The sequence below is a fragment of the Python bivittatus genome, unplaced genomic scaffold (genome assembly GCF_059951505.1).
Source record: "Python bivittatus isolate LINGU-HERP-01145 unplaced genomic scaffold, Pbiv_v1 ctg000020_np1212, whole genome shotgun sequence".
Lineage (NCBI taxonomy): Eukaryota > Metazoa > Chordata > Lepidosauria > Squamata > Pythonidae > Python > Python bivittatus.
Genome location: NW_028277030.1, coordinates 52,885,793 through 53,029,971, shown reverse-complemented (window position 1 = coordinate 53,029,971; position 144,179 = coordinate 52,885,793). Strand labels below are relative to the sequence as shown.

Genomic DNA, 144,179 nt, shown 5'->3' with positions numbered 1-144,179 from the left:
TATATTGGGATATGTTTTATACAGGGCTGGAATAATCAGGGCTTTCATCTGTTTGGCTAATGTATCATGTCAATTGGCCATCCCCTTTCCATTATACAGATACTTTAGAAGTACTACTTTTAGCAGTAGATCAATAAATTTTTATATGCAGAGACGTTTGGAACAGCTTATTCTTTAAGCTATGGAAAGATTCTTAACATTAAATGGCAGCTTATGGTATGCTCTACTATAAATGGGTACTTCTGTTACCTTTTAGAAAAATCAAAGAGATTGGTTATAATAGTTAACCAAATTGTTACTTTGCTTACTACTATTCACTACTAATTGATCACATTGATCCAAAGCAGCCTTGATGATAAAGAAACATTGACATCATGAGCAGAAAAGCAAATTTCACATTTGAATTTCTATATATATTCTTGTACAGAAAGCATTTTTCTAATATATTATCCATTCCTGAAATACATGATATCTCCTCAGACTTTAAACAGCTGTGTAGACCTAAAAGGACAATGTTGACTTGAAAATAAGTCCCACTGCAGTGTGTCTCACTCCAAGGTAAGTGTGCCAAATGGTGCAGTTCTCTAGATAGACAACACTTCTGGCTTTTTTGGAGGATCTATCATAGCTGTGTTGCTCACACATCTGGATTTATGTCTAATGCAAATATGCTAATTGAGAAAAATCAGCTTTTGTTTTTTAATAGCTTGGAAATGAGGGAATCTTTGCTCCAATTAACATGTCAAAATCAGAAGAGCCAAGGCAAAAGTTCCAAATTTCTCACAATACCTCATAATCTGTTTCCTCTGCTGCTTCTAGTCTTTTCACTCTAGTTCTTCCCATTTTGTTGCTTTTGGAATGGCCAAATATCAAGAATCTAAGAACTGTGTGTCAGGAAAACTTTTAATAGGGAAGGAAAATTAATCATGCATAATGTTTACATTTTAGATCATTTCAGCTTACACTAAATCACCACTGGCTCTTTTAATATACTGTTGTTTTTGAACAGTGCCTTTTAATTTATATAGATTTCTATATCCTCCTACACTTGAAAATCCTTCACTTCAGCTGGCAATCGGCCTCTTCATACCTGTGTCCATATACTCTTCTACAAAGTTTACATCCATGGTTAAAGAAACATGTATAGGAATTGGTTTCAGAAGGCAACAGTACTTTAAAATGTATCTCAAATGATTTATTAAAACATTCTAGATAAAAGCTTATTATTTTGTTCCTCCTTTTAAAATATATATTTTTGCTTAAACTTGGAAATGAAGAGGGCAGGGTGCTGAAGTAGGTAAGATATATTTTTTAAAATATATATATTTGTAGTTATTTAAACAGATTTGTCAAACTGTCACATTTGATATAAAAATCTGTTGCTAAAAGGAGTTTCACTGGAAATTCATGAGAGATGTTTTATACTCTTTGAGGGGATTTCTTATTTTATGGAAGCTTTTATGTTTGTATACTGAATAATAGAGTAGTTTTCCCCCTCTCCCTTTTCTTCCCTTCTGTGTGGTATTTTTATAAGATTGTTTTTTAATGAGCTTTATATAAGTTGCTGTCTGTTTAGTTCTCTTTCTCTCATGCCATTATGCAACATTATCCTTGTAAACAAATGTATTCATTTATTTTTGCCATATAAAAACAAAGCTCCACATTGTATAGTGGTTGCAGATGAAAAAGTGATGACTTCCTTAACTCTATTTCTTTCTAGAGTTATTATTAGCCATTAATGAATTGTTTCCTTTCTTAAAAACAGACCTCAGATGTATAATTTTAAAGTTAAACTTGACCTTGACCTTATATGTAATCTATATATATTTTTCCATGGAAATAATTGAAGCAAACAATTATTATGAAGACAAACTGTTTTTCTGTAGCAGTTCATAGGGAAATGGCTATTATAACTAGCTATGTCTATTCTTGGAACTATCAATTAAAAATGTTTGGTGTATTGGTTGAAAAATCAGAAGCACCATTTTAAAGTCTTTTCATATGAAAACGAATGTTCAGACTTGAGGGTTTTTTGTAGACCTTCAAAAATAGCAATGAAAAGCTTCAGAAAAGATCATGTTATGTCAAGTGGGTGGAAGAAATGATAGAGAATGTGAGCGCATAGAAAATTTCTGATAAAGGCAGCAAGATATTTAGAGAACAATGACTCATTCCAGTTTTCATTTTTAATGTGAATTTCTGTGCAAATAATTATGAAATGTCTTGTTTACACTAGGCTGACAATGTGGAGTTGTCCAGGTTGTTCAGTTGGGCACTTTGTGTAAAAGAGGGGCATGCAACTTTTTTCTTGATTGAGGGCCCTATGTGGTCTTTGAGTGATACGGTATTCAAGCAGAGGCTGCATTCCAAGAAGCGGTGGGAGAAGCCACAACAAAAATCAAATTTGACACCATTTGTATTTAAGTTTAATTAAAATTAATTATAATTAATCTAATTATTCTCCTGTCCTTATTTAATCCTTTTCACCTCTCATTACAATTACAGATTGGTAACAATATCTGGAGATCTTGGGATAATTTCAGATCCTTTAAACACATATGAACATACAAAATTGCTTTATACCAGGCCAGATCATTTGTCAGCCTAGTTTAGTATTTGCTATTCAGTAACTAGGCAGTGGGTCTTCAGCAGTTCACATCTAACCTTTCTTGGTATCAATTTTAAATGAAAATGCTGGAGATTAAACCAGCAACCAATTGTTTCAGAGTACATAAATTACCACCTTTTCGGAGTATAGAGCAGCCCTTTTGAAACAACAGTCTGGAAGAAATAATTTAGAAATGAGGATAACAATAATGACACATTATCCCAGCAGCGTCATATATCTGAATAGGTTCCATAAAAGGGAGTTAGACATAGTGAGAATGTATGTCCCATCCACTAGGAGAAAGCTGTTTTTTCTTCAACATTATTTAATAAGTTACATCCAAGACACTGTTGTAGAGCCAAATTGTTTACCCAAAGAAGATTGTTTCACCTAAAAAATATGTTATTTATAGTTAAGAAAATAAAAATGATTAGCAATGAACAATATACATGCCAAAGCTTTTATACAATGTGATTTATTTTTCACACAATACATTGACCTTTATGACTCACTCAGCTTTCCATTTATGTGAAAAATTATTTTCCAGAATATCCCAAAAGATGAGAAATATTCAGTAATAAAATGTAGCTTGTCTTACAAGTTAGGAAAAAGTTGAACTGCTACAATCTAAATCCACAAAATGCAATTCATGTGTAGAAACTCAAAAATCTTAAAAAGTTTTAATACTGTAATATAGTAGAAAATACCAATACCAATTGAAGGGAGAGATTCAGGACCATTCCATGTCCCATGCTAAAGATCAACTCCACTGACTTATTTCTGAACTCTTTCTACTGCAGTTGGTCATTTTAAGAAGTTCTGCCTTAAGCTGAGATATACCCAAGTTGGCTTGTTTTCTGTTCCTTACCAATTTTTTCTTTTGAGTGATATGTTTCTAAGCCTATGGACAAAGGCTGTCCTGTTCTAATTGATCTTATGGGATTTTTTTTTTTAATTTAGGAGATGTGCTTTGAATGAATAATTATCTGATAACATGAGCTACTTTATGATGATTAAACCATACTGTGTCCATCCTATTTCTATACTTAAGGCACCATTTCTGTGATGGAATGGAATTATGAAGGGTTCCTTGGGCTAGGCCTGACATCAATCTTCCCAGACTGAAACCTCATCTCCCAAAGTCAGCCAGCCACAACAGTGTGAATTCCTCAGGGAGGTGCCAGTCTCATCCTCTTGTTCCTCCCATGCTCTTCTGGAGGGCTAAGAAAATGTTTATCTCTCTGAGCCTGGCCTTCATAATTCCATTCCATCACAATTTCCCACTTTCTAAACACAAGTGTGTATCCTGTTTTCACAAACAAGTTTCTATTAGAGTTGTGATAGGTTCATGCCAAGCAAGGAGGATTGAATGAGAATATTTTTTTAATGAAAGCCTTATTAAAGAAATTGTGTTGTCAATCAATATTTTATATTGTTGAAAGTGGGATCTATGCCTGCCAGTTTTGAAAAAGCGCATGATCTATCCTGTACTAAAATGGTCACCTAGAGGATGCCATACATGTGAAACTCATTCAGCAAGATCATGCTGCCTTGGTACAGTTGATCTGGAATCCAGTAAATCCCTTTGTTGTAAGTAGGCAGGCTATGCCTTGGCATTCTCTTAATGCCGGATGTGTTCCATTATGGTTCTGACAAATGTCTATTCTTGTTCAACCTGGGATCTTCCAGATAATGTTGAACTGCAAGTTCATTATACATCTTAATACATTAGCAGGCTGGGGATCAGAGGAGTTCATCAACATCTGGACAGTCATATACTGCTATTTCTAAACACTTTTTAAAATTATCTTCTTAACTTAAATGAATTATTTCATATTTCTTTCATATGAGTTGGGAATACCTCATCATGCATGGAAAGCATTATAATAATTTTATTTGTAAAGAGGATCTAAAGATGTCTTGTTGGTATTGCTCCTGGAAGGTTGATTCTGTGCTGATCCTAATAAGCATTCTCAGAGGAATTCATTATTTTGAAACACATTCCTAATATGACATGTTTTGTGCATTTGAAATTCACACTAATTTCCACAAAGGCCTCCATTGCTAAGCAACAGATCTGTTATCTCTGGAGGGCAAAAGCTATAGTACCTATATCATAATTAAAGCTAAAGGAAATATATTATCCCTTTCCAAAGCAGTTAAATCATGCTAGAATGTGCTCTGCTTTAAATTTAGCAGTTAACAATTTTTTGTAACAATTTTTTCTCTATGGCAAGTAGAACTGCAAAGAGCAGAAGTGATTATACAATTTGAAAATAAAGCTTGCTTATAAATCTGCCATTGGACAATTTCTGTGAAGTTGTGCAACGGGTGAATATATTTTAACTCTTCGATTGGAAAGGCCAGCAACAAATCATGGGAAATAATGTAACATATTCTCTGACTGAAGTGGGAAAAGATCTCAGAGCAAAAAGAGATGTAGGTCTGTGTGATACTACATGAAAGGCAGTGAGATAAAGCAGAAATGATGGTTATATGAAAGAATGTGGCGGAAAACTCAAAAAACAACAACTGGAAAGGATCCAACAATTTTTTTTCTTATAACTAAAGCTAGCAGATTACAGTGAGTCACTGGTCTCTTGCAACCAGATAAGCCAAGATCAAGAGTCCCAAAGTTACATAGCTCTTATATAAAACATTGATCAAAAACAGTTCAAGGATGCACACATTCTATAGAGATCTCAAATATATAGGATACAGGAAAGAACTGCTTTATAATTGATAAAGATGCACGATAACAAGAAGGCAGGAATGGGTATCATTTAAAGTGTGAAAACATTGGCTGCAGTAACATTATTTGAAATGCAACATCAATATATCAAACACTTTGATATATGATAGCTGCCAAGACTCTAATTGTTACCTAACAAGCTGACCCTGTACTTAACTGAGGAAGGAATAGAAATAAGGAGGCAATCAGTACAGATCCTTGAATCTGCTGCATTTCTCCAAAGACATACATTCTATAGGTATTTGGAGTCCTTGGCAGTACACTGGCACAAATATATAAATAATCCTACAATTATTTCATTATTATTTCATCTGCCTGTCCCACTAGATCTAGCAGAGTGGATATGTTACAGGTTCCATTATCTCGGGAGCTATGTTTGGGAGACCCTAGGAGGTGGGCTTTCTGTACTGTGGAACCCACATTGTGGAACCTTCTCCCCAGAGATGAGATCGGCCTCATCACTCCTGAATCTTCAAAGGTCCCTCAAGACCTGGTTATGTCAGCAGGCCTGGGGACCCCAGGGGACAGGTGAGCTAGTGAGATGGCTCTATTATTAACGTCCCTTTGCTTATTATTTTCCTTTTCTGTTTTGGTCCTGTTTTTATAGCTTTTAATGTTTTTAATAATTACTAATATAATGGCTTTATGTAATGATTGTTTATATATTTATTGTTTTATTGGATTGTTGTACACCACCCAGAGTCACTTTTTGTGAGATGGGCGGCCATATAAATTTGATTAATAAATAAAATAAAAATTAATAGAAAAATTAAAGAATATGTGGCACATTGGTTACATTTTATTTATTTGTTTATTTATTTATTTATTTATTTATTCATTCATTCATTCATTCATTCATTCAATTTATATAACCGCCCATCTCGAACCAGTGACTTATAAAGTTAACTACTAGAAGTATAACTAATGTTTTCTTTTTCATTCTTATTCCATCCCTCCATATTTTCCTCTGTTTATATTTGTCCCCTAAAACTCAAACTCATATGGAGAAAGAGCTTGATAGTGCCAGGAGAGTCTTCTCCTTTATCTTTACTACAAGTACAGACTAGCCATGAAGAGCAGGGGAGACTAACCTTGACACAGGATGAGCCACAAGTAAAACGTACATAAGGATCAAAAGTGTTAATGTGGGAATAAAGATTAAAAAAAATAACCTTTTTCAGTAGCAGATATCATCAAGAAAGATCGGGTAAAAATGACCGAACCCAACTCAGAAAATCACCAATGTCTGCGTCTTTATAAAATGGATGCAAGAGGATGAAAAATATTTTGTTGGTGAAAAATATCAGCATCAGTTTCCACTCTGCTATACTCATACTCGGCAGGTGGAGTTAACCAATTTGCAAACACCACCCTGGGAAGCAAGAAGGTAATCTGAGGCCAGGCGAATATTGAGGCTAGTGTGACCAATGCCTTCAGCATCATGGGTAGCATGAGGATAGCGTCACAGATGCAGAAAGTGTCTCTCTAATTCTGCTGGTACATTTGCAATAGTATTTTCCAAGGAAATAACTTGTATAAAGGAATTGTATTCCACTAAGGATTTGCTCCATGTTTAAAGTAGTGTTTAAAAGAGGCACTGATGTCATAACATATAGAAATATCAGGAAAAACATAACAAGAGCAACTGCCACACATTTTCCAGGCAGTATTTTAGAGGCCTCCTTATCACACATCCAATAATGCCTTGCTGTGGTCAGATAGGCATCAAACAATTGGAGATACACACCCTTATTATCAGGAGTGATAATTTCAGCAGTGCAGTCTGATTTAGTCCACAATTCTCAGTCCAAAATATATCCTGTAGTGTTTGAATAAGCCACAGCCAGTACAAGTTGACTGATTAGGGTGTATTTGTGCTGTCTTCAGGTGAAGGGAAGGGAAGAATTAGTACCAATTATCACGATCTCAGTATAAAATATTGATATGATACCCATAAAGGAGATGGTTTTTGCAGTTGCAAAAATTTCACTGAGGAAAGGCTTTTGAAATTATGTTTGCACCCTAGGATCTTTACACACGGGAGAGGAAATTAACAGTGTTGGCTTCCTAATAAAGAACCAACTGCATGTCACCATGAAGCCAAAATCCTGAGAAATGTGGTTTTGTTTAATGCAGAGATGGCGGGGCAGTCTGAGAGTTACTCAATGCAGAGGGAAGGCAAATTTGTTTTGGTTTAATATGCAGTATAGAACAGAAATTGATTTGGGGAGGCTCTAAATGAAGCAGCAGTTGCAGTCAATACACTAGGTTGGTCTGAATGGCTGATCGAATAGGAACAGATCCAACAACTAGACTGATTACTTGCAAATGAAGATACATTCAGCAAAGTCAACCGTAAGTTAGGGTTCCCCAACATTCCAGAACCCCCCATAGTATGGGTGATAGGATCCATGGTAACAGATAAGCAGCCTTAGACAATGCTGTCATTCTCTCTGCACATTGATTAGTCCAACCTCATGGCAGTTGGTCTTTTTTAAATTGATGGTTCGGGCTACATGGTCACTCCTCCCTTTTCTAGCAACAGCAGCTGAGGCACAGCAGCAGTGCCCACATCTCATAGAAGCATCTTCTTTAAGTGTGACTAGTATCACACCACCTCCCCTGAGACAGTCCTTGACATTTAGCTGAAGTGGGAGTTGTCAATAATACTTGATAAGGGCCCTTTCACCTGGGACTAAGTGAGTTCTTTCTCAGGTATACTTTAACTGTAACCACTCTCTGTTTTCAATTTTAGGATATTGTTCCCCAGGAATCAATGCAAGAATGCACAGCAGTTGGTTCTGTGCTTATTACAGAAACTAATGCATCCAACTAGCCCTTGAGAGCCACATCTTCCAAACAAGAGTTGATATGAGACTGAAACCCCATTGGGTTCACTGATATGAAACCCCACTGGGGGGTAGGGTTGCATCAAGCAGCCTCTGAGAACTTCAAGGAGCATCTAGACCCAAAGATCTGGTAGGCGAGTTTCAAATTCTCATAATATGCATCGGGCCATGGGCTATGAAAAACCTGAGTTACTTTACCCAAATTATTTTTAAGGTCCTCATTAAGTCATTCAATGAGACCTGATGATTGAAAGTTAGTAGCACACTGGGCCTTCAGATTAATATTCAAGGCCTTAACAAGGGCATCTCTAGCAGTGAGATAGTTTCAAAGTTCCAGTTTCATTATTAGTAAGGCAGAGGACACATGTAGAAATCACACCTAAAATCACTGCTGAGAACTGATGAACAACTCAAAATTTTATAAGCTGATGCCACATAGCAGCTTTCTTAGGGCAACTCATAGAATGTGTAGCACAAGCAAGAGCAGACAAAATAGCTTTGGGGCCGCTGATCTCTGGTACTTTCCACAGTGCGTGGGCCTCAAGCTTGCACTTTTATTTGTCCAAAGTGCCTTTTCTTCAGTGGGTGCTTCTGATGGCAAAATATGCCTTGTAAATAGAAAAGAGCAGACAGAAAACCCTCTAGAGAAACCTCAGGAGCCACGCAGACCATGGGCTTTGTAGCAAAATCTGCTAAACCATTTCCTAGAAGTGAAGAATACCTTAGTAACAGCTACAACACAGGAGAGTATCCAACAAAGCAAGTACAAGAGAGGTATGCTTTTTTAAGGAACCAGGAAGAGTTGAAAATTCCTATTCCTCCCAAATAAGTGTATAATCCTATACAACCCCAGATGCATATCTAGAATCAGTATAGATATTGACAGTTTGTCCTGAAGCATACTGGTAAGCTACAGCAAACATAATTTCTTGGAAAGAATAAAAGACAAACCTGAAGAAGCAGCAAATCTGAAAGCAGTTCATAAGGATACAAAATGTTAATTGTTTATGTTTATAACTTTGCTTTACAAAGGAAAATTCAAGAGCAAATCCAAGAAAAAAATTACAAAAATGCATTTTCTAAAAATATCTAAAATCAAACAGTACATGTAAATTTATTTTTAAAAGACAATTCAATTTCCATATTTTTCACATGAATGTGGAAGACTGTGCATTAAGTGGTACCATTTGTACGGTAAAAGTTAAATGACCAAAATAAGGGACAAAAGTGACAAAAATCTAAAGGGCAGCTTTCTAAAATAAAGGACTATCCTTTATAATAAAGGAATTATGATCACCGTATGGTAAGCACAAAGAAGAACACACATTTCAGCACTTCATGTGGAAATGCCAAGCAGAAATTTGCCAGTTTCCAGAGCTGCAAATGAAGAGGTAAGAGCATAGACAGCTGCACATTTTCCTTCAGGCATAATGAAGGCAAAACCATCGATGCACAGATCTAAGTCCAGTGAGGGCCTGAGCAATAGACAGATGAAGGAAAGGAAGGATAATATCAACAAGTGATTTTTTAAAATGTGATTTTTATATAGGATCAATAGATTACTATGAAGGATAGGTAATGCTAAAGCAAAATTATCCAATTGCAAATGAGATAGATTGTGAAATACCTTTTAGATTTGTAACTTGCTTTTCCAGTCGATTACTAAACCAGACCTGCAATATAAATATATGACTATATAGAAATAAGCTTAAAAATAAAAGTAGGGTAAAGATAATGTAGCAGCCAAAATAAAAATTGAGCTATTTTAAAAGCTTAGGACCATAAGATGTCTTCCTCAGTGCTGGGAAGAATCCATATGTGGCTTCAGGCGAGCATTTCTAAGAGCCATTCAGAGTTGAGAAGGAATGTACACTACTGAAGAAAGTCTTCTCCCTAGTAATCAACTCTAATTACAAATGATGGGGAACTTAGGTAAGTATTTCCACAGCCAGCCTTAAATTATAGGTAGTAGTTTTCAAAAAAATAAAAATAAAACAATGTTGGCACATTCTTGGAATTTTGACCATTTTGCACAAATCTTTCCAAAGGGCATCAAAAGAGAATGATGGTGAAGCTAAATTCTTCTGTTGAGTCATAACATTAATAAAACTATACCACTACCACTGCTCATAAAGGTAATCTTATGTATTGTTAGTAGTCATCATGCTCTTAATTGCTTGATCAATTTTTCATTTAAAGCAGTTGTCGAAACCCTAAACTTTAGGCTTTATTATTCCAGAAACTTCTATAAAAGTAAACAGAAGAGCCTTTTCACTTGCAGACTACGTATTGGCCTTTAATTTTACTACATTCAGAAAAAAATAATTCCCCAGGATTTTTACTCTTAGCGATTCCATTTTCATTTGCTTGTACTGACTCCAATAACAAAGGGAAATAGCACTATATTTATGGATTAATGTAACTATCACACCACACACACGCATACACGTGTGTGTGTTTTCCCTGATTTTTGAGAAACATGATTTGAGAGAGTTATTGTATTATATTCCTTCCAATTTTTAGGATATATGCCATATCCCTTCCCCAAATAATTGTTAAAATTCTCAACAGGGAATGGTTTGGTGGTGTGATATGGGATGAGTTTGAGCTGGTGATTACTGAAGAACTGGACAGGGCTGTCTGTGCTGTCAGGTAGGTGACCCACAGATGGGTCCATGCTGTGATGTTGGCCTCTTTTGACAGAGGGGGTAGTGCCTCCTGCCTTGAAAGAGGTGGTGGTCTCAAGAGACCATTTTTGGACCCAATGGCTTTCAATAAATATTGACCAGTCCCCAGCCTTCCCTTTTGGGGGAAATTTGTTGAGAAGGTAGTCAGTTTGCAGCTGATGAGAACCCTGGAGGAAACGGATTATCTAGACCTGTTCCCATTTGGTTTCAGGCCAGGATTGAGTACTGAGACAGCTTTGGTCATGCTTGTAATGACCTGTAGTGGAGCCAGGATGAAGGTAATGCATCCATCCTTGTGTTCCTTGATCTTTCAGCAGGCCTTTTTGTGCATAAAATGCCTTAAAATGGTTTTCCCATTTACTCCCCACCCACACATTGAAATCAGCAGAAACTATTACATAAGTAGAAGGATAGATGTAAGATTGCTTAGGTAAACTTTTTTGGCCATAAGCTCTTGATTTAGGACCTATTTCGCTGATGTGGGATGTAAACACTGACCAATAATAATAAGGCAACGCAGATATTTTATAATGCTCCACTGGGCCTAGCTATGTACTTTTAGAATGTAGCTTGGTTGAGATTTATAAACTCAGACTCCCATACATTAAGTCCCATCTTGCTCCAGGGACTAGTGCTAGAGAAAGGGAATTTTATCCACTTGGAAACAAACTGTCAGTTGAAATAAACATTTATCAAACTTAGTGACATTATTTATAAAGAAAGAATCTTGGACTTGGCATTCCATCCTGTGACATTCCATAAAAGGACTGTCAGGGTTTTGGAAGTATTCAGTAATCACTCAGTGAAAAGCACTGGCAGAGGCAGGACCTCCTGAGTACCAGTAATGTGAGATGATGCATATTCTTTATAATTAAGGTTAACTTTTGGAAAAGTAGCCATGGTTTGAATGTTTAGATAGACAGTTCTGGGAGGAGCATAGGATCCATAGCTGATCTTCTCTCTGCAAATCCTTGCTGGATGATGGTGAATGTTCTCCTATGTTAGGTTGGTCTCTGGCATCTTCATCTGGCCCCAAAGCTAATTTGTTGATGTTTGCTGGAGTGCGGGAGAGACTGCTAAGAAGTAAAGTATAGATGTTAGAAGTGTTCCTTGATCTAATAAAGGTGAGAAATTAGCCTTTTTCACAAGATCTGTATGTGTTGAAACCATTACAGGTAGCTGTTATGGTGTTTTGTCAAGTGACTGGCTGGAAGAAATCAGATTAGTCCTTAAGAACCCTTCATTGGTGATCTGCATACCTGGGCTTCTCATAGAGATGACAGTTTGTCTCTCAAATTTATTATAACAGTCTTGATCAGTAGATAAAACCAGATCAATTAATGGTTTAGCTGTTATGTGTGTTGCTATTAACACTTCTCTCAAATTCATCTAATCTCTTTATAATGTCCACTTGCTCTAAATCTGGCAAGTCACCAGAAGAGTCTATTAGCCTCTCTTCGGGGCACTCATCATTAATCTCTTTTACAGTAGGTAATGCAGCAGATTTCCTTCTTAAGAGTGTTGTTGGTAAAAAGTCCTTGGAATTATCTGAGCTCATATTGTTGCACTTGGACTTTCAGGTGACAGTGCTCTCTTGACCAGATTGTTCTAAAAGTGGACTTATTTTCTCTGAGCCAAACATACATATGGCGTTAGAAATATCGAGAAGTTACTCAAGAAAGGCTTCATTTTAAATTACATGTTGAAGACTATAAATTGCTTAAATGTTATTAATATTTGCTTGTAATTTCCTCTGGGTGGTAGCCATTCAACTTTCAATGAGTCTACCAAGTACTTTTCACAATGGAGTAACTGAGTCAAGCACAGTATTACTGCCTTTTTATCAATCTGTTTTATAAACGGAAGTTGTAACATGATCTGATTAATTTGCAAATGGTAATTGCTGTTGACTCTTCTCTCCCTTTTTCCTGCTTGCCAGTTAAGCTCTCTGAGAGAGCCAGTTTGGTGTAGTGGTTAAAGCACCAGGCTAGACACTGGGAGATTGTGAGTACTAGACCTGCCTAAGGCACGAGGCCAGCTGGGGAACCATGGATGGTAAACCACTTCCAAAAATCTTGCCAAGAAAACAGCAGGGACTTGTCCAGGCAGTCACCAGGAGTCACAAACTGACTTGAAGGCACACACACACAAAAAGTTAAGCTCTCCACAAACAGCCTTTTCTCTCTAGCTGAGTTTGGGAGTGAAATCAACCTTCTCTTCTCTGTGTGCTGCCTGTAGAGTGCATTGAGCAACTTTAGGTGAAGAGGCATCTTCCTTTGCAATTTCTGCAGTTTTGTTTCATTGACTTCCAGTGTATTTTACCAAAGACTCTTTTAGAGAGTCTACTTTGTGCTTGATTGTAGTCAGCAACCACAAAATTGAAATCACTGTTTGTGCTGCCGGCAAGCATTGCCGAGTTATAAAGTCAGTTGCATTCTCCCTTTTTAGGTATCTATCAACCTCATCCTGCACAAGCAATGCAGCTGCTGAACAAACAGCAACAACCTGGGAGTAGGGGGCATTGATGTAGCTTGATTCCCCCTCAGGGGAGAAGAAAGTTCTATGAGTTCTTGGATTTCACTCTCTGCTAGTAAATCCTACTCCAGAGAATCGTTTCCATCTGAGGAATAAAGGGGCCTTGAATTAATTACATGAGTTGGCTGCTTGCTCATTATATATCTGTCTAATTTCAGCTGTTTCAAAGGCTTAGGTATGGTCTGAGACCCAAAGTATGCATGCTGACTCTTCTTCCTGTTTTCCATCTTCCCATCCAGTCCAATCCAACTGGTTAACTGAAGTCTTATTCAAGTAGCTAGAAACCTTACTACCTTTACTTAAAACAAAAGTTCCTTAACTACAGGCTAAAATAAGGTAAGATAAACTGATAAAATCACGTAAAACTAAATAAAAGTTTATGAAAGATATGAAATACCAAGGAGCTTGCTAGCAAGCTGTGACCCTGTCAGCTGCTCCTCCAAGCAACAGTAGGGGAATTAGGTATGTCAGTAAGGATTGGGAGGGTTACCAAGACAGGGTGATCTTGCAGATGCACCTCTGCTTCATATATAACTAGGTTCTGTAAGTCACACATGACTGTTACCTGATTTCTGCCCAAAGGTGGCCCACCCCAGACAACTTACATGGCGTAAGCTACCTATATATATTTATTTAAAGCAAAGCATAGTGGAATGTTTGCAGTAATAGCTCTTTAACGCCTACAAAACAGGTTATCACGAAAAGCAAATGCTTGCTCAATGAGAGTTGCCGGGTCCAACATGAGCTACTTTTCATCCACTGAAAATCCATAAGAGGGAGGTAGGCAAATGCTACATTTGGGAGCAAGTAGGAAGCAGATCCCCAAAGGGTTCATGGCCTGTTCATTAATAGTCACACTGGCAGCCATAGTGGCAGGGCTGCTAGACATCTGCAGGTGTGATGGAATGGAATGAGAGGAGTCAGGGACAAAAGCATCTCCTCAGCCCCCAGTGTGAGCATGGGAAAGCGAAGAAGACGAGACTGGCACCACCCTAAGGAATTCATAGTGTTTAGTTGCTGGCTTGGGGAGTTTAGAGTCAGTCTGGTGAGATTGATGTCAGGTTAAGCCCAAGATACTCCACGAGACAGTTCTGGAACAGCTCAGTTACTTTATTAGCTCGCACCTGCTAGACAGAATCTCACCAGACTGACTCTAAACTCCCCAAGCCAGCAACTAAACACTATGAATTCCTTAGGGTGGTGCTAGTCTCGTCTTCTTCGCTTTCCCATGCTCACGCTGGGGGCTGAGGAGATGCTTTGGTCCTTGACTCCTCTCATTCCATTCCATTACAGCAGGGCAGCTAATCCATTGTCAGCATTCTGAGGTAGACCAGACAGGAAGCATGGCCAGATGAGCTAATTCCACTTTATTGTAAGGTTACATTATCAGAATCTTGCAAGTCTGAAAGTATATTTCTCCCCCTGTCCCATTTACAGCCCAAGGAACTAGGGAAGGTCTCCTCTGAGCCACTTGCCCCACCCACATTCCTACTGCAGGCTAAGTTGCCTTTTATCTGACCATTCCCTTGTCTATGTCTCTTCGCCCTGTCTCCCAAGACCATTCCCACATGCCATTACATCCATCCTCATACAACAGACATTACAAGAGAGCCATATGTACCTCCTCAAATGTGAAAGCAATTCAGTTGTGGAGAGAGAGGAACCCTGCCCTAGGGCATATTGCTATACTATTTCCCTTTCCTGTCATCTTGCTCTAGACTGAGAAGGAATGTTGAGTTTACCATGATGTTTCAGAAAAAGCAAACACAAGGCAAAATGTTGTTACAGGATAGATTCACATAATGCATTAAGCCATAAACCATGGCTTATAAGCGTCAGTGACTGGGTGCACACAACTGCAGTGCTAAAGCCAGATAAATCACACATGATGGCTTATAGAATAGTATATACTAGGTCCAGAATATTGCCTACAATATGGTAACATGGATAATAGTTCTCTCTTTGATCTTTCTGATGTATGAACTATTCACCAACTAACAATCTGCCAATATTGACTAAGGAGTATAGTTATGAGTTTAATCTAGAGATAACAAAGCAGCAAAAGGTAGATCCAAATGTAATATTCAATCAGCATCACTGTCAGTTTCACATTCCAGATTATGACCAATCATGTTTTTTTCCTGTTGGAGTCAGCAAATCAGTCATGCAGAGACTTGTTCCCACAATCTGTTGGCTGCATGAATGAACCTTCTGCAATCAGCCATTGTGCATAAGGGAACTAAATATAGCCCATGCTGCAGAACACCGTGCACCTGAAATACTTTAAAATCAGCTATTTGTACCTAGTGCTGGGCTAAAGAAGGTGGAACACTGCTAACAAATTTCAGTGAAAGATTATTTATATCCAACTGATTCCAATGGAGACAGGAAAGATGAATGTCTGGGTGACCTTTAGTCACTATAACAGACCATAATCAAAACTGGCACTAACTGAAATTCTTATCAGGCAAACTCCTCTGAGATGAGAATGCAACAACCTGATTAGTCTGAGATCACAAATCAAAATAAAAGTCTGCTGATGTGGACACCATAAGGACTTTGAAGGAATCTTTCTCTGTTGCCTTCCCTGGTGTTTTGTGCATTGCTTATACAACAGTGATCTGTACAGGAGAGTTGTTAGAAGAAAACCTCTTCTCTGACAACATCACAAAAGTCCCCATTTAAAGTATGCAAAAGAAAACCTTGATAAGCCTGTAATGTTTTGGAACAAAGTGCTTTGAACTGATGAAACAAGAATTCAGCTACAGCCACAAGAGATACATTTGGAGAAAGAGGAGTGAAGCATGTAGAGAAAAGAACACCTTGTCAGTCATTAACTGTGGCAATAGCATTGTTATGTTTTGCAGTTGGGTTGTGGCAGGAAAGATTATGCAGGTGGAAGGATGGATTCAGGTAAACATCAACATATTCTAGAAGCTTATGTACACAGTCACTGAGGAAATTGAAGCTGAAAAGTTGTTGGATATTTCAGCAAAATCCACCATATGCCTTGAAGTTAATCATGAAGTACTCACAGGAAAGAAAGATAAAGGTTCTGGAATGGTCTCCATAATTCCTAGACTTTTTATTGAAAATCTAAGGGAACATCTCATGCAAATAGACTTACTAATAGAGAGCACTAAAAGAGATATCTGTGGATGTATTGATGCCCTGAGTGTTACATTTTTTTTTAAATTTAAGTCATATGCTATTCATATAAATCATTGGTTCTCAACGGGGGCGGTACCGCCCCCCAGGGGGCAGTGGGAGGATGCTGAGGGGCAGTGAACTTGTTTTGGGCGGTAGGGGGGTGGTGGGCATGTTTTGGGTGGTAGAGGGGCGATGAGCATGTTTTGGCATTCAAACTTAATTTTAAAACTCCCCAAAAAATTTATTAAATCGATTATCCGGTTTACACCATTTGTACCAGCAATAAAACGAACTTACGCGACGGCTGCCCTCACGCACTTCTAAGAATGGTGAGACGAATTTGTATTCTAGGTAGGCTGACCTTGAAGAACTCGACACTATGATTCTTCTCCGATCCCAATCAGCACAGCGCATGCGTCAGCTGTTTTCCCACGCGATTAATCGCAGGGCGTGCATCAGCTGTCTTCCCGTGCGATTCCCACACAAATTTGGTGTGTAAGTCTACTGAAAAAAATTACTTAAAATTTTTGCCTTTTATAATTCAATAACTCCCCCCCCCATACCCTAAATTACAGGATTTTCACAAAGGGTGGCGTTGAAAAATTTTCAGCTCCTTAGGGGGGCGGCAGCTTCAAAAAGGTTGAGAATCACTGATATAAATCTATATCTTTGATATATACCAGATGATATATGCCAGCTGATAGTCTAGCGTTCCATGTAGACAAACCTAGGATATGGACACCTATCAAATATGCACAGAATCAGTGTCAATCGCATAAAACAGCAGAACGTTAATTTTGTTAAACTATGAAATTATCTATACATAATTGTGTACTGCATTTCTCTTCAGTGCAAAACAAGATAATGTGTGAAAAATCCTGCTCAGGATTTTTCCTGAAATCCCTTTCCATTATTCAAATATCTACAGTTAAGACAAGGATTCTTAACATAAAAAAGATATTCCTCGTGAGGAAGAGCAACTAAGCATTCTGTTTTTTAGGACTCCTTTCTAGGAATATGTCTGGTTTAAACCTATATAAATTAACCTTCACTTTTAGAACTGTCTCTTTTCCTCTCTGTTTTCATTACCTGTGAGGTTTCTGTTTGAGAAAACTGATGTGGGAAGATGAAGCTTGATTGTATGTAGGTGGAATACATACTTTGAAGATCTGCATCAATTAGACTCTGAGCCTTTCTGAGGGAAAGGTTCTATGCATATGAATATTTATCACAAGCTGGTGCTTATTACCATCTCATGTGGAATCCAGGCTTCCATGAGGGGAGAAGGACAATTTGAAGAGATCATGGTTTTGGGCATTCGATAATTGGATAAGCAGAGTGAAAAACAATTCATGTTATAATGGGGGGAGATTTGTTCAAGTTTCTCTAGCATTTCTCCAAATTCATCTGGAGGAACTTGATTTGCAACTGCTAATATGCCATTGAAGAAGGCAAGTTAAACACACACACACACACACACATTCAGTTACATTTAGCAATTTACAGAATGATCTATATTGTATAGCATCTTTGATGTACTTATATAAAACATTTTGGGGATGATTAATTCATTTGTATGATATTTTCTATTTGCATTTTTTAGGTCTGGCTACTTATTTTTCTATATATTCTCAACCATTGTTTTATAACAATAATTTTCCTGACTTAGTGTTGATCTACTAAAGGATGTTTCATGCAGAAATTAAGGAAAGGGCAAGATGCTTCTGTTTGTTTCTGTTCCCCTGTATTGCTTTAGATTCTGTCCCTCACTTAAAATATGCAATCGTTTTATAGGTTTTCATGCCTATACACATATTTCTATTATATACACACTGTGAAATTTGGTAATATATTGAGAAAAGTGTATAATTTCTGATATAAATTCATCACCAGAAACAAAGTTAGCAAATTTGTTAGTGGACTTTCACTGTAGGTTTCAAATATTCAGATTTGTAAAGATGAAATTCACCCTATCAGTAAATTAGGACAACTGCCTTTCCCAGAGAACAGGCTGCATCAAAAGGATGGCTAACTTGAGGGCAAGGAATGAATATGCCATTCTGTGTGGGCCTCCAATGCAAATAGATTTGTCACTCTGCCAACCCAATGTGGTTGCTAATACAGACAAGGTAATTATTTCTTTAATTACATTTAAAAATCCATTTAATTATAAACCTGCTGAAGCATGATTTCCATTTAGGAAATCCAATAACTGTTTAATCAATCCATATTTCAGTATTCTTAGTCTTTTCCTAATTGCCATCAAATCCCACCTCTGGCTACCACTGCATATGGACTAGGTTTTACATATAAAACATAAATCCAAAGGTAGCCATCTCACCTGCATGCAAAATTTGAAAATAAATTACATAACAGAATATCAGAAAGCATGGGAGTGTTAAAGACTGTAATAAGGCCTATTCAAAATAATTCTAAAAAAATCCTTCTCTTCAAATTAGGTAACTCAAGTTCAAGTTGAATTTAACTCAATGGATCTTTATTATGGTCAAAGAACAGAATACATACAAATAAAGCTATCCACAAAACATAATATCTAACAATGAATAACTCCTCAATAGGCAATATTTGTTGGTTACTTTAGTCCAGTACTTCTTAAACTGTTTGACCCAAAGACTCCTTTTCCTGATCTTGAATAATGTCATTAACCCCACCAAAAACGGCAACAACAACAGCAACCCAACAACCCCAGATTCTGTTGTTTTATACAAGCATCTTGGCAGAGGCAGTCCCAGACTGGATCCTCAACTCACAAACAAGCAATTACAAATTGTTCCATTACCCCCAGGAGATGCCCAAATTACACCCTTGGGGGTAATTACCCCCAGTTAAGAACCATTGCCTTACTCCATGCCTTTAAGAAATACTGTGCTGCAATAAATTCATGTTGTTAGATTACAGAATTTTGCAACTGAATAAATCACTCTTGAGTTTGTGTCAGACAACAAATAAGAGCTGTAATACTTATCCAAACAGCCTGTCCTTCTGTAAGTAATAGCAGTCATCACCGTGTATAAAGCTTTCAATTTTTGGTATAAAGCTTATGTCTTAAGATAATATATTTGATTGATTCCACCTCTTCAAATTCATGTATATTTTTATATCTGCCCTTGAAGTCTGCTGATGTGAGAGTGTCAAAGTGGACTCTTAAAAATGTCAATCGAAATCTTGGATACATAAATTAATTTAGACAGTCTGCAGGACTGTCAAGTAACTTTGATTTGCTCTTATAGAATGCAATAGCCTTATCGTTTCATGCTGAAACTCTGTCTGTGATGCTCTGGTTAATCACCTCTTTGGCTTTATCTAGGCCAGAGTGAAGTAGGGACCTCACTGTCCACTATTTAAATCTATAATTATTTCTTATTATTAAAGCAGTCCCATTGGAATAATGTTGATCCTGAACCAGATGAAAATAATTACTTGCCAGTCTTTGGCTCCATGCTAGAAAGGCCAGCCTCCAGTCTCAGTGCTGTATAAGGAATACATCTAGATGCTTTAATGTGACACCTTAAAAAAAAAAAGAATAGTACATTTTCATAGACAGAAAACCTGGAGGTAAGACATAGTTGTGTAGTTGTGCTACTGACCTACCAACAAATCGCCTGACCAGGCAGGGATTTCAGTGGAATTTTGGAACTGTTGTGAAGCCCTTTTGAGCTAAGGAAGAGGCATAGTTTATCTGAGTGGTTTTCCTCAAGGAGGAATGAAAAAAGCTCCCTCAGGTTGGGTAAGTCCTGTTCCAGTATAATATAAGGTAGCTTGGAATTCATCCTTACCCTGAGAGATAATGCCGCCCCCACCAACAACCAGTGGTCTTATGGATAAAGGAAAATGTCCACAACTGGATATTTGTCTTTAACAGTTCTGGAAGGAAGTAATCATTGTCAAGGGCCTTGGCTTTGTTTTAACTGGTCTACTAGCTGTTTAACCTCCTTAATCAGTATTTGGGGGCAGCTTTGAAGCTGATCTACTAGCAGATCTACAAGGGAGATAATGGATACAGGATTCACTATATGTGAGGAAGAGAGGAGAGAAGCTGAGGTTGCTTTCTGTGCTTGGGAAAAGGAGCTGCAGCCAGGTAGAAATGCTTCCCACCCCCACTTCTCCGAAGCTAGGCCCAGCTCATCCCTTTCCGCAAAGGGCCATGAAAGTTTACAGCCTCAGAAGCATGAGAGGAGGTGGGTTCATTTCCTTCCACACAAACACATAGTTTGCTGAGAGAAACGGCATAGACTCATGTCTATGTGTCGGCATGTGTGGGTATGTAGGCAATAAGGAGAAGACAGCAAGCAGACAAGGAAGCAGGAAGCGATGTCTGGGCAATTGCAACCATTATAGGCAAGCTGCCAGGACCACATGCTATGGTGAGCAGCACATCTTGATGTGATTCCTGTCTGGAGCTTGGCTTGACAGCTCAACTGGAGTGCTCAACAGCGGCACTGCTTAAGAGCAGAGCATGTTGCTTCACAGCAATCAAACAAGGAGCAACCATGCTGAGACAGCACCTAATCCCAATGAATGCCAGAACATTTGGAGGGAAGCAAAAGCTGTATGCCACTTTACAAACGTCAAGACTTTTACTTGTGGTAAGGACTGAGCATCAAAGACCTATTTATATGGCTACATCAACTTGTAAAGCCTTAGAGGGTGGAGGTAACTCAGGGCAACAGCCTATTGTTGGGGAAGACGTGTGCTAAAGTAAAGCATTGTGTACAGTTATCTTCTATGCTGTGGGGTTTCCAGTCCTTGGAAAACAAACAACCGTCACACTATATAAGGCTTGAAAATATGGCTCCCAATGCTATTACTGGGATATAGGAGGTCAACTGAGACAACCTAGTAGCTAGGCAATTCTTCATTTTTATGGACTCAGACAGTGGTTGCTTGATATGAAGTCCTATGCAAAGTAACTTGGAGATAACCTATCTTGGATGTAAGCATAGAGCTGAATAATAATTATCCCAAGAGCTGTTCTGCATTTCTAGAACCTATTTTCCTTCAAGATTATCTCTGCAATTGTGAGAGTTTTAAGTGAGTTACTTTCATTTTTTGGTGTATAAAAAGAAAGCAGGTTTCATATTCAGTTCATCATCATCAATGTAGCAGAGAAATTGAGAAGTGATCCTCTACCATGCCTTTCAAAGAACAAAATAGCTAGGTTCTCCATGGTGATATAGGCTCCTATAGATTTAAAAAATGCCAGGGATATAGATTCTGTAACTAGACCTCTATATACTGTAATTCACATGGAATGAAGATCCTGGTTTAGCAGTTGTTGAAGTTTATGGTGAACTTTGAAGACACCTACCCATACCACCATACAAGTACTATTGCAACTAACAACTTACAACTGGTGGATTGGATCTCATACTTTCCAATCATCTATTTTTTCAGTTTGAAAGCTACATGTTTAACTTTGACTGTAGTAGAAAATTAGTGTAGCTTGCCTTTGGCTACAAGAAATAATTAGTGTACCAACCATGGGATGAATAAAATGTATTTTTATGGTAACCTGCATTCTTATTTAGTTAACAACTTAATCACTACAAAAATAATATTTTATAAGCTAATTCCAACATGTTAAGGGTTGACTATTCTGATGTCCAGCAACAAACAGAAAAGTAGTTGTATATCCTATTGTCTGATGTGTTTCTTACTTCCAAGAAATTTTAAGGTTGTACTGGTGTGGAACAGTTGTACCAGTGAAACAATTGTACTGAGGTGGAGTATGTCATGTTTGTTTAATATCCATGCAACTGTAATGGTCTGTGAGAAAGACCTTGTAAATAGCTCATTGGGTCATGTTTCCTGTCTGGTCTACCTCGGAGGGCTGATATCAATCTTGCAAGTTTGAAAGTACAAATCTCCTGCTGTCTCCTTTACAGCTTTAGAAGTTAGGGAGGGTCCCTTCTGAGCCTCTTTCTCCACCCATTATGTAGCTGGGGGCTATGCCTTCTCTTATCTGATAGTTCCCTAGGCAGTATTTCTTCGTCCCATTTCTCAAGGTCTTCTCACATACCATTACAGCAACTAAACAAAAGCAGTTTGCCAGCCTGACATAAAACATCTGAACAGGTTACTATCAACCACTCATGTCTGATTTTAGGAATGTAAAGCTATACAGGCTCTTTTTGAACCTGAAAAGTGCATTTCTTTATGCAGGTTGTGTTAATAATTTTAAACTTTTTTAAAGGACTCAGTTCTACCAGCCTGATGCCAGACAGCCATTTTGATGCAAGGAACCTGTACTGGTTGCTTAGCAACACTCAGACATGCTCATCAACTTACAAGTAGTTGGTAAGCTTGTGCTGAGAAAATAATCTGTGTTTTTCCTGGTATTCCCCATCCTATTAAATCCCAAACTAGAAAAGTGAAATTGATAAAACAGCATGCTAGAATGACATTATTAGGGACTTGACTGTATTAAAAGTATCTGACTACCTGCTTCAAGGCATCTGTGTGCAAATTCAGTGTCTTTGTATTGTTTATGTATGTAATGAGCTAACCAGAAGAAACAAAATTTTGCCAAGAGCAATTAAATCTATCTAGAAAGAAAGATTGGATAACTGTATAGACAGGAAAATTTACAGCAGATGGCATATTTAAATATTTTAATTTCTGATTTCCTGTTTCATGCTAAACATTTTAAATTGTAAAGCAATATGTGTGTGCATCTGCATGTGTGGCAAGTTCATGGAAAATAAATATAAATATGTCTATGTGTGAGTGTGTGTGTCTTAGTCAAAATGATACAAATGTTGCAATCCTGCTGTTAAAATGGGCAGCAAAAGTGTGGTTGTGCCTGTGAGGAAAGACTTCTTTCTAGCAAGGAGGTTATGATATGTATATTTGCAAAAGGAGAAATAAATCCCTACACTGTGATCCTTTCATAATAAGAAAATCAAGAACCCTCTCAAAGGCAGACAGTTAAATTCAGTACAATCCTTTTCTAAGTCTGATGCCTGGTTTTCTTTTTAAATATATCAGCCAAAGGTCCAAGTTGCCATATGATCTAATCTTGGTTCAAGACATATCAAGAGAGTGCTCTTTTTGGAAATGTGGTGTCAGATACCCAGCAATTCTCCCATGCACCCATCTCCATTTGTCAAGCCCTGCTGATTCCCAAGCTATCTGTACGGCCCTTTTTAGGGTCTCACTTCCAATGTTACTGTGCAATTTCTCCTCCTGAAGACTTTGGAGCAGTGATGAACCACTGGATACATGGTATTTCTAGTGGTACAGAAAGATCTCTGCTGACCAGGAATGGTTGAAAAAGTAGTCTGCCTAGCACAGACACAGCACAGGCTATTCAAGAATGAAACGAGAAGGTCAAGATGTTCTGTAGAAAATCCCGCACACTCTATTGTTCATGTGTCCAAACTGGCAGAAATTATCCAGCAGACCAAAAAACCCTCATCCCACGTTACGTCTTATGAATTATTCAGTTGCCTACACAGAAAAACTGAGGTATTAATGACTAGAAGCATTTTTCATCTCAGAACAAGCAAAATGGCTTTAAGTATACAGTATTTAATCCTCGGGGGGAGACTGCATCTTGTGTTTTTTGCTGCTTGCATTTACTTGTAGACTATTGCTTTTCTTCAAAGATTTATTTGGTCCTGTCCTGTGACAGATACAAAACCTACAATACCTGTATCATATACTTCGCTTCTATAAGCATGAAATCGAAAGAGAAGGAAATGTCTTCCATCCTTATTTCCATCCTAAATTCACCCTCATTTACAATCCAAAGGTATCATGTTAGTGCAAAATGATTCCATGCTGCTAGGAGACCTGAATCAGAGAGCTAAAACATCCTTTTCATGCTGCATAATTGATGGAATCAGAGATAGTGGATTATTTTTAGGAACATGTATTCCAACATCTCACCTGCTATTGAAAAAAAAAATCTAAATTATTTTTTTTTTAAAAATTATCTGCCCCTAACCCTACCCAAAATAATTGACTTCCATTTTCAACCGCTCTCGTAATCACTAACTTTTTACACATGCCTTTTATTTCTTCTCTCCAGAAGGTTTTCTTATGTAATCAGGGTATACTATTGTTTTCCCATTTTCCTACCACTTCTGTCATTCACTTTTGGTTGAAACAGGTAGGAACCCTCCCATTTAGAAACACTAGTGATTATTTGTACTAGTTATGGCAAGATTATTTCTTTGATGATGAAAGCACAGAACTATAGAGAGCCACAGAGATTACCTTGGAGAAACTATGCAGAGACAGTTTCAACAAGAGGAACACAAATGTACTTTAAGCCCAGGAAACAAAGAAAACTTTAGAAAGACACTCAGATTGGCTGCATCCAAACTCCCAGGCATATAAGAGGGAGGGAAAGAAAAATGTAGTCAGGTGTGAGAGGTTCTTTTGGTGAGATGGTATAGACCAGCACCATACAGACTGGATTTCTCCTGTGTTTCCAGGGAGGCTTTTATTACAAAATAATTAGCAAACTGACTTATTAGTAAGCTTATGCTATATATACTGTAGATCTGATATCAGATCGTAGTATAGATATCTCTACTAACATCTATGTCTCTATCTTATTCCCATTCCATCTATAACAATCTGTTGCTTGAGCTTGAACCAGAGTCTTTAGCCACCTGCAAGTTGACTTCTGTTGCTGTCAGCTGCTGTCCAAATCAGCAGCTGAAGCTCTGGCTTGGCAGCTTCTCAGTCTGTGCTCTGGGAGAAAGGAAAGATGCTTTCCCAGCTGCTGGCTGGCCGCAGCTCATCACTGCTGGAGTGGTGAAAGGGCTGGGCTCTACTTCTCCTCTCAGCTTCTCTGCTGCTGGCTTGGTGAAGTCCAAGCTTGCTCCTCCTTTACCCACAGTTCCCTGTTGAGCTGACGGCTGCTCCACTCCCTCAGCTGTAAATGTTTCCTTTTGCTTCTCCCACATGACACAAACCTTCCAAATGCACCTACACACTCCATACCCACGCCCTGATGCTCTTGGCATTTTACTTGTATAGTTGAGACCCCCGGTATGGCACAATGTCCTTCAGGTTGCCTTAAAGCCCCAGGGAGAAAAGAAAGGGAAAGAAATGCTCGTGCTGGCCACTGCCAGGCTTTCCTTCCTCATCAGTCTTTCAAGATTTGGTTACCATAGTATATCACAATAAAATGTAATTGCAAACAAATTTGTGGTTTTCTGATCTGGCCTAGCTCAAAGGGCTGACAAAAACCTGATGAAAGAATATCTGGCATCATTATGAACAATTTCAGGAACAGAAGCAATACCAACTTTAAGGTATTACCTTCCCCCTTCCCCCATCTTTTTATTCATTTTTGTGTTGCTTTATCTTAGTATTGTTTATGCTGAATGATGTAAAGAAAAGCAAGTTACTACTTTAGAAAGATCAAGGAGATGAATTTATTTGAAAGGTTCTATCTATGGTAAGGGGGGTGGCAGAGAGAGAGAGAGAGAGAGAGATTTCTTAGTTTCTGTGGTTGGAGATTTCCTAATGCTTTCTTAATTATTATTTTTATTAAACATTTTAGAAAAAAGAAAAACAATATCAGAAAAGAAATAATTAAAAAAAAATCACAAAATAAATAAAAAAAAGATTTACAGGTTTCATAAAATTGAGTACAGATATTCAAAGTAACATTAATTTAGTCCTATGTATTAAAAATCGTGTTATTTTAAAACTATAGTTCACTGTTAAATCCAGTTAATTGAGTATCAGTTACCATAATCAGCACAATACAAATAATAAATCAAAATCTATCCTGATTTCTTTTTTATAATATTTTATAATTATTAATTGTTTTTAATTAACTAATTATGATTTTTATTTTTATTAAAATACAAAGATAAAAAACTAATACAAACTAAGAAAAATACTAAAAAGAAAAAATAAAAAGTGCAGAGAGAAAAAAAGGGAAGGAAGGAAAATATATATATAGAAAAAAGGTATATAAAGAAATGACTTTCCCCTTCAACAAGACAAGTACAAACAATTTCAGTAACTTATCACCCAAAATCTCTTCAACCCCTATCTTGCTTTTCTCTATTAGCAAATAATAAAGCCTCATCATTCAATCCTAATCAACAAAAGTCCATTATTACCAGAAATAACAATATGTATATTTTAATTTTAAGCAAATAAACTGATTTCATATTCCTTTACTTTACACAGTAATTGTTAGGCCCAGCCCAAGAACAAAAGGGAAACAGTCCAACCAAGTTTGGTTCCTTTATTGCTTACACCATATAGACAGAATCTTGCCAGACTAAATCTGTATTACTCTGACCTAGTGGCTATACCCTAGGAGATTCTAGGGAGTGGCTATCCTAAATCACTTCCTCTTCCCATGCTCCTGCTCTGGACTGTGCTGTCTCTTGTCTTGCCCCCTTCCTGGAATGTACTCCCTCCTTCCTGAGAAACTGCTGCTTCATTGCATTCCATCACATCACCTCCTCCTTCGTAGATACATTCCATCACATCAACTTATCATTTTTTCTAAAAATACAACAAAAATCTCTTCTTCCCATATCTTATCTCATATCTATAAACACATTTTTAAAGCCTCATCATTCAAACTTAATCAAGAAAAATTCCATTAAAAGCTACGAGAAACACTAATGTATTAAAAATCTTGCTCTTTAATCCCTTCAAATAATGTCCCAAAAATGTCCTACAATTTCTTATCATTTTCCCTTTGTCTCCTCTCAGAAACTCCTTTGCAAGTTTAATACTTTCCTTCAATTTTAACACCATAGCTTATCACTGTCTCTAAAAATACAACAAAAAAATATTTTTCCCATATCTTATCTATAGAGAATTCTTTAAAGCCCTGACATTCTATCCTGGTCAAGAAAAACCTAACTACTAAGAAAAAATAATAAGATATATTTTAACCTTGAATAAATAAGCCAACTTTATAATCCTTATTTTTTTGCTTTCAAAAATCTTGATTTTTATTCCTTTTAAGTAGTGTCCCAAAAGTTGGTTTCATTTCATTCTCTCTTTATCTTTTCTCAGGAACTCCTTCATAAGTATAACACATCTCTTTTGTAAGTCCAAGATAAGAAAGTTGTCGAAGTCACTCTTCTGAGTTGAAATCCACACATCCAAGTCACTCTTCTGATTTATTATTTGTGTGTCCCTTTTAGCTATTAAAACATCAATCAGTTTCATTTTTAAGTCCTGAATAGCATCTTTGTCAATATCATTCTTGTATCTGGTCATTTTTAAATCCATATCTAAAACAGACTGATTCTCAGTTCTCAGTTGTTTTTCTTCTATCTCCTCTTTAAAACCAATTTTTATAGTATCAGACAATCTTAAGAGAAAGTTCTGAGTATATTGTTGCCAAATATCCTTGAATTCTTCCAGAGTTAAAATACTTTTCTCCATTCTGTATTAGTGGGTCTTCTCCTTTAATTATAATCTTTAGTTCTTTCTGGTTGCCTCTAGTAACCAGCCTTCAAGTCTCCTCTTATCATGTTTTTCTCTAATCGACAACATTCCCAATGGAAAATGTTCTTATACTTAGATCCAAAATCTTCATATATATTTTAATAGGATTTTAAACAAACCATAGGAAGGATCCTTATAATTAGTTTCCAAGTCTTATTTCCAGTCAGTCTGGCCCCTTAGTCCACTTACAACTTTCCAAAATCAACGTTCTAATCACCCTTTTGCTGCTTATTTCCAAATACATTTTTTTCTTTAAGTTCTTAAACTTACATGAAACTTACTGAGGATTTTCACTGAGGATTGAAGGAGAATCACCCAGTGCAATGAACTTGTCCTTCTGAAGGTTCTTAATATCCAAAAAGCAATTTAGAATCCATTTCCAGAAGTGATTAAGAGAGGAAGTGGGCGAACCCAGTGTCCCTTGGAAGGCTCCAAACCATGGCATGACAAAGCTGACACTTCTGGCTCCCAGAGCTCTAAAACCTTCTGAAGACCGCTGTTTTACAGTCTTGTCATGGGAAGTATCTGTATGAAGCCCTATGGGTGATACCAGTCCTTCCCTTTATCTGGAGAGGAATTTTGAGGTGCTGATCCATTTGTTGGCTCTTCATTCTGCTGCGGTTGTTGGCTCTGCTAAAAGTGAAGCTGTCTTCAGTCCGCCATTGCTTCTCCAGAAGTCATCTATCTTGATTTCATAGATCATTGGAAGCTTAAATATTAAAATTTTATGTAAAGAGAAACTCAAATAAGCCCATGGGGTAGAATTATATTCCAACAATAGTTTCCATACTAACTTTAATTTAGTATCAGATTTATTTTTCAAATGTGAGGTTATTTTAGACATCATGGCATACTATCATAACATAATTTGCTGTTCTTATATAGCAGGAATGGAAATACAGTTTAGTAAAATTTAATAGAAAGATGGCAGACTGAAATGGAATCCAATTTTTAAAATTTGTTTCATTCTATTATAAATCATTTTCCAAAATTGTTGAGCTTTACATCCTTGCCACCAATGTATAAGCATATTTCATTATTGCTGACAGAAGAACTGTGGTATTGATCCCATGTAGAAATGACATATTTCTGCTGAAAAATTGATAGGATAGCACACATTCAGAATAATAGTCTACACAAGGGAATAATTCACCATAAGCTGTGCGTATAATTTTGGCACAAACATTACTTGTAAGCTAACATTTACCCAACAGTATTAGAGAGTTTTATTACAATTGCATCATATCAAAGCAACAATAAACTAATGTAAACTGTATTATAAGGTACTGCAATCTTATTCAAGATGATTTTCACAACTATCATGCAGTTTTTGCAGTAATCATTTTATTGACAATTTATTGCTGATGCTTTCATTGAGGTATCCCTACAGTCACAACAGAATGTTCTCTTGCAGTGAAAAAGCTGGTCCCAGAAGGAAACCATTACTTCTAGGACAGATGTCTACCAAAGTTGCCACCTATCACTGAACATTGTACCTCCCACCAAAATTTGGTCAAACTAAGTATGCAACCGTGATAGGCTGCTAGTAGGTATGTTCAGCTTAGTGTGCTCTTTAAAAAAAGGGGGAAAATATTTAGATAGATGATAGATCCTCACTTTCTCTTATTTGTAAACACCTGCTTCTGAACATTATAAATATATTTGCCATTGCTATTATAATTCCTCAGCTTGAAGAAGAATGTTATTTTTGTTCTGTACATGGTCAGGGGTGAAAGCTAAATACAGGCATTGTGATTTATGCACAATGAATTTTCAGCCCCAAATTTCAGTCATAGTTGTATTTGTTTTAGTTTTAGTATTACATATTTGTTAAGCTGTTGAGAATAATTGTGATAGTCAAGACTGGGGAAAAACAAAACAAAATGTCACTTCATAAAGTCCCTTTTGGTGGCCATATGCAAACTACCCACAGGTTGAGTTCCGCATCATGTATTAAATAAACTACAGTGGCCTGATTCATACAATACTAAGCTATAATCCATATTGTTTTAACCCAATGTTTGGATTTATATTTTACACACGTCAAAAGCAAACTACATTATCATTTAGCATAATGTGTGAACTGAGCCAGGGTGATCTAACAATCAAATAAGAATAGTTATAAATATTAAGTGTCTTTGATGCAGGAATCAGTGGAACTGTTGGATGTTGAAGGAGTATGTATTTGTTCTTATTGACTGGATGTATTCACATGATATATGAAGGTATGAGCCTAGATTTCCACAGTCTTCATGTGAAAACCTTTCTAAATCACTTTGTGGCCTAGTCAAATGAACTCAACCCCCTAGTATGATGTTCTTAACTGCAGTGCCACATGGATTTAGTTAAACAGTTCAAACATTGGATTGATCCCAAGAGCCTTTTCTTTGTGTTTTCTCATAACATACGCTTATGTTTTATTGAAGTATATAATACTTCTTAGAAAGAGAAACATTTCTTATATTAGAACAGGGAGTTTTAGAACTCAAGCCACCAGGTTCAATACATTCTCCAAATAATAACTCTTTTTCTCTCTCCTCAGTTCCTCTTTTTGTACGCTGTTGTAGACATAATGCACCCAAAACAGAGACAGATACAAGGAAACAATGAACAAATCAATAGGTTGACTCGTGCAAGTTTGCAAAGCTATATCCAAGGAAGATGCAGAGATTGTACAAATACAGTGGTACCTCGGGTTACGAATGCCTCTGCTTACGAACTTTTCGGGTTACGACCAGCTCTGGCTGCAAAAATTTACTTCGGTTTGCGAACTCCGCCTTGGGGTACGAACCGGATCCGCGGCCATTTTCTGCCCGTGCCATGTGGTCCGCGGCCATTTTTCCGCCTGTGCCGCATGGTCTGCGGCCGTTTTTCCACCCTGCCGCGTGGTCCGCGGCCGTTTTTCTGCCCTGCCGTGCGGTCCGTGGCCGTTTTTCTGCCTTTGATGCGTGGTCCGCGGACGCCGGAATGGATTAATGGTAATTACATTGAACCTTATGGGGAAATTTGCTTCGGGTTGCAAACAAATCAGGTTGTGACCAGAGTCACGGAACGGATTAAATTGGTAACCCGAGGTACCACTGTAGATTGTGGTAATTAGCTTAGAATACCATATATTCCTCTCTCTCTCTCTCTCTCTCTCTCTCTCTCTCTCTCTCTCTCTCATCCAAGGTCTTTAAAAGATTTTTTTCATTGTAGTTCATTAAACAGTTCTAACAATCTGGGCATGACACTGATCAGTCAAACGAAAGGTTTTTAGCACAAAATTGGTGGTGAATAATATGAGCAGGTGGTTAGGACTCCATTCTGAATTTATGTCCCAATCCTAAAAGCATTTACTACAAAATCAGGCCCACAATTTCAGCAAATATATCTACATAGGAATGTAGACCAAGAACAGCAAACTGTTTCACCAGTCAAATACGTAGATAGAAATGCTGCAATGGGAATGACAGCTTCTACCTACCAGAGAAAAAATTGTTGCTAAGACATTAATCATACACTTAACTTTTATTTGTACAGTTCTTCTGTTTGCTTTTCATGCAAATACAATTTTTTCTTTAGTTTTAATCCCCTATTAACTGTTTAGTGGGAATATGTATATCAGCTGTTTGAGATCTTTCAGTGCAATTCCAAGCTATTTAGATAACTATCTTGGAAGGCTAGGACAAGGGTGTAAATGTTGGTTCCACCAGTAAAGGATACCAGGATGTACACAGTCCTCTTAGAATTCTTACCAACAGGAGGAAGGCCCCCAAACCAGGTATCCCGGGTAGAGGGATGGGATGGGGACCAGATTTTTTTTTTTTTTTAACTTGGATCAACATTCCACCGTTCTGCTATTTAACTTTGATCTATCTTGCTATTGGAGGGCAAATAGGGAAAGACTAGGGAAGAAAGCAAATAGCAAACCACCCTGGATAGCATGGGCTGCCAGATCTTTAAAAATGGTAATCCATCCGCCATTTTCTTCTCTATCTACTCTAATGTCATCTAGAATCAGTTCCTTCTATTTCTTCTCATTTAGATTGCTGAAAGTGGATAGGATGACATTTATCTCTCTCTCTCATAACAAAGATCATTCAGTGAAGCTGAATACTATGAAACTTAAGGCAGATAAAAGGAAGTATCTGTTCACACAGCACAGCACATAGTCAAATTATGGAACATGCTATAATGTGTCTACTAGCTTTCACAGATTTGGGGAAAAAATAGATTCACACAGTATAATTTTATAATGATTAGCCTTCCTGGCAGCCATTATCTCATGTATCAAATACGATACTGGTTTGAATCCAATTGCCGAGGAACATGAACAGGAAAGTGTCATAGTGTTCGTGTCCTGCTTGTGGGGTTCCCAAAAGCATCTGAGTGGGAACAAAAGGCTGAACAAGATGAACTTTAGCTTGATCCAACATGGGTCTTCTGTTCTTAGTCATTGGATGATTGTCTCTACCTTTTCTAGTAATTAGCCCATCGAATTACTAACATGGAAGCTATCCCAAGGCTTGAACAGCCATCAGACTCACCAGTGCTTCTGTTATAGACCAGTCAGTAGTATTGCAAGTATGCAAGATATTTAGCTGTGGCTCTCAGAACCAGAATTCATTGTATGATTAGGAGATGAAGCATAGTTAATATAGAGGCTTGGTTCCATCTGCACATTTATGCAATCTTATTCCTGATTTACCATGAGGCTCTTCCTAGTCTACATAGTTCTCCTCATATAGATACTGTCTAGACACAGAAAACTGTGTCATTTTCCCTTTTGTGAACTGATGATAAAGACAGACTCTTCCACCTTGTGTTGTTCTAGTTATTGTAGCAATCTAATATCAAACCACAAGGCCTTAGACCTTGTATGTTAGTTCTACCGAAATTACATTGTTTTATTATCTCATGAGAATCCAGGCATAACATTGTTAAAATAGAAGATGAAAATCAGGATAAAAAATCTAGCTGGGTAAAAGCACTGAGAATGAAAGAATGAAGAACTTGGAGATAGACAGATCATTAAGCCTGAAAAAATATTTTCAAAACACTTGAATAGAACCCTCACAAGGAAAGGATAAAAAGAGGCTTTGATTGTTATTTTTTTCCTTTTGCTTTGTTCATTTGGTTATTTATGGACTATAGCATGTGAGCAATCTACCAAAGTATTTTTCTAGAAAATTACTTTTCTGCAGAACAATCCGTTCCTCTATGTTCTTTAAAATAATTATCTTGTTACAATAAAATTTCCAAAGCACATCAGAAAGCAAATGTTTTACAGCTAAACTTTCCAATACAAACTCAGAGAAATAATTTGAGTAAGTCTGCAGAATATTATTTTATGGAGCTGTGGCACTATTCCTAATATGGACAAGTTCTTTAAAATATTGAGGTGCTATGTTTCATGTTGTTGTATTTGGAAGCTCATCTAGAGGTTATTATGTACTAAACTGTAATGACCTCTCACTAAACTTTTCTGGAGGAGCCCAAGAACAACAAAATCCAGGGACAACTATCAGTATGTGAAATAGAAGAACTTAAACATAGAAAAATAGCCATTGAAGTCCTCCTAGGATCTAAATCAGAGCCAATGTGGTGTAGCAGTTAAGGCACCAGGCTAGAAACCAGGAACTCATGGGTTTTAGTCCTGACTTAGGCACAAAGCCAGCCCTAGGAAGCAGGCAATGGCCAACCAGAAAATCTCACCAAGAAAACTGCAGGGTCTAGTCCTGGCAGTTGCCAGAGTCAAAACTGACTTGAAGGCACCAAATAAATAAATAAATAAATAAATAAATAAACAAACAAACAAACAAATAAATAAATACATACATACATACATACATACATAAATCTAAATCAATGCTCACTGCCTCAGATCCCTCAGCTGAAACTTGGGTACCATCAGTACACAAATCTCAGTGTTGTTATTATCAGTGTTTAATGTGTCAGGATGGAAAAATTATTAAATAATGACTGGAAAGTAACTGTATATATAAAGTATATTTTTATATATTTTATAAAGCATTTTTAAACAAATTTAAGTTCAGATAAACATACTTTAACTGAACTCAAATTTGTTAAAAAATGAAATCAATTTTATTTTTGTCCTGTCTCTATGCACTACTTTTTGAGTGTGGTCTCCACCATATGACTCAAATGTCAGATGCCATGCTCAGTCCAGAAGAAGTGGTGCATCTGATTGCCAAGGAGAAAAGATTCTTATTTTGGGTTTTTTCTTCCCACATGGCACTGAAAAGATAAAGGTGTGCACATCAGGGAAGCTTTATTGAAGAAGGGCTTCCACCTCTTACTTGTGTCCAACTGCCTCTTATTTGGCAAGGATGCGTAATGATGATACAGGTTATCACTTCTCAGATGCTCTATGGAGGCTCACACTAATTCTTACATAAACCTATTCCTAAATTGCTTTCCTCAATTAGCAGATGGTGGCTGGGTTCCCATCACACTAAACCATAACTTGGTTTGTTTGAACTTGATAGGATCTTGGATCAACCCAACCCCTGAGGCTTAGTTAAGAAGCGTCCACTACTTAACACAACATATGAACCCAGTCAGTATTTGCTGGCATATTTACAGTGGGTTTCATTGTAATACACCATTCCTGCAAAATGCCAAACTAAAAAGTTATCTCATATGGATGGTTCAAATAAATAGAAAACACAGCTTTTACTACTTTAAATTATACTGCCAATGTGTCATAGGAATTGATTCAAAAAGCCGTTAATCAAGCCTTAGGTATTTAAGAGGGAAATATAACAGTGGCATGAATTTCAAGTAGCTTAAGCCAACACATGTCTTCTGTTCATCTCTCTTCATTCTCCAGAAGTTATAATTAAAGATGTAAAAAAACCCAAAAATGTAATACCAGGCTCAGGCTATGAAAATTAACCCTCCTTTAATTAGAAATGGCTTCTGGGTGTCTGAGCTCTGAAATACACTACATGAATGTTGATGTTGGTGTATTTTCAGCTTTATTTAAAGAACTGCCATGTTTAAAATCCTTAAGCTTTAATATGAATAGTCTTAAATACTGGACTGGAGAGATGACACATCTTCTTAATGTTTTGTTGGAGAAGAAAAGGACTAATCTTTAGAAGCTGGGAAAAAGATAAAATTAAAATATGTACATTGTGTCCAACAGGGCTAAAAGAAGCAGTAAGCTGTATCCGCTGAAATTCTTTCTTCTCTGCAACTGTTAATTGCACAGGGGCCTTTGCATCCAATTATCTGCAACTCAAACACATTGGGAACAAAACCAGATGGAAGCCTTTCTCTTTCAATTACTGGCCTGCTATGAGTTTAAGGCAATACTGTGCCCTGAAATCACTTTCATAGAAAGAGAAAGATGGGGGGAAAGAGGTGAAAACTGAAGTAAAATGCTTGACAAGTATTTTAGAATAGCTGCTCTTCAAGAAAGCTATACAGCTTTGTTTGATTTGGGTTAGTCTTTTTTTCATAAATTTTTAAATTAAATTTCAGAAAACAGTAAAATACAAAAAGATCAAAAGAAAAAAAATAAAAAGAAATGGTAACTTCCAACTTTCTTTGGTACAGGTATAAAATAAATTCACCTCTTACTCCAATGTCTAAAAAAATCACATAATAAAAACTATCCTTTACTCTAACATTAAAAAGAACTTTACAAAATAAATCTATATTAGCAACAATATTTTAAAAAATAATATAATATATTTCTGTAATTAGATTTGGGTTTGTCTTTTTTTTTTTTTTAATTGTTTATGGATTGTTTGCCAGCTGCCTTGAGTGCCTTTGACAGATGGGACAAAAATTGGTTTAAATAAACATACAGGAATGTCCATGATAATACAGCATAACACAAACAACTGCCAATTAATCAGCTTCTTGCTAAGGGACAACAGCTTTTGCTTGACAGACGCAATAGAAGCTTTGTGACACTAACAAACAAAAAGCAACTAAAATAAATTACCAGAGGCTGCCTTGAAGTAGCATTATTCTAACAGCAAGTAGCTATATAGATTTCTTTTAATTATGAAGTATAAGGGACACAGTTTGTTATGTTTCTCTAACTAGATCACTCCTCCTGTGCTGACAGTATTTGAAGTACTCATCGGAACCACAGTGCTGTAACGGGCATGTTTGTGAGTGTGAGAGTTTGGGTCCACATGTGTTTTTGGAAAATGTAGCCTAATTAAACACACGCTGCCCTCTCCCACTGCTCGGCTTCTTGGGTTCCCTAGGAAACTACTCACAGAGAAGAGAGAATGTTCCACTTAAAAACAGAAAAAAGGAAGAAGCCTAAATTTCAATATGGCACTTTTTTCTTTCTCAAAGAAACGGGAGCCACCTTTTCTTTCCCTCCTACAAGAAGACTGAGTGTCAGCAAGGCCTGTTAAATTTCTGTCAGCAACATTGCAGTGAAATACTGGGAAAACACTGTGTTTAACACAGGTGTATCCAACATACATTTAACATGAGCTTCTCTAGCAAATAATTGGGAAAAGCTTCAGGTACAGAATATCTTCCCAGATCAAGCTTGGGTGGAAAATGTAAGGAAAATGATGGATGCATGGGGTCTAACTTATAAAACCACAATAGGTATGCCATTGAACAAATTTTGTGCAATATAGCTTCTTGTGGAATTTAAGAAGCTCTCCTTAAAATGCACTTCCAATTTCTGAAGAACATATAGAAATTTCAAGCATCTGAAATGATATTTTTGATGGGCTTGTTTGGGGCTTAGGGACAGTGTACATGAGACTTTCAGATGGACCTTTTACTTCAAGTTTGCGACATATGCATTTAAAACAATTATGATCCAAAATATATATCTCTGTCCCTCCTAATTTTCTTACTGAAAAATGCCCGTTTTTGCCCTTAGGAATTTGCCATATTACATCATTCTGCCAACATCACTCCTGCTATGATGTTTTCACAAGGAAGGGACTTCTCAAAATATTTAGATTTAGTTGGCAAATACAATACTGATGTATGAATTATTTACGAGTGACATTCCCTCACTCGCTTCCACATATTATAATAGCTGGTGTCTGCCCTCACTTAACATGCATAAATTCCAGGGTGCTAGTGTGGATAATTTATATTTAAAAAGATTTTTTTATATATAATTGTGGAATGTTTGAAATCTGGTCTACATTAAGTGTAACATTTCCACATTATTATACTCAAAGATGGGAGGAAGGGAAACAAGACATTTCTGCTGTATCTTACTGTGTTATTTTGTAGTGGATGCTACTCAGCTTAAACTAGCACACTTTTCACTCATCTTTCTTCTCTGAAAAACAAAGGACAATGGTTGCCATGTATTAGCTGCAAATAAGATTTATTTTATTCAGCTTGATTTTGAAATAACAATTCACCTGCTGTCTTTTTTTCCCCCACTGCAAACTGTCCCAAGGGGAGCAGAGGCCAGAGGCCATTGCAAGGGCCACCATCTTTTTCTCCTTTTCTGTCACCCATCTTTGGTCTCGAACCCTTATTAACTGTGGTCTATCCGAAGCCAAATGCTTTAAAAATGTTTAAAGCTTTGCTAGCAAGTGTTATCTCTACTCTGTGAGTGCCAAATGGCTTCTTTTCCCACATTGTGTAGAAAATACAGACACATGACAGCAAATGTCTGTTGATGTAAACAGAGGAATTATAGTAAAGATTTTCCCTTGGTGATGGAATAGCTATTGCCTAAAACATTTCTCAGTTTTCCTGATGTATTACTCTTGTACAGTATCCTCCTGTGATTTGCCAGTCAGAATAAATAAATGAAATGAAAATAATTTATTCAATGTTATGAGCGTAGTAATAGATGCCACATTCCAGTGGGGGGCTGTATGTGGGTGAAACTAGCTAGGTGGAGAATTCTCTCTCTAAATGCAATGTGTGTGTGTATGTCTGAGAGAGAGAGAGAGAGAGAGAGTGTTTAATGTAGTGGTGAAGGTGCTGGCCTAGAAACCAGAAGACCATGAGTTCGAGGCTTGCTGTAGGTGTGAAAGCCAGCTGGGTGACTTTGGGCCAGTCATTCTCTCTCAGCTCAACCCACCTCACAGGGTTGTTGTTGTGGGGAAAATGGGAGGCAGGAATATTCAGTATATTTGCCACCTTGCAGTTATATATAAAAAAGGTGGGATAAAAATCATACACAGACACACACACACACAAATATATACCTATACATACATACACACACACACACACACACACACAACCCAGCATAGGGTGGTGATTAAGGTGCTGGACTAGGAGTGGGGAGATGCAGGTTCTAGTCCTCTCTTAGGCACAGAAGCTATCCAAGGGATTTGGGGGCAGTCATTCTTTCTCAACCCTAGATGAGGAAGTTGAAAAACATCTGTCTACATTTCTAATTGTGGTCTATCCAAAGCCAAATGCTTTAAAAATATTTAAAGCTTTGCTAGCAAGGGTTATCTCTGTTCTGTGAGTGCCTGTACAAGAGTGATACATCAGGAAAACTGAGAAATGTTTTAGGCAATAGCTATTCCATCAGCAAAGGAAAATCTGTACTATAATTCCTCTGTTTACATCAACAGACATTTGCAGTCATGTGTCTGTATTTTCTACACAATGTGGGAAAAGGAGCCACTTGGCACTCACAGAACAGAGATAACATGTAGAAATGTATTAGACATTTTGGAAGATTTGGAGCAACATAATGAAAACAAGCTGCATTGATTCTTTTAGATGTGGAGGAGGCCTTTGACAATTTGAATTGGGCTTTCCTGTTCAAAATTTTGGAAGAGATGGCTTTGGAGAGAACTTTATAAAATGGGTAAGATCAAATTTATATTTTACAGAAAGTATAAATAATTGTTAATGGAGATCTAACCAAGCCTTGTGAGATACAAAAAGGAACAAGACAGGGATGTCCACTGTCTCTTCTCTTGTTTATTTTGGTTCTTGAAATACTGAATAGAGATATAAGACAAGATGAGAGAATTGTGGGAGTAAAGATTAAAAAAGAAACTTATAAGTTGAGGGCTTTTGCCGATGACTTGATATCGATTTTGGAAGATCCTTTCAAGGGAATTGAAACATTAATGAAAAAACTAAAAGAATTTGGTGCATTACCAGGTTTTAAGATCAACAAACAGAAGACAAAGATGTTAGCAAAAAACATGAAAATAGAAGATCAAACAGAATTGATGATTAAAATCGGTTTTAAGATTGAGAAAAAAAGTAAAATATCTGAGTATCACTATGTTTTACTATATATATATATATATATACACACACACATACACACACAATATATAATTGTATGTTATTTCAAAATAACTACATTAAGACATGGAATGCAGTTTAAAAAGTTTTTTTTTCATTCCATTTTTTTTTCATATGGGGATAAACTTTCTATGTTCTATTTGTTAGAGAAAGTTATAGGTTTGAAGGTAAAAGGGACCTATTTGATTTAGCCTATTGGTATTTTCATGCCTATGGGGATAAATCTTCTATGTTTTAGTTATCAGAGAAAGTTATAATTAAAATGCATGATAGATTTATTTGTTTAAGGTTAAAATATATGGGTTATTATTATTGAAACTCTTACTGCTTTTGCTGTGTAAGATTGACTGCTGAATTTTGTATAATTTGGCTATTATTATTACAAATGGGAAGAGGTTTTTTGTTTTTGTTTTTGTTTTGTAATAATAGAGAAGGTCTTAAGTTATTGTAAATGTTTATGCTTGTTACACTGATACTGAATTTACATATAGGTTTTGCCTTGCCCTAGAGTTTGCACACATGCACGCATATGGGGACAGATATTTCACATGCATGTACATTTACATCCTAGGACAAAGTGGACACCCTCTAGATGCATGGATTTCAACACCCAGAATTCTCAGTAACTAGCCGCAAAATTTTGGCAAATCTGAACTCCAAACATCTGGAAGACTCCTAAGCTGGGGAAACTTCCCCAAGAAGAAGCCACCTAGTATTCTCCAAAGGTTTGAAAAATCAAGATCCATTCATAGTGTCAATAAATTTAAATCACACAAAATGAAAATGTAATGGTGTCAACCACAAGAAAAATTACAACCAATGTAAAGGAAATGGTGGCTGAAGGGAGCCACTCCTTCAAAGTTAAATCTTCTCTCTGCATGACAAAGGAGTACTTTAGAGATTCTTTTTTACTTTTCTAATTCACCAGAACCATCCCCTTTTCCTGCCTCAGGAATCAGATTCAAACCTGAGTCACAAGTAACTTTCTCTTCCCTCTTTCCTTCCCGCAAGTGGCCTTCACAATACTCCTTGGCTAGCATGGCAGCAAGACTGTCACTTTAGCAATTCTTTAGGTGTCACAGGGTAGGAGAACAGACTGAGAATGGTTTGCAAATCAGTAATTGGCATGCAAAGCAGAAGTTATTATGTGTGCAGGATTGCCCTGTCGACTTAGAAGAAATTAATAGAAGAGTAATTTACCAGAATGGACACTGGAGCTCAAGTTAATGTGCTTCCTGAATTTATAGTTGAGCAGTAATGTTAGCTACCACAGGCAAATGGGTTAGACTGTGAGCTTATAGAGGCCAGGTGAGTCCCTTTAAAGCAGTTTGCCATTGAAGGTAACAGAGATTGGCAAATTTTGCTCACTTTTGCTATTGCTTTGAGACTTCATGCTCCCTAGACAGGATCAAAAACATGTCAGACATATTAATCCAGGAACGAAAGGAGCCCATGTGGTTTGATGAAGACATACCAGATGCTTGGTACAAAGTGGGTATTGATTTGTTTACAAAAACAGGAAGATATAGGAGTAGTACTCTTGCTTTAAGAATTCTTTAGCTGTCTCATGGTAAGATTGGTGTGCAAAGCAGTAGTCAGTGTGCAGAACAAAAGTTTCCCTAAGTGTGTACAATTTCTCTATTGATTTAAGTTAAATCAAGAGTTCTTGTTAGCCTCAGGGTCTCTTATCTGCAAAAACAGCACAGCTCAGACCTGACACCCAAACACTTCTATTAGGGGCTGGTGATGCACTGCTAATTTTTCTTGCAAAACTCCACTTGTTCTGCACAAACCAAAAACTCCAGGGCAAAAAGAGTGTTATCAATCCCTTTCATGCATATTTCAGCATTTTTAACAGCCCAAGTTCAACAGCTAAATTTAGCCATTGTGCTATCACTCTGAATGAATTAGTTTATAATCTGCACATTAACAACTGCAAAGGTGGGACATTTTCTCAAAAACTGGCAACCAGTATGCATTTTTAAATTCTTTTATTAACATCCAGTCAGCAAAACCTGAAGGAGAGGACATAGTTAAAACTTTTAGTGCAGCATTTTTCTCCAAGCTGCCCTCCCCCCGCATGTGTTAGGATTATTGTTCCCAGAACTGCATCCACAAATTTGCCATACAAAATTACCAATATGATTCTGATGGTGGAGATGTCATATTCCATTTAGAAAGCATAATGGGAAGGAGGTGCAGATTTAATATGGTTGTTATCAACTGTTCAAAATTAATTCAATTCTTGCCTCACCTTTCTAAACCATAAGCACTTCTCAAGGCAGATTGTATTAGTAAGAATCACATTATCAAAATTAAACCATATCAGATCACAACATGGAAAAACAAGCTTCCTTAAAATGTTATCTGTCTAGCAAGTCAAAAGGCTGCAGCAACTAAAAAGAAATATTTATTCACAAGTAAAAGTCAATTAGAAAGTAGTCCACTTTAGCTTCAGAGGACATCTTCCATAATGTTGGTGCAGCCATTGAGAAAGTCCTGTCTTTTACCCCAACCAAATTTTCTATTATAGACAAGAAAAGAAAAAAGAAAAGAAAAGAAAAGAAAAGACCTCTCCAAAGGAAAGATTGCCTTCTCATGTCTCTTTAATAGCAACATTTTGAGGAAATCAGATGGTTTTTATGGAGGGGTTGTTAGAGAAAAGGAGACAAAGGCCATGGCCTAGTAATTCAAGTCACTCTTAAATATGCAATGACCTGATAAAAAAGGTGGCAATTCTACAAGTTAACTGAGGGACTATAAGAACCTAACTGAAAAAAAAGTTTCCTGTTTATGACATCGTGATCTCTGGACTACTTTTTTCCTGTCTCATTTTCCTGATGTCTTTTCCTCCTGTGAAGGTTTAACTTATATGCACTCCTCAATTTATATGTCTACCTCAAAGGTTTTCTCCCTTTTGTGTGTATTGGGTCAAAGGATTGTTCTCTTTGAAAAAAGGGCAACTAAAAGCCAACAAAATATGTATGGAATGACTTGCTTTGGAGCTGAAGAGGCAACCTTTGCAAACAGAAGAGTCCCATGAATGTACCAGAGAACCTAATACAGTCCTTCTATTTCAAGGTAATATGTGTGTTTAAAGTCTTACATTTCATTCAGTCCCCATATTTATAGCCCAAATTACCTCTGTATCCTGGCCTTTTTGATTACTTTTCCAACAGGCACTAACAAAAATATATTAAAGTCCAAGCGACTTCACTTTGTTGCCACAAGAAGGTTTAGATGGAAAGAAGTTATATATAAATACAGTACTTTTCATCTTGGTACGGTTCAAACATTTTTAGACAAAGCACTGGTTAATAATGTTTTCCATGCAGTGTGACCTTACACACATTGACATTCCTCAAGCGAACTCAACCTTTGTGGATGCCATGATTCAGAATGCCATTCAATCTAGAGGACTCCTATCCATTCTTCTGCCTTTAGTTTTCCATTTCTGCCTTAAGATTCACTTTCTGAAAATAAACAGGCTCTGCTGGGTTTTTCTGTTTTGGCGAGGGATTCTCCCCTAACTTTCCTTCCCCTAAAGTATGTGTGTGCGTAGGCGTATAATTCCTTAACACAAACCTTGAAGCTCCATCACGCCTACTGGTATCTCCCTCTTGCGGGTGTAGCTGCTGACCTTTAAGCTAGATATAGATTGGCACTGGAGGACTGGAATATTTATTGCTATATAGAAAGGTGGGTCACATATTTCTGTAAGCCATAATGTGGTTTGTCTGGTTTGGTGTTAGCAAGTTAGATGAAACTAGCCAGTGGGATTAATAAGGCATGCTTTATAATTTAGTATGTTGTGTGGACCTAGAAAATTGTGGTGTGTTCAGTGAACCATGGCTAAATAAATGAGGTCTGTGAACCCAGACTGATTCTCTATAGATACTATCCTGATAGTTAACCTATCACATAATAGGTAAGTTATTAGAGAGTTAACCTAATTTCCCCAAGTAGGCATGTGTACTTGTTTAGTATTCCCGTGTATGTAGCATAATGTGCAGATCTGTACTGATATTAGTCTTTTTGCTTAAGGTTCTGGTGGCTTAAGTTTCTCACCTGGCCTCTATGATGCATCTACTTGGGATTTGTTTACAGCAGTCTTTCTTTCTCAACCGGGGTGCTTTCCGGATGTGTGGACTTCAGTCCCCAAATTTCTCACCCAGCATTGCCATTGCTGAGAATTCTGGGAGTTGAAGTCCACCTGCAGAATTTTGCATGTGTAGCTGCATTGCCTAGAGGCAGATCTTGGGCTGTGACAGGACAAGGCAAAAATTAAACCTCCCCCAGCCAGTCAAGAATTCTTTTAGAACAGGCACAGTTGGGCTGCTAATTTGCCTTTGACAGAATAAGAAAGAAGTGATATTTCAGAAAATGTCTGTGAGGAGGAGTAAGTCTTCTTGAGTCACAGAATTCTCTAACAATCTCAATTACTCGTAATTGTCTCAGAAGCCATCTGCCAATTTTAATATCCCATCTGTTAAATTGAGACAAAGTAGCAGCCTCCTTCAGAAGGACATTTGGAGAATGGAGAAGACAGTGGCACTATAGAAGCAGCAATAGTGATACATTGAAGTACAAGGCAGAGGACATTATTCCCAAGAAATAGCAGAGGACAGAAAGGGGACTCACCGTGGGACCCAACATGGAGCAAAAAGGATATGAAGCAACTGTGCCTTCTCAGTAATCCCTCTATCCAAATCATGCCCAATTAGAGGCTGAGAATTAAGTAACAGCTGTGTACAGATATGTTGACAACTGGTACAAACCATTTAGATAAGACATGTACAACTCTGAAAGAATAAAAGACCAATTATTTAGCAGTCTTCTCCAACATAGAATCACCAAATGTATTGGGACTGTAAGTCCCAGAAAACCCAGATATATGTCCTGAATTTTTGAGAGGTGGATACCTTAGGAGTACAGTAGGTTGGAGAAGCTAAAGAATGGTGTATAGCTGACCACCAAATCATGCTAAAGATTCCTCCACTGTATGCATTTTGTTTGCCTGCCTTTTCTATTTATAAAAGGTATACCATACCTATGAAAGGTATAGGTATAAAAGACATTGGAAAACTGATGTAAAGGGTTCAAAATTCATCATTCATGATACTTTCTCTTCAGTGTGAGAAGAGGGTGGGTACATGGGTGGGTGTTTTTTTTTTAATTTCTTTTTACAAGATGTATTATTTCTCTTGTTCAAAGGACATTTAAGGATTGGACAGTTTTGTTACCTCTTGTTCTTTTACTGTTACATTTTCATCTTCTTTGGCACCACATTTCAAGTGGTTCTTGTTTCCTTTCATTTTCCTTACTGATTTTGCTTTCCATCAATATAGGCCATGCCATCCTTATGTGGAGCACTTCATTCGGTTAATCAGTTGTGATAGTTAATTAAAGACTGCAATCAGTTTAAAAAGTGAAAATTAAGCTGCTGTTTAATTTATTTATTGCACTGTTTCCTGCTTTTCCTCAAAGGAGCTGAAGGCATTCCATATGTTCCCCTCGATCATTAATCCTGTCTTTACAACAATTGACTGGCCCAAGTTCATCCAGCAAGCTTCTTGGTTAAAGAGAGCACTGGGGTCTTTATTTGAAAGTTCATATGCTTTTCCATTGCTTTCATGCTTAGAAATCAGCTCAAATCTACATTAGCCCTAAAACTGATCTTTGAAGGGTACTTGTTTTGACAAAAGCTCAGACAAAACATACCATTCAAAGTTGCTTCATGAAGCAACAGAGCTCTTCACTTCTAACTGTGAATAGAGTCATGCTCTTCCATTGCAGTGAATGGGAGGAAAGTCAGAGAAGGGCAGAAAAGAAATGGTAGAATATTTTACTCAGCCAAGTAAATACCGATCTGGACACTTCTTTGTAACGAATGTGGGGCAGAGAGTTAAAGGAACTTGGAGGGAGAGACAATTAATAGTGGATGGTTGACAAATGAGAGAGTAAAAAGAGGGAATGGAGAAGAGAGGAATAGAATTTACTCTTTGTGCATAGAGGAATAGGTGTGTTTACGAAAAGATGAACATTGGTAGATCTTATGAAAAAGCAAAATCTTATTCTGTACCTAAGCATGAAGTTCTCTACTTTTCAAGAGAAACAACTTTTTTTTAATATCATCTGTTTAGATTTAATTACCTAATTAAAGGTTTACCTTTACCTAAACCTAATTACCTAAACCTAATTTAGGTTTAGTTTTCATCATTGATAAATGGTCCCTTAGTAAATGAGAGACAGTCTATAATACCTCTCCTCTACCTTTTGCAAGCCTAAGATAATGCATTATCAGAAGAAGAGCTGATAGAAGAGAAAATAACATCAGTATAAGAACTATACATTTATGATCTGGGGGTTGTGGCAGCAGGATTTTAAACTGTATTCATTTATCCCCCAGATAAATTTAGAAAGCAATAATTGAGCAAATAAATAAGTCTGGCTGCAGTGGCAATTACAGAAATACAGCCTAATTCTTCATTCTGCCTTCCCAGTATCAACCTATTATGCTTTTTGCAATGGCAGCCAATGTGCCCTGCTGCCTCTTCTTATGTTGTCATCTTACCCAAAGTGTGATCATGTGGAGTAATTTGTAAGAAAAATCTTCCGGCATTTAACACTTTTCTTTTCAGAAAGCAGGTTTCATAAAACCATTTCTTTATCTTTGATAAATTAGTTAAAGCTTTAAGTCCCAACTGTCTGCTGCATAAAGCCATCTATTGTGTTTGAGTCAATGCAGTTCTCACAGGTAGTTAAGCTGAACACTGATTTTATGCTTCAAAGAATTGCATTACTACCTTAAAGGTTTTTCAATCAATCAATCAATTAGCCAATTGGTTAATCAGTTAACCAAACCTCAAGAGCCACTTATTTATAAATTCCCGCCAGTACATGTACACTGATCTGTTTATTTTTATATCGCCATTACTGTATATTCTCTTCTGTATCTGAGGAACATCATATTAGCAGAAACAGTCCTGTAATCTTTAACCAATATGTAAAAAGTAATATGCTATATTTTAAAAACAGAATGCTGGAATAGCAGTTCTCTTTGCACTCATATTATTTTACTTGGTTATGTAATATTCAAAAGCCAAATAGTGTGTGATCTTTTCCTAACTATTTCATAAAATGCATAAAAGTGGTATATTGAAGAGGATGGCAAAAATGGAAAGAAGATACATCTCTCCTGTTTTCTTGACTTATATTTTCTTGACTCAGGACCAAGGACAGCTCCGAAGAAAATGGGATGCTGTACAAAGATGCATCTAATAACCTCCTTCATTTTTTTAAAAAAATACATATCTTATTGTTATGTTTTAGTTGAAATCCATTACATTATATGATTTTTAAGTCCTAAAGAAAAAGTTTTCACTAAATTTTATTGTTGTTTGGTCACTTCTGACTCTTCATGACCCAATGCTGATAATTTTGCTAGGATATCTGAGAGTCAGTTTGGTGTAGTGTTTAACATGCTGACCTGGACAGCAGGAAGTTGTGAGACTGTTTTCCACTTTCTGTTTGGACTGAAATTTCTATCATCCTTAGCCAGCATGGCCAATGTCATCAGCTTAGAGAATAATTCTGATTTTTCATAAACATCCAGCTGGCTACAATTGGAAACAGACTGCTGATCTAACACAGCCCTCGGGTTTTGATCCAACCATAGTAATTTTTGTTCCCATTGATAACTGGTAATTCCACTCCATTGAGATAATTTGTAGGGCATATAGAATGCAAGAGTAGTAATTATACTGTGGCAGTTAACATTACATGCAATCCTAGATTCTCAGATGAAGTTCTGCACAGAGACTGCAGGTGCATAGCTTAACCAAGCCCTGATTCTTTTTGGGGGCCCTGAACCTTTTGAAATCTTTATGGTTGAAGAACCTTCAAGGGATATTGCAAGTTCACTGTAGCTCTTTGGTGAAGTATGTGGAGATGGAATGAGGCTTCTCAAATTAACTGATACCTCCTATGTCACTTCTTCCTGGTGCTGGAGGTGCTAACATTATTATAGGAAGAACTGATGATATTTGGGCAGCAGCTCCACTTTAAATAGCTGCAGCAATTGTGGGAACAGTGAGCAAATCAGTTACTAGTTCAAGAGTTTTGTGTATTAGTTTCCATGGTTCCTGACCATGCAGCATAAACAATATATGAATCATGAGAGAAGTTCTTCAATGTGATAAATTGCATAATACTGAGCCACACTGGCTGGAAATGTTTAGTAACGTCATTGGGCCAGGTGTACAGTTGGCAACAATCAATATTAGCAGAGGTGGATCCAACAGTGCCAGATTATTTCTTCCAAGAACTCAATTTTCTTGTTGTTTCTTTTTCCTACCAATTTTTACTGATACGAAACAGCAGAAATCAGATTGTATGCCTGCTGGTAGTCCTGAGAGCAGCATCTCATGCCACCTAGTGGGGTCAAGAATCTTTGCTCAATTTGCATACAGCAGTCCATTTGTTTGGATGGGGTTTATGATTGCTGCAGAATAATAGCAATATGACAGACTGCCATTTTTGGCATTCCTCATTCAAACCACTTTGAGAAAAATCTCCAACTATTATATGTTGTTATTTGCAATTCTTCCTGCCTGCAGCAATGCAATCTACAGTGAAATAAGTTGGGCATTTGGGGGTCTGTAACCTTGGGAGAAGAGTTCAATAGAGCACTCAATGCTTCAGCTCTCCTTCCCATAAAAGGAGCCAGAGATGGCAGAGAAAATAAGGTTCTGGAGAAAGTATAAGTAGCAACTTTCCCCTTTGTGCATAGATAGTATTGATTCAACAGGCTTTGATAGTGTCCAGTAGTAATATAGGCATTTTGAACACCAACAATGATGATCTCATTAAGAATAAGTAAGAATGAAATAAATAAGGTGGAATCAGAAGGAATAAAACAGCCTGCTTTGCGCTATAACTCAGAAGAGATTTTGTCTGCTTGGCGTCTCCTAATAGTTTATGGAAGGAGAGCGAGGAAAGACAGATTTCCTCTGTTTTGTCCCTAATGTTGTCCTTAATTTCTTTTTATATTTTTCTTCCTCTTAGAAAACTAATACAATGTTTCTAATGATTTTCTGCATAAAGGAATCACTTGGCAGTTGCATATTAGGTGATTCAATTTTATTTTAATTTTTACTAGTTGTTGGGTAGATTGCATTGTACAGAAATGCAGTTTCATTCTTCTTTTTCAATCAGAGAAAAAAACAAAACCATGGTCTAGGCCAGCTAAATAAAATGTATGTAGTGTTTCCTAGAAAGCCATGTCTAAATCCCAGCAATTATTAAGAGCGCTAGAGGATGTGTGTGTGTGTCTATGTCTATGTATGTGTGTATTGTATATATGCATACACACACTCTCCTATGATAGTTTTATGTATGACCGATCATTATACATAAAATACACAATAAAAAAAGAAAAGACATTACTAAAAACATATGGGATTCTTTCAAAGAGTAATGGGTCTCTTTGGGTAGATTAGCCCTCCAATTATTTTAAGATACTTCCTTACTTCATTGTTTAAGAAATCAACCCTATTCAACACACAATCACATTTATTTCAGCAAGAACGAAATCTCAAAGAATGAAAAAAATCCCTACTGAATTCACAGATCAAACCCTTATTAAACAGATAGGAATAGGCTGGCAGAGAACACATTTTTGCTACAGTACTTGCAACATCTGCTACAACATCTGCAGATATCAGAGGGCTTGCTGAGCCATCAAGAGGTGTCCCCACTCCCTAAATAAATAAATATTTCCAAAAATCATAAAAGATTTGGCAAACTTTCATCAATCTCATGTGAGATATTGAGCATTCACAGAAAACTACTGAGCTGCAATACTGAAATCTCACAAGATGTTGCCATTCTCCACTGAAATAGTGTGAGTTTTAGTGTTTTCTCCTGAGTTCAAATCATTTAATTTTGGGGGGAGCTCAAGCCATCGTGCAATACATCCAGGTCCAGAAAAGATTGCTGACTTGTGACCTGTTCAACAGCTAAACTTAGAATGCATTCAAGAAGTGGAACACTGAGTTTCAGGAAGAGAGCTCGCAATATTTATTTCAGTGAAAAATATTTCAGTGAAAAATATTTCAGTGAAAAATTGCTAAAAAATAAAAGATGTCCTGCAAATGTGATGAACTGTATTCATGAGAAGCAGATAATGATCCCAGAGCCACACTCTGACTGTTTCTTATGCCTTTTGATTTCTGATTCTTATGCTTTTTCTATTAGGGAAAAAATTGGTGAGGGGAAATTCTTGTGCAAGTTGGCAATGGGGTTAAAGCACAGATACTATACCAATATAAGCATTTCCTTGAACAAAGAAGCACCAACACTATACATACATCTTACTGAAATAAAATATGTTGTTGTTGTTTAATATCATTTGCCATAAGGTTGGTGTCAATTCATTGAAGCCAAACAGATAGAACTTCTCCAGGATGATATCTCCCCAACTTGGCCCTTCATGACTTCCAACTGTGCATCCATCATTGCTGTAATTGAGTCCATCCACCTTGCTGCTTCTTGCCCTCTTCTTTACAGGTACTGCCTACAGTTCCAAAAAGAAGTCAAGGATGGCTGCAAAGTTTGCATGGATATCAAAGATCAGAAGCCTGGAAAAGCAGAACATTCAATAAAAATAAAAAGGTGTATTTTGTACTGTATACCTTTACTTAAATTAGGAAGTATAAACTTGAATTTATTTCAAAATTCGCATTGGAAAGATAAGCATAGATTTATGCTTAGGACTTTTAGAAGCAGAGAATTCTGATCCAGGATGCAGAACCAGCTTTATGATGATACCTCAATCTCTATATTTTATTATCTAGAAAGGGATATGTGATTTTTTTTTCTCCTTAGGTTCTAAAGTGAGTTTCCTTAAATACTGTATCTGAATTAAACATTACATTTTTTCAGTGTTCATCCATGGGCTTTTTCTTTAACAGAAAGTTTAGCTAAAAAGGATGCAAAACACTTACTTTAGATTAGTTCTAATTTTTATTTTATGATCTCGCATTGTAAGCCATCTGGCACTTCCCGATACATTCAGTTCTTATAAATGATGGCACACACGTGCCTCTATCTGTGATTTTTATTTTTAGCCTTCACAACCTAGTTCTATTTTTTGCTAACTAAAGCCTTGTTAAGAAGGGGACATTGTGGGAGGACAGAAGAGCAGGTAGCTGGAGAAGGTAAGCAGGTATTGTACAAAGTGGGGGCAGGTGGTGCATAAGGTGCAAAAAGGTATGATGCTGTTTTGGATGAAGTGGAATATGGATTTCATATAGGTAACAAAAAGATGATGCTGTTAATTGTCTGGGTGGAGCACAGCCATTCTGATGACACCACTCGCTCTCTGCTTCATCCTCTTGTGATCAGTAAAGGAGATTACCTAAAATAGTCAGAAAAGCAAGCACAAAGACTAAACTGGCAAAACTGGCATTGTCAATAAAAATATAATTGTGGAAAGTGAAATACCAGCACTTGAACTATTATTTCTTTGCTCCCTTCCCTCCAGAAAACAACTGTCAGCTCTGAAAGAAGCAGTGGTCTGTCCTCTTCTCAATAAGCCATTGGTGGATCTAACAAAACTGGATCAATTTTCACCTGGTCTGCAAGCTTTCCTTTTGGGAGAAGCTTGTTGAGAAGATGGTAGGCTTATAGCTCTAGAACGCCTGAAGGAAGCAGATTATCTGGACCATTTTCTGTCGATTTTTAAGTCAGATGATAGTACTGTGATAGTATTCATCACACTGGTTAATGACCTTTGGTGGGTTCAGGATGGAAGTGGTGCATCCATTCTGGCCCTTTGGATCTCTCAGTGGTTTTCAATCTTATCAATCATGGTAGCCTTCCGGACCAGCTTAAGGAGTTGGGACAGCAGGGGGGAGCTTTAGCAATTCTCCTCTTTCCTTCAACTCTGGTTCCAGTCAGTGGTATGTCTGTGTGTGTGTCTGTGTCTGTGTGTGTGAAAGGTCCAGCTCTAGATCCTCTGCAAAGCAGGATGCCTCAGAGCTCTACCTTTTCCCTATTCTTATTTAACAACTATACAAAACTGTTGGGTGAGGTTATCCGTCAGCACAGGTTTAAGTATATTGATGATACTCAGCTATATATCTCTTATCATGAACTAACCAAGTGATGCCATCAATATTTTTCCCAGTGTCTGAAGGCTGGGAGGATCTGGATGCTAAACCCAAACAAGACTGAGTGGCTGTGGATTTTAGGGCCCCCCTGGATCTGATGACTCTCTGTTTTTAGTTCTGTATGGGAATATTCCTTAGACAGAACTGGTTGTAATTTGGGGTACTCACAGCTTCTGCTTGAGGAGCAGGAGGTAGCTGGGCCAGGACAGCCTCTGCACAAATCCATATTGTATGGCAATTAAGCCCATTCCTGAATCAGGAGGCTCTGTTCATGGTCATTCATGCCTTAATTACATCCCGGCTGGACTATTGTAGTGCATTTGATACTCTTTCTGTGCTTCTAAGTGGATTTCTGGATTTCAGTTATGTGGATAAGGTCCAGAATTTAAAGATCTTGCTGTGCACAAACAGCAGACTAAACTACCACAGTAGAATTCACTCATCCTAGAATGATATCCATTGTTTTCCATTTCATGGGAGTGTTTTTCCCCCTCTTTCATCAAGCTAACTCATGTTAGACAAATCCATTAGAAGAAGAAAAATATCTTAGCATATATGCTAAATGTAGTTGGCTTTCGATATCCAACTAAGCTAAAACCAATCAAACCATATTATGTGATATGCTCCAATATATGCTACTCCAGCACTACACATTTTTTCCCAGGATATGGGGCCTCATTGGCTGTTGAATGAGATGCTACAGCTGCATATCCAACCAAAGGACTGGCCAGGACGAGCACTAAATTTGATTTAATCTAACTTACAATTAATTACATTTAACCTTAATTAATTTACTTAATGTGATTGCTGTTCTGTCATGTATTTAATAATTTCCTCTTTCAGCCCCATTAAAATTGCAATTTGGTGACAACTTTGGAAAGATCTCTGGGGGCCATCTTCAAAGTCTTTGAGGAGCCACATACAATCTAGGGTTTTCTTCCTCAGGGGTAATGGCACTTTTAGTCGTGTACAGTATATATTGGAAAATGGTGTGGGGGTGTGTGGGGAGAAATAAAGGTTTGAATGGCTGCATGGCAGACTCCATTTCTAATGTTTTTCTGGATAGCTCTGGGATGTAATATTAGAATGGCACCTTTTGTGGCAGCAGAATATAATCAACCCTTTCTTTTTCATTTTTCCAAATTAAGCATGCAGACAAAAATAAACCACTGAATCTTGCCTGCCTGCCAGAATTTTTTTTTTATATAGGTATGTGCTACATAATGAAAAATATTATACCGTTGGAGAGTTTTAAGTTTTTTCCCTGCAACAGAGCTATTACCTAAACTTATTTTACGGAGAATTTTCGCGTGATCATGCACAGACTTAGATTCCTAACAGCAGGGTGCACTCTACTACAAGAAAAACAAACCGACAACCAACTCTTTCTGGTTCTTGTATATTTGGAATGATTTCTTTCAAACAAGGGTCTGTTACTGAACGTAGCTATACCGGATGCAGGCACTGTATACTGCTATGATAGAAATGCTGTTGATTTGCAAGACCGAACCCCCCTGTTCTGGTTAGACAGATTTGTGACTATTGAGCAATTATGTGCATGGTTAGAACAATGCAGGGGGAGAGATGGGCACCCTTGAAGAGCTCCTGCGTTAAGTAGCACACCCACAGCTGCAGCAGAGGATTTCATCTTGCTGGGCGAGGAACCCTTTCCCCACCAGGGAGCACGTGCATTTGCTGCACTTGAAGCAGTCGCTGTGCCATTGGCGGTCTTCAAATGAGATGAACTTGCCTCCTCCAAGAGCTAGAAAGAGAAAACAAGAGATGAGATCGTGGGATCGTATGGAGTTTTCAGCAGATTAAAAAGTGTTTTGCTTGCACTGTAATGAGCAGAGTTCTCCCTTTTCTTCTGAAAAATCTGACACAGTTCAAAATCTGAGAGAAGCAATTCATAGTTGAGATAAATTACTCATGTAGGGTTTTTTTGTTTCTTTGTTTAGGTATTCTGGCTTGAAAACACATGATCTAACACTGAATTACTGTGTTCTCATATGCCTGGGTAGTTCATTTTTCTCTTGAGAGATACAGATTCTGAAAAAGGAAGGAGTGCTACACCGGGACAGTGATTTCTAGGCATTTTGCCACAAACTCCCCACATTCACAGGCAAAAGCCTGCTTGCTGTCTCCACACCGTCTCCTTCCATGCACTGACATGAGGAATGGCTAAAACTGGTTAACTGAAGCATGTAAGGGATAATACAAGTAACAAAATTCAGCTAACTGACAATGGTGAGCAGATTTTGAGGGATAGTTACTGATGAGCCTGCATGTGCTGTGCTAAATGCAACTATGATCCTGCACAAGTATTTCAGTGAGAAAAGTGCAAATAAGAAATAGGATTATGAATATCAAAGAGCAGGATTTCATCAGGCTGGAGACCCATTCACTTCGATTCTCTTAGTCATCAGAGATTTCTACTGAAGACTATTCTTGACCAGCAAGTTTGTGGTAAGGGTTGTTATAGCATGGGATACATATTATAATTCAGGTGGCAAACACCCAATTTTGGATAAATTTTTAGTACAACATTTAGTTTAGAAATCCCTTTACAAATGAAGGGAATGGGAGGCATACAGTGCATAAATGCATTCATACTCCTTATCTTATTTTGCCAAAACATGGGAACTCTTATGGTCCCAAAGATGAAAATGTGTGTATGTGGGGGTGAGAATATTTGTTTAGTCCCTGCATTTTCTGAGTGTTCACATGGTTGTAGAAAGTTTGAGAGAGCCTACATTAGCACTTCAGCTTAGCATTAAAACAGGACTCCCTCATCCTTCTGGTCAAGGCATGTATCTGACTTTCTAACACACTCATCACTTCCTTTCTAACCATTTCAGTGATCAGAATTTTTTTTTTTCCTAAAAAGGGACTTGATTTTTGAACATGTATAATTCATTGAAGGATTCAGTAGGCTTATACACTCCACAAACAGTGACAAAGTGCTGATCAATATGTATTTTGAACCTAGTGACAGATACTGCGGAACCATCAATATATACATATGTACTTCTTCATGTTTTCTTTCAATGAAATGTTTTGGTGGTTTGGAACTGTTTATATTTTATATTCTTATATAAGCTATTAGAAGGAACCTTCTGAATTGAAAGAGTCCTCCTCTCAATTTTAATTGTTAATAGTTACCAATCATGAATGTGTTTGGTAAAATAGGCTACTCATCTAGAGCGTATAACCTAGTTCTGGTTAGCCAGAAAGGCTCATTTATATGAGACCATAATACAGCCATAACCAATAGCCTTAAATTAGCTTTCAAGCTGTATTGGAAATGCCACCCATATATGTATTCATATGAGAAGGAAGAGGTTAGCTGTCATAGTTGATTAAATTTCCCACTTCTTTTTTTATTGGAAGTATTAATAATTAACTGTCAGTGTTATTCCTCAGTACTGGGGCAAGTGGTCATTCAATTTATTTTTAGGATATCTTGCTAATAGTCTTAAAATCAGGGACAGAGCAATGGCTACACACATGGCTTTTCAATATCCCACCATCTTCATAGCTCCCCCAGAACAACTCTCACTCCCTAAAGGCCTTCCTTTACTTGAGATTCACTTATGAATCATTTTCATCATTTGGATCCATGAAAATGAATCTCCCATCCCATCCCATCCCATCCCATCCCAATTTCCACCCCACCATGAACCTCAGCCTAGACCTCTCTACAAAGCAAGTGCACTTCCTTGATGTTACTATACTAATTGATGTTAGAGCTGTAAGGTTAGACCAGATCAGGAAACTCCACAGGAAGACTGCAACTATACTTCATTGAAATAGGTTAAAATAACAGTCTTGCAAATCTGCCTGTGTCTTCTCTTCACTCCTTCTTATCCTCCATGATGTTGGGGATGGGAGCTAGTCTGAGACTCTTTGTAATTCTCTCCTGCCTCTCTGGATTTAACACGTGTTTCTTCTGCACCTGATGTTTTCCTAACATCCTCTGGATTCCTTCTCCAAGGTTGTCTCCCTGCCTCCCTACACCATAAAACTGTACAATGGACACATAAATACCACATTATACAGGAAATCTACAGATTGCCATGCATCCCTACATACTTCTAGCTTCCATCCAGAATACACGATCAAATCTATCACCTATAACCAGATTCTATGCTGCAACCACATTTGTTTTGACCCACATAACAGAAATGACCACCTGATTGAATTAAGCCAGGGATTCAGGAGACTAAACTACTCAACCAACAAGATCACTTCCCAGAGAAAACAATAAATGATCATCTGCCCATGCTTCCAAGATTTAGAGCATCAAAAGTAGCCTCGGTATTTTAGTCCATGAGGTATAAAGTCCCTCAGGTACCTCACCCCTCCACATGGCTGCAAAAATGTAATAACCAACCACTTATTGCCATTGTGTTATCCCAAACCTGTTGCCTGAAGTTGCTGCCTTGTTCTTCCTGCTGGTAGAGTACCCTGCTCAGAGGCCTAGACTCGTAACCAATTAGTAGACTCATACGATTGCTTTCAGATTTGCAAGATTGATGTCAGCCTCTCAGGTAGACCAGACAGGAAACACAACAAGATGAACTAATTCTACTTTATTGTAAGGCTACATGAACAGAATCTTGCAAGTCTGAAAGTACATATCTCCTGCCATCCCTTTTTGATCAGTTACAGCAGATCCTTTCTAAGTTTCTTTCTGTGCCCGTTAGTTGCGGGCTTCTCCCCTTTTATCTGATCATTCCCTAAGCAGCATCTCTTCCCCCCATCTTCCAAGGTCATTCTCACATTCCATTCCAAGTAGAGCTTCTCTTGCATTCTAAGAAGCACACAACCCCCCATTGATAAAAACAGCAACATTCCTTCCTCAATCCTGCCCTTCCTCCAGCAAGTAATTCAGTTGAATTTGCCCATCCCTTTCCACTCTAGATTCCAACTGTTGGTAATGAAACCTATAATGTTGTGTCAGACACAATGGAAAGATTAAGGCTGTGATTTCTAGTGCCACTACATATTTCAGATTGCTTTCTATCTAGCTTGAATATCATTTAGTCATATTCACAGTGGAAAATTGTGACATTGCTATCTGATCATATATACTTTCATGATGTAAGGAATGCAAATTCCAGCTATGCCTACAACAAATTTACTTGTCCCAGGACTGTCAAAATGGAAGATGTTTATAGGTAACAAGATTATGAACGGTCACCAGTAATGGGTTCGGTGCAGGCTGCACATTTCTTTGCAAAGTGTTTCCTGAAGCACTCCAGGCAGTAAGGATGTTCATCTTTGGAAATGAATCGATGTCCTGCAAGCTGCTTCTTACATCCAGTGCATAGAAAGCATTCCTTATGCCATGGCTGATCACGGTAAGTCACACCACCATTGGGGATCACCTAATATATGAGAAAATATCATTAGTGCCAAATGATGAATTGGCACATGGTTGTACCAAAATTACAGTTAACAATAATTACTGCTCCTTGATCAAATTTTGGAAAGAGGTAAATGGAACATGAAGGAAAGCACTATAGGTAGGCCTCATTTAGCAACCATTTGCAGTTATGACAGTGATGAAAAAGTAACTTTGTAATGAATCCTCACATTTACAACCTTTGCAGATCTGTAAAGCAAAGGAAAGCTGAAGTAAGATCATGAGTACAGTTGTGGTTTCACTTATCAACCACTTTGCTTAACGACCAAGTTGCCAGTCCCAAGTGTGGTCACTAAATGAGGACTATCTGTATCATAGTCTCTAAACAACTTAACAATTTTGTAATTAATCTCTCCTTTTCTTCTCTCTAAGGCAGTAGTGAGGAAACAATAACACTCCAGCTGTTGGTAAATTATAGCCATTCCAATCAACATAGGCCATTGTGAGAGATGCTGGCAGCAGTTTAGCAAGATCAGGGGAGTTTCAGGTTCCTCTTTACTATTTTAGGGAGCTGTCATGAGGAACATCCTATGTCCTTTACATCACTGTTGGTAGATTTTGATGCTAAAGCCCATGCTACTTTAGCTTGTATCTAATTATTTGAAAACTTCTGTATGCATCTGAAGAGGCATGAGAACCCAACATACAAACCAAGATAATATGAGCATCTGGAACTTATGTATGGACCAACAATCTCTTTTAGTTATGTGTTATGCTTGTGGCACAGATACAACTAGTGCAACTACCAGGTGTGGCTAGTAATTTAGTCCACACCTCTCTTTTCTTGCTAAAAAGAATTATAAGGAAGCCTTAATTGACCAAAGTGATGATAGGTGGCCCAAGTCAATAGCTATGGGCGATTTCTTACTCTTTTGCTGCACTTTGCATAACATTGCCTACTCCGAAAAGGGAATAGTGTGATATCTACAGCTATATCATCTATTTATCTATAGCTACACCTTGTCAATATGTTCTCTCTCTTCACTCAACAATCATCAGATGTTATGAAATTGGTTTTTGAAATTCACTCAGATGTTATGCTATTTCTTGGGGTTCTGCAGGGTTTTTAAGACAGGTGTTTCTGTGCCATGTCTTCATGAGGTATTCTGGTGATATTTGCCATCCTGTGCTTTCTTCCATCAAGGAGAGTATGGAACGGCTAAGACAGACCTATGCTTGCAGGGGCTCAATTGAATTGTCTCCAAACACAACTGTCACAAGGGGCTGATGGTGAGGTCTGGATGGAGGCCTTTTACCCAACCTGATGGATTAAATTAGACCTGGGAGACAGTGATTCCCTCTTCCTGCTCTAGCGAGGACTGCCTTTTTGTAGAAGAGAATAGAGGTTTTATCTCCCACCACAGTACCAAACCAAAGCCACTGAGACTTCCCATAAAAATAAACTTCCATAAAAATAAACAGAGATGGTTCTGAGACTGCTTCCATTGAAAGCGTTGAACAGAAAGAAAAAGCACATGGAGAATGCAGAAATGTGATGGCTGCTTTCTAAGCTATGCTTAAATAAATGGTGGGTGGCTATTTAAAGTACCATCTTCTGATTACTATTAGAAATCAGACAGCCCAGGTCGTGTTGTGGTTAAGATGCTAGACTGGCACAGGGAGACCCAGGTTCAAGTCTACCCTCAGCCACAGAAACCTACTAGGTGTCTTTGGGTCAGTTTCTCTTTCTAAGTCCAACCTACCTCACAAGATTGTTGTTCTAGGGAAAATGGGAGGAGGAACTACTATGTATGGAATGACCAATATACCCTTGCTACGCAAAACATTTGAGCAGGTGATAGCTAATCAATTCCAGGCTCTCTTGGATGAAACTGATTTTTTATTATCCCTTTCAGTCCAGTTTCAGGCCTGGCTATGGCACAGAAGCTGTCTTGGTTACCCCGAGTGATCACCTGTGCCAGGAAAAAGACAAAGGGAGTTGGTCATCCTGAACGCCTCAGCAACTTTCAGTCCCATCAACCACAGTATGCTCCTGGGCAGGCTGTCAGAGTTGGGATGTGGGTGCACTGAATTACAGTGAATTCTGAATTCTGGTCATTTCCAGAAGGTAGTGCTGGGGGATTACTGTTCTGTCTCATGGCAGTTGAACAATGAAGTCCCTCAGGGCTTCATTTTATCCCCTATGCTTTTTAACATCTACATGAAACCACTGGGAGAGGTCATCTGGGTATATGGGCTGAAGTACCATCAATTTGTGGATGAGACTCAGATCTACCTCTCCTTTTCCTGTAACACAGGTGAGGTGGTTGGCATTCTGAACCAGTGCTTGGGCATGTTGAAGAATTGGATGAGGATCAATAAACTGAGACTTAGCCCAGATAAGACAGAGATACTGTTGTGAGTGGTGCATCTGTTCAGCTGCATGAGGCCCTGCCTGTCCTGGAGAGGTCAGCACTCATCCTGAAGGAGCAGGTTTGTAATCTGGAGGTGCTCCTACATCCATCATTGTTACTAGCGGCCCAGGTGGTCTTGACAGCATGGAGCTTCAACTGATTTATTAACTGTGACCTTACCTGGACAGAGACAGCCTTGCAACAGTTATTCACACTCTGGTATTTCCCATTTGGATTATTGCAAAGCGTACATGGGGCTGCCATTGAAAAAAAGTGAACTAATGAATTCCATTAGTTCAAAACAGAGTAACTAGACTGCTCACTGGGATTGGCCAATATGAGCACATTATGTCAGTTCTTGTCTTCTATGCTGGGTGCCGGTTCATTTCTGGGCCCAATTCAAAGTGCTATTTTTGACCTTTAAAGCTCTAAATGGCTTAGGACCAGGTTGTCTGAAGGAGAGTCTTCTCCCATATGTACCTATGCACTTGGACCTTAAGATCTTCTAATGAGGCCCTTTTCCAGATACCCCCACCAAGGGAGGTGAGGTGGGCCTCTAACAAGAGGAAGAGCTTTTTTGGTAGAGACACCACATTTATGGAATTCCCTCCCCAGAAAGGCTCGACTGGCACCCACATTAATATCATTTAGGCACCAGCTGATGAACTTTCTATTTTCCCAGGCATTTTAATTGTTTTTTTTTAATTTGTATCATTTTAGACTTTGAATGATTGCATTGCTGCCGTCCAGTTTGTATGGTGTTTTTGTTCTGTATCTTATTTCATTTTATTGTATATGCTTTTATTCAAATTGTAACTTTTAATTTCTTATATTGTAAATCACCTGTTGAAAAAAACATTTAATAAATAAACATAATTTTTTTAAAAAAATGTATACTTCCTTGAGCTCCAGACAGAAGGTAGGATATATATCTAACAAAGTCTCACTGTGTTCATAGAGTTTAAATAAGTGCCTGAAAAGCCACTGCGCGGCCTCATACCTTCTCTGCTCCCTGCTCTTATTTCCATTCGCCACACTACCTTTTTGCAGGAGTAGCAACACTGTGCAAATTGCTTCTCATAACAGGGCACGCAGTAATTGTCATCATCCTTGGTAATCAAAGGTTTCGTTCCTAGCGGTTGCCGGCAGAACTGGCAAACAAAGCAAGCTTCATGCCAACAATTGCCTTTAAATTCCATTTTACGAGAACCTGCAAATTGAATTGCAATTCCAGTTACTTTCCTGACAAACAGTTCTTATTTTATCAAGATGCACTGAAACACAGATACTAAGGTACTCTTTCTTTACCAGTTGAATATAGCACAGCAGCACGAAGAACATAATCTTGTCAATAAATATTTTCTGTCAAGATTCTTTTGCACTATAAAATTTTTCACAGATTAATCAAAGGATATACACATAACATATTGGAATGGACATTAATGTGTTAATAAAAAGCAGAATAATGATACAAACGAGTGTCCCTACAGTTTATGATGTTTGGTTCAGTACATTTCTTCTAACCTTCTTTTAAGTTTCTTCAGATCTCAGACTTCTAAACTGTGGGATTTTCCTGCTTGGAAAAGGCTGGCGGCTACTTTCTGCAAGTGGCCACTCTTTGCACTACAGTTCCTTTGGTTTCCAAGGCACCACTTATTTTTTTTGGTGCCTTTGAGTCTCTGCAGTTTTCTTGGCAAGATTTTAGTTTGCCATTGCCTGCTTCCTAGGGCTGAGAAAGACTGACTGGCCCAAGGTCCCCCAGCTGGCTTGGTGCCTAAGATGGAACTAGAACTCAGAGTCTCACGGTTTCTAGCCTGGGGCCTCAACTGCTACACCACACTGGTTTCCAAAGCACCACTATCGTGGTACTTTTCTGCATCCTTCATAACTGCAGATGTGTGGACACATGGTGAAATTATTGATTAGATTTATATGCTGCCAACTCAGATAGACCTGTGGCAGCTTACAACAAATCCACAGTAAAACACACACACACACACACACACACAAATGATGACAATTGAAATGTCCATAGTAGCAACCAATACCCAATTAAAACTTCCACTTTAATTATAATTTAAGCAGTCCACACGATTGACCACATTTACACTGTGATCTAGGGCCATGACTAGTGCTTAATATCATAACAACAGGATAAATAAGTGGCATTTTAAATACCATATGTTTTATCATCTGAATATATACCAGGGCTAGAAATCTTCTTTGCAGCTTCAGGCTGCACGTTTTTAAGCTCCTAAGGGGCACAGAAACTGCAACAATGATGTAGTAAGATTCCTGCTGAGGGGGAAATCCCCACCTTATGTACTTGCATCAAGTACGAGTCACTGTTTAATGCATGCTTCATCTTTTGTCTCTCCCCCCCCCCTCCTTCTGCAGTTATCCATGAGGAGGCTGCAGCGTTGCACGCAAACGAGGGGGTTGCTGCAATATTGTCTGTGGCCTGCCTTCATCCTGTTTCTAGTGCGGACACATGCCACAGAACTTCATTTGTCAGAGAAAGGGGAGGTTTTGCTCTGTTTCAGAAAATCTGCAAACTACATGTGCAACTTTATTGCTGCTATAAATATAAAGAGGGTTGGATACTCATACTTTGTGAGGGGATGCTGAAAAATATCTTTCCTCTTGCCCTCCCCAGGAATTACAGGTATTATGTTCACCCGTCCCTTGAGATCAAGGAGGAAATAGGGAAAGGGTTACAATACGGGTTCTGTAGTTTTGGGACAACTTCCTCAGAATCACTTCAAGCTACTAATACTGTAATAAATGTTAGGATGGACACAGTTCACAGAGCATATCAAAACCACAGCCATCTAGATGCTGAACATACAACCCTGGCAAAACTGGGAGAGTGAGTGAGGAATAGCTTCAGAAGAATGAGGTGGGAAGTGCATTGTATTAAATGAGGATATGAAACTGATGTTGCCACACACACACGCACACACTCGTATAGATGATTATTTGCTTTCAATTTCTATTTTCTAAATAAAATAATACAATAAATGGCAGCAAAAAATTCACAGACAGCAGTTAATTGGAACTTTCCAGGATCGTTGCTTCAAGGAATGGAGAAACCATTGTTTGAAACTGCTGTGCAAGGGAGACCTTGCAAAGCAGAGGAGCACAGATAATTAGAACAGTTTTCTATATATGCAATAATTTTAATATAAGCAAAGCGTAGTGAAAACAATGCGTTCCTAATCAGTTAGTGAATTAAGTATCTTTTTTTAGACACCAGCACTGCATACTGAGTCAGTACAGAATGACTTCATTCTAGCTTCAGTACTGTTTTACCTGTACCAGTACATATTTTTATGAGCTTTTTATTCTTCATTTTATTCCTTTGAAGTAAGAGAGGAAGAACAATCATGGATACGTTATGAACTGAAACCTGTCTCTGTGTTGATGTATCAGTATTACTAATCCAAATCAACATAAGTTAATAATGTGTTTATCACTGGTTCCTTGGGAATCCATTGTTTGAAGTAAAATTAAAGTAAGCAAAATAGCCTTTTCTCTATGGAGAGAAAGAATGGGCCAAGACCATTTGGATTAAATACACACACAAACACAAACCCAGACTTCAGCAAGCAGTGTTTGATCTTCCAGAGTTGTTTTAGGGAAAGGACGTCCCATGGCATTCTAGTATCAGCCACTGCCATTTGGCAAACTTCAGTGGCAACAACGGGACAACTCAACTCTGAAATGTAGCTGGTGGGTGTGGGTGTGGGTGTGTATAGGCTTCAGAGTGTAAGTGGACACTGCTAGAGAGAAATGGTGTTACCACTGGAATGGAATAGTGGGGAGCATTTACATCCCTGAAGAATAATTTCAATTACAATTCTATTAGAAGAAAAGGTACTTCAAAACTGCACGGTTCTGCATTGTGGAGACTAGATCAGCAGTGACACACTCTACAGAAACACTGGCCAGTCATTTCCCATTATACTCACCTCTCCTGAATGCCTGAAAGAGGAAGGACTATTAATAGGTTGGGGGATGGAAATAAATAGCAGATCCCCTACAACGGCATATGGTCTGTGCAATGCATATACCATGAAGCATTCACCTGAAAAAGCCCTTGGAAGAAAGAAGAGCTTTTCACTTTCCCCCATAATATTTTTCCTTACCAATCTCCATGAATCCATTTTTCAAGGTTAAAGTGGTATCCCACTCTTTTGATTTATTTATCCCCATTAAGGAATACCCATCTCCAGCTCCCTATTATCTTACCAGGCATAATAGTCCTCTTGCAGTGAAAGCACTTAGATGAATACTCATTAGAATAACATGCTGTACACAGCAGGAGCTCGTCTTTAGCTGCAAAAGGCTTCTCAACCAAGGAGTGATGGCATTTGGCACACTTGAAGCACGTTTCATGCCAGTGGCAGCCTTTATAAGCAAGTTCCTTGGAGAGAGTGAATTCATGTTAGTAAAAAAGCATTGACTTCCCAGATTTCAACTGGACAAAACTATGAGCTGTTAGGCTTCACAATTGTCAACAATGACCTGAAAGATAGTTTATCTGAGCCTGATAGATTATCCTGTCCTTTATTCCTCTTCTGTCTTTCTTTCTCCCTATGATGTTCTCAAGAAGATTGCATATTTACCACGATCTGCAAAGGAATCAATAATTTACTGTATATCTCTTAGGTTCGTGATGGTTTTATGTTTTAAATTAGTACCTTCCCTGCAAAGGACTCATGAAGAAAGTATGCCTCTGCACCCCAGTTACAGCAGACTTAAAATACTGCGTTCAGCTATTAGGCAGAGTGAGGCTTCTGCCTTGAGCAACAGATGGTTGGTAGCTGAGAGAGGAAGGAAATGGGAGAACAGCCATGCAACCTTCTTGACACCATTTAATCTACCGTTCTGCCCTCATTCTGGTTCTTTTATTGCTATGGTGCTGAGATACAGCTGGTCTGATCAGTTTTAATGCATGGAGTGAGACAAGGCTTCTGTCCTTGCTTCAGGTAGTAAAGTGACTGACTTCATTTTTTCTTGAAGGCTAAATTAGAAAACAAACACCTTTTGTGTGGTTCTGCCCTATTGGCTCCAGTGGAATTTACAAAATAATAGATATCATCTTCGCCACCATCTGACAAAATTAGTATGAGGAACATAATTTTTTTAAGAAGAGGCAGATGAAGATCAGGCTCCCTACAACTACCCATGGTAGTTCTAATCCAATTTGGCCACTCTAGATTCACAAGAAATTAAGTAACTGCAATTAGAAACTGGATCAAGATAAAATATAATTTGTGCTTTGGCTACTCTGGTCCTAATGGGCATGGAGTTCCAAAGGTTTCTTCTCCAAAGCTTTCTGGAGATTCTAGGGACTGAACTGTTTTCATGCAAAACGTCACCTAGACTTCCTCCTCCTCACTGTCTGATTTCACTTGATGATTTTACAATTATGATTCATTATTATTTATTCAATTTAAATATCCCCTTTCTAATCAGAGGGCAATCAAGGCAGCTATTCATTGCTGGTGGCTGGTGTCCATGTGCATATGGGAGACAAGGGGTGAATGCGTGTCTGTGTGTGCATCTATGTTTAGAGAGACTGGATGGAAAGACTGAGGCTGCCACTCCTCCTGATGGATAATTTCTAATAATTAACTATAGAAGCACGAAACTGGAAGGACGGAAGAAAGGAAGGAAGGCATTGCTGAAGTACACTTTGTTCCAGTGAAAATTCTGATGAAACCTGAAAGAAAAGGTGGAGCCAAAAAACCCTCCAAAGATGTAGTTAGTTTATTTAGGATTGCCCCATTCCTGGAACTGTGAGGTATAAGAGATAAATCCAAAAATTAAATTGTCATTTAGCAAATACAGTATTTTATTCCAAACACACCAATCTTTCTCCCTTTTTCTTACTTTCTCTTTCTTAGATATCATGCTTACGTAGATAATGTTATAAACATAAAAATGATGAATGTCATTTATTTTCTAGTAAAACTCCCCTTAAATCTTTGCAGTTAAAACAGAGGCCATTGGCAATATAGAGGAAAGGAAGTCATTTTTCACTAGCTATTTGTCAGTGGAATTTATTTTAAAGGTTTTACTTGATCTTATCAATTGAATGAAACTAGGAATAGAAAAGGAAATCAATACTGTTATCTCTGTGGAATAAATTGTGAGAATAAAACAAGTACTTTTTAAAAAAGGGATACTAAGGGAGCTAAGATGTTGCACTGAGGTTAATGCAACTGTTTAACATCTTTCTAAAGCTTCTGCAGTCAGATGATGGATGAAACCAATCCTATCTGATCTGCAGGGAATCTACAAACCATTAAAACTCTCAGTATCTCTCCAGAAGCTTAATCACATGCTTGTCTTTGTATCTTTACAGAATCTATAGATGTTAATCTACGTGTGTGTATACAGTGGAGATAATCTTTGCTTTTCTTCTAATTGGATTATATAGTAATGCATCAGTGGATTATATATTAATGCATAGGAAAACATCTTTATCAGGTCATAATGAAGCCCTATCTCTGTGCTAGCAATATTAGAGATAAATCTTTATTTTAAGTTTTTATAATGGACAGTGTGTGGAATATCAGCAGCGGTTGCTTCTCAGCACAGGGATGGACAATATTGAATTCCATCTTTCATGATCCTCATTACTGGCCCTGCTGGCTGGGGCTCAGAAAAGTTCAATCATATCAGATGGGTGATACAATACCTAGGGAATAAAAAGGTGAAATTTGCAGCTCTCCAAATTCTACTTAATTCTGAGTAAGCAGCCTTGTGCAGTCAGGGGACATTTTAGAAATATTAAGAACTGTACTCTCACAAAATGGCTGCCATAGAGATTCTGCCTATTCAAAACTTAGTGGTTTTTGTGATGTAGTCAGTCAGAAAACTTACATTCACCAGGAGACAACTGGTGAAACTATTCCCTGCAGTCCCCTGTCCCCCTCCAGGATGCTCCCCATCACTCCTGCCTACTTTATCTTTCTTTCCATTTCTGGCAGGTGGAATGTTTCCAAACAAAATATCCATCCATGTTTATTATCTATTTGTCATAACATCTATGTACTATTCTGGGGTCCAAGATACACTTGGAAATAAAGATGGTATTAGAAGCTTGCACGTGGCCTTTAATGGTGAGCAGGTTGCTAGGAATTTTTGCTTAAAAAAAAGTGAGTGGTGAGCTTGCCAGGTGCTAAGATAAATATCCAGGGCCACACTGGTGCCCACTAGTGGCAGATTGCCAATCTCTAGGCTACTTTATTTGGTACAGCTACATCAGACAGTACAGAAAAAATAGATTGTGAATTACTAAATTAGTTGTCCAAATTAAATCAAATGTTTCCAAACCCTTATGCTCTCTGCTTACTCAAAACATGCTGAAAATGAACACATGAAGCTGAAAGATTCCAGGCTAGGAAATCTAACCTGGACCAGTTTCTATAGTTCATTAAGAAGAATCTCCAAATTATTACTGTAGAATAGACTCACACCACAAATAATAATTATGTAGCTCAGCCCCTTAGGTATCTTTTTCTATGGGAGTATAGATGGCCATGAAATTAACCAGTGCTTACCTTGGCATCACATTCAATGGGTTTCTGACATTTTTCACAAAAGTGAGCAAACAGGCTGTCATAGCATTTCACACAGAAAGCATTTTCTTCCTTCATGGTATATTGTTTTCCACAAAGTGAATCCTTGCAGTGAAAGCAATTTGATTGATCACTTGCCATTTTTAAGCCTTCTTGATGCTGCTGGAAGTGGAAAGAGAAGGCATATATTGGTGAAATAATATGGCTGCAAGTTCAAGATCCCTGATTTTGGAAGTTCTGCAGTCACAGCAACCCAGAACCTCCAGGTTCTAATACAGAGGGTGGAACAGTTTTAAATCTTGATGATCCTCATTGATGATTTTGGCAATGGCTTATGTTTGTCTTTTAGATTCTATTTTTTTTTCCTGGTCCTTTAAAATATAGAAATTAAACAACTTGTCAGAGTCAATTGTGATAGTAGAGACTTGGATCCGTGAGCAGAGGATTCTTTATGGATGCTAAATAATCCTCAATAGGACCAACTGAGATCAATAGAAAAGTGGCTGGCAGATTGCTATTAGGAGACGCAGCATGAGGCATCAGCCTGCCAACCTTTGATCATTTTTAGAAGTGCTTCTCCAGAAAGATTAATTACCAGTCCATTGCAAATCTTCCTTATCCCAACCAACCCACACATGTGTATTTTTGGCCTATACAAACTGGGAAAAACATATTTAAATAAACATTCAAACTTTAAGATACAACAGAATCTTCCGAGGTTTGCAGGCAAGCTATTTTAGTCTTGTTATTTGCCCATTGGACCAGAAAGACTTTGCTAAAATTAGGACACGGGTTCCTGAGAATGAAGAAAAACAGAGTCCAAAAGAATTCCCAGTGAAGCTGATCACAAACCATCTGCTGGATTCATTGAATTCTCACTATTATGTCACTGTGCAACTCCTGCCTGTAGTATTGGGTCTATTATGGGCTTAAAGAAGAACTATCGGGGGGGGGGGGGACTTTTTCACATCTTTAGCACAGACGTGTAAACTGGTGCAAGGGAATGTGTTCTGGAATATGTCTTAGAACAAATAAACCAAATGAAAACCTCTGTTCCTGTCTTCTACTACTGATATTTCTTGATTTCTATATTTTTCTCCATGCAATGAATCACTGGTCACCTTCTAGTGCTGGCTGGATATTGTTTGAACTGATTTGCTGCCTTCCAGCTCATGGTTCATCAAATCCAGGACGGCTCATGTCAAATTGGCAGCATCCTTCAAATGCTTCCTTAAGCCCGAACTCCTTAAGGCACTGAGCTATGAATGTTGCATGCCAAATAGTTTCCTAAGATGGGGAGCACTCTGTCTCAGATTTAATGAGTCTTTTTTCTCTTTGCATCAAGATTCTTAAAAATATGAACATTAGACACAGTATTTTTTTTTAAATCAAAACAGACATGTAGCTGCAAATAAAGTAATTTTAGATTAGAGTTTTTGTGAGAAAGTATAATGTAAACATTTCAGTTTGTGGCAACTTATAATGTTAACCTAGAAATGCTAAATATATGGATTTGGCTGAACTATAGCTCAGGCCAGCTTGGTTAGGGATGAAGGATATCTGGAGTTGCAGTTCAGCAATATCAGGAATACCAAAGTTTTGACATGTGAAAATTGATTATTACTTATGTAATAATTAAATTGCTTACAATTATTACAGAATTATATTTAAAGTGTTTAAATATTATTTTATTGAAGACACTCAATGGACGCTCAATTTATTGAGAGGCTTGAAGATGCTCTCTCTACCTTTTAACTCTGTATATTTTTGTACAGATTTTTGTTTTTTATCCTTTACTTGTAAGCCACCTAGAGTCACTTGTACAGTGAGATGGGCAGCGTATAAATTTTATTAATAAAATAAATAAAATTGCATATATATCCCATCATTTCTCTGAGAATGCAAGGTGGTTATAGAGGGGTTCCCAAATTATATCTTATCAGTAAGAACCCTGTGAGATATGGTAGGTGTGCAAAGAGTGTGGCTGGCCTATAGTCCTCCAGAGGGTTCCATGGTTAAGTGAGAACTTCAAACCAGATGGCCTTGATCCTCATACAGAACCTTAACTACATCACACTGGATTATAGTCTGCTAGTGTGCAATGATTATCACACTATTTGTCATTCAAATAGTGACCAACTAGGTTCTGACAGCCTGAGCAATTCTGAGAGTATTTCTTTCTTAGACGTCAGTCTGCCTACATGATGTCTATGTGCTATGCAACATTAAGTGACCAGCTCTTGTGTAGGACTTGGATGGTTCTAGAGTATCTGCTTCAATGCTGCTTAACAGCATAGTAGGGTGGTACCAGGAATTTGAAGAACAGATATAAGTAAAGGGCAGCTGAGGATAAATATAATTATCTAAACAAGTGCTTATTAGGTGAAGGAGAGAAGAGAGCTTCCTGCTACAAAAGGTAGTTAATGGGAGGTGTCGAATTATACTGAGGGATCCCAGGACAGGAGCTTCATTTCCTTGGAATAAAGAAGACAGGTATGAATTCATTCTGATTCTAGCCTTTGCAAAGCTCCGATCTTGATCTATTTCTACAGAAACCTCAACAATGCAAAGAAGGTTCTCAAAAGACAAGCTTTCATTCCTTTGCACTAGACCCTTTCAATTTAACAGTCTGAAATTGGTTGGCTGTTTCCCACTGTAGAAGCTGCTGTTGTTGTAGATCCCAATGTATGCAGTCTCCAAACACTAGTGTTTTCTTAAGAAATAGATTTTAAAGAAGTATAATTAATATATTTGGCAAGCTGTAGATTTTCTGAAAAATTCATCTCATATCAAAAAACAAAAAGGTTAAAGTCATTTGTGTTTTCCCAGCTAAACTATGGAAAAATAGAGAGACACCCCTTCCCATCTCTTTTTTCTGATTCTCTCTCTGGATCTTGAAAGTGATCATTTAATTGTTTTTCCAGTGCTGCTTTATTTCAGTTTTAATAATTCTACCAAGCAATTTTTGACATGGTGGATGACAGTATATAACTCTCCTCATTTTGTTGGCTTACTCTTGACACTAGTAGTTCTTCACTGCTATCAATTTCATTTCTAAGTCCCTGTTAAGTCTACTTCCTTCTTAGTCTCTCTCTCTCTCTCTCTTTCTCTCTCTCTTTTTTTGCCAAAATAGCACTAACTTGGTCCTTGGAATAGGATTAAGGGTGGAGCATGCAAGGAACTCTCACATGCACTTTAAGTTAAATTCCAATCATTCCTTGTTGGGCTGGGAAGGAGAAGAGACCAAATCCAGCCTCCTATTCCTGAATTGGTCATTGAATGACCATTCAACTTTTTCCAAAGAAAAGAAAAACCTTCATGCATATAACTCATCTGCTACTTCAGTGGCTGAGGAGTAAGCATAGAAAAGGGGGAAGGTGTATAAATAACTGAAATGTGTCACTCTACATGAGTGCTCCTTTAGTGCTGAATAGAACCAGTGCAAGAAACTAGCACATTATATAGCAGCTTTCCCCAAGGTGGTACTTTTCAATGGTGTGGAGACTACCAATATTGTCAATCTTTTCAATTCCTGGTGTCCAACACAACCCGTGTAGCGCATCTCCCATGGTAGTTCTGAATAGTTAACATGCCTTTACATACAGCATTAAGCTGTAGACAAGGATCTGATTTACCAGCATTGGTATCACTTAGTAGAACTGGAAAGAGAAGATGCAGATTCTCTCTTCCTATCAGGTGGGGATCAGTGTTTTCAAATTTGCATTGGTGAATGGGGCTGACCCTGGCTCCCAGATACAGGTTTTCATCTTTCTGAAAGTATATTGTCACTTTCCCCCCTCGTACCAAGCATATGAACCAAGACAATTCAGGTGGAAGAGAACTGCTTTTCTACATGGATCACCTTGCTGGGTTGAGACATACAATGTGGGAGACAAAGCCAGTTAGAAATTCTTTTCTCTCTCTTCGTGCCACACACAAACCATTTTTTGGTATATTATGCTCCACATCAACTTGCAAAAGAGGGGTACTTCTTGCAAGAAGTTTATCATCTCCTTTTTAAAACTTTTTAATATGGATTTCATCAATAGTAAAGTTGCTTTAAATTTGGTTCTCCCTGCCTGCAGATCTGTGCTGAACTGGGTTGGGATTGGTAACTAAATAACAAATATTATTGTCTAAATATATAAGCACATGCATGAGAGGTACAACCAATATAGAATTTTCTGGTAAAATGAGTTAGTGATTGAGAACTGAGTTTTTAATTCTATTCCTAAAGGATTTATGGTATGACAGCAAGGGGGAGTAGAAGGGGATGACATGGATGGAATGCTATCTCAGACCAAAAATAGCAATGGCTTTATTTGGCATAAGCAGTGGAAAATTTCTTACCCCAGCACATTCAGAATCATCGCATTTAAGTGCTTTGCCGCGTCTCCAACTGTGTCAAAGCTCTCTGCTCTCCAAAATGACAGACAACACAATCCATTAGAACAATCCCCAACTTAAACAAATGGGCCTCATACTTTCACAGATGTTTTTCACTGGTTTTAGATCATATTAGTGGGAATAGCGCCACAAATTCCAAGCACAGAGATAAATGTTCCAATAGGAACATTCCAACATTGAAATTCAAGTTGTGGGGACAGCAGCTCCATTGGAACAATTAAAACAGGAATGCTGAACTCCTAAGGGAAATTCCCTTATAATAAATAGACACTGTTAACTGCTTCAATCCTTTGCAAAGAAACATTATAGCTTATATAGCAAGGCTGATTCAAAGAGCATTGATTTCAAGAGTTTTATTTCCAGAAATGTACTCTGTGCATAGATTACAGCCATCCTATGGCTTCTTATTTTATAAATATTTGAAAGAGAACATTGGGTAGAGGATGGAAATCTGTGGATCACTTACCATCTTTTTTTGTTCAATTAATCTGCTGGTCACTAGAACTGTTAAAATATTCTAGATTAAAAGAATTTTGGTCTGATCCAACAAACTACTCTTTATGGTTATGAATTAAGAGTTCATAGCTGGAATCATTTAGCATAGATTTCTTGCCAGCTAACCATTTAAAGAACATCAACTTTTTCTTCTATACATTTAAAACCTGAAGAGAGAACCACAGGATAATAAACCATGCAGAATTCAATTAGTAGGGTTCACATATCATTCTAAGTTTGGTTTAGAGTGTTGTGTGAAGCCAGCCACTGTGGTTGGTAAATCATGATTTATGTCTGAGCATATTGTGTGAACCCAACAAACCAGGGTCTGGTGGACATGCGACCATTTTAGCAATATAAACCTAATCAAATTAGGAATCCTAGTTGGACAAAAGAACATAGATCATACAAGACATATTACAACATATGGCTAAGGAAGCCTTTCATCTGAGTCTAGTTCTTTCCTAGGAATTCTGTAAATGAAAGAGCAAGGTATGCTCTTACAGCCTCAGTCCTTCCATCTAGAGCAGTGTTTCTCAACCTTAGCAACTCTAAGATGTGTGGGCTTCAACTTCCAGAATTCCCCAGTCAGCGTACTGGGAGTTCTGGGAGTTGAAGTCCACACATGTTAAAGTTGTCAAGATTGAGAAACTTTGATCTTTAAAGCTAGACAGATGCTAACTATGAAGAATTTTCTGTTTTATATTAACTGCCTATGTCAGGGGTTCCATTTAAGGTGGATAAATTAGAGTTCTTTCCCCAAATTTCATTTTGGTTTTGAAGTAAATAACCTTCCTTTTTGTTGCATCTTCCCTATCAGATCCACAAGATTAATGGGAGTGGTTATCCTCTAGGAATCACATACTGAGTATCTACTAGTAGCAGTTAGATGTGTTTATCCCATATGGTTAGCTTTGTTATAACTAATATAATCCCCATAAACATACACTGCTTTTTGTACATACATGGATTTCAACATATTCCTTTGAACTTCATTGTATTATCTTCCCAACCCCCAAGACTTTTTCAATCTCCTTAGTGAAATTGGAAAAGACAAGTTGGCACTGTGGTCCTGTCTTGTGCCATTTCTTTAAATTATATCCTCATCAGCATCAATAGAAAAGGGGCCTGAGACCTTTTGATCTTGACTCTACATTAGAAGCAGCAAATGCCAGATAAAACCACAAGGCAGAAATGATGAAAAAGTAAAAATGTGGCTGACTTAATCCAGGTTCATTCATGGCTGTTGGCATGGGCCTAAGACAGCCCACCAAAATGATAACACCTGCTTCTTCTGGCCCCAGAAGATAAATACAGGAATGCACTACTTTGTTGAAGAGGAATCTTTTCTGCCCCTTTGATCTCAATCTTTAAAGAAACATGCTGACTTCAATTTTACTAGAAGTTAGATTTTGTGTTTGGATAAATTGGGGGAAAAAAGTAGAGAACTGCTGTTGCTGACATTGTTGGACTAAAATATTAAGTCCTGTTCTCTTTGTCTGGTTCCTCAGTGTACAGATGTATTAACCGCCTGAATACATTCACGTAGAACCAGTGTTTACATATTAAACCTAGATCGGAGTAATACTTTTCACATTTTTCCATTTATTTTAAATTGGCATTTTAACATTATATTTACTAGCAGTAGAATAGAGTAAGTAACAATGTGCCCACAGACACTTCCCTTGATGCCCACTACACTTCCTGCTGTAACTGATTTTTATATTTCTAAGGAAAGGCATCAAACATCATCTTTAAAAAAACAACTCTGGGCTCCACCAGACCTTCTTGGACTGTATAAATGGCTGATGACTTGATTTAGAACATACCCATTTGTCAGAGAGAGAGAGAAAGGTGGCAGAGAGAGCATCTTGTAGAGCTAGAAATATTGCATTCTGGTAAATGGGGGTGTTGTGGCTGCCAGTATCCACTATCACAACCATTTTGCAAGAGTGCCCAGAAATTTCCAAACTGCCCACCAGCCATCTTGCCCAGTAATGCCTGATGCTGGTCTTTAAGTTATAGTTTAAGATGTCAAGATGACAAATGATGGACAGTCACTTTAGGTGGTTCACAGAATAAAGGATTATCTTTATTAGCATTAATCTTATTGCTTTGGGAAAAAACATTTGTCCTGCCTTCTTTGATATTTTGGCTCTCTAAAGCTAACAACCCTGTTTCAATAAAAGTTACAAGCATTTTACAACAAATGGGTTCTCATTATTTTGAGGCAAAGCAATCATATTTGATTTGATGACAAAGCAAAAACATACAAAAGTATACAAACAAGAAAAGCAATTTACTAATTAGTATGGAAATTCACATTAAGACCTCTGTATATTGTATCTGTCACCCTTCCTTCACAGTTTATGATTGTATAAAATAAAACTCCAGGGTCCTTTTAGGAGAAAAGCAGTTTTTTATTACTGTCGTCCAGACAAAATGTACAGTAATTGCATAAAGATAGACTGCGTAACACCATACAGGTAATAATGACTGACGCTTTGGGAAACTATAGACCTTGCCTGTAGTGAAAGCTTTTGCCATTAACATATACAGAATCATTTGCAGGAATCTCCCAAGTTGGGAATGAAAGATCACCCCCTCGCTATTTGAGAAATCACCTAGCTATATATATAGTAACAGTCGTAGATATATTGAGGTATTTAGAGATCAGAGGATTCCCAAAGTAGACTTCTACAGAAAAAGTGTAGATGCGCAGAACCAGGGTTGATCCTTGTCTTCCTATTCTGTTCTCTTCACTGAATACCATTAAAGTGGAAGAATCGTTCAAGAAATGCTGAACCATCAACACTACCTATAGATGCTGACGCAGGTAGTACTTTCCTCCTGTAGGATCATTTTATTTAGTTCAATGAATCCTTTCTGGACTATGATTACATTTGTGGAGCTTCTTCCTCTTAAGCAACTTGAAAAACCTAGAAGCTTAAAAGCTCTGGGTCCACATCACAATGTGTACAGGGAGCCAGGGAACAACAGATGGACAGAGCTGCCCAAGTCTGTAAGTAACTTAAAGTGCAAAATGAAATTATCCAAAGGGATTAGAAACAATTTTAGAAATGTCTTTTCTTTCACACGCTAGGCTGGTATACACTGTTTTGGGCTACAATCATATTTCATGTCCCTGAGAGTAAGCCTCACTGAAATTAATTGATGTTATATATTAGTAGGATTGTACTGTTGGTGTTAATCTGTCATTGATACATTTAAAATCTGCAATTAAATGGTTTTTTTCCTGTCATAAAAAGACTTTGAGAAACACCATGCCAGTAATGATCAAAGCCATTTTCAAATACACTGCTTATCATAAATGCTGCCACTGTTTTCATTTGCTTCTACAGATTATGACATCATAAAGTGACTTGAATGGTAGCAGAATGAAATGAAATGACAGATGATGTGGTGGGAAAAAAATCATCCATGATCCTATGAACCACAGCAATGGAGATCAGAAACAAAGTTCTTTATGATACTTTAGTAAGAAAACCCAGCCAATCAGACCAAGACCCAGAATACAGATTTACAAAGGATTATAAAAGAAAAAAATATGTTATCATTCATGAATAACTGATTAGATTCACATAGACAAGAAAAGCCCCTAACTCTACGTCAGCAGTGAAGTTATCCAAACCTTGAAGCCTGGGCTGCATTCTTGCTTTCACCCCTCATCTACATTCCTTCAATATTACAAGTATTACAAAATGACCCCTTTTTACACTATCCTGTGCCTGACATTTTTACACATTCTAGCTTCTGCTCCCTTCCACAGGATCCCACGAAATTAAACTACAGCACCAAAGAGTCCCTTGTTTTTAGCTTCCTTGGCTTTTAGCTTATTGTTTTTACATAGTTACATTTCTATTGGTAGCCCAGAAATATGATTTTAAACGGAAAAATCAATTCTTAACTAAGTAAACTAAGTATCCACCTTTGCAGATATGTTTTCAGCTTTCAAACACCACAGTGACAACAGATTTATAGACAAATTCATCCTATCCAGCTTGGGAAAAATATTTTAAGAAAAGTCAAGAGCATGTAATATCAAGAAAATATTAAAATAAACATCACACAGGAACAAATGACATCAGAATTTTTTTCTCATTGTAATATATTAAGATCTAGATTTATACTTGCTAATTTTATTCCCCCCCCCTTTTTTTTTGGTTAAAGCACCAACCCACCTGACTCTTAGTTCTGAGAAAGTTTCATTTAGACATGAAGTTTGTTGATTCAATTTTTTAAAATGTTTATGATAACCTTTGTTTCATCCTTTTAAAATTATTTAATTGATGTCAGACTACCCAGGAATTTTTCCAAATAGTAGTACATTAATCTCTTGTAGCTAACATGTCACTCTCTTCGGTGTAAGGTTGGTTTCATATTTATACACAAAAATTTGCTTCATTAAAACACCAAATTTGTTCAACAAGACCAAATCAACCAAATATGGCATGATCCATACCTAAAATGGAAGCCTTAGATACTTTCAAATGATTCCTAGCTGTACTAATCACAAGACACTGCCTTTGATTATTCTACCCTTTTTTACATAAGAAAAAGCTACGTGCTGGGAATATTCACTAGGCTTAGAAGTCCTGAATTTGAAGCAGAGCGATTACACCCTAAAAGGTACATCTAGTAGTTCTTTGCAAGACCTTCAAGTTTTACAGAAGTAAAAAAATAAAAAAAAGTTTTTAAAAAAGCAGGGGGGACTTAAAGTTCCCTCCTTTCTCCCCAAAGGGTTTAATGAGCACTGAGCATGCTCCTGTGAATTGAACTACTTCTTGGGAACCCTGTCTATAAAACTGGGCTGCTATGCAGAAGTAGGGCTAGGATCAGGAAGTGCTGCTGATTCTACTATTTGTGATGAAGGAGCCTCTTACATTTCAGAACTTCAGTGCTTTCTTGAACCTGTAGAGAAAAAGAGCCCTATTCAACCTCTAAGTACAAAAATAAGTGTGGCAGTTTCAGCACAGCAATGCATTTCCACAAATGTACAGTGTGAGTGAATGCAGAAAATTTGCAGAATGGCAAACAGAAGGCATCTGCTGATTCCAGGTAGGATTCTCTGTTGTAGCTGGTCCTTCTTATTGAGGCATTTCTAAATTTTAAATATTAGCCTGTCTCTAATATGTGCAGTTTCTGGAGGTCTAAAAATGGATTCTTTCTATTTTTTTAAAAGCTTGAAACTATCATAAAGGGTTGACATAATTATTGACCATAAAATAATTTTAAAAAAGATCTCAGCAATCTGGTCCAAAGGCAAATGAAAATAATCATCTTGCTGAAGCTAAGGAAGTTTGCACACCAGGATACAGTTGTAAGAAAAATAAAAAAGCATGAAGTTCAAGGTATTATTTCCAGCTTAGGCAGATGCATACAGTAGATGTTGCTATGACACAAAGAGTAATTGCAACAAAGTTCAAAAATTTGCTGTTTGACTAATTCAAAACACAAATCCCTACCTCTGGTTCCATTGGTTGTAGGATGCAGATGCAAATGCCTGTATTGGGAACTGGTGTGGTTAACTGTTAGCAATTGGCACTGGGTGCAAGAAATTCAAGCTTGCACCTTTGCTCCTTCCCAAAGCAGCATACTGAATGGCAAATAGCAACATCTTCTTATGGTGCAATTATGGCCCATCAGAAAGTGAAGCAAGATTGATGGATTTATTTATTAATCTGGTAAATTTATATAGCCACCCATCTCATCTATGTTACTATGAGCAGATTCCAGGGTGTGTGTCTGTTCTGTGGCTTCTCTGTGCCTGTGAAATTCCCAAGCACAGGAAATACATATGATCCAATTTAAGAGTTCATATTGGAAGATACTTTATCAAAACAAGTGTTTTGTTTGCTTAATTGGAATTTTTTTAAAGGAGGAGGGCAGTGTGATTATCAGTTCTTCTAAGAAACCTTTATATTTCTTACTGTAAGAATGGGCTCTCTAAAAGACTCTAACCCATTCATTATTTTTTCCTCATAAATAAATAAGGAAGCAAGTGACATCTCCCCTGTTCCTGCCTGAGCATTGCTCACCCCTTTATAGCCCCTTACTCTATTTTCTTTGCATCTATGCCATTTACTCCACCCTACTCTAAGAATGATCTTACTAGCAATGTACCACACAAGGGTGGTAGATTCCTTTTGGTAGCAGTAAATTACTTGGTTGGAATTTATTTAATGTAGCAAGGAACCTATAATTTAAAAAAATATATATATGGTGTATTTATAATTACTTGTAAATAAGGGCACACATAATTAATAGGTATAAATATGACTTCTAATTGCAGATTAACACAAATCTTATCTTGCAGCATTACTCTATTTATTTTTCCAGAAATGTTCCCTATTCCATTTTAATAGTTCTTCTTAGAACAAATATAACCACAAAACAGTTCTGGAGTATCTAATGTTAATTAGTCCTTCCAATGCATCATATACATACTTCCTTAAAAGTTGTTTTTGATATGGATATTTTTCCACTACCCACTGAGTGAATATTAATTGATACATTTTGGTTCAATAGGATTACAGGAAGAAAAGAAACTAAGTTATACATTGTACTTCATAATGGCAGCTGCAGGAGGAGATGCTTAGTATAGTTTTGATTAACATTTTGAAATATTAACGCAGATAATAAATTAGAAAAGGAAAATAACATGTTGAGATACTCACCTTTTTCTAACAGTTGCTTCTCGTGATACTTGGACATGAGAACAAAGGATCCCAAAGAAACAAGCGCAGCCCACTAGCCCTATTTTATTTCTGTGAGAAGTTTCTGGTTTTGGAAAAGGCAGCCAAGAAGGTCACTCTGCTTCCTTCAGATCTCAAACAGCTGACTCCCTTCCTATTTATCATTACACACAGCCTGCCAATTGGAATGAAAATGCATGGAGGAGGGTCTTAAACAGGCTTATACTTCACAAGCAGGGAGGAGACTTTTCAAAGATCTAGGCATTTGAGAAACCACAATTGGCAAAATAACTTGGCCTGTATTGATTCTCCATATAAAAGCATTGATCATGTGGAGCAGTTCTTTCCTAAATCAGAGTTGGCTGGTTCACATACTGTACTGAATTAAGCGAAAACTAAACCAACCACATGGTGGCTTAGTGAAATATATGAACGCAGCCACTGACTCACAAGGTACCACATTTTATGGGACTGTCCAAGTTGGGCCATGTTTCCATAAATTCTAGCAGTGCTAATATGAACTGGGGTGGCCGTGAGCTCGATTTTTCAGAAAATTCTCCTCCTTTGGAAGCATTTTTAATGGATGTCAGCCTAAATTTTATTTAAAGGCAAAAAATAACAAGCAGGAAAAGCCTTGAAGCCACTCATCTGCAATGGACACCCAAGCACCAGACTGATAGCTCATTTGATCACTATCTTCCCTGGTAAAATGTTATTTGTATAAAACCATAGTGAATAATGCTATATTTGCAGCATTAGACATGTATTAATACATATAAAAGTCACACATTATCACACCAAAAAGTTTCCATTTTTTGGTTATGCATTTCCTCTTTTAGGGCAATGGGTTGTTAATGTGAATCAAGGTCACCTAGGTGCTATCTCTGTCTGATGCAGATCCAACAGTACAGATGACAGCTTCTCATTTCAATTTTGCTAACTGCAATTATATTGGTGTAGAAAGAAAAGCTGGTCTCAAATGATTGACATTTTAGTGTGATGCTATACTGTACATGTTCCTTGAGAAATACATCCAAATGAATTCACTGGAGCTTACTCCAGATAAAAGCCTGTCAAGCAGCAGCCTCATTACATTATTTTAATTTTTAGGAAATTAAAACTTATGCTGAACTAAGCCAATTGTCTGCTTAGTCCACTAATTGATTCAATTATGATGGAGAGTAAAATTACTGATTTAGTGGGACTATGCAAAGCATTCAGACAAGGTGCTTGGAACATACTGGAGCATGAACAAAGCATTTCATCTTTCGAAAGGCTTGTGCAACTACGAACAGCCTCCACCGCAAACCACAGTGATGTCACAACGTTGCCATAATCACACAAATGCTGCAATTATATACTTGTTTCAGACTGTCTGATGCAAGTACACACGTCATAGCACTTTTGTGATTACATCACCATGTGCACATTTTGAAGTGGCTGTGCATGCACTCACAAGTGAAACATTTGGAACAGTTTCCAAAAGCAGCTGTGAGACCTGAGGATAAAAGATGCAGCTGCTTTCATGATTTGGAGAAGTGCTTCTTTGGGGCTTGTTTGAATGCTTTGAGGACTCCAAGCTCATCCAGAGGTTTTTCCTTCAGTTTGCCTAAATGGCAACTGGAATTGAACAAACTTTTTAACCTAGAAAGCCCAATGATCAGTATTAGTTCTATTTTATTTGCAAATTACTCTGCAATCTGTAGAATAAATTACTTGTAGGCATGAGTAGAAATTATTGCATATAATTGGAGCTTTCTTCTAGGATTCCCCTACTTTTCTAAAATAAATAGTGAATTAAATAAATTGTCAGAGTTCCCACTGCAAAATGTTGAGCTCCACCCTAATTGCCTGTCCAACTTATTATATTCATGCCCTCTTTCAAACTCATTTCTGCATGTAACCTTTACAGTTGTTTTCATATTACAGAATATATAAAAACTACAAGTATCATTTCCTTTATCTGTTGCACCAGACAAATTTGAAATACAGATTCACATAGGGACACAGTAGTATCTAATAAATGCCCATGGTTATCTGGTTTGAAACCAGTTTCAGAAAGTTATAATTTTGATACTTCAGGGTATTAAAAAGATAGAATAAATATTCTAACATATTAAAATTGGTTCTTTTTTGCTTATAAGACATAGCAAAAGATCTGTAATCCTCTAGTTAAAATAAATATTTGAAAACCTCATTTGTTTTAATTAAAACATTTAAAAAATATTATTTCATTCAGAGGTTCTTACAAATACATCATTTTATGTACAATATTTATAGTTTAGGGTAGACAATCATATAAAACTATATTCAATAACCAGGTAATTATGCCAAAATGCTTGTGTAAAATGAGAGTCAGAATATTTGTGTAATTTGCTTCTGTCATCTGTTTTTTAATCATCAGCATAATGCTATGCTGTTTGGCTGTGACATGAGGCACAGCTGATTACAACAGATCCCATATATGCTAAAACTCATAGTTACATTCAGAACAAATAAGACCGAGAGACTGCTACCTAATATACACCTAAAGCCAGCATGAGGTGATTTACTTGGCCACTTTTACCATATGGCAAGTAATAAATTAGCAACTCATCCTTATCTGTAAATGATTGAGTGCTCCATGCAAACTTGGGCTGAAATCCTGGGGGATACTGCTGGTTCCCAGTTTTCATATGATTTTAAATCACTACCCTGTCATTTTATTTCTCTGATCCTTTCCAGTATCTAAAGCAAGAAGTAAATGAATCAAACTAGTACTGTTTTCATTACAAGGAGATCCTGAAAGTTAATGTCGGATTTTAATGAGGATGTATGGGGAAAAAAATACAGATCGATTCAGATCCTTTCACATTTGGACATAACTAGGGGGATGTTTAGGAGAGCTGATTACTGTGCATTGCTCCAAAATGATTCTTTTCAATCACCAGATCAAAATTATACCGCAGTGTTTAATTCCGGTTTACGTAAGAACAAAGAAAGAAAGGAAGCCCAGGCATATAGAATAAGATAAGACTGTCCTCAAAATGAAACCCGGAGGCAGTGAGGCAAGCAGAATACCGAAGAATGAAAGCAGAAAGAAAATGGAAGTGATGTAAGCAGCAGAGGTCTGACCCAAAGGGAGGGAGAGGGAGGGAGGGAGAGAAGGAGAGAGGGAATGTGGAGGACAGGTTCAAAATAAGCTAGAGAAGACAGGATGCTAGCATGGAACAACTGGGTCCATGGATGGGAGTGTGGGAAAACAGGAGGGTAAGACCTGGGGCAAGGCAGGGAGAAAAAAAATCAGTCCAAGAGGGAGGGAAGGAAGAAAAGATTCTCATACTGAGGCAAGTAATTCTGCTATGATTTCAAGGCCAAACACATTTCCGAGGAATCCCGTTTGGTAGAAGACAACCCTGCTTCCCCTTGAGATCCAGCTGCCTTGTCATAATCCTATTTCATTCCTTGCCCCGGAGCCAACCGATGCAAATTATATTACACATTCAGACAAGACATGGGAAAACAAAAAAGAATCTGGCATTATAAAACTTGCTAACATGCTAGTGCCACAAGAGCAGTACCATACTATTGCGTATAAACTGAAAAATAACAGGAATGAAACATGACTGTCAATAAACCAAATGCCTAATATAGTGTTAAAGACTGACTTAACTTATATTGCCAACACAAATAGATATAATCAAAGAAAATAGCAACAAGGGGAATACGAAGGAGAGTTACACTTGGTACAAAAATAAAATCCTCTAAGAATAGCACTAGGACAAAATAACTCACTCAACAAAACTGAGAAATACAAAAACTGATGAAAGGGCAAGTGATCAGTTATAACTTATTTTTTCTTCTGAAAGAAAATAAAATCCTGTATCATGGATACTGAAGAAGCTTCTAGCAATAAGCAGCTACAGATCTTACTTAAAGTTCATTTACTATACGAATATGCTAACAAAAACATAAGATAAAGTAAACTTGACCCCTAAGGAATCTTAAAAACTTTGCGTCAGGCAAATTCTACCCCACTCCGCAAAAATATCAAAATGGTGCTATACAGATAGTCCCTGGATGACCCATAGTTAAGAATGGGGCCTATTGTAGCAAAATCTGAGTTAAATACTCAATTATTCGAGTTAAATACACAATGGTTTGAGTTCATTACACAATACTACATATACAGTATTATACAATAACACTGTTCCAGCTTACATACAAATTTGACTTAAGGACAGGCCTTGGGAACAAAACTCGTTCTTAAACTGGGGACTACCTGTATATGAAGATAGTACCTAATACCAGACAATTTTGGCCACTTCCATTTTCTCCATGATAATATTGTTTTGATTTTGCCATTGTAAAAGCTTACACAGAGTGCTATGTATTCTTGACCAAAAAATCACAATGTATGTTTCAAAAAGGTAACCAGTTACAGTGGTGATGGGTACACGGTTGGAAGACCTGAAAAAACAGGTTAGGGATAGACTGTCATGGAGAAAAAATCATCTATGTGGTTGCTAAGAGTCAACACTGACTTGATGGTACACAATTAATTTTAAGGGAAAAAATCTGAAGATCACTGTTTCCACCTTTCTCCAGTGGGAAGCTGGAACACTCTAGATCCAAACCTCAGTCCTGTATGTTACCAAATGTCTCAGAATAATTCAGTCTTAAGGCAAGTCATGATTTTGTAAAAATACTAGAATTCCTAAGTGGAAAAAAAAAATCTGTGTGGTATCGGACCAAATCAGCTTAATTTATGAAATTGTAGGTTTGCAAATTTCAAATAATTTCCTAGACAGCATTCTATGAAATCTGAAAGTTGGCATAGCCCTGCATAAAATTAAAGCAATTTAATAATACTATTACAAGTGTAAATAGTATATTTTAGACTTGGAGATCACTGCTGCAGGCAGCCACAGTCTCCAGAACCGAGTATTTATTTATTCTGTTTGTAAGCCTGCCTAATAATCAACTGATTCAAGCTATATGAAAACGAAGCAAATCAGTTGCCCAGTGCCCAAAATGTAAACATTTTTGTTAAAAAACCTTGTTGGTTATTTTCCCTTTCTTCATTATTAATATTCAATGAGTACTACTTGAGTAGATGCACACACTGCTACCACACCATCAGCTGCTGGGTTTTTTGTATTTCAAGCAAAGCTTCTAAAAGCCAAGGCTATTTCAGGCATTATCAGCAATGTTTTTCTCTAAGAAAATATTCTGACTCTTTGAGAATCCTGAATGAAGTTTATTAGGTTTAGCATTCCTCTGTTACAGAAGATTTTCTGGGCCTGAGAACAAGATCTTTGACAGAGCCAGACAGCTCTTGAAGCTCTTTCCAGATTGCTTCTATGCTTTCTTCTGTGTTCACGGTACTATTGACTGAATCATCATCACCTTGCCCAATCTTCTTGTTTTGACTGATCAGCTGCTTCACTACTAACCCCTGGTATTTGACAAGAAGAGAATGCTGATCCTAAAAGAAATAAATAAAAATTCAAAGTGGCTTCTATGAAGGCTAATTAGATGTTACAAATGAAACAGACAAAAATAAACTCAAAAATGCAGAGAAGCAGGGCGGACTAAAAGAAGTGGTAGGCCATGAGTTCCAGTTTGCCTTAGGCATGGAAGCCAGCTGGGTAACTTTCTCTCAGTCAGCTCACCTCACAGGGTTGTTGTTGTTGTGGGGAAAATAGGAGGTGGGAGAAATATGTATCCCTCCCTGAGGTGCACAAAATAAAAGTGAAACACAAATCTAACCAATTAAGTTATTAATTAATGCTTTCTGAACATAATTATAAGCACATCTTGGGATCAAAGTAAAAGAGAAATGTGAAATTCTGTACATAGTGTCACATAATATTTTTAGTTCTTTTATGAAGACTATTTCAGATCCAGGAATGTCACATAATAGCTGCACCAAAGGCCTAATTTGTTAACACAGAGTTATTTGTGTTTCATTTCCCTGCAGACAAAAATATTTTGCTAAATAAGGTAATAGAAATGCAACCATTTACAGCACAATTCTATACATCTACATAAAATTAAGCTGCGTCAAATTCAATTGATCTCCTCCAGTAAATGAACACAGCAGTGCCCACAAGCGGCGCAACTGAAGAAAGGGAGAGAGATAATTAGAATGTTGTATCTATTACTGCATTCCAAGCTACACCAGTTTCTACTGGTCAGATTAGAAATCCTATGTGCTTGTGGGAAAGCTATTTTTGACTATGCCAGGCTAGCATAGCTTCCAGTCCAAGAATCAGACTTTTTGAAAGGTCCATGAGATTTTGGATCCAAACTACTACTCTCTACTTCTCAACCACCCCCAAAATACATAGTTTAGGATAATGTTTCTCAATCTTGGCAACTTTAAGATGTGCAGACTTCAACGTTGAAGTCCACATATCTTAAAGTTGCCACGGTTGAGAAACACTGGTTTAGGGGCTCTAAACTGCTATTATACAACAGGAACTCTGTCATAGCAAAGTCTCCTCCTCTAGCCAAAGGCTTCCTCTACTTCACTGTAATTCTGCCAGTCCTTCAGAAATAGGGGTTTATTAATGCACTGTAAGTCATTCAAAAATGACTTATCTTAATGTCAGCATTTTCCCTTCTTTTGCAACCCCGCCCCCCCCAAAAAACCCTATTACAGAAAGCCAAGACCCAAAGATAGCAAGCCAGACTATAATAGTAATAATAATTACTATTATTATAATAAGAATTGAACATCATGAGGCCAGGGTGAATATGGAGATTCTTTTGCAAGCTGCAGACAGTCTTAGAGGAGAAGAACCCCAAAAAGGAAGTACTGCTGGAGCACAGAAAAGAAATACCAAAGCTGATGGCATGAAAAGGCACTGGCCCAATTGTACATGTAGGTCTGAAAAGACATGAGGCCAGCCAGGTGCAAAATAAGTACAAAAAGGAAAAGGGCCCTCAATCCTAGGGTGCGGGCTGCAGTGCTGCTTATGAAAGGAGACAGACCAGGAAGGAAAGAAGAAGCTTTGAGATTCGGACCTGGCTTCTTCCGACAGCCTAGACTCTGTCTGGCCAACAGTAATTGTAGGGGCATGTTGTGAGTATGGTGTGTTTGAGGTGCATAACTCTGCCTTACTTTAATAAACAAACTCTCAATTACTGGAAGAACCTCTCAGTATTCATCGGGAACTTCAATGCCTGAGTTGTGGTTGCATAAAATTCATGAGTCTACTGAATGAGAGTATGCATGGTTTCCAATAAATTAACCCACCATACACCAGGACTGGGCATCGTTCTTCTCTTTGCCTCCCTCTGCTCTTTGTCTAGGCAAAAGCCGATGACCCTTAGAGTCAGAAACTCAAAGGGGAGAGTTTGGCACTTGTGTCCCTATGGTCAGTGAATGAAGTATGGTTGTCCATGAGTGGGACAAAGGAAAACGTTGCAACACATTCCAATTAAATAATCTCCTAGTTTTCAGTGAAAATACCTCTGGGATCTTTGTACTTAAGAAGGCAATTATCTGTGGCACGCATCTTCCTGGTGCATGAAGCATGGAATGGGTTGAGAACTGAAACAGCAAGACTGATGTCAGATGGAGAATAAGAGCTGGATCTTCGGTGACTTTCAGATGTTCAATCAGAGCTTGTCTATGCTGAAACAGGATTTGTCTAATGAATGAAACAGGAAGAACGTTTAAGAAAGTTTTTTCATCAACTGAATTTTGTTGAGATTTACCGTAATAATGAACACCTCTGCAAAAGTATTAAAAAAACACATAAAGCTATGGGCTTGGATTATCCCCCTGGAAGCAAATATGCATATTAAATACAGCTAAATATTGCCCTATCTACCTATCTACCTACCTATTCACCCATCCAGAAAATTGAAAATATTTCAACTGCATCTCATTTTGGACTCCTATAACTTTTAAATACAGGGGAAGGGTAATAAATGTCTAAGAATTTAACAGGACTTCATTATATGAATATTGTAAAAATTTTCAATTTTTCTATCCATAAAGTATTACAAAGAAATCTAGACTTATGAGTGAAGTTGAAAATTGTGGTTAGAGGATTAATTTCTGTTTGCACAGAATTTTTTTTTATTGAATTGCTGTAAGCAACAGGACTTGTCAGGCAGCAATGCGGGAGAAACATTTGCACCTACTGTTTAAAACTGTAATAATCTGTACCAGCCAAAAGAAAAAAAAAAATAACGGCATTGGCAAATGTTCACCATCTGGGCCTGCCTGTAGTAATACCTATAGCTCTTTCCAGGACATTCCCATAATCTCTTTGATCCCATCCTTCTACCTTCTCTCTGGTGTCTTCACCTCTTCATTGCTACTCCATTCCTTCATATGGACTCATGCTCCTACGAGTGTTATCATGTGATGATAATCTGAGTTAAAGCTGCCCATTCTGGCCCAACTAAAATAACTTATTCCTACATTTAATTTGGTATGTTTCATTTCAGATTTGACAATTTTAATTTCATTTTTTCCCATAATCTTTGTTCTGATTATAGTAACACAAAACCAAAACCAAAACCAAACTGAACTTTTTGTGAGCAGACATCCTTGCAGTGTTGGTCAGACCATGTCACAACCTCCTGATCTACTTGTGGACTTTTTAAACACTTCCCCAGGAACTAGATAAATGCCTTTCAATCCAGAAGTCTTGTCATCTGGCATACAGACCAGTCTAAATGTTACAGTCTTGACCATACAGTTTTCTTGAGAACAGTGCAGAAGTAGTTCGCCACTGTCGTCCTCCAGTCTTGAATTTGAAGTTTTTTTCCCTCCTGTATCAGTTGACTTTCTTTGGGCAGAGTACCACCTGCTATCACCTAACCTATGGATTAGTCTTGGCTTTCCTACTCCCCTTATCTTACTGGCAAGGGTGACTCTACCAGGAACTCATGCTCCCAGTGGCACTGCTGTCAAGGTCACTGGCGCCACTGTACATCCTTAACACATCAAGATGTAATCCTCCACTGTCCCCAAATTAAGTTACCTTTCTTTCTTCTTATCTCCCCTTTTCACCATAATATCACAAGCCTCTGCAGCAGCATCAAGACAGGAAACAAATTCTTCCAAAGTCTTTAAAAAAATACAAGCAAACTTGTATCACTTCAAATTCCAGCAATTTCTCTAGCAGAAACATTTTTTTCTATACATATAAAAAGAGTAAATCAATGAATCACCAGAAAGGGAGAAAGAGAGAGAAAATGCCATCCATCTATCTGTAGCAGGGGTATTATGTACCATAGACAGGACTGCAATAGTGTCGGTGAGATATAGGGTAAGCCTTGGAGGGATCAGATATAATGTTTTGATAAATAAAAATTAAATTAAATATATGATTTTGGATAAATGCAGTCAAATGAAAAGTGATTCCACCCCTGAATCTGATCACTGATCATGAGGACATACCGTTCAAAGGTGCTGCTCCCTTTTCTCTCTCTTTACCCACTACACTTTATAAGAATAGTTCTATCACAGTAAGTCAATTAAGAAAAAGCTAAATTCAATGCTTACCACAAGGGATGGAATACAATGTGATGGATCAAATGAAAACTACCCACAATTCATATGGATTTCATTCATAAGCAAAACAGTATATTTTTTAAAGCTAGTCTGACATTTTCCACTAACTGCTAAAATTTAATTAACTTTTCCTATTCCTATTAGAAAGTTTTATAACTCTCTTCTTCCAAATGGACATCCGAAAACTAATTTTCTATCACTGCTGTCCCCACTCTCACCCCCACTTTGATTTCTGTACTGATAAAACTTCATGTCTAGGTTCATTCAGTTCATTTTTCCCAACCTGCTCAGTACTAACCCTACATCAGGCTTAATGTCTACATATTTCAAAATGTTATTAAGAGAATAAGTAACTAACAAAATCCTTCAATAAATTAATTACAAAATAAAGCACTTTGTTGACTGGAACTTACCTTGCCATTCAGAGAAATGTGAAGTTTTGTTAAAGGACCTCTTGTCTCTTCAGATAATGTACTTAGAATTTTTTTCCTCATCTATTTGAGTTTGAAGAAGAATATGAAATGGAGAAGATGACGTAAGGTTCCAATGGTCTAATTTATTTATTTCTTAAAGTATTTAAATATCTCATTTTTAAAAAATATCAATTTATTCTAAAAACTGGCTTATATATACGTGTGTGTAGTTTATTTGCCCCAATCTTTCTCATCCATATTCTTACACCTTAAAACAAGAAAAGAATTGGATGATAGTGTTGTAAGTAATTTTGTCATTTACATGCTAGTCTGGGAAACAGGCAGTAAATATTGAAAGTTTCACCTTTAGGTACTTATATGTGGAGAAGGAAGAAACATATATCCTAAATGGCAACTTAATCCTAAATGACAAGATCTCTAGCTTAATTTCTTCTTGTTTAGATTATTTCTACATATTCTAGGCTGCCCTTAAAGAGTGTTTGAAACTGTAATTAGAGCACAATGTAGCATAACAGATGCCTTTCAATGTGTCACTTGTTGACCTTACTGCACAGGTTTCATCTTAAGTGCACTGACTGCAGAGTGATTTCTGTGCACAGTTCAAGGTACTGGTTATTACTTACAAAGTACTAAATGGTTTAAGGTCAGCATATCTGAAAGATCACCCATTCCTTTATAAACCTGCCTATAGTTTAAGGACATTCAAATGCCTCATCAAGAAGAGAGGTCAAATTGTGAAAATGTGGGACAGAATGTAGGACAATAGCATCCTAACTGCTCATCTTTCCTTGTACCATCTGTGTGATGTTTTCAGCAGGCTGCTAGAAATTTTTTTTGTATTTTATTTATTTATGTTGTTGTCGTTCTTACTTTTAGCATTTTTGAAAATCAATTTAAGATTTAAGCTTTAAATAGTATTTTTTATGTTTAAAATGGTTAAAGTCACTTTGGAGTCCTTTTCTGAGCTGAAAGGCCATGCCCAACTACATTTAAAAATAAACTCCACTCTTTATATAAAATTCTCCCACAAAACCTGGGATTTCAAAATAAAACAATAAACCGAAGCACTATTCTAGGAGACAACGTGCTAATCTGGCCCGGAATTTAGATTAACTAGGAAGCAGCTAAGGTGAATACATCTTCTCAAATGGATAATACTATGTAGGTGCAAGTTTTGGTGTGTTTTGTTAGATCCTGGAGGCCATAATCAATTGCAGTGAAATGTGGTACCCTGTTAAGATTTGAAAATTATCTGTAAATGGGCAGTTTCTTGCACAGCTTGGGAATCAATACCCCTTCATTCTTTAAGAAACCAAGAGGCTTACAGAAAATTATATTGTTGTACCTCAGTTGTAATGGCAGTGTAGTCATCAGCTGCCATCATTACATCAGCAGCAAGGAAGTTGAAAATAAGATTAGTGATATCTGTACAAACTGTCTTCAGCATGTGTTTGGTAATGTTATTTTGTGTCTCATCTGTAAAATAAAATTTCTATGACTAAAAAGCTAATTTAAAATCAGCATATTACATAAACGAATTTTCATGATCTAAGTTCAACTTGATATTTACATATTATATGGATTAGAAAGCAGGATATAAATCTCAAAATAAATAAACAGATTTCTTGCCATACTTATCCCTTTATGTCCAGTAAACTTTCTTTTGGTCACAATGTGAAACTCTGTTTCCAGCTGCTTTTATTGGTACTAAAATGTGGCATCAAAAAACACAAAAAGCCTATAAATGTTACTGGAAAGGTCAGATATTTTAAACTAGGCCATCCTGCTTCCAGCAGAGAAAAACATCATGCTAAATGATAGAATCAATAATAGTCCACACAAAAGTACTGTGGAGATGAAGCAGCCGAGATGAGCAGAAAAACAATGAGCCAAAGCTGTAACAGGAAATGGCCTAAGAAAATGGAGGGACAGTATCATCAACCAGCTGGAAAGCAAAGCAGTCAGCGAACAATAAAAAAGGGTTCATATGAAACAAAAGGCTGGAATAAAGCTGGAACAAAGAAGAGGTACTTCAACCACTGCACACTAATCAGTTAAGAATATATAACTGCTTTCTTCTTGCTTCTGTTTAAAGATATAAAAAAAACCTGGAATGATCTGAGTCAAGCAGCAGCATATATATTACACCATATTGTAGTATGATTAGGTTTTCCTTAGGAAACCATGGGAACCCAGCCACAAGGTTTATGACTTAAAAATTATGTTTGAACCAAACTACTATAGTGTGTTCAACAAATCACTCTTAAAGCAAACTGACTTATCACAATGTGCAAACCCAGCCTTTCAAATCACAATGTGATTTGATATTCACTGTAACTTCCTAAGTGTTTCTAATCTATCTCAACTGTTAATCTTCCACATTCTCTATAATCAATAATTCCCTACCTTAACAACAAAATGCTAATTTATTCAATTGTTCTGAAATGAAACTCTTTATTTCACCTGTAAAATGTTTCGCTCCTTTTTCAAACAACCGGATATTGTTATACAAATTGGAAACTTCTTCCTGCAAATCCTTAATGGTCCTTTTCCTGCTGGCTCCAGAGTAAGAAGTTGAGGACAGGAATACTGAGCGCAGTACTTCCTGGTAGCTCTTTGTTAAGGGCCTAGAGAATAGGGGAAAAGAGAACACAGGATGACAATAAGCAGAAAGCAACTACTGGTCCAAAAATGATAGACCGTCAAAACAAAAACAGCATGGTCTCCAATCAGAGAACTGCTGATGGCAGGCTGACTCCCACATATGCGAGGCTACTAGCAAGAAGCCACTTCAGAAGTCAGTATAGAGGAGTCAATGACTTCCGGTAAAGATGGGAGGATGATCTTCAATAAAATACAACACCCCAGACTAGGCAGCAAAAGGCCCAGGTATGAAAAAGAACTAGCCCTGCAGTACTTTGTGTCTATTGGCCCTGTTAAAAAATAATTTTCCCAGTGGGTATAATGGGAATAAGGAATGACCTTGAGGGACAGAAGGAAGAGCCGCTAACAAGACAATGGTCAGATAAAAGAAACCTGAGTCTGGGGCAGAACTGTAATCTGAGAAAACATCTCAGACAAGATCCTCCCTAGTTCTCATGAAGATAAAAGGAGGGGGGAGGCGCATTCAGACTTGCAAAAGTCTGTTACTATAATCATATAATAAAAGTAGTATAGGCCTGCATTACTTTGGTTTTCTAGTCTGGTCTACTTTGAAGGGCTGACAGTGGGTGGGAAAAAGAGAGAGAAGAGGAGAGAAGCCTAGAATACATGGCTCCATCTCCTTTGGTGCCAGACTCTCTTTCAGGCCACTTAATGCTCCCTGTGCAATTCCTGGAATCAAAGGCTAGCAGTTTCTGTGATGCTTAGTGCAGCTTCTCTAATACCCATTTGAAGGTGCTGGGTGCTAATAGCAGCATTCACTTTTTTTCCTGTGATATGCTGATTGGTCAAATTATTTATCAGTCAATAAAACAGAGCCATAAAAGAAGTTTCATTTCTTTAGGGACAGTAATACCTAACAAAGGAGGAGCATTTTCACTCGTCAGCTGGAATTGCCTGAAGGAATGAACTCCTGGTTTGTGGAAAATTTCAGGACATGAACCAAACAGGAATATAAGAAAGCACATATGGCTGCAAGCTGGATGATTATAAAACAATCAAAGCACACTTGCTAGATCAGACCAGAGGCCTATTTTTAGTCTATGGTGGCTGTATTTGTATTTTTATCCTTCTGACCAAGATAAGCATCTTCCTGGCTCTTATTGTATTTACAAAGTTTCCACAAAGATTACTGTCTGTGACTTGAAAAAGAGGAAAAATTAGTAGCTCACAGGAAACACTGCTGTCAAAGTGAGAACATAATACAGTTTGCCCTTTGGATCTCTAGACATTTATGGGGAGTTATCCTATGTATGTATTGTATGTCTATGTGTGTGCATGAAAAGTTATTACCAAATTTGCAGGGATTTGTCAATGAACTGAATCTAACAGGACATCCTCAGATAATTACTGGATAGTCCAAAATAATATAAGTTTCTATCTCTCTGGAAAGAACAAAGATTACAATGGTCCATACCTGAGTAATATTACCAACTACCCTCAGCTGTAGTTTCATTTGTTAAAATACTGAAAAAAGTTTCTGCCTTTTCAAGTTCTATGTATTCCTTTCAAAATGGAATACTGGGTTTTTGCTTCAGTTCTGGGCAATATAGGCACAGGAATCCATTTCTAACTACAACAATGGCAAAACTTCCATTGAGATTTCACAATGCAAACTCTCTCTCTCTATACCTTGCACTGTGAAATTGCAACCAAGTATGTAAGGAGTGAAATGTGTGTCTCAATGCAGATTTTGTCACTTGCCCCTCCTGCTGGTTCCTCTCAGTACAGGAGATACAGTTTAATACTATCCCAAGATAAATAATTGCAGCTACCTTATTAGGTGATCCGCAAGTTCTGTGATGAGTTCTTCAGGACAGTCCCTTATGTGCATTCTTAAAACATCCTCAATTTCTTCTTGTGACATAAAAGGGATCTCAAGTTGCTTGCTCCTACCTGTCATGATATGACAAGCATTTCTAATTGACTTAAAAGTTCCCTGGTAGAAGAGTATATCAGATGTTTACAGTAAAATAAATTCCTCTTAATTTCAAAGATTGTTCCAGATCACAGGAAAACAACAGGTTTTCTAAAATTGTTCTAAATTATAGATGTGTTCATACCACAAACTTATGTTTTCTTTCTTGTGATGAATTGAATTCAAAGCTCAGACAGGTGGCATTACCTAACCAACCTTGGCTGATCTTGAAAAATTAAGCTTGGTCAAACCTAGTTAGTACTTAGACTGGAGATAATCAGGAAATATTAGGTTGTAGATTAGACTAGGAAACTGAGAAACATCCTGGAAGAAAACACAGCAAATCACTTCTGTACAGCTGCCACAAAAACTACATGGATGTGAACATGAAGGCACTAGGAGACAGGTTTGACTCAAAGTCTTTCCTTATTTAATCCAGGAAAATAATCTGTAAAACAGCCTTAATAAAATGGATTTTCTACCCCAAATTACTTGTTTAAATGACCAGTCATTGTTACTTGTTGTAAATAATGTGCTCATGTACTGGGGCTGGGCAAAGCAGGTGCCTTAAGGTGCTTTACAATATACAGAGCATAAATGATCCACCTCTCTTTGAATTATTAAAGCAGCCACTTCATTCAAATGAGTTGCATAGCTCCACCAGATGTAATTATCAGATGTAATTCTATAAAGTAAAAAAGTAATTAAAATTTAAAGTAGCTAAAGATTGTATATTGAATTTTCTTGTTCATATTCATTTCTTTACTATCTGAGCCAGATCTTTTCAAGAACTATCTTTTTTGCATTATCATTAATTAACTTCATGCTACTCTTCAAATAATTATCTTTAAAAAACATTATACTAATATCTTTAACATTTTATTGGGGGTACGTTCAAATACATACACATTTTTGTAAGCATGCATTTTATGATAAATCCAAGCACATATAAATAAAATGAAACACAACTAGACTTAGAAGACTAAAAGAGGTAGCATAATTAAAACCAAGTATTACATACTTGCACTACTTGCTTGTGATTCCTCATCGCTATCGGCATCTTTTCTTGCCTTCTTCTTGGTTTTTTTAATTTTGATTTCTCTGGCATTTCCACCACCACTATCTCTCACCCTTCCAGTGCCCTCTGGTGGAAAAACAATATGAATAACATTGGCCATATGAATGAATCAAGTGATATTTTCATAAACATAATAGAATGGAACTAATATCCTTGCAAAAACACATGGGAAAAATGGTAACCCTGAATGTATGAATGTATGCATGAAATCAGTAAAAAGTGCTGTGACATGATGCACAATACTGCATAAAAGAGCACTAGGAGCACAGTAATTCAATATTTATTCTAATTTTTCCCTTCATCCATAAAATATATATAGTAGAACTGGTTTAAAAAGGTAACTCCTAGGTAAACCCTGAACCCTGATAAGACGGAGTGGCTCTGGATACGGGGAGCCTCAGGATCTAGGAGTTTGTCATCTTTGGTTCTTGACGGGGTTGCACTGCCCCAGACAGACCCGGTGCGTAATCTGGGGGTTCTCCTGGACTCACGACTCCTGCTCGAAGAGCAGGTGGCAGTCGTGGCTAGGAGGGCCTTTGCACGACTCCGTGTTGTGCGACAGTTATGCCCCTTCCTGGATCAGGAGGGCCTCCGCACAGTCACTCATGCCCTGGTCACCTCTGGGTTGGACTACTGTAATGCGCTCTACATGGGGCTACCCTTGAAGAGTATCCGGAAGCTACAGCTGGTACAGAATGCAGCGGCGCGGACAGTTCTTAATGCCCCTAGGAGGGCACATATAACACCCCTGTTGCGTGAGCTGCATTGGTTGCCAGTTTGTTTCCGGGTCCAATTCAAGGTGTTGGTCATCACCTTTAAAGCCCTTCATGGCATGGGACCAGGTTATCTGAGGAACCGCCTCGCCCTGATCATCTCAGCCCACCCCACTCAGTCCAGCAGAAGGGGCAGATTGCAGACCCCACCCGTCAAGGAATTTCGATTGGTGGGGTCTAGGCAGAGAGCCTTTTCTGCTGTAGTGCCTGCCCTATGGAACATCTTGCCGCCTGAGGTGCGGTGTGCCCCCTCCCTCATGGCCTTCAGGAAAGAGATCAAATCCTGGCTCTGCCAGAAGGCTTGGGGGCCAGAGGGGGGCCCGCACCTATGGAGATGGCTGGTGGGGTGAGGGGTTGTCCCCCCCCAGCATCTTACAGGTTTTTTAGGGCCAAATTATAGGAGGTTTTTAGGCCATTTTTATATATGTTTTTAACTATTTATAGATTATGTCTATGGCTGGAGAGTCCTGTGTTTTTTATTATTATTGTGAGCCACCCAGAGTCACCTATTGGGGGAGAAGGGCGGCATACAAATTTGAAAAATAAATAAATAAATAAATCAAATAGAGCTAGCGGGGACAAGAAAGAAAGCAGCATCCATAGCAGGACCCCAATCATACATTTGCTTAAGAATGAAAGAAAATGCATTTATATCTCCAACAATGGAATTAAAATAACAATGATTTAAAAAGGGGGGGGACCGTTATTATTGTAGATAATTTAAATAGAACAATGACCTGTAGTATTTTTCATATAAAATGACCTCAATTAACCAGCCAAAACACTTTAGCTACAAGCTATATTCAAATGCTTTAGATGTACGCCCCACTAAATACAATTTAGTTGTGAGCAGAAATATTACAGAGCTGTATTGTTATTGAGGACTTAAACTGTTTATATTAAAACATTTTCTTTACAGAGGAATGCCTGAATAAATTCTATTCTTCAAAAATGTTTTGTGATTATTCCTCCATAGCTATTGTTATTGGAGAACAAAACTATCTTTTAGCTGCCTATCCTGTGATAAATATCACTTAACACAAGGACCATCATACAATTACATATCTGGCTGATTTTCATGCAATCTACACTAATATAATTTTTGTATTTATTCAATGGGACTTTCTCCTCATTCCTCCACTCTAAGTCTCCACTGCCTGTAAACTCTATGCCAGAAGATCCACAACTTTTATGAATGAAGGCTGAGAGAGGAATAAAATGCCTTTGAAGGTGGGCCCCAGAAAACATAGAGTGCTTTAACTCTGAATAAACATCATCATCAGCATAATGGAAGGATTATAGTTTTCTCAACTGAAGACATGATAGCATTTGATAAGAAATTTGTATTTTGCACAAATAAGCACTGATAAAAATATAGAGGACATCAGAAATGCTATATCATATCCAACAAATATTGGTGTAACATCATTTTGAATGTTGCTACTTTGAGAATTGCTGGTTCGAAATAGCTTCTTCTGGCAGCTTTCCCCCCCATCAATATAATTTTCATCCAACTCAAAGCTGGTTCTGGCTTACAAACAAACAAACAAACAGACAAACAAACACCTTTCTTCCAGGGACAATTACCCATTGTTTCGGATAATCAAACTTTACAAATAGCCAAAACTAAACCATTATACCTGATACTAGTGGTAATGAAAACAAGGAGGAGGAAACAACAAAGGACATAATGCCTGCTACTTAGAATCTAGATAAAAAGTAGACAGAAGCATTGAAAAGGGGCATTTTATAAAGAGTGTTAATATGAGCAAAATTCCCTCCTTGAAACATTAAAGCAGGTGCACTTTCCAAAAGGCTCAAAGTGACTCTTCAAAGCCAGGTGCACTTGAAGACACTTGTCACTCCAGTGGAAGTACTACCTATACTCGTGCACAAACGCATGCACAGTCAACTGGGAGAGCCTTCAAAGCAGCTGTGTAAAATTTTCTAAAACATGCAGTTATTTTAATGCTTCAAGGAGAGGTGCTTTATTTGCACAAATATACTTTCCGAAGTACCTCTTTCAAATGTTTTGACCTACATTACTTGCAAGCATTGAGCCTGTTTTTAGCAAGAGAAAACTCTAATCAAATAATTATCTATAGGGGTATTCACAAAACAGAAAATGTTATTTATTTCAAACACAAAACAAAACACCATTCTGGAAGTTCTGTCAACAAATATTTGGTCAGCTATGGTTTGGCAGAAACAAGACTCACCCATTCCATGTGTCAGCAGAAACAACGTCGGCAACATTGGCTGTTTTCATTACAGGAAACAATGGGATTTAAAATAAATCCCCTAGTCTAGAAAAATCTGTACGACCATTAGACAACAGCATAAAGATACAGAAAATTCTAAATCTTTGCTATCTTTAGGTGGCCACCTGGTTTTTTGTAGTCCTGAACTTAAAATCTTAAGCCTAGCTTTCCTTAAACTTAGAGCAACTATTTGCCCTGGGGGTGCAGGAAATCTAACTGAAATGAGTGTGAGAAGAGGTGGAGAATCAACAACATGGACTTTTCCCAGTCTACTTTTGAAAGATTTACCCATTTTCTCCCTAGCTGGCTGTCAAAAATAACATAAGCAGAATGAGCCAATGGCCATTAGATCCAGAATGGCTTCCTCTGTGTCATGTGATCCTTAAATACCTGCTTCTCTGCTCCAAAATTCTACCTAAATCCCAGCCTCCCTAAGGCAACAGCAGGAGGGACATCACTGCAGTCTTGCTGCTCTGGTTCAGACAGGAAATTCAAAAGATAATAAGCCAACTGCAAGAGGCAAGATAGGTTCCAACCACAACAAAGAGAACAGAACACTCGAAACACTTCTGTTCAGAAAAAATGTAGTTTGGTCCATATCTGAAAGAAAACCATCCAATTTCCCTCCATGTCCAGAACGAAGTATCTAAAATAATCACATTTCAGTTGAGGCCCAGAATGCCCAAAATCAGTTGTTCTGTGTAAGAAGCATTTTGCATCCCATGATTATGCCCCACTTCTTTACCTATTGCTTTCTTCCTTCTTTCATCCTTTTTGTCTTTTTTGCTCAAAAATGTGTTTTCTATAACAGCAGAATGTTTCAAGTCCTCTTCTGTGATTAAATGAACCGGGTTATTTTTCATTTCCTGAAATGAAGACCATATCCAATTATGTGTGTTCTATTAGGACTTCTGGTGGGTTGTCAAGATTTTCAAAGTTATCTTCCCCCCAATTTAATATTAGCCTGAGACCCATAGAAGTCTGGAACAGTATGCCATCAATCACTGAAGGTCCTAATTTATCTCATTTAAATTCTAGACCCAGAACTGAAGATAGAATCTGTGGTTCAGCGGAAACTAAATCTAGAAAATTATATAATGTGGAAATAGTTGGACATCCTTTAGATCATATGTGGGCAATCTGCAGCCCAAATACACCCTCCTTGCCATAAAAACTGGAAGCCAAGCCATTGGTACATCCCTTTCCCCATCAAACAGCAGTTCCAGTTAAAAGCATGTGATTATACCCTTGTTCATAGATTAGCAAATAAAAATAGTCAGGGCAAGTCCTTTAAAAGAAGTGTTTTGTAAATCATCTCTTTCTGAACAACTGCTTCAAAAGCTGTTTCATTTGTCGGTTTGCATATGCACGTTCAGCCACTTTGCTTTGTATTCCTCTAATTAAAACAAAAACAAAAAAAACCCTGCCTGCACATTTCTGTACACAGAGAAATCACTGTTCCTTCTCTGTTATGCTTGGCTTATCAGCAACACTGCCTCTCTAGTCAATCAGTTGAGACCCAGAGGAAGAGGCCGAATTGCAAAGCATTGTATCTTTGCATACGTTAAGAATAAACAAGGAAAGGCCAAAGTTTCATATCAGTCAGCTGATAAGCTTCCCAGGGTCACTTGGCTACCTCTAGAAAGATGATACTGAACTAGATATTCTTTTCTCTAATGCAGAATGATTATTACATTTTGGTGATAGACAATAACCTGTCTGCAGAGGTAGCATATATGTCAGATCCAAGTTCAATACTATTATCTTGGACACCACATACTCCATCATGTCAGTTTTGACAGGAAATAAACATTTAATCTCACTCTCTCTTTTCTCTCGAAACAGCTATTTTTTCCTGCAGAGAAATTTTACACTTTATACCCCGACGCTTCACAAAATTGCTTATATATGTCTTGGCTGTAATTTTGCTTAGGCTATCCTCTTAGAAATAATAAATTAGGCAAACAATCTTCTCCAAGGATTGTTTTGAAATGTTCTGCTCAGTAAACCAACCTTTTCAGCTTTCTGGTGCATAAGATCACTAAACAAATCAGCACAGCTGCTGATAAATTTCTCACTGACTACATTAGTGTCACCAAAGACCAAGGTTGAAGGTTGTTTATTGAAGGATCTCATCACTTGCTGAAGCAACATGCTGGCATCGTCTACAGATAATGAACTTGGAAGAAGAGGCTAGGATCATAAAACAAAAACACTCACATTCAAGCTTATATTTATTGGTTAATGAAATGCCTAAAATATTTAAAAATCAAGGAGGAAGGAAGCACTTCACAGTGTATGCAAAAGATACTTTCAAAGCTTCATACTTTTATCATAGCATTTTGAAGTTTTCTTCTTGCTTTTTGGTGCCATCCTCCTTATTTGATTGTTATAACATGTATGCAATCATTTGCAAATACAATACATGATATTAAACCTGGCACAACATTCATCAATGTAAATCTCAGTTTCGTGAAAGAAACTAACCACATTCAAAATTTTACACCTGCAACAATTGGTATAAAAATATGAACAAAATGCCTGATAACATCATGGCATTATGTGATGATTGTGAGAAATCTATACATACATCTGGATAAATTAGGTTTTGCTGATTATGCTGCAGAATTAAGTTAACTTTGATGCTCTGATTTTCTCTTGAATTATATCTATGGTGATTAGAATAGGTATAATTGTATGGAAGAATATATAAAGAATAAACCACCAAGATTTTAATGGTGAGCAGATTTGTAGAAGGGAGGGAGGGAGGGAGGGGACCAGATATTGGGGTATCAGTCAAGTTTTTTAAAAAACTTCCACAAGAATAACTGCTTCAGATACTTCAAATGCCATGCTTATATAGCAAAATCTTGATTTAATGGACCTAAACCTTGTTTAGCAGACCTCAGATGCAATGGACTAAACTTGAAACATAAATAAATAAATAACGTAAATTTGAACATCCCTTGCAGTAACAGACACATCTGTTTCTTTGAGATAGTCTGGTTAAATTTTCACTGATTTTATTTTATGACATCTGTGACAAGTATGTTATTTGGGTAATGATGTCATTATGCATCATTTGATTAATAATGTCATTACTGTACACAAATGACATAAATTACAGCAATTACATACAGTGGTACCTCGGGTTACGAACGCCTCTGTTAATGAACTTTTCGGGTTATGACCAGCTCCGGCCGCAAAAATTTACCTCGGTTTGCGAACTCCGCCTCGGGGTACGAACAGGATACGCGGCCATTTTCCCTCCCGTGACACGGTCTGTGGCCATTTTTCCATCCCTGACATGTGGTCCATGGCCATTTTCCGCCCCTGACACGTGGTCCATGGCCATTTTTCCACCCAACATGTGGTCCGCAGCCATTTTCCGCCCTTGACACATGGTCTGCGGCCATTTTCCGCCCCTGACACGTGGTCCGCAGCCATTTTTCTGCCCCTGACATGTGGTCCGCGGCCATTTTCCACCCGACATGTGGTCCGTGGCCATTTTTCCACCCGACATGTGGTCCGCGGCCATTTTCCGCCCCGACACGTGGTCAGCGGCCATTTTCCGCCCTTGACACATGGTCCGCGGCCATTTTCCGCCCCTGACACGTGGTCCGTGGCCATTTTCCCGCCCCTGACACGTGGTCCGCGGCCATTTTTCTGCCCCTGACACGTGGTCCGTGGCCATTTTCCGCCCCTGACACGTGGTCCGCGGCCATTTTCCGCCCTTGACACGTGGTCCGCGGCCATTTTCCGCCCCTGACACGTGGTCATAGGGAGGGGGACTCTCCCTCCAAGCAACAGCCGCCTCCCTGTCCTCCACGCCAGAACGGATTAACGGTAATTACATTGAACCTTATGGGGAAATTTCCTTCGGGTTGCGATCAATTTGGGTTGCGACCAGAGTCACGGAACGAATTAAGTTCGTAAACCGAGGTTCCACTGTACTTTTGAATTTAACAGATATTACAGAATAACAGACATCTCCCAATAGTCTGTTAACACAAAGTTTCACTGTATTAAAATAAAATTTAAGAAAGTGTAACTCATAGCATTTGTTTGGTAGAATTTGGTTGTAGGAAGCTGTATTCAAGCACTGCTTTTCCTAGATGAGAACAGATATGCATATATGTCTAGTAAGCCTTGCTATAGGGAAGTGAAGAAATTATTATTGCAACTCCATTCTAAAATAGGGTCCTAGCTCCAGACATGAAATTCAGCAGTCATCTATAGTAGTAAACTGATCTTAAGCTCATATGTTTTTAGACAATGTCCTGCAATAAGCTGGATGAAGTATTTCAAGTTGGCATTAAAAACAGTCAAAATATAAGTTACTATTGAGCATAAGGGAGGTATTAATTTAGGAATCCTAATCTCATTCAGATCTGTTTGTGGACAATGGACTTCAATTTTACGCCTACATTCATTCAAAGACATTTAGTATCAGGTGCTTTCTAAAGAGCTGATAAAACAGAAATCAGATTTCAGCCTTCAAAGAAATCTGATAGCTTTTTAAAATAAAGAATATTTTCTTCTTCCCAACTGAATACTGGATGCAATACAGAACATGTCTCTGATATTTTATGGAAGACTATACAGTATTAATAAGTAAAGTTGGTCAGTGTATCTATTCATTCAAGAATTGCAATAAAATTGCACTTCAAGCAGCATTACATTCTGTTGCTCAGGTTAAGTACTGATTTGATAGAAGTTATGCCTTAAAATTAGATCTGTAATACTTTTCAAATTGGAACAAATGACTGTCAAATGATTTTCAACAGTCTCACGCTTTGGAAATTTTAGTGTACTTCCAGAACTCACCCTGTTTCAGCCTGTTACAATCAGCTTTACAATATCATATTATAGATCTACGTACAAATACAGGGACATCATATCACATATAATGATTGGAAGTGGCTCTGTAAGATTTAATTCAAGAGTCTTTCTCAGCCTTTTCCAGAGATACTTGGCGTTGAATGTAGGACTTTCTGCAGGGAAAGCATGCCACTGAAATCTAGAGCTTATTTCTCAACAATAAAACTAACTGAAAGTCAGAAAAAGGAAAGAGCATACCATAATATCCACCCACAAACCAGAGCTGATGGCTTCATCCACAGTTGCCTCCACCTGATCCAAAATTTCACGACCAACACAAGATGCTTTCAGAAACAAAATTGGCAAAGACTTGTATCTTTTCTTTATGTAGTTCATGGGATCAGGGATGCCAAGTCTTGACAATGTATCAAATTCTACAAAATTACAGAAAATCTTTGACAATGCCATGCAAAGTATTTAATAGTGGACTATATAAATATGATTGTGCAACAAAAGCTAATTTTTTCAAAGAATAATATTCTTTTGAACTATATACCTAGCACATGGAATTTGACATCTGGACAACATAAATGGATTCTCCATGCCCTTACTATGGACAAAAGACTGATATTACAGCATTGGAAAGACAAATGTATGGCCCCATTTATTCAGTGGATTGAAGACCTGATTGCACTTGCCACCTATGAGTGGATTGCCTATAGACATAGACTTTGTATGAACAAGTATAATGGGACTTATTTATACAAAATATAGTAGGTTAAAAAAAACATAATAGTCATATAAATCTATTAGAAATACATATGTATTTGAATATTTGCATCAGATAAGCATATATAGAATTGAAATTGTTTGTTATAATGATATATTAACACTTTTCCCCCTTTGTTGTATTTTTTCACTTTTTAAAATCCACTTTTATGTATTTTCTTCTTTTTGTAATCAAAAATTTTAAAAAATAAATTAATTTAAAAAACAAACAAACAGGGGGCTAATATTTACCTCTCAATGGATTCTAGATACTTCTTTATAGATTGACTGTGGGTTTTATTCTGGGCTTACACAAAAGCCTGTTATGATGGATTTATTTTATTTATTTCTGCAATTTATATGCTACTAAATTCCAAAAAGGCTCTGAGCCACTTCTATTAATACAAAAGTTAATAGAAAAAAATAACTACCCCCGCCCCCCCAAAGCAATATCAATCAACCTCCTAGCCATTGACACCCAAGGAAAACAGTACTAACAGGAACTAACACCTATTGGAAAGCGAGGACTCCTTCCAGAATAGCCCAGCCTTAGGAGCTTTCCTACGCCAACAGGCTGGTATTGACCTCACTTCAGTCGTAGCACTATTCCAAAGGGGAAGGGCAGCACTATCCATAGAGCCTTCTGCAACTGAGATTGCCACTGGCTTTCTCCCACATGATTAACTGGCTAGCAGGGCCTATAGGGGTAAATGGGGAGGTGTGATAGTGTTCCAAAATAATCATTCCTCTGGGGCTTGAGAAAATAAGAAAGCAATATATTATTTTTCTGAGCCAGAAACTGCTTTTGGAATCTGTATCTATGGGCTTTAGTGGTTGGGAAGAGCTATAAAAATATTTCTCCGTTCTTTCTACTTTACAAGAGAAAAAGGAACATACTGCTCCCATTCTGGCAATGTAACAACTGGCGACTGTGACCCCTAGTTCAGGAATTATGGGCAGGTTCTGTTCCCAAGTACGTGCTTTCTTTCTTTTCCAGAGCAATTAATGGCCAAAATTCCCTATAGGAGAAAGTAAAAGGGCAAATGTAGAAACTCCTGTTTGGTGATGCTAACCTAGTTACAGAGGGACACTGCAGGTTCTGTTTCTTGGTCAGGCAATTGTGGGCAAGGATAATGAGAACTGAGAAATAAGTGTACGAAGTGTGCACACGTCTGTGTATGAGCAATCTCTAATATATACTTCTCTTAAACAATTACTTTAAAAAGGTTGGCTCAAAAGGATTATGTTACCTAAATAACCATTTTGCTTGAAAAATGAATCCACCCAATTACTCTGAGTTCTGGCGTAAATGTCAGGGATAAATACAGCTTTATCTTGTCTTCCACCAACCACTGTGCCTTTTAGACATCCAGAATTAACAAGTTCTTCAAGCAAAGCTGAGGAAAGAAATGAAGTAGCCACAATATCAGAAAGATTTATAAACAAGTAATAAAAGCAGATTTAGCTGCAATACAGAATTTCCCCCCGTACATTTTAGGAATAGAGATGACAGAGTATAGTAGTTAAGCATATTTAATGGTCTGCAGCTGGATTTCTTTTGTAAAGTTATATAGTTTAAGACAGAATTCTATTAGAATTAGACTAGAATTAGAATTCTATTTCTAGCTTGATTTATAATTTGGAAGCATAAAAGTTTTTACAGATTTCTTCTATAAAAGTGATTTTTAATGTTTAAAAATTGTTTTTGGTTTACAAATCCCATCTCCCTCTTAAAACAGCTATCGGAAGTAAAAGTCAAACTATCAAAAGTGAAATGGAGAAATGTGCAAATTTGTCCGGGCTTAGATTAAATACCCATTTATTTCTATACACTCTGCCACCCACTCTTACATCATCAGTGAGCACCATCAACAACCAATTCTGCTTTCCATATTATGGAACAGCTTGCCATAAGAGTTGAACCAAGCCCCCTTAGTACAGTCTAAAAAAGAGTGCAAAACATTTGATTTTCCTTGGGCTTTTAATGCTGCTGTTTCTGCTTATATTTTTTTACATTAATAATATTTTACTGTTATTTTTATGAATGATTTTATGGTGTTCCATAAGCCATCCATAGATGATTAGGGACTGGACAGCAAATATATTTTCTATTATGTAAGTGACCACATTTAGGGTTTGCTTAGTTTCATATTCTACTAAGCACAATTTTGTTAGCCCCATTCCTGCATCAGCTTATAAATTCAGCCATAAAAAGTATAAATGACAATTCATACCCATTTGTAGGCACATTTTTGGAATACACTTTTCTAATATGTACAGTTTTTGCAAGCAGTAACATGCTGTTTATCCTTACATATATTTTTGTAAATGCATTTCCTTAATAACTACATTTAATGAGTATATTCTGTACTATATCACAAAATACTAAAAACTATGGACTCTGACATACATATACCTTCTGTTTTTCTTCAGGAATTTATAGACAATTTATATAAAAAACTTATAGTACAATACATTCTGATAAACATTGGAATGCAATTAATTTCTCACCCAATTCTTTTATTCCGTGTCTTCTCTATCTAAATTTTCATAGATCCTAATGGATTTCTTATATTGCTATTTCTACTTTAATTTGTATTATGCCATTCCCACATAAATGTCTATGTATCATTGCAATAAAAGTTAAGACTGTGCTCTAAGGTGAAACCTGAATCCAGGGTGATTCAGGACAATTTGAGAAAAAATTTATTCACCAGAGGCACTGGACAGCTCCAGTTCATCAAGTCCTGATTCACAAACTCTGCAAATATCTCCTCGCAATCCCAAATTATCACTTTGAGGTAGATTAATGTAGTGATGTCAAAGTAGAGTTTTTAAAAGAACAATGTGTATGTTTGGGTGTGTACATATTTATGGCATTTCTCTCCTAAAATACTTTGATGAGGAGGGAAGAAGATTGAACTTAGGTCCATCCTTCAAGCAGAATGACCACTGTAATCATACCACTATTAACTGCTCCATCTGCAGCCTTTTGGATAGGTAGAAAAATAATAGGGACCAAGCCTCTCTGAGAATGCTGTGGAAATATCTGAGTAAAAAGCTGCTGTTCCAAAGACAAAGGAAACACACCAAAATACTGTTCAGATGCCTGTATTATTCCTGCAGTACTCAATATTAAGAATGTGACCTCTTGGGAGACACCAGGGTTCTATCTTTTGTAAGGGTGGCCTTGGGAAAGGAATTTACTCCCCTTACTCTTTTTATACAAACAACAAGCCTGCTTCTTTTCCTTTAGAGCTTGGAGTTAAAAGGCATCACAGTAATAGCATTGAGGCTAAGTCTGTCTTGAGTTTCTCTAGAGAAATTCTGGAGAGCTGGCTGCCTGAGGGGAGATATAAAGAGAGTCCTGAGACTATGGCAGTGGCCAGGCCCCAATTCCTTTATCAATTAACAAGGAGAACATAGAAACACACATCCCTGAAGGGAATGGGTTTTTTTCAATATTTGGGTAAATTCCCCCCAGCAAGAATGGAACTCCATTTTTTTTCTAAAGCACTCTCTGAAATGGAAATAAGCTGCAACAGACTACCCCCAAGTTGATGCATGAACATCTGATCAGGACTACAAAGTTTTGCATAGTCCTAATAAGGTAATTGAATAGTCATTCCAAATATAACAATCCAAATAAACTGATTTAAATATTATGTTTTAATTTCATACACTGAAAATATAATCACTGAAAGTGTTGCAGTACATGTTAAAGCATGTCATCAGTTAAAACATGTCAAGCTAGAATTCAGACATGATAAAACACCCAGCTATTACAGAATATAGCCAATAGCCAGGTCTTCAAAAATGATAAGCACAGAGAATATCAGCCAGATTTTTTAAAGCAAACAGCTGCTGATCTCTCTCACAATTGCAATACTTAAAACTCCTAGAACAGCTAAGATTGGAGTGGGGTGGAAGGGTATGATTTGTTTCCTTGTGTTTTGGATATTCTTGCTTAGAAAGCTTATGAACCACGGGAAAAAGTTATTTGCATCGGGCCTCAGCTTGTCTGAACATGTTGACATAAGTTCCTAGAAACTTCAATTGTAACATCTATTATTTTAATAAAAATTACTTTCATAGCAACACATTTTCTAATAGAGTCATTTTGGGTTTAGACAATAATGTCCTAGGAATAGCTTTTTAATTCTAAGAACACCAATCTGTTGAATGGGTTAAGTAATTGGTTCCAAAGCAGATTATGATTACATTTTATTGACTTCAGTGACTTTAATTTAAGTTTGTATGCATCTGAATCCAGTTCACTGCATTCAAGGCAATAGCCATTGTACAGTACTGACAGCATAGCTATTCTGTTTTCTGTCAAGGGCAGACAACAAAGTGGTCGAATGGTCAGAATAAAGTGCCTTGGGCTCTTTTAGAGATAATGGAAAGTAACATGTAAATAAGGCTGAAATAGCTGAATGATAACAAAAGGGAGCCAAGGCCTCTTCCTAGAAATAAAGCAATAAAACTGCACTGTTCCCAATCTCTACACTGTAGAACATAGACAGTTACATCATTTACTTTCCACCTTTCCCACCTTCAGGGAGGGTTATCTCTTCTTTGAAGACTTTTTAGGTAAATGAATGATTTTACTTGGTTTTTAAACCGATTCTTTCATTGTTATTGTTGAGCAACAACTGCTTTGTTTTAATGATGAGCACACAGGGTATAAAGTGAAATAATAAAAAACATTAAAAAGCTGTCTTATACAGAGTCAGATTAATTGGTTCTTCTAGCTCATTATTTCCTTCACTGACAGGTAGTGGATCTCCAGTTTTTCAGGCACCAATCTTTTCTAGACCTACCCAGAAATACCAGAGACTGAACTATAGGATGCAAGGTACCTTTTGTATACCACCAATTATCACGATAGTATTTACATGTATCATATAAGCCATTTTTCCATAACAACTTCTCTGCTACAGTCATTTGGAAACCTGGAACAACTAGAGCAGGCCCAATTCTGCTTTTTTTTTTTTTTAATCAACAGATAGCTGACAAAAACAAATCTGATATTTTGCTAAGAAAAAATGCACATGTGGTTTCAGGCTTCCAAATACTGTCAAGTGGGATGAATTATTTCAAAAAACTTGCAAATTTAAATGTGGATAAATTGAGTGATGGCACCCAGGAAGAGCAAACAAGATTGTTCATAGCAACCAATTTACTTATTTAATATGCCACTTAGTCTTCTGATTCTAAATGGTTTACAACATATGAGACCAAACATTAATAACATCCATTCATGAAACCAATAATAAGCAAAAGTGTGAAATCTATGAATAAACCTAAATCAAATTAGCTCAAATTCTCTTTTGAAGATAACTGTTTTCAACATCTTCCAAAATACCACCAGGGTAGTAGGGGCACATTTAACCTCAGGGGCAAGCTATTACAGAGAGAGGGGGCTACTACTGAGAAAATTAATCTGTGGGTCCCACCTCCTCTACTTACTTCTGGCTAGGTACCTGGAACCTAGTCTTCTCTCTATTAGATTGTGTAAATCAAGCAAATTCTACATGAAGAATCCTGATGGTAACAAGGGACCAAGCCTTCTGGCAACTGAATTGGATCCAGAAGTGAACTGGCAACCAGTGTAGCTTTTGTGAAACAGATATTCTGTTAAACTGACTAATGCAGGTCAATACGTAGACTACTGCTTTCTGTACCAGTCGTAGCTTCTTAGTCATCTTCAAAGGCAACCCCATAGAAAGTGAATTGCAGTAGTTTAACTAAGAGGTAACAACAGTCTGAGTTACCATTTTCAAAAAAGGGAACAACTGGCAGATGTGCTGAAGCTAGCCAAAGGCTCTCCTGGCTATAGCTTCCATCTGCTGATCCAGCAGGAGCCAAGACTCCAGGAGACACCTGGGACTGCACACCACCTCCCTTTAGGGGAAATATTACCCCATCAAGAGTTAGAGATGAACCATCCATGACACAATAAGGTTTATGAACTGACAGGAGCTATGTCTCACTAGAATTGAGTCACAATCTATTTTGCCCCATCCAGTTTCTCACAGCCTCTAGCCGCTGAGTCAGGACTTCTATACATCTCCTGTTCAGCCTGGAGTTGACATGTAAAACTTGGTATCATAAATGTATTGATGACACCTGATCCCAAATGGATGGATGACTTGTCCAGCAGGTTTATGTAGATTTTTAATAAAATGGGAGAGAAGGTCAAGCCCTGGTGCATTCCACATTGAAGTGCTCAAGAGCAACTCTCCCAACAGCACCAACTGATACTGCCCATTGAAGAGCAGAACCAATGCAAAACTATGTCTCCAGTTCCCAAGCTCTGCAGGTGGCTCAAAAGGATACCATGGCTGATGACAGAGATATAGCAGGAGAATGGGTAATGAGCTTGTCATCACTTTGAAATGTTACTTTTACTACATGAAAAATAAACAGGCAAAGTGTCTGAGCAAAACTCACAGTAAAGCAGATGTTCCTGAAATCCATGCCGAGTGATTAGGTTAATTATTGGTGTAGGTCTAAGAAAGAAGGGACATAAACACCATGTTAAGCATCAAATTTCTGAATAACCAGATATGACGAACTATGATGTACAGATGAACTATTTTCTAGTGTTTACTATGCTCAACAACCAGTACTGTTTTTGTGTGTGTTATCACTGTATTATAATACAATGAAAATGTGTGGAAATTTTGGGAATGGGAGTAAGCTTACTCCTAAGCTTCCATTTTCCTATTTGGAGAACGTAGGGATCACCAATTAACACCCTCCTTTATTTTTGTCTTCAACGGCCTTTTTTGACAAATGGATAATGAATATGGAGTGCCTTCCCAGCATCTTCATTTTTAAAGGCCTTTTTAAACTAGATTTGTGCCACAGAATTTAACTCCAAATTAAATATTTATTTACCACTTGAATTATTTTTTGTACTCCATGTCATAATAACAACTCTCAGTACAAGTTTGCTGGTTAAGGATGTTCTTCAGTATAAAACTCTGAATACTAAGGACCAGAGTGAGTCCTTCTGCAACTCAATGAAATCCATTTTTTAGATATTCTTCATCATATTTCCATTCCATACTTTTCTTTTTGGGTTGCTTGTGCAAGATCACCATTCTATTTAGCATTGCATACTTGAAATTATAGTAAATTCATTAATTCAGTAAATTTACTAAATTTAGTAAAGACCTGTTTACTATTGTCTGTTCTGAATTTTAGTTCTCATGTTGCTACTTGTATTATCAATCATATATGTCAATGAACTAGTTTTTAGCCCCAAACAGATTATCAGGATATATGGGGAGATGGGGAGGTGGGGACTCCGGAAGCTAGTGGGCTCTGGCCCATGAATTTCTTGGTGGACCTCTATGGATCACCAGTGGTCTATGGACCACGTTTCAAAAATCAATGAAATAAGAGCATATGGAATGGAGGTAAAAAGTGTATGCATGAATGTATTCTTTTTCCTGTCTCCTTTCATCACTGAGTGAAAAGAGTGAAAAACCATTCCAGATTCTTTCTATTGCTCTATATAGATCTTTTATGTATCTTTTAAAAGTTTTGAAAGATTACATCAAGAATGTAATTCTTGCATTTGAATGTAAAACAGCTGACAAGCAGTATTAGAGAAAATATTTTTAGAGGCTAAACCAACAATTCAGTTTTACTGATAATTTAAAAGTTTATTAAAATAAATCTGGATAATAGAAAATTGAAGTTCCTGTTATAAGTCAATGGTCTCAGGCTTTAAAAAATCAAATACATGTCTTAAGGTTTTAAAATGAGGTATATACAAATTTGAAGGAATATTGTTAGGTATGCTTTATGCCTTTGGTTGCCCCTTACTGGTTGAATTTTCTTATTACAGCGAACCAGGTTCTTGAAAGGAGGTTCAGACTTAAATATATTAATACATTGCTAAATTATATTCTAAATATTTGGAATGTTCTATTTACAAAGAATTTTGGATTTACTGTGCTTGGTTTATTACCAAAAAGACTGCTCTGGGAAGACACTTATGTACCAGATGCTAAACAATCTATTGTTAGTCCAAGGGTATTCCTTCCATTTATTCCTGCAGGGATAGAAGGGACTGAAGGCAGAAAGAATCCCCCAGTTAAGCCTAAGCAAAGGGAAGAGGAATCAAAGGAAGAACCCTCTGAGCCCTGAGTAGAAATGTTGCAGATAATGTTATAACTTGATCTAAAACTCTCAGCCTTTGAATTGGATTATAGGTGTAAAGAAAACACAATATGATTTCATGTAGACAAAGTTCAATTCATTCTTTAAAAATTAAATTGTGACAATTTTTATATGTCTGTAATTACTACTATTGAATCTGATTTAGGTTTTTATTTTGTTGCTAGTTTTACTAGTTTACAGAATTTTTATCTGTATGTATGTTTTCCTTTGTAGCCATACTAAAGCATTTAAAAAAAAATAGGTAAAGACCTGGTACACAGAATGCTCCTGGAAATACTGCCTCGTATTGTGTCTCTATACAGATGCTATGAGCTGTGCAGTGAGGAAAAATCCATGTACAAGATTACTACCAGCACAAAACATGCAACTGAAAAGACCACTGGAGACCATAGTACAGATTAGAACAAAATAGGGAGAGGGAAGAGATACATGTAACTATTTCTCATTCCAAGCCTTGGTCAGACATGGCCTCTGATTCTGCTGATAAAATTAGGAACAATTTATTTTTCCTTTGTGCAGATAGACTGTAAGGCCGAATTGCATTGACCAAACTGGCTATTTGCACATAAAAGAATATTAGTGTAATCTGAGATCTGAGTATGAATAATGTATGTTCTTGCTTCTTCACTGCTCTAGAGAACCCTTTCCCAGCAATTCGTTTCCTTTCAGACTCTACAGAGAAATTAATGAAAAACAAGATAATATGTCCATAAATATATATATATGGTAATCTGCTTGATGTGCATCTCCCACCAAAGTTAATACAGACTGGTACCATTTTAAAAGATTCTAAAACATGTACAGTAATAATGAGACACCCAAGTTCAATGTTAAAACATGCTCATTAATTGGTGAAATGATAGTTATAGATGCAGAAAAGCAAGTGTTATGGTGCTGTCACTGCTAAGTTTTAAAAATAAGAAAACAAACCACTATATGATTTATTGTGGAAGACTTCACTGATATTCAGTTTAACCTTTTGCAGAAGAATCATAGGCTAGACTTGGACATCACACTAAACTATAGTTTATTGAACCATGGTCATTAAATAAATCACAGCTGACTGGTTCCCCAATACACTAAGCCATAAATGCCATTTAAAACCTGAATGGCTGGATGCTAAGCAAAAAACAAACAACCCACGTTAAGGCTTTGGGCATTGCACAAACCTAAACTTCATGACTATCTGTGAAGAGCAGAAGGCCAAATTAAGTTACTTGTGCCTTCAAAATACACATTTCACCAAAAATATTTATAAACATACTAAATTACTCTTAAGCACCTGTGCACTTTACTTGACTTACCGGGTAATAGCCCGGAAGAGACCACGAATACGGGCCCGATGTCTCGTGACAAATGCATCAGTGAAAATCACCCCTCGGTTATCCTGATCAAGTTGGCCATGGATAATTTTTCCCAAGCGAACAGAAAATGCCTGAGAATAAAAATACAGCAATTAAGTGAAGAATCATATTACATGGTATTATGTAGGAGAAAGTGCATGACAATTCTAAGTTCAAGATGTGAGTGATATGTAACTTGCACCTTATTGTATTTTACTTGTACATTAATTTAGGAAAACGATTCTTTTAGCTCTGGCTGCAGACTATATTTCCCCTATATTACATATTAACTGACCTTGCTAATGTGTAATTCAAATGTTAAAGCAATAGACCGCTATCACTCATTGTCGATTTTTCTTCCTATCAATTCATCCTGCTCTTTTCCACTTACAGTACTTCTCTTACATGCCAAGGAATTGGATTCAATGCAGCAGTTAACAATATGACCGAAATAACTAAATTAAAGCCATGCATATGAGATCAGTTAAGATTTAAAAAGAAAAAAGTGTTATCACACTAAAATCAACATTTAGGATATATCTGGCAATCCAAATAGCTGCCAAATGAAATATTTTTAATTTTGGTGAAAGAAGGTAATTTTCAGATGAATTACCTGCTTCAAGAAGTCTCCTGGAAGATCATATGTCTTGCACAAGTCAGATATTTTCACTTGGCCACATTCCTGCAACTTGTCATTTATTTCTTCTGCTATGTGATCCAAATAATGTCTAATATGAAATGAAGAATCAGTATTAATATAACATTTCAAATGTGCTATTAATGTACATCATACCCGTATTTGGTTTAGGAGTGGTACTTGATGATAAAACAGAAAAGATATAGCTGTATGATGCTTGACTATAAAACTTTCAAGGAACAGAATCATTTTATTCAAATGGAAACTACTGTTAAGCTCTATATTTTCAGGTAACTTTTGTTGTTTGTGGAACAGTATGCCATCACACCTCTGGACCTCTGTTTCCTTGCTGGGTTTTAATAGGACTTGGGGAATGTTAATTTGGGCCTGTCCTTAGCGGGTGTATTGTTTTCGTGTCATTTTTGTTTACAGTTTTTAATGCATTGTTTTTTCTCGTAAGCTGCTCACAGCCAGTCTATAACAGAATATAAGCGCACACAGGTCTATGTAACTGCAAAATGAAAGCTGAGATACACAAATAGCTAATTATTTCTTGTTTTTGTTATTCCATGAACTTCCATGTAGTTCATAAAATTTAGTATTTCCTTCTGCTAAAATCCCAAACTCCAAATACTGGAACTTAAAAGGGAACTTTTGTATGCAGTAAAATTTTCTATTATTTGTTTCAGTCGCTTTTAGTAGTCCCCAAACATAGACTACTTGTTACTGACATTAACTGCTCTCCTCCACCTTCATTTTAGACACTGGACATAAAAGCCTCTATTTTCACTGCACTTTCTCTTTATAGCTCTTCCCCTCCAAGTCTTATTTAATCATGCTATATAAAATAAATCCAGAGTGCTTTTCTTTACTTTGGATTTTTTTACCACATAGACCATGACACCATGAATTTCAAGATGAACTATTTGTCCCCAGTTTAACTAGAAAGATACAATGTATGGCAGTTTACAATAAGAGTCTAGAATGGCATTTGATTGGGTTTGAAACCTGAAAGGTTTATGTAAATGCAGATAAATCTATTCCTAAAAATGATGTCTCAATCATAATTAGATTGCATGTAATTATACTTAGAAGAACTCACTCATCTATAAGTTGTCCCAATACCAATCGAACTGTTCGATCTGATTTGACAATGTTGTTAGCTCGGTTCTCAATATGGAGCAGATCAACATTTATTACCTGGGAGAGCAAGAAAGGGAGGAATAAGTTACTAATTAGTATTTTATTACTATCACTGACCAGAATTCAACAAATTAGCAGCAATTGAAACGGAATAAACAGTAGTTTACAGCTAGCTCAACAGTGCAATCAAAATGTATCTGGTTTTACAAATAGTATAGCAAAATAAATCTAATGTACTATTTCCTGTTAAAACAATCTACTGTCAAATTCCTATATAATTATTTAGCAGCTATTTCAATACACAAAATTTTAACAAAAAAAATGGATCCTAGAAAAGAACAATTAAGACAAGATAAAACACACATTTCACTAAAAAATATAATGTCTGTTATGAAATAATTCAATTTACTTGAAGTTTGAGAAGAAAAAAAGGTTAATGGAAATGAAATATTAATTTTTTGCATGCATCGGTGAATATTTTTATTTATTCACTCACCAACATATAACAATGGATGGATAATAAAAGGAAAGTTTTCTTGAAAAGTTACAGCTTTAAAAGAAATTAAAGAAATTAAAACAGTATGATAGAATATTTCTATATGAATAAATTATTTAACTACAAAATTATAAAGATAGAAACACAATAGAAAATAAATAGGTGATATCTACAGTTATTATAAATTCTATAGATAGCAATTACCAACAGAGGCAAATTTGCAAGAAAAGTTTGCAAGAAAAGAACCAAGCTAAGAGAAGCCCAAGGACTCCACAGATAGCAATTAGATGTTTATACCTCCTTTAAAAATTTCTTAATGACAGAACTATTAAAAATACCTATAAACTGCTGACTCAATATAGAAAAAATAAACAATGTTTATAAGAAAGCCAATTACCTGTTGCAAATCTACAATGTTCACCCGACCTGTAGTAAGGTAAAAATGAATGTACATGAAATATTAATATTTGTTCATCTTTTACATTTTGACCCCAAATCTCCAGTTACTTGGGACAACTTTAAACATGAATTATGTGTATGACTGCTGCCTATAATATTTTCTCCAGCATGGCTGCCACTGTCTGTATGCTACTTTCAGCTGTATATACTCTCTTGCACTGTGGGAAACATACCATTTATGATGCAGAGCTGGACTTCTACAGTTTTATATGCAAAGACTATACCAACACTATCAGAAATAGCAAAGGAATAGTAAAGAGGAAGAAAATCCTGACATGCAGAGTACAAGCATGCAAGAACCCTTCCATCCAAAATGACATGGCATGCTATTTCTGTGGAGGGGTTGATTCAATTATTATTTCTTTTTAAATCTGGGTGTGAAGATGCCTTCTTTCTTGGCTGAAGGGAACATGAAGTTAGTTCAACAATGCAAACATTAATTTGACTAAAGAAAGAACAAGATTCCTAGGGATGAAGTCTTGATGGACAGTGTTTTTTCCTAGATTCTGCAATATAAACTGCAATCATATTACAGACATGAAGATAATCCTTACAATGAATATCAAAAGAGCTAAGACAATCATCTCTGTTCCTTGATGGCTATGAAGGTGCTACTACAAGTGTCAGTATGAACATATTCACAGGAATGAAAGCTGCCTTGGAAAGTATTTTACATATTACAGGAGTACTGCCTTTATCATGAAAATGTCAGTTTCAGGAGAATGAAGGAAGTTATGCAATATTTGTCAAGAAAACTTCATTGGAGAGGAAAAAATACTCCAAGCAAAGTAGTCCTGAACCAAACTGAAGTACCTCAGAAGCACTTCTTATACAGGTAGCCCTCGCTTAACGACCACAATTGGGGCCAGAATCTTGATTGTTGAACGAAGCAGTCATTAAGTGAGATGCCCATGTGACTGCTTCACTCAATGACCGCAATCCAGGCACTCCCGATTGAGGTTGTTAAATAATCTCCAGGGTCGTTAAGTGGACAGAGTGAAAGAGTTGTTTGCTGAAGGATTTCATCTCCTCTTGGCAAGTAGCTCTTTGAGAGTTAAAGGGCTGCCTGCCAGACAGTTTCAGTTCCATATGGAGCTGAAATTCTCCCAGCAGGCAGCCCTTTTGCTCTCAAAAATTCCTACAGCTTGCTGAAGGGTTTCCTCTCCCCTTTGTGCATGGAGGAGAAATCCTTTGTGGGGCTGCAGGAACGGAGCTGAAATCTTCATATTTTGAGCTCCGTTCCTGCAGCCCACCGAGGGGGCTTCCCCTCTCTTCCATGCACAGAGGGGAAATCCTTCAGTGGGCTGCAGGAATGGAGCTTGAATCCTGAAGATTTGAGCTCCATTCCCGCAGCCTGCAGAAGGATTTCAGCTCTCCTCCATCCCCTCCACTTGCAACCTTTCCTGCCAGCTTCCCCACTGACTTTCTGGGGAAGCTGGTAGAAAAGATTGCAATGGTGCAAATGGTGGTCACATGATTGTGGGGCACTTAGCAACTGGTCATAAATGGAAGCCGGTTGCCAAGTGCCCAGAATGTGGTCACGTCACTGTGGGTTGGGGGTGGATGTTTTATGACAGCTTCTTTCCAAGGCTGTAACTTTGAACAGTCATTAAAAGACTGGTCGTAAGTCAAGGACTACCTGTAAAAATGTAAAAAGATCAAAGATCTGTAATATTTCATCAGAGAGTAATACTGTACTTGTAATCCATATAGTTTTCTTGCCATTCCTTTTAAGCAGTGATCACTGAGTATTTGTGATGGAACGTATCTACAAGGAGGAGACTGATGTGGGAGATCAAGGCTATCAGGAAGGAGGGGGTGCATTCCAGGAATGAGGAGGAGGCAAGAGGCAGCTGAGTCTGCAATAGGAGCATGGGAAGCGAAAGAGGTTCAGGATGGCCACTCCTTAGAATCTCACAGGGTATATCCACTAGTTGCTGTAGTGTAGATTTAGTTTGGCAAGATTCTGTCTATAAGGTGTAAGCTAATAAAGGAACTGGACTGGACTGGACTGTTTCATCGTTGTTCTTGGGCTGGACCTGACAGTATTACACTAGTCAAGCAATATCTAGCTAGATAAAAGGGATTTCATATACCTACTTACCTGACAGGAAATGCCACTGAACTCAGTAGAATTTCTGAATAGAGAAGTTTAACATTTCAATATAAACTTAAATAAAATTATCATTAGCATTTTGGCTAATGCTTTTACAAATGAAATGTCTAAATTGTTTCTCTTGCTAAATTCAAGTACTCTCTCAACCTTGTAATGTCAGGAAAAACATATTTCTACTGCAAATATGATTTTGTAGAATCTCAGTATCTACTACTTATCTACTGTACCATGACTTCAGTTTTAGAATTATAATTCTGCAATGCCTAAATAAGAAAGATACACATTTCAGTAACATCTTCCTTTTAAAAAATAAGTTAGCTTTAAGAAGTTAAGCTTAACAAATTTGGACAAATTTGAACATTATATTAATTAGATAAACACTTACCACCACGAATGTGAAGTTCATCACGTATCTCTCTGCTAATCTGTGCAGGAGTGATATACTCTTTTCCATCAAGAGTATGCACTACATCCAACTGTTTTTCAGCAATTAACTTAGAAACAATCTCTATGCAATTACGTTCCGACAGTCTGTATATATGAAAGAAAAGACAACTTGCATGTAATCCTAAATATCTGAATTTAAATAAGTGACATTTTGTCACTACAGGTAGTCCTCATTTAGCAATGGCCTTGGAAGGCGACCATTCAGTTACAATGGTGATAAAAAAGTAACTTTGCAACCAATGCTTGCATTTACAACCTTTGCAGTTTCTCCCTCTCACTGATGTGTTCACCATTAATCAGTTAATACCAGTTGTCCTGTACCTGACCAGTTTTCTTCTTTTCCCCCTCTGCAGAGCAGAGAGATTGCCTAAACAAGCTATCTCTTCCTGAGCCGCTTTTCTCCACAGCAGTTTCCCTACTGCAAGTAACCAAGCTCAGCAATATAACTTTAGTTTATTAGAGCTCTCCAGGCAGCTGCTGCCTGAAATTGACCAGACCTTAATCAGTTTCATACTGAAGTCTTTTGTTTGCCTCCTAAGTGGCTGATGGGGGCTAGGTAAAATTCATTTATTTCAAATTAAAATAAAATTATATTTGACAAAAATGCACATCCCAGCAATGTGGTATGTGCTACCACAAGTCAAAAATTAAAAGTTTAAAGCTGTTTATAAATCAGGTCTGGAGCTTCTTCTCTATTTTCTATCAAACTTCACCAAACTCCCAGTATCCAAAATATTTCATGAACACCAAAATAGTAATGAGTAGCATGTTCAACATTTTATATTTAGTGCAGATTTCAGAAAATGACTTCAAATTTATCAGAACTTTAGCCTTCTGAAAATTCTACAGACTTCCCACAATTACCTGAAATATATTTTAAGTATGAATCAACCGTCACTGAGGGAACTCCTTCCTAGTTAAACACATTTAAAATCAATAGGGTCAGATCAATATATTCATCCATGGAAGGATTGTATGAAAGCTAATTTTCCCAATTCTTCTTATTGTAACTTCATTCCTCAAAAATTCTTTTTCAAGAATTCTGTTGAATTAGATAGTTCTATCACCACATGTTTTTTAATAACGCCACCTTCTTTCTCAATTTCCTGCTGTACAAGCTATGGAGTTGGTGGTGAAAGTAGTGTGAAAGTCAGTTTTGTTCACCCATTTCCTAGGCTGATATTGAACCCAGTTCATAATATACTTTATGATGTTAGTAATAAACTGAAACAGCTTTTCTCAATCTGGATATTTTTCAAACATATGGACTTTAATTCCCAGAATTCCCCAACCAGTATGGCCATTATAGAGTATTTTGGGAGTTGATCCATACATCTAGAGTTTGAGTTCCACCGAAGTAAAGCACTGTTAATGTGACAATTCACAAAAACGTGGCTTGCTATATACACAAACATTGGAACTGCCATGGAAAGTTCAACTTTATAGTTAAATTCTACATCTTAAAGACTCATGGATAGATTTAGGTAGCTTTCTTGGCAACACTATGGAAGTGGTCTGCCAATGCCATCTTCCAAAAATTTTTTCTACTAAGGATGGATGCTGCACTTGAACTGGGCACTTGGTAGTATTTTCAAACATTTATAGAAAGAACTAGGTGCTTTTAAATTATGCTGTACTAAAGTAACAAGCACCAATATAATGCAGATTATCATATTTATTAGGGCTGTGCAATGCTTTAGATTAAATTCCCAAAAGATGCTTCAGAATGTGGAGGCACAAATGTAGCATGTTATTACAACCCTTTAAAACAACTGCATCTTTTCCCAGGATTGTGTGGCTGCCTTCCCCTCATTTGAGTTACATGTTCTACATATGTATCCCCATGCACTCCAATGCTCTTATTTGGAATTGAATCCAAAGTGTTGCACTGCTCTAATATTCATCAAAGCTCTAACATAAATATGTTAACGTTAAGTGTGTGGACAAAATTGAAAGACTGTTTTTTCACAATGAACTGAATTCCCTCTTTTTTATCCTTTAATAGGAGAATAACAATTTGATTTTTATTTAGAAGTTTCAGATTTTTAGCTTTTTCAACATTTGCATGCCAGGAAAAACGCTTATAACACATTCCACGTCAGTGGAAACCATTTTTAACAGTTTTTGTGACATTAACTTTAGAAGACAGAAGACACGTTATTCTGGTCTTTAAAAATGCCTTCCACAATAAAGCTTTACTATGAGATTGTTGCACTTTGTGAAAGAAACTGGTACTGTAAGTGTTGCACATTTGAAGATGTCACCAGGAAAACCCTTTCACCTATAAGCATGTTGCAGACAGGAAGGCCACAGTGGTAGATTTCATGTACAGGAAAAGCAGCAACAGCAGCAAGGAAGCCCAGACATGCTAAATAGATATATGTGGGCGAGCGTTTTGTTTATATGGATCTGGACTTATCCCTTTGACAGTAGGCTTACAAGAAAATCTAGCAAATCCCACATTTGCTTGTTTGGTTGCTTCCTGGCATGAAGATACGAGATGGGAAAATCATCACTTGACAGGAGCAATTCAGGTATGCAGTATCTCAGGTGATGCTTTTGAAAGGAAGGAAGAAAGGGCAGTCCTATTTGAGAGATTACGGAAGATTTGCTCAGAGGCCACCCCTTTTATTAAAAGCGGGGAAGGGGCGCGTCGCTTTCACAAGCATTACGGTCCTGACCAGGGAAAGCGTTAACGGGCATAAAATGAGGGCCGTTACAGAGCAGCGGGAAGGGTCGCGCGCGGGCTCGCAGGAGACGTGATTCGTGACCCAGGGGGGGGGTCTTCCTCCTCGCTCCGCCTGCCAAATATTTTCCCCTCCCCTCACCTCTGCGTCGCCTGAGCGAACTGAGCGGATTGAAACTGTTGAGACAATTTGACGATTTCTTCCCACGTAGCGGCCATCGTAGCCCCGAGTCCGGACGGGGAGGGAGGAAAGGCGGCGGAGTAGGAGGAAAGGGGCGTGTCCAAAAGAGGACTTCGAAAGTCACACGTCAGCAAAACGAAACCTTTCCAGCGACCGGCCGCGAGGAGGAACAATATTCCTCACATCTTCTCAAAAGGCGCTTCGGTCAGTGACGACGCCACCTGCAGGAAAGCGCGTTCGGCGGGGCAGAAAGCGGAGCTGCAACGGGGAGGGCGTGGAGGCGGCTGCTTCTGTAAGTTTCTGTATCCTGAATCAGAAACCTGAAGGGGAAGGAGAAGCTGTGGTCGTAGTTGCACGGACAGGCATACTCTTCTGACTCTTGGCATTTCCCAAGATACGCTGTCCCTATAAGGCTTTTAAAAATAAATGAAGAAAACGCTGTTCGTAAGCTGCAATCCTGTTGGAAGCAAATCTTTTTTAAAAGCAGTACGTATTTCCCATTGTTGGAGAAACGATTTGCTGTCCGGGCAAAGGGTTGCACCACCTTCTGAGTGTCTTAAGAGGCAATAATGCCACAGTTCTAGCTCTTTTGCAAAATGTTCCCTTGCACATCGTTTTCTCTCCCCAAACTCTCAAAAAGTCTAAGGCCGTGTAACAATTAATTTTGACCGCTTGGGAACTCCACAGGAGCTGACCTGTACACCTTCCACCCAGCTGACCGGTAGCAGAGAGCTAAAAACCAGGAAAACAGCACGAGCCGGAACCTTGCCCTTTCCACGCTGTGGTCGCGTTTGGTGATTTTGCAAACAGTCGACACAACAGAGGACAGTGATCGAGCTGAAATGATAACGTGTGACTATGCTGCTGCCGCCGCAACTGAATCTCCTCTGTGGAGAGGGAGGAGAGCCCAGAAGCTGAAAAGCAGCTGACCCAAGCTCTTTGGAGTGTCCAACAGAGTGCGGGACCCTGGCGATGTCTGATGCATTGCAGCTAAGTTGGCAGTAAATAAGCTCCACGACTAAGACAACAGGGATCAGGAGGGGCATGGAAATGAGCCAGAAGCGGGACAAATGGTATGTGTATAGATGCCCTAAGGCTGCAGTCTTTAAGTACAATAGCCTTCAAATCAAATTTGACGTCTGATGGGACGGTCCATGTACTTTTGCTTAAGAAAAGGGCAGAACTGGTATGTCAGGGTCTCCTTCTGGAGACTTACAGTTCTAACCTGTAGTCCTGGATTTTCTAGGTGTTCCCCCATATAACAGCTGTTCAGGTCTGATCGTACGTTGTTTTTGATCTCTTACAAGGTCAGCAAGGCATCCTGCTTGCTATCTCTACCAAATACAACGCCTCTCTCATTTCTGAGTAGACACATAAAGGACTGTGTTACGTTAGATGGTGTACAATGCTTGTCAGCTAACTGCCCAAATCAGTCCAAACTTACTTTTTATACAAAGCATTGCTGTAAAGCTTTGTAGCTGATCACATTTTGAACAGTCTTTTCTGTGCAAGTCCAGTGATTGTCTACTCTAACTCCCTCGATGAGAGTTTTAGCTTAGAGTGACCAGTAACGGCTGGATAGTGTCAGATGAATGAATGTCTGCTCATGCAACAGAATATTTGGGAGATTTGGGAGCCTGGACGGGAGAATTAATTAATAAGATAATGTGTTGGGTCAATTTTTTATTTCTAGATTGGATTTATACCAACACTTTCAGGGGGAAAAACCTTTCAAACTGATTGTTATCAATTTTGGACTGGCTATTATTATAATCTATTGCAAGGGCATCTGCAGGAGAGTAAAAATCAAATCAAATCAAATTTATTTCTGTGATCAAAGATCAGCTTATCACCCCCCTGATTAAATTAATAAAATTAGTGGTATGTGTCCAAACCAACAAATTTGTCACATTTTTAGTTGCCACGTTTTCACTGCAGCCATACAAAATTTGGCTACAGTGGTGGTAGCATGGTTGCAGCCTGAAAGAAGAACATTAATATCATATAATTCTGTCCTTCCTGGGAGATGTTGTGGCAGAGGAGGAGGGGGTTAAAAAAAAAAAGAATTCAAGAAGCATGTCAGTAAATTTTTATGATCAGATATGGTACCAATAGTAATTGTCAGTAAAAATATGATGTTAAGCTATCTCCACTATGGACTGGGGATGAGACAAAGGCAATGTCACAATGAGGATGTGTCACTGAAAAATGATTCATGAAGAGTCTTTGGTTGTGAGGATGAGCCCTCTGATTGGATGATAACACTTTAATGGGGCCATGAGGAAGAACCCAGTGAGGCGAATAGTTTATTCATTTTATTGTTAAATCTTTCCTTAGGTTCCACTTAAAAATTATTTTGTAATCAAGCACTTCATATAGTTCACGCAGTTATCCCTTTGAATGCTCTTTATTCTCTAACTTAGCTTTGGGGAAAATGAAAAGGACATTATGGGAAACCAAGCATAGCTTAGAATACAGGGAATACCAAAAACATTTTACTTGATTGCATTTATACCAACACTGTCAGGGGAAAAAAAATCTTTCAAACTGCTTGTTATAAATATTGGACTGGCTATTATTATAATCTATTGCAGGGGCATCTGCAGAAGAGTAAAAATCAAATCAGATTTATTTGTCCGTTCAAGCCTGGGCAGGGTTACCAGATATCTAAACAGGAGAAGGACACTGTCATGGAATGTATCTACGAGGAGGAGAGTGATGTGGGGGATCAAGGCTATCAGGAAGGAGGGGGTGCATTCCAGCAGGGGAAAGGAGAGAAAAGGCAACACAGTCCACAGGGGGAGAGTGAGAAGAGTAAGAGATTCAGGATAGCCACTCCCTAGAATCTCACAGGGTATATCCACTACTTGCTGTAGTATAGATTTAGTTTGGCAAGATTCTTTCTATAAGGTATAAGCAAATAAAGGAACTGGACTGGACTGTTTCATTGTTGTTCTTGGGCTGGGCCTGACAGAGACAGAAAATTGGAAAGGAAGACAAATGGGGGGCGGGAAGGACACACTGTTTTATTTTCTTGGCACCCACAACAAAAAATACAGTGGAAAACTGAAAAAAAAATGTACTTAGACTTACATGTATATCAAATTACTTTTTCTAGAATCAAAAAGACTGTGTTTCAATCACAATATTTTTCCAACAAGTTTTTATGTTCAAGAACATATGCTAGCGATAATACAGAATCAACAATGGTGCACTTTTCCAATTTTACTATAGAAATGTATGAGTCAGATGATCTCCAGACTACAGTGACTGAAGATTTGAAGGGGCTGGATTGAAGCCAATTGCTGGAATCGGGAAATAAATTGAATAATGTAAATCTAGGTTGTCGAGTCTGTAGACAGACGAGGGAAAGAAAGAAGCAGATAATTTACAAAGTCACAATACACAAAAGTTTGAATGACTACTGTTGTGAAAAAGTCCCCCCCACCCAAAAACCTCAAAGATACTCAAAAAGCCAGACAATATTTTATTTAATCAAGTTCAGACCAGACCTGGGGTGCTATATTAGAATCTCATGTAGAAAGAGGAGTCATTCTGTTAGTAGCTAATCTATGATTTATTCATTTAGTTCAGTTGTATGCCTTGATGGCTTTTGTGTTGGACGACAACCTTAACCAATAAATTTACTGCCAATTCTTTTAGCATATTCTACCTAATTCACACCATGGGTCAAATTGATCTGTCCTTGGAAAAAATCTCATTCAGCCAAATTGAGGCTCAGAGGGAAGTAAAAAAACTTGTGCATTCAAAATCATGCACACTCCATACACAAACTTCATATATACTCACAGAACACAAATACCAAGTATGCATGTAGTTCACTGGCAAGACTACCGCATATAATATGTTTCAAGAAAACAATGTCAACCCAACATTGCTAAGCTGTTCTTCTGTCTTAAAGAAAACTGTAAAAGCAGTGACATGAAACAAAATTATTACCAAGATGCAAGGCAGATTATTAGGGATATAACAACAATCTGAAATTTCTTCTAGGAGATGTACTTCTAGATAGACTGAAAAGAAGTACACTAGTAAGCAGGGTTTGTGCACGTGCCCAGTCTAATGAAGTCTTCACTAATGAGTCTGAGTTTTAAGGTTTCTTTTATGCTTCGGATCCAGACTTTTTTTTTCTGACTGGTCCAGGTACAAGCCTTCCCACTTTGGGCTCTCACATTTTGAACAGTTACTTCATTCTTTCTGGATCTCAGATGTCTTTGACAGATAATTTTCTCATCCAGGTGAGTATATAATAACAGTATCTCTTCTTGCCTGGTCTCCTCCTGTAATTTAAGTGCCTCTGTATCCTTCAACATCTCAACCTGATTTCATAATTGATCACATCAGTCTAATAATTTGCTCTAATTCAATATATAGTGGTCACAATATGTATACATTATATCTACTGTATATAATTGAGCATCTTTTGACATTAATGTATGATTCTACAGACCTAGGTGCCTTATTTTCAAGGAAATTAAGAGACTCCCTATAAAATAAAAAGTCTATAATTATTGTTTATAACTGGTTTTTACATTATATTAAGTTATATTGTCAAGTGTATAGGGAAATAGAATATGGAATTAAAGCTACCAGTAGAAGCGAATATGCGTAGCTCAGGGTTGAACTGTGGAGTCCTTGGGGTTCTCTGAGCTTGGTTGTTTTCTTGCAAACATTTCATTACCCAGCTAGGTAAGATCTTCAGTGCATTCCAAAGAATGGAATGGGGTTTGCTCTCTGTTTATATATTGTGGCATGCCCTGCAGTGTTGGTGTGGGTGTAGGTTTTGTTTTATTTTTTCCCTCTGGTAGTTCCTTGATTAAGGTATCATTTACTGCTTGTATGTCTGGTGGTAATCTTGGTGTTAATCTCTGCTTATCTGGGTGATGATTGCTGGTGAGGAGATGTTCTGGTCTTTTGTTTTCCTTTCTATTGTCTCTTTTGAATAGTATGTAGATGTTGTTTATCTCTATGTGCCTGTTGATGGCTGCCTTGTCTGAATACCAAGCTTCCAGGAATTCCCTCATGTTTTTGGATTTACGTAGCTTGGTCTAAGATGCTGACAGTTTCCTAGTTGAAACTATGATTAAGTCTTTCCATGTGTTGTGAGATTCAGGAGTTTTCATCGTGTCTTCTGACTGCTAGTTGGTGTTCATGGATGTGCTCTGCAAGCCTTCTGCCTGTCTCTCCTACATAGTGGTTGTTACAGTCTTTACATTGTATGTTGTAGATGACTCCTGTTTTTTCTTCTTGGGCTACAGGGTCTTTTGGTTTGCTTAAGATGTTTTGGAGGGCTTTGGTTGGTTTGTGTGCTATGGACATGCCATGTGGTTGTAATAATCTGTTGATAGTTTCTGAGATGTTTCTGATGTATGGCAGTGTTATCCTTTGAAACCTTATGAAAAAGGGCTCTTAGTTTCCATCATATTTACTTATTTACATTTGAAAACCAAAGGGATAACACAGACACGGACATTCATGGGTCTTCACACATTTCTCTCAGATATCATCTTTACTTCTTTACATTTAAAAACCAAAGGGATACACATTTCTCTCAGACATTAGCTTTACTTCTTTACATTTGAAAACCAAAGGGATAACACAGACACAGACATTCATGAATCTTCACACATTTCTCTCATTCAGACATCCTGTCTCCATAAGGGTTGAGGCCATAAAGACAAGGGGGGGGGGTGCCCTGAACTCTGACTAGCAACCAATAGGTCATCAGGAAGATAAATTTCCCCCAATAATAAGGAGGATCCAAAATGTATGCCAATTTCAACCAATCATTTGTTAATTGCTGTATCTCTTTGTAAGAAACATGTATAAAATTGTCTTCTTTGGGTGTGGAAGGGGTCTCCTCTGCCTTAAGGGGAGACCCCAGCTGACTCAGTTGGCTTACTTTCAATAAAACTTTAAAATCTCAGCTGGTACTCTCATGTTTGATCTTCTGCCGGACTGAATCCTAATTGGGGAGAGTCAGAAACTCAAATTTTGCTAACATCTTTTCATAGCTTGTGCTGGTTGTGGTGTAGTAGGTTGAGTGGTCAGGCACTTTTTGATAAAGTTGTGTGGATATTGATTTTGTTGGAAGATGTTGTATAGGTGGTCTGTTTCCTTTTTCTGCTGTTCTGGGCTGCTGCAATGCATTTGCACTCATTTGAATAATATTCTTACACAGCTCCTCTTGTGGGAGGTTGGGTTGTTACTTTGGTAATGGAGTACTTGATTAATGTGGGTAGTCTTCCGATAGACTTGGGTTTCTAATTTGCTGTTGTTTCCTCTGCTGATGAGGATATCCAAGAAGGGTAGCGTGTTGTTGTTTTCTCCTTTCTGGTGAATTTTATTCCTTTGAAGATGTTGTTGATGGTTTCATGTGTCTTCTCTAGTTGTTCCTTTTTTATTATGACAAAGGTGTCATCTACATATCCAGTATACATACAAGCAGTAAACAATACCTTAATCAAGGAACTACCAGAGGGAAAAAATAAAACAAAACCCCCATCCCCACCAACACTGGCAGGGCATGCCACAGTATATAAACAGAGAGCAAACCCCATTCCATTCTTTGGAATGCACTGAAGATCTTACCTAGCTGGGTAATGAAATGTTTGCAAGAAAACAACCAAGCTCAGAGAGCCCGAAGGACTCCATGGAATTAAAGCTCCTAATACATCCATGCAAGAATATTTTGAGAATCAAAAGATATATGTAAACTAGGTTTTGTCATGGTCTAATTAGCCATAATATAGTTATCTGCATAGAAGACAAGATTCAGGGTACCACTTTCTGGTATATCACAAGAAGGACCAGATTGACACCAGAACATTGCCCCCAAAGCTCAGTCCTGCCAGAGTGCCCAGAAGGATGCTGTCATTGATGGTATCAAAAGCTCTAAGAACTTCAGGAGAACTAGTAACCCTATTTCCAATGTAGGTTATCCACAAAAGTGACCAAAGCAGTCTCAGGATCATATCCCAGACTAAACTCCAAATAAAAAGGAGCAGAAAATCAGTTTAATCCATTTAGTGTTTATACATATGCTGTTAAACTGAGCTACTATTTCCAGAAACTGATCTGATAATGTCCATGTGCATGGCTGCATGAGTTCACATATAGCAGCATTCTAAGACTTGGAAAATTTTCAGGACATAGATAATCCTTTTCTGAATACAGGCCAAAAAAAGCCCATAAATACAGAATCATTTGAAAAGGGATCAGCCCAGTTTATTTTGATCACTGGCAATAGTATTAACATAATCCTTTAATCCCATCCCTCAAAATAAATCATTCAGCACTGTCGCCATCCTTTGACATGCACTCATGTGTATATCCTGGATTAGATTACTGATCACAAAAAAATATGTGGCATCTATGCATTGCTTCAGGCATGTTCTTTTTAATCAAGTCCCTATTCTTTAGTGCAAATCTTCCTGCTTTCAGTGGAAAATATGACTGCATCTTACATGTCAGTATATAAAGAGTCTTTGTTTTAACCTCTTGCCATCTAAATCTTTGGGCAGATAATCTGTTAGCAGATAACAACATGTTTGTTATTTAAATTGGCTATAACACTTTAAAAGAAAAGTGTTTGGACAAAAATATTTTCCCCTTAAAATTAATTATTACTTACACTATTTTTGTAGTGTGATTGATCATACCAACTCCCCAAAGATTTCACTATTATTATAGGCTCGATCTGTTAATCCGGTCAGAGCTATGAATCTAGGAGCATTCCCTGGTCGCAAACATGCTCCTTTAAGGGAATTCAGTCCCTCCCAGAGTCAGCAGGAGTGACTTAGAACCATTGAAGTGTTTTTTGAACAGGATTTCCAACTGCAATTCAGTGTATTTTGTCCCATCCAATCCCTTATGGTTTCCAAACATCGGGTAAGCTGCTCGTTGCTGCCCTCCAATTCTGAGATACCTTAACCAACAATGATGGATGACCTCCCCCAGTGGATTCATATAGGTCTGAAAAAACATGGAGGAGAGAGGTGCACCCTGTGGAACCCCTTACTGAAGTAGATAAAGGCTTGAGAGAGCCAGTGTGGTCTAGTGGTTAAGGCACCAGGCTAGAAACCAGGTGACCATGAGTTCTAATCCTGCGTTAGGCCTGAAGCCAGCTGGGTGACCTTGGGCCAGTCACTCTCTCTCAGCCTTAGGAAGGAGGCAATGGCAAACCACTTCTGAAAAACCTTGCCAAGAAAACTGCAGGGGCTTGTCCAGGCAGTTGCCAGGAGTCAAAAACTGACTTGAAGTCACCCCCCCCCCCCCAAAAAAAAGCTTGAATGATCCTTTCCCATCACTATCTACTGGAACTGTTCACTAAGGAAGGACTGGACACTACAACTTTCATCCCTTGCAGGCAGTTCAGAACTATACCATAGTTGATGGTATCAGTGGCTGTTGATAAGAACAGGAAAGCTGCCCTCTTGATGGAGATCACCCATAGGATGGCTAATGCACTTTCCACCCCATACCCAAGTCTGAAGTTCATCTGAAAAGTGTCAAAATAATCTGCTTTATCTAGGGTTCTTTGTAACTGCAGTTGCAACATCTCCTCTAATGTGTTTTCTTAAAAGGGTCGTTTAATGGCCGGATAGAATTTGTCCAACTCTATTGGATCTAGAGGTAGTCTTTTAGATAAGGATGCACAATTTTCTCCTTTAAGACAGAAGGTGCAACTCTCTCCCTTAAAGAGACATTAATCACTTCTCAACCTTAAAACTTCATCCCTGCTTGAAAGAGGCAAGGATCCAATACATAGGTGGTCAAACTCAAGTGACAAAGACTTTGGTTCACTTTCTCATGGCTCACAAGTTTAAGAAAACCCCATGTAGTCTTGCTTGTCATTGTCCCAAGTATAAGAACATGTCAATGTGGCATCTAGCTCCAAAGGAAAGTGAATAAAATCCAGCAGCCTAAAGAAAATGTAATCCACCCTTCCACAATGATTTGTGAGATACCTCAAACAGTGTTGCTGGATAACATTCCAACAATGCAGTATGGGCAGAAAAATGCTGGCATTTCACCACCACCATCATCACCACCACAGTGTACGCCCAATCTTCAACTCATGTTTGTCTCCAGTCATATTGATGCTTCACCTTCTGCCACTAGCATTCCAGAGGTCATTTGGAATGCTAGTGGAATGGAATGCTGCTACTTCTCCCAGGGCTTCTTGGTGAACCATGGAGCCACCCGGAATCCATTTGGAGTTGTTTGAATAATACGGTAATATATTAAGATTATGATCACTTCAAACTATTTGGGTGATCTAAGGAAAGGTGGAATATCCTTGATTAAAAACAAACACTGAAAAGTGTAACATGGACAGGAAAAGGCTGCCTGCAGCAATCCCGTCCAATGCCCTTGTTACTTCATTATCACAGAGATAACCTTGTGGCAGAACTGTCTGTCATGTTACTGGGGAAAAAAAGCTCCAGGCACCTTTGAATACAAGCAGATCCATAAAGCATCTGGAGGAAACCTTCTTATTTAGATTTCCCCCTCCATCCTTGCAGGGGTCAGCAATGGTAATTAACTGAAGGCTGACCACAAAGCCTTTGTCTGAATATGACAAAGCACTAATAGCAGTGTCCTCCACGTTCAAATCACATACTGTCAGCTGCAAGATAAAAACTGGATCTAGCATGTGTCCACTTTGGACTGGATATTAACTTGGACAAGCTTATGATTGCCATAGAAGCCATGAATCCCTGAGCTATCCCAAATGCAAACTTCAGGTCAAGCAGTTTGAAATCTCCCAGTACTAACAGCCGAGAGGAATCCAATACTGGCCTTACCATGAGATTCAGAAGATTATGAAGAGATGTTGCTGTTCAGCTGGGTAGACAGTACACCAACAAAATCTCTAGCTTGTTTCTGTAGCCCAGCCTCAGCCCAAACTGGTATCCTACCACCTTACCACTCCCCCACCCCCGCTGCCCATGTCCTTGAAGTTGTGGCTATAGCTGCATTTGAAATCCTGGTGAGTAGATCTTGAGTGTAGGAATTCCTCCATCCTTATCCAGGATGATTGGTGATACATGCCAGGACTGCTTTCCCAAATTGTGAAAGATCATGGTCTTATTACAGACAGACATGGTATTCACTAGCAACACTTTGAGGTCAAAGTATTCAATGATAAGGCATTCAGGACCAAAAGAAGAGGCTATTCAGTTAAAAGATGGGACCAAGACCAAGTTGCCAATCCCATTTCTTCTGTTACATCAATCCCAATCATATCGCCATCTGCTAATCACTGTTAAAATCTTTCGCTGGCCCCCATAACCATCTGATACCTTCCTTGATCCTTCCTCCCCTCCCTTTTGTTCTTTTATTACCAAATTTTATAATGATAGAGGGATATAAAATTGTTTAAGCCTTAAGAGTGCTAGGTCATCAATTAGCTTAGAATGTTAGATCAGGTGGGTCAAATACCTTTTTCCTGACATAACTCCATTTAAAAATTGGAAAAGTTATGCAGTTATACTGCTCTGACAGCCAACCCTTACCCTGATCCCAAACATAGCTTATACCCACCATAACACTATTTCCATCTTTCTTCATCTTCCTCTCTTTCCCAAGGCTGTCCTCTCACCAGGGCTATCCTGCACACTAACCCATGTTCTTCTACCTCATGTTTTCTCCTTTCCTTGTTCTGGATTCTTATTTTCCTGTCTCTTCCTTCTCCACATTCCTCTACAGTCCTTACTCTGTGCTGTTTCCAGTCTACATGTTCCTTCTCTTTCTCCATATCTTAACTCCTATTCCTTAGTCTCCTAACATCCAGTGAAGTTGGTGACAGTTCCAAAGTTGACAAGTTCTCTGGTGAGTATGCTACTATCCAGAGGGGGGAATCTATGGTTTATTTATTTATTCATCAGATTTATATAGCCGCCCATCTCACAGACATGACTCTGGGCAGCCATTAAAATAATTAAAAAAAGACACAAGTACAAATAAAAATAAAATTAAAAATAAAACCATGGGAGAACAGACCAGCATCCTACATACAGTATAACCATCTTGCAGGCTTGCCATTTCTCTGGGATCCCCAAGCCTGTTGAAAAAAACAAGTTTTCAGGGATTTCCTAAATGCCAGTAGGGTCAGGGTTAATCTTACCTTGGGGGGAATGATATTCCAAAGGGCAGGTGCCATGGCAGAAAAGACCAGTCTCCTGGGTCCCATCAGATGAAACTCTTTAGTAGACAGGATTAACATGACCCTCCTGCCAGGTCTGATGGGATGGGTAGATGCAACCAGGGTGAGGCAGTCCCTCAAATAACTCGGCCCCATGCCATGTAGGGCTTTAAAGGTCAAAAACAGCACCTTGAACTGAACCCTGAAGCAAACTGGCAACCAGTGCAGCTCACGGAGCAGAGGTGTAACATGCGTCATTCTAGGAGCACACATAACTGCCCATGCCACAGCATTTTGCACCAGTTGAAGCTTCCAGATACTCTTCAAGGGTAGCCCCCTGTAGAGGGTGTTACAATAGTCCATTGACATGATCATCTCTGAGTGCCAAGGTGGTACCACCCTCAAGCTGCCATGATTTAAAAAAAAATAATGATTTCCTACTTGCCTGCACTTTATCAGGAATCTGATGGAAGCCTTGGAGTGCTGCAGAGCTTTGAGTTCATGTTGAGAAATTCATTTTTTCTTCCCTATGGTTCCCAGACTTTCTCCCTCCTCATATAGGTGAAATTATGGAAAATAATTCCTCATCTGTTCAGTCTAAAACAGCTTAGAGAAATGGTAGCTTGGTGCTCAAGTATTTTGTAAAGCAAAATATCCCCAAAATTGCATGACATAAGAATTCTGGATATGATGGGGAGGGGGCATTACTTTAGTTCTGCTGGAGGATGCACTCATTGCTTCATTTGAAACATTTTGAGGTTGGTTGTGGTGAGGATAATGATGGGTTGGTTTAAAACTATTTCTGAAGGCTTAAAAGTGAAAACAGAGTGAAACAGGAGCTGTAAAGCCTTCTGTTGTCTGGTATAAGAGGTTTTGAAATGAAGATGGCTAGGTGCTAGTGCCCACTTGAATTACTGTCCCTGCCCAGTTGAAACATGGTTCTGCGAAGGGCTTTACAACCTCACTCAATCACATCTAGATCATTTTTTTTAATTGCTTGGTAATTGAAAAAAAAAAGGTGATTTTCATAAAAATCATTCGATTTTTCACATTACAGCTGCCCGTTTCTTTCCTGTCCTGTTTTTATCAAAGGCCTTCTTGTCTGTTATCGAATGAAACAGGATACCGCTGTTGGAATGCTGGGAGCCGATCGCATTGATGAAGTTGGCTGTGACTGGAACAGTAGAGGAGCACCATTTGGGATCTGCCTCAAGAATTGCCTTTATGCCTTAGACAATTGAAAAATGAAAGTTATGTTGTAAACTTAAAGTAACAGTTGAAAGCAAATTGATACTTATATTTGTTGTAAAAGAAAGTTGGAAGTCATTTTTCTTCTGTATTTTTTTCTTTCTGCACTTTTGACTTTTCTTTTTCATGCTTTACTTTTTTTCTCTCCTCTACTTTCTATCTTCATTATTAGTTCTTAGTTTTTCTCTCTTTATCTTAAAAATCACAGAGTTATTTTTTAAAAAAGAACTGCCCATATAATCATATCATTTTCTCTTAGCTCACCAGTTGTTAATATTCCGTTTACATTCCTGAGGATGCTGAATTGCAGTGGATCAAACTCAATAACTACAAAATGAATCTGATTTCTTTTCCAACTCTAGTCCAATTTGGTCATTCTCCTCAAACTTTAGTTGTGTCCCAACATTTGAATAGGTTTAAACTAGACTGAAAGGCTATTGTTCTTATTAAAATAATTGGTGTTTGGTAAATTGCTCTAGGCTTTTCTGGAGGAAGAGTGGTATAGAAATAAAAACATTTGCAGTGAGAAAGACCTGCTCCCTCAGATCATATTCTTTTCTTTTGATTAATGCCACATTTATTTAAAGGCAGTTACAATCTTCCCTGCCTATCCTAATATCCCTAAAATGTACAGATCAGAGCCTTATTTATTGAACTGCCAAGTTTAACCCTAGCTTTAACCACTTCATGCTGCCCTGTAGTTTTTAAAAGCACTTGCAGAACTGTAGATGGTAAAGGATACAGGTGACTTCTCTCCTTCTTGCAATTTTAATGCTACCTGTATTTACATTTGCTTTCTTTTTTAAAAAAAACCTGATTAGATGAAGCTGTACTGGTTTGAACTCTGAAGAAAAACTGATTGTGGAAAGGTTGTCCTGAACACACCACAGATGAACAAAGGAGAAGAGGATAGTATTTAATGAGAACTGACCCATATGAAATTGTTAATAGCCAGGTGCTGCTTATAATGAGATGAATAAGATGGCTATTTAGGTGACAACGGAAGCAGTTTAGGAATGACATTTTAATTAATTTGTTTTTACAGCTGTCTTGGTCTGTCCATGTAAACTGCTTACAGCCTAGTAAATGTAATTATCTTACAATTTAGGAACAGAGGTCTTCTGTATGACTGTTTTGCTTTGTTTCTTGTGCCACTGGAATGCCCCATTTACTGAAAATTTATTGAATCCCTGATGATGCCAACAGAGTGTTAGGATTTTCACATGGGAAGGTTACATCTCGTTATCTGCAAAACAGTTTGTTATGGCTAAGTAAATCGTATGACTTTGTTTAGTTTTTTTAGTTTGCACGTATACTGCTATTTACTGCCACCTGTTAGCATGTGTATGTTAGTTACCCAGTGGGGGGGTACGTATTGGCAATATAATGGGAGGATTACATGCCCAGCCTCTCAGTAGAGTTTTAGCCACCATGTAGTCACTTTTTATGGGTTATGTAGTTGTAACTAATAACCAAGTAGTGTACCTCTTCTCTGAGAGTTTTTGGCTAGAGACTTTGTTAAGCTTGTGTTGTTGATAAGTCTTGGATGCTAAAATACATGAGAAGACGTGTTTTCTCCTATATTTTGTATGATATTTGTATTTTATGGAGTGTTTCATTTTTTATCAATAAACACCAGTTAGTATATATTTTCTGGCTGGATTTCTTTGGAGAACAAGATATGGACATTGCATTTTGTAAATCTCTCATGCTGATGTGTATTTTTCCTGGGCAAACTTTTCTGGAAGTATTGCTGCACTCTGCACAACAGGAGTAATGCTGCACTCTGCTCAACACAGAGTGCACTGCATAGTCCAATATTTGTATGTATAATTCTTCCTGATTTTACATCTTGCCAAAAAAAAAAAAGTTTTTCTTCAAAAACCAATCATGTCCAACAACATTCAGATATTCAGACATTTCATGACATTTCTCTCTTCCTGGAGAAAGGTCTTTCTGTAGCATCTCCAAGAAGTTTATTCATGTAGACACTTGTTCAATCATACATCTTGTCTTCTTTCAGTGCTCACCCAATTAAAGCTTCTGTTGTGATTATAATAAAGAAGTACAAGGATTATGGAAAGAGGAGGTAAACTGCCAGTATGTTTACTTTTCTTGTCTTCTTATAGAGAGCTTTTTTTTAAAAAAAAAAAAATCTGCTCCAGGATCCATCTATTATCAGATGCAAACAGGTAAAGGCAATCATTGATTGGAAGGCAGAGACAAGTGATGATTGGTCAACTTGATTAGCAAACATCTGGATATTCCCTCCCAATTGAAGCGGACAGAACATGGTGTTAATATCCGAACACAATAAAGGTACAAGCAGAGTGATTTGGCTACATTTTAAACTGAAATAACAAGGCTTAGATAATGGATAGTTTTCTGGAAATGCCCGTAATCTGTGAACAGGTTTCTCCATTTGACAGAAATAACTGTGAGGCAGTAGGAATTTACACTGGATAATGAGGAATCCTAAACTTTTGGCTCCTTTTCCTTTCTGCCTAAGATTTATTTTTAAACTTCTGGCTTCCAAAATACAGTTTGAAAGTTGAAAACGAAACAAAAAGAAAGGAAGGGTGAGGAGACAAATGCTAATATTTTTGCCCTTGATGCAGACTTCCGAAAGTAACATTAAAGAGTATCACTTTATAATGGTTGTTGCTTGTCCCTAATTGAAACCTGTAATTCCACTGCAGATATAACAAGAAATACTTAATCAAACCATATCCTGTTGTGCAAAATTGAGATCCAGGTTCACAGCTTATCCCTAAACAAATTCAGTGTGGCATGGGAATCCAAGCTCTGAACTGAGGCTTTGTAATTAATGTTGCCATCTCCTTCAGGTTAGCTGAGAAATTGGGCTGCCACTGTTAGCAATTTCTAAAGAATGGCAGGGTAGCTCATTTTCCAAGCTCCCTTTTGGATATCAAAGTAGGTTACCCCATATGGTTCCTTATTCTTTTACATTTGTAGCATTTTCCTGAGGAAGAAAAACTTAAGCATGCTTTCTCGAAATTTCACTGAATGCCAGCCAACAACCTTCTGTCAATTTCAAAGGACGTTCAAAATGACAAAATGTGACTCTCCTTGGAGCAAATTACCTGTGGGTTACTGTAACTCTGAAAAATCTATCAACTCAATAAAGCAGCATATATGCTTTTGCAGTGTTCTGTCAGTAAGCAAAGGGAAAATGACATATATCTGTTTTCTACCACTGAATGGCATTTCAAACCAGGGCCTTTTATTTATCAATTTTTGCAAAAATATAGAGATCTACATTTTTAGTAACTACACTTATTATGTGAATATTATTTTGATTGCATTTCTTCCCTTATATTAGACAATGAACTCTAGATGGCAGCATAGATGAGTGGATATTGAATGTTTGAAAAAAAGCTCTTTTGCTCCAAGCAAGTGCATTCAAACATATGCTGATAGAATTTTCTCCCTTTATCATTAGGCATCTTTTTCTTTTTTTATTTCTGTATTATTTTCCCCCCTAAACATACAGTAAAAATCCAAGGGATTTACCATTTAAATCTCGAAACCTATGACTGCCTATGGTGGCTTGATAAAATAAATTATTTTAAATTAAAAATAAAATAATGCTGAATAAATTTGGTTAGCTGTAGGCTCAGGACAGATGTAGAACACGCAGTAAAATAAGAGGAAACATTTTGTTGGAGCCCTCTAATTAACCACCCATGAGTACTTCATTGCAGACTAAGATCTCAACAAAATATTTGAGGATGTTGACAGCATGTAAGTCAATCCTTTAAGACATGTATTGTTTCATTGCTCTGAGTACCAGACTTTGAGGACAAAGCATAACAATTGAATAACTATTACTTCTCTAAAAATGGAAAGTAGTACTTCAGGTGCTTTATTGTTAGCAGTTGTCTCCTGCCCTTCATGTTCCATATTCTGTGCAATTCTTCCTAAGGAATTTATCTTTGATAAGTTTGATTTAGTAACTTCCCAACATCAGTTATGAGAGTGTCTCACATTCTTAGTGAATTCTTTTGTGCTTCCTTTATGACAGTTGTTCACCACCATATGTATGCTTATTGATCACCATCACAATAAGCATACATATAAAGAGTAGAGAGTAAGGATGATAACCTTCATGGAGATATACAGGAACCATTGTCTAAGCAAAAGGGCTGAAGCATTTTTAAAGCCACAACAAGTTAACATTCGGAAGTAGCTCAGACACACACCTCCCTAATTCACTGAACTATAAGAAGGAGAATGAAGAGGTACAGCACAATCAGATTTGTAGAATTCTGTTATTATAGCCAATCTCAGTAAAAGTAGTTTTAGCCTTCCTGCTCTGGATCTACCTAGTCATGGAAAAGCACATTAAAAAAAAAAAAAGCAAGTAGTCTAATATGGATTTGATTCAGTAAGATTTGTACACAAGAAAGAAGTAGAGGCAGATTGTACTGTTAAATGAGTAATTAATGATAGGAATCCAGAAGAAAAGGCTTATTTAGAATAATCAAGGGTCTCCAATTCGAATGTTTATCAAATACAAACCAATGTTCAGTATAAGTTCATAGTAAACAGATATATTGAAGGGAGCTGACAATAGTTTAAAAAGTATGTGATAACAGCCTGAAAAAGTAATGATTAGAAAGGCACCAAGCTGTATCTGGTAAAACTTTTGTATGTTTTGTTGGTTTTCATTTAAATGTTATAAAGAGTATTTTTATTTAAATTAATGTATATGCTCTCAGGATTGAAGATGTATCTATTTTTTTGTTGCCCAGAAAAGAAAGAAATTGTGGAGGAAAAGGTAACCCTAAATGGAAACTTAAATAATCCAGTACAGCATGTGTATTCTTGGTGATGTTGGATATTCCTGTTCCAGCATGCTGCGACATCTGTATTGTATGTGCTTGGGTGTGCCCTGAGAAATCTTTTCATTTCCTGCTAACTACTACATTAACAATGTGGATATAATAGTTAAATTGTTAGCTAGAAATATTCTTCTTTGCAGTGTCATGTTTTTTAACAGAAAAGAATCTACCACACTTTTCGTTTTAGTAATAACATTATACTGAACAAGTTAGGTTACAATGTAGATTGATAAAAGTATTTATTCTGAAGGTATGGCTGGATTCAGAGTTATGACTACTTAGTTTTACTGTGGGAAAATATATGAAATATATAGAGTCATTGTGCAAGATAGGCGGCCATATAAATCCAATGAATGAATGAATGAATGAATGACAATGCTGCTCAGAGAAATTTGCCATTTCAGATCACAGATGGTAACTTACTGCTAAGTAAAGCAGGAATAGGAAATTTTGGTCATTTTTGTATAGAAGACAGAACTCGTCTGTAAGTGTGCTTACCAATTCACCAGCTGAAATGACAGTGTTGACAAAATATCCAGATGGTTACATTTTTGTTACAACTGAGTCCAAGATCTGTATGATATACTCGATTCCATTTTCATCTCTCTCTCTCTCTCTTTCTCCCACAGTAGACATGGTAGGAGAGCCATGATAGTCAATGGCAGCCAAAAATCAGAAGTTGGATACCACCTTTTCCAACTAACAGATGTTACAGTCTGCAGTGTAGACAGCATAGCATGCTTTTGCCAACAAGCTAAAGCTACAATCTTCAATAAGAAACCCCTCCCTTTATGAAACAATTTAAACAGAGCAGAACAAAATGCCATTCAAGACCTCAAGAATAACAATAAGTTTCTATTTAAACAAAGAAGGGGCAGCTGACATTAGGAATAAGGTGGATTATCTCAAGAAAGCTGACAAGCAACTCTCCAACACCCCATTCTACCAACTTCTCTCCTCAGATCCCCCAGCAACACATGAGAGTGAACTAATCAATCTGATGAAATAATTTCCCAAAGGACGTACAAAGTCTTACATGGAGACACCCCAGGAACCCTGACCAGGCATCATCTATCTACTGTACTTCCCAAAATACACCTCAGGCAGTCCAGGCAATGGCATTGTTTCAAGTACTGGAACCATTACAGCTGGAATATCAGGTTTCATAGACTCTGTATTCAGATCTTATGCCACAGGCCCCCCAGTTATAGAAAAGACACCACAGACTTCTTAAGAAAACTGAACTCAATAGCAATTTCTGTAACACCATTTAGCCACCATGGATGTTGAGGCACTATACTGTATATCCTCCAAAATATGGACTTCAAGCCACCAATAATATCATCACTGATGTCAGCACACCATGCCTCTCTGTCAGACTGTGACCTTGTACTCACCCACAACTACTACATCTTTAGCAATCACCTGCAAATCTGTGGCACAGCCATGGACATGCCTATGGCCTCACAATATGCTAACATCTTCAAGGGTGACCTAGAACAACACTTCCTCAATTGTTACTTCCTGAAGCCCCTCCTTTACTTAAGATTCATTGATGACATTTTCATCATTTGGTCCAATGAAAATGAATTTTTCATCAAATTCCATCATGACTTCAATTTCCACCCCTCCATCAACCTCAGCCTTGACCAAGTCCACTTTGTTGATGACCCAATGAAACTATACAACACACCTATTAAATCTACAGATCACAATGCATACCTAGATGCTTCCAGCTTCCACCCAGAACACACAACTAACCTATAGCCTGTGGCAGGCTCTGCACTACCACTGCATTCATTCTAACCCACTTGAGAGAGATGCTCAACTGATAACATTAAACCAGACATTCAGGAGATAAAACTATCCACCCAATAAGATCAATACACAAATCAATAGAACCAGACGAATTCCCAGAGAGGACCTATTAAAAAACAGACCACAAGAACAGAACAACAGAACCCCACTAGTTGTCACCTGCAATTCACAGTTAAAACCATTCAAACACATTATTAATGAGCTACACCCCTTACTGGACAATGACATTGCACTGTCTCAGGCATTGGGTAACAGCTCATACTTGCATACTGCCAACCACCCAACCTGAAACAGATTCTCACAAGCAACAAAAAATAATAGGCCAATGACACTAACATGGGAACTATATCCTTCAACGAACCTAGATTTCTATTTTGCCCCCAAATCTATACCAGTTGCACCATAACAGGCCCCAACAAGTACACATGTAAAATTAGAGGCACCTTCACATGCTCTTCTCTAATGTGATATAGGCCATCATCAGTCAGCAATGCTCCTTTGGGTTCTGCATGGGACAAATGGCACAAACTTTGCGTGAAAGAATTGATGGACACAAATTTGACATCAGGACTCAAAATAATGACAAAAGTAATATCAGGACAGGCTATTGCAGATCTCAAAGTGATCATTTTGAAAAAACAAGGTTTTAATAGAATGATTAAGCAAGGGTTTGCTGAACTCACATCGAAAGGTTTCAGACTATCTCAAAAGGTCTGAAGACAATTTTTAACACATTACAATCGTTAATTGATAAGGTACTTGTGGTACCTATCTAGCCTATCTTCCCCTCCTTCCCCCCTCTCCAGCTTCATCCCAATTTAAATACTTCATCAGTTTAGCCACTTCATGTATTTGATGAAGTGAATTGCAGCTCATGAAAGCTTATGTCTTCTAATAAAATTTGTCAGCTGGAAAAGGTGCTATCAGACTCCTCCTGATCATTCTCTCTCTGTCTCTCTCTCTCGGTCTCTGTCTCTGTCTCTCTCTCTCACACACACACAGATTGATAGAGCTAGTATAGTTGAATTCAGAGACCTCCAACTCATCCTGGTTCCCTTTTTCTTTATAAAACATAATGTTCAGTATCTGCTTCCTTGCAAGCATCTAGTATGATTTCAGTTTAAAAAGTCAGAGTGTGGTATAGTATTTGGTTATTTACTCTTAAAATATTCTATTAAACATTATGATCTAAATTTTTAATAAGTCAGAACAAATGTCTTATGCTTTAGATCACTGGAGCTTAACAGTGATTCATCCCAAAATTTTGTTCTATCAAATGGACTTCAGTAACAAGATAAAAGGGAACCTCCAAACGTATGACACTTGTCAACCCTAGTTCATTCCTACTAGTTAGTCATGGTGACTTACTAGTTTCCTATAAACCCCAAATATTTCCAAAAAAACCCCAAAGTTCTTTTAAGCCTCCAGATGTGTAGATACAATTACCAGGACAGGACACACTAAAATAACAGTAAGGAAAAAATAGATTTAGGGCTTTTGAATGATACTTTCCAAATGTAAATGTTCTATTGACAATTCGTTTATTTGAATGCAAAATATGTTTTTAAAATGTTAACTCACTCAGTATAAGACTCATTGTTATTGTCTGTCTGATTATGGAAATGCTGTCAAAATAGGCTGATCCTAAATTAGCATGAAGCACAGAGCCTGGGTTTTCTAGAATTTGAGTCAGGAATACTGTGGAAAGTAGTGAAAGGTTCATCTTTCCAGGAGAAGAGAACATTTCTTTGAGATTGCTCCTTTCTTCTCACCATCCTAATTTTTTGTACATTGAAGTCAATGGCCCAACAAACACAAGTGTGTAATGAAACATAAATCTTTGAATTTGAAGTAGACCAGGTCAAGAAACAGACACCACAGGGATTCCAGGAATGCTGCTTTATTGTTGTAGGCTATAGTAACAGAATCTTGAAAGCCTGTCCAAATTTCTCTCTGTCCCATCTTATACTAAACATAATCAAGGTAGGGTGTTTTGAGTTTCTTTCTCACACTTGCTTCAATCTCTAGGCTGAATAATTTCTTCTGTGAGTCACTCCTTAATGGTTTCTTCATACCTTCCCCAAGGTCATATCTAAATGCCTTAACATCATGAGATCATATTTTAACTGATTTTGTTGCTAACCTTAAGAAATTATTGAACTGTCTGGTCACTGGCTGAACCGTAACTTGGACTGGACCTTCTGTGTGTCAGGCTTCAGGTAAATGCCCTCTTAAGAATGGTCCAATGTCCTCTTATACTAATGGAGGAAATCTCTCTGTGGAAATTCACAAGAAATGCTTGAATGTAAATGTTTGTCAGCCATTATTACTCTTCAGCAATTGGTATTCAGTAGGATGTTGTTCTGAACATTGATGCTCCACATATCTTTAAATCACTGATACTTATATTTTAACATGACTTATTTTTTAAAAAATAACTAAACTAGTGTCTCTTCCCCAAGACCTGCTGTGCTGCCTCATCGTGGTGGGTGGGGTGGGATTGTTCCTGGGGGGCATAAGCGAAGAATGCTGGGAGTGTATGCCAGAAGTATAGATTCCCATCAGCGTCACCCAAAGTGTGAAGGTCATCCTAGCTATCCAGTTAAAGAAAGCAGGCACCTATGTTGGGTAACAGCAATATAGGAAGATGCTGGAGGCAGATAATCGCTTTGATGATAACTGCAAATGCATCAATTCATACTGTGCAGGAGAAGGCAATGGTAAACTACTCCTATATTTTTACCAAGAAAACCACATGGACAGAAAATTATTGTCATGGAGAAAATCTATCTATGTGGTTGTAAGTGTCGACACTGACTTGACAGCATGTAATTAATCAAACTAATGTGTGCAGACTCTAGTCTTCCACATGAGCCCCATCAACTTTATTTCAAAGTACAAAATACGGAGCAATTGCAACCCAGGTTTTTGTCTGGAAATATATGTATCTTGAAAGAACAAAAGCAAAGGTAAGTTGGGAAGAGATGAAATGGAATATCCTAAAGGATAGCAGAAAGTCATCTCACCAGTTGTATTCATTTATAATCTCCATGCAGCCATTTTTCAAATATTCATGATATGTTCTCAAAACTCCAGATATGCCCTCCAGCTTCAAAGGTTGAGGACTTCTATGTTATAAGCCTGAATATAATTTCTTACGACTTTTATTTACTTTCAAAATGCAAAGAGAACAATTTCCTATAAAGCTCACATTTGCAACAACAGTGACTGTAACATTAAAAAGAATGCTGATTAATGATGAAATATATCTGGAAAAACAACTATGCACATCAGGACAAGTATTTGTTGGAAGATATAGGAACAAATTTTTAAGAACTTCTTAAAAAATGGCTAAACAGCCTTGTACAAAACGTTTATTGCAGAAGAATAGCCATAACGCATTAAATGTAGTCTTCAAAGAAATATTAAAATAGGGATGTGCAAAATCCCCATCATGCAGTCATGGAATGTTTTGGAAGTGTTTCTTTTCCAGAAAACAATAAACCACCCCTGGAATGGTTGGATCAGCTTGTTCCAGGGAACACAGAATGCTTTATACTGAACCATGCAATTTTGCACAGAGGTGCAATAAAAGTATCAGATTCTTTCATTAACTAATAGTTGAGAGAAAAAAAGAGAGAAACACTGAGATATCTTGAGATATCTGTTCATTTGATTTACAATAAAAAAACAGATTAATTTTTTAAAAATCTGATCCAAAAAGATTGCTCCGTATCAAAGCATTGAATTCAGCCTCTGGTTGCTGTTGTTCTAAATTCATCCCTTAGACCTTTCCAAATTCCCTTTTCATCTTCATGTTGACCTTGATGACCTCTGTTCAATATAACACTTGAGATTTCAGATATATGACTTGTTCTTGTCACCAAGTCCACTTGTTTAATATAACATTTATTTTGGTCCTGGTGCAAGAGAAAGACAGCACTGATCAACCTTAAGTCTTTCTTATTACAGAAGATCAGAGAAGGATTGGATAACATCCCAAAAAAACAAACTAGACACAGAGCTGCTGACTTGTGTTTCAGACTGAATTGCCTCTTGACAAACTTTCCTGTGTGGAACTGTGTTTCAGTGTGCCTGACAATGCTAAATCTAGCATGTTGGAGGAAACAAAAGGTTATAATTGAATTGATCACATGTTTCAGAAAATGGGATAATTGATTACAACTGTATTAGTTATAGTAAACATGTTGATGCAACATAAGGCCTGCATCAAAATACTATGCATTTTATGGTTGCATCACTTTCCCCAGCCATCTTGCTGGGGCAACCTTCCGGGATGGCTAGTTCCTATAACATTCCTATGAGATTTGGACACCTGCCTACCTTCTCTTATTGGATGGGATAGTCCAATCTTCAAACTCTCTATCTAGGTGGAGATGTGAGGCCTCCCCCCTGCCTTAGTCTCTTGACAGAAGTGCTCATTCTAAGATTGCAAATACTGTACTCATCAACTGCCTAATCCTATTGGGGATCTGATTCAATGGTCTCAACATTATGCTGTCCTCCCAAAATGTGTGCCTAAAGTCATTTGAAAAACAAGTTGCATGTATTCCCATAGTTTTGAAAGAAGTGGGTAGGCAGCTAAGTGCCACCCAGGATAAAAAGAGGAAAGTCTCTCAGAAACATCCTGCTTAAAAAGATTTCAGACAATACTTCTCCTTTT

At 37.6% G+C, this 144,179-nt stretch overlaps 2 protein-coding genes and 1 long non-coding RNA gene across 9 annotated transcripts; 1 reads left to right on the top strand and 2 right to left on the bottom strand.

The window, feature by feature from the left end:
- Positions 1–48,843: 48,843 nt before the first annotated feature.
- On the bottom strand, positions 48,844–78,680 carry FHL5 (four and a half LIM domains 5). 7 transcript variants are annotated; one of them, XM_025169726.2, is made up of 7 exons: positions 78,436–78,680; positions 66,818–66,994; positions 63,495–63,669; positions 60,284–60,453; positions 56,665–56,851; positions 53,089–53,223; positions 48,844–49,864 (listed from the first exon to the last, which is right to left on the bottom strand). In XM_025169726.2, the coding sequence occupies exons 2-7, from the start codon at positions 66,974–66,976 to the stop codon at positions 49,803–49,805; spliced, it is 888 nt and encodes a 295-aa protein (XP_025025494.1). In that variant the 5' UTR covers positions 66,977–66,994; positions 78,436–78,680; the 3' UTR covers positions 48,844–49,802. The 7 variants fall into 7 exon arrangements, with proteins under 7 accessions (XP_025025494.1, XP_025025493.1, XP_007433136.1 ...); XM_025169725.2 differs by having other exon boundaries at positions 66,818–66,997; positions 78,436–78,640; XM_007433074.4 differs by having other exon boundaries at positions 48,844–49,928; positions 53,054–53,223; positions 66,818–66,997; positions 78,436–78,637.
- Positions 78,681–83,671: 4,991 nt separating this feature from the next.
- UFL1 (UFM1 specific ligase 1) lies at positions 83,672–120,512 on the bottom strand. The gene is made up of 19 exons (XM_007433075.3): positions 120,356–120,512; positions 117,466–117,611; positions 114,903–114,931; positions 113,969–114,066; positions 112,843–112,957; positions 112,191–112,321; positions 109,144–109,202; positions 103,938–104,084; positions 102,178–102,353; positions 99,112–99,291; positions 97,844–97,964; positions 94,008–94,130; positions 92,844–92,964; positions 90,871–91,034; positions 89,753–89,883; positions 88,387–88,467; positions 87,441–87,526; positions 85,913–86,093; positions 83,672–83,920 (listed from the first exon to the last, which is right to left on the bottom strand). The coding sequence occupies exons 1-19, from the start codon at positions 120,430–120,432 to the stop codon at positions 83,702–83,704; spliced, it is 2,385 nt and encodes a 794-aa protein (XP_007433137.1). The 5' UTR covers positions 120,433–120,512; the 3' UTR covers positions 83,672–83,701.
- A 39-nt stretch (positions 120,513–120,551) lies between these two features.
- LOC112541226 (uncharacterized) lies at positions 120,552–134,459 on the top strand. The gene is made up of 4 exons (XR_015795799.1): positions 120,552–120,686; positions 121,082–121,467; positions 124,559–124,653; positions 131,129–134,459. It is a non-coding gene; the product is annotated as an uncharacterized LOC112541226 (long non-coding RNA).
- Positions 134,460–144,179: the final 9,720 nt, after the last annotated feature.

Excerpts from the sequence above, each read along its gene's own strand:
- FHL5 (XM_025169726.2), bottom strand. The coding sequence starts at position 66,976 with ATGGCAAGTGATCAATCAAATTGCTTTCACTGCAAGGATTCACTTTGT. Across the intron at positions 63,670-66,817 it reads CCATTGAATGTGATGCCAAG|GAACTTGCTTATAAAGGCTG; the intron begins GTAAGCACTGGT and ends ACTCTCTCCAAG. Across the intron at positions 49,865-53,088 it reads TGAAATCCTCTGCTGCAGCT|GCAGTACCTGTAAAGAAGAG; the intron begins GTGGGTGTGCTA and ends TTGGAACTGTAG.
- UFL1 (XM_007433075.3), bottom strand. The coding sequence starts at position 120,432 with ATGGCCGCTACGTGGGAAGAAATCGTCAAATTGTCTCAACAGTTTCAA. Across the intron at positions 114,067-114,902 it reads ACATTGTAGATTTGCAACAG|GTAATAAATGTTGATCTGCT; the intron begins GTAATTGGCTTT and ends TTGCTCTCCCAG. Across the intron at positions 91,035-92,843 it reads CTTGCGGATCACCTAATAAG|GCCCTTAACAAAGAGCTACC; the intron begins GTAGCTGCAATT and ends CCTATTCTCTAG.